Source organism: Osmerus mordax, chromosome 8, assembly GCF_038355195.1.
Source record: "Osmerus mordax isolate fOsmMor3 chromosome 8, fOsmMor3.pri, whole genome shotgun sequence".
Taxonomy (NCBI): domain Eukaryota; kingdom Metazoa; phylum Chordata; class Actinopteri; order Osmeriformes; family Osmeridae; genus Osmerus; species Osmerus mordax.
Window position 1 is genome coordinate 9,532,015 of NC_090057.1, and position 142,124 is coordinate 9,674,138.

The 142,124-nt window shown below is 46.8% G+C and overlaps 8 protein-coding genes across 11 annotated transcripts in view; 6 read left to right on the plus strand and 2 right to left on the minus strand.

Moving 5' to 3' along the window:
• Positions 1–20,446: 20,446 nt before the first annotated feature.
• ndufaf7 (NADH:ubiquinone oxidoreductase complex assembly factor 7) lies at positions 20,447–25,453 on the plus strand. Of its 2 annotated transcripts, none has more exons than XM_067241211.1 (10): positions 20,447–20,806; positions 20,949–21,112; positions 21,198–21,278; positions 21,393–21,503; positions 21,661–21,874; positions 21,995–22,053; positions 22,170–22,283; positions 23,102–23,245; positions 23,851–24,024; positions 24,108–25,453. In XM_067241211.1, exons 1-10 carry the CDS (start codon positions 20,737–20,739, stop codon positions 24,321–24,323), a joined length of 1,347 nt encoding a protein of 448 aa, XP_067097312.1. In that variant the 5' UTR covers positions 20,447–20,736; the 3' UTR covers positions 24,324–25,453. The 2 variants fall into 2 exon arrangements, with proteins under 2 accessions (XP_067097312.1, XP_067097313.1); XM_067241212.1 differs by having other exon boundaries at positions 20,447–20,763.
• On the minus strand, positions 25,449–50,876 carry LOC136947263 (serine/threonine-protein kinase D3-like). Its single transcript, XM_067241210.1, has 19 exons — positions 50,677–50,876; positions 49,297–50,128; positions 38,104–38,242; positions 35,749–35,880; positions 35,135–35,304; positions 33,545–33,734; positions 33,359–33,436; positions 33,036–33,219; positions 32,681–32,804; positions 32,292–32,369; positions 31,095–31,371; positions 30,086–30,138; positions 29,894–29,966; positions 29,504–29,610; positions 29,021–29,182; positions 28,800–28,898; positions 28,388–28,655; positions 27,666–27,751; positions 25,449–27,548 (listed from the first exon to the last, which is right to left on the minus strand). Exons 2-19 carry the CDS (start codon positions 49,813–49,815, stop codon positions 27,375–27,377), a joined length of 2,913 nt encoding a protein of 970 aa, XP_067097311.1. The 5' UTR covers positions 49,816–50,128; positions 50,677–50,876; the 3' UTR covers positions 25,449–27,374.
• A 260-nt stretch (positions 50,877–51,136) lies between these two features.
• si:ch73-111k22.3 (pleckstrin homology-like domain-containing protein) lies at positions 51,137–52,122 on the plus strand. Its single transcript, XM_067241213.1, has 2 exons — positions 51,137–51,304; positions 51,699–52,122. The coding sequence occupies exons 1-2, from the start codon at positions 51,140–51,142 to the stop codon at positions 51,909–51,911; spliced, it is 378 nt and encodes a 125-aa protein (XP_067097314.1). The 5' UTR covers positions 51,137–51,139; the 3' UTR covers positions 51,912–52,122.
• Positions 52,123–53,420: 1,298 nt separating this feature from the next.
• cnksr3 (cnksr family member 3) lies at positions 53,421–70,342 on the plus strand. Of its 2 annotated transcripts, XM_067242092.1 has the most exons (13): positions 53,421–53,661; positions 60,333–60,496; positions 63,184–63,386; positions 63,715–63,802; positions 64,709–64,750; positions 65,736–65,855; positions 66,076–66,135; positions 66,268–66,336; positions 66,584–66,733; positions 67,758–67,870; positions 67,989–68,179; positions 68,320–68,406; positions 68,902–70,342. In XM_067242092.1, the coding sequence occupies exons 1-13, from the start codon at positions 53,610–53,612 to the stop codon at positions 69,219–69,221; spliced, it is 1,659 nt and encodes a 552-aa protein (XP_067098193.1). In that variant the 5' UTR covers positions 53,421–53,609; the 3' UTR covers positions 69,222–70,342. The 2 variants fall into 2 exon arrangements, with proteins under 2 accessions (XP_067098193.1, XP_067098194.1); XM_067242093.1 differs by lacking the exons at positions 53,421–53,661; positions 60,333–60,496 and adding an exon at positions 61,779–61,836.
• Positions 70,343–71,181: 839 nt separating this feature from the next.
• On the plus strand, positions 71,182–74,651 carry ipcef1 (interaction protein for cytohesin exchange factors 1). The gene is made up of 9 exons (XM_067242095.1): positions 71,182–71,228; positions 71,402–71,571; positions 71,777–71,850; positions 72,357–72,428; positions 72,506–72,567; positions 72,726–72,817; positions 72,964–73,165; positions 73,476–73,657; positions 73,853–74,651. The coding sequence occupies exons 2-9, from the start codon at positions 71,413–71,415 to the stop codon at positions 74,069–74,071; spliced, it is 1,062 nt and encodes a 353-aa protein (XP_067098196.1). The 5' UTR covers positions 71,182–71,228; positions 71,402–71,412; the 3' UTR covers positions 74,072–74,651.
• Positions 74,652–91,234: 16,583 nt separating this feature from the next.
• LOC136947622 (rho guanine nucleotide exchange factor TIAM2) lies at positions 91,235–108,972 on the plus strand. Its single transcript, XM_067241750.1, is given in 26 exon segments — positions 91,235–91,244; positions 91,916–92,754; positions 92,756–93,091; positions 94,218–94,704; positions 94,854–95,026; positions 95,874–96,098; positions 97,058–97,243; positions 97,469–97,615; positions 99,658–99,717; positions 100,643–100,810; positions 101,125–101,229; positions 101,429–101,507; positions 101,695–101,784; positions 101,974–102,201; positions 102,956–103,062; positions 105,010–105,198; positions 105,427–105,495; positions 105,665–105,790; positions 105,894–106,002; positions 106,145–106,324; positions 106,461–106,579; positions 106,724–106,832; positions 106,952–107,010; positions 107,238–107,328; positions 107,469–107,556; positions 107,693–108,972. Coding segments are annotated over 26 exon segments (4,989 nt in total). The 3' UTR covers positions 108,303–108,972.
• Positions 108,973–115,635: 6,663 nt separating this feature from the next.
• On the plus strand, positions 115,636–116,553 carry LOC136948002 (claudin-20). 2 transcript variants are annotated; one of them, XM_067242253.1, is made up of 2 exons: positions 115,636–116,344; positions 116,405–116,553. In XM_067242253.1, exons 1-2 carry the CDS (start codon positions 115,636–115,638, stop codon positions 116,551–116,553), a joined length of 858 nt encoding a protein of 285 aa, XP_067098354.1. The 2 variants fall into 2 exon arrangements, with proteins under 2 accessions (XP_067098354.1, XP_067098353.1); XM_067242252.1 differs by having other exon boundaries at positions 115,636–116,553.
• Positions 116,554–120,199: 3,646 nt separating this feature from the next.
• The window catches only part of LOC136947623 (syntaxin-binding protein 5-like), a 45,942-nt gene continuing 24,017 nt past the window's right edge, over positions 120,200–142,124 (minus strand). Inside the window, exons 3-20 of the mRNA XM_067241751.1 lie at positions 141,991–142,114; positions 141,166–141,244; positions 140,779–140,933; positions 138,338–138,410; positions 137,967–138,114; positions 137,085–137,152; positions 135,942–135,982; positions 135,595–135,815; positions 133,841–134,025; positions 133,555–133,680; positions 132,973–133,124; positions 131,917–131,979; positions 127,332–127,571; positions 126,692–127,061; positions 125,539–125,704; positions 125,108–125,219; positions 124,719–124,939; positions 120,200–123,299 (exon numbers count right to left, since the gene is read on the minus strand). Of these exons, the coding sequence (XP_067097852.1) occupies positions 123,258–123,299; positions 124,719–124,939; positions 125,108–125,219; positions 125,539–125,704; positions 126,692–127,061; positions 127,332–127,571; positions 131,917–131,979; positions 132,973–133,124; positions 133,555–133,680; positions 133,841–134,025; positions 135,595–135,815; positions 135,942–135,982; positions 137,085–137,152; positions 137,967–138,114; positions 138,338–138,410; positions 140,779–140,933; positions 141,166–141,244; positions 141,991–142,114 (2,586 nt within the window). The 3' untranslated portion in view covers positions 120,200–123,257. The remainder of the gene's footprint in view (positions 123,300–124,718; positions 124,940–125,107; positions 125,220–125,538; positions 125,705–126,691; positions 127,062–127,331; positions 127,572–131,916; positions 131,980–132,972; positions 133,125–133,554; positions 133,681–133,840; positions 134,026–135,594; positions 135,816–135,941; positions 135,983–137,084; positions 137,153–137,966; positions 138,115–138,337; positions 138,411–140,778; positions 140,934–141,165; positions 141,245–141,990; positions 142,115–142,124) is intronic.

A 142,124-nucleotide genomic window follows, 5' to 3' on the forward strand; every position in this document is an offset into this window, starting at 1 on the left:
CAGCGGCTCATGTGGATTATCTCAGCGTGTGATTGTGCTTTAAAAACACTTCTGCAATCAGCAGTGGGGTCTGCACTCTGACGGGTCAAACAACAGCACCACCTCACACCTAAGAAAGCACCCCTACAATCCTAGCACAATGGAACGGTCCCAGTGCAGACGAAGAGTCCAGTCCAATGACTTGGGGCAGATCATTCATCAGGCTTTGGGGAGGTACTATGGAGTCTCAGATGTTGTGAGAGAACAGAGTTGCTCATACAAAGCAACATGTGCATGATTGACCTGGTGTTTACTCTGATGTGGTATGTTTGGACTTTACATTTACATTCAGTCATTTAGCAGACGCTCTTATCCAGAGCAACTTACAGTAAGTACAGGACATTCCTCCGAGGCAAGTAGGGTGAAGTGCCTTGCCCAAGGACACAACGTCAGTTGGCATGACCGGGAATCGAACTGGCAACCTTCGGATTACTAGCCCGATTCCCTCACCGCTCAGCCATCTGACATCTGACTTTAGAAATCATAGGGTTCACAACAGGTTCATTAAGTAACAGGTGCAAATACTGTGACTAACAAAAAGGTTGAGTATGAACTAGATGTGCGTCATTCACTTGAACATGAACAATTCTGATTAAATGGGTAGATTGACTAATGTCACAGTAGTAGGTAAATCAATGCTAACACGTGGCAGTACGAAAATGTTTCATTGTGTCCCGACTGGATGTGGATTACTGCTTCTGGGGGACTTTTTTGTTGCTTTTTTGTTAATCTCGCAAAGTGTGTTTGGTGGCATACACACACACAGTCACGACACACACACATAAACACACACTGTCCTATGCATCTGTATTAGCATTCTGAGAGTTGGCCAATGGGCTTATCTCCAGTCACAGCAGTTGGGGGACTTTATTATTAATTGAGGAGAAAAGAAAAGACATATTTCGATAGACTTCTGTAGGTCAACACTTTTTCAAAGGGGCTTGGAGTCAGAGCACACACTGCAAGGAATGGCTTATATCAGCTAAAGATTTCTCTCACTCAGAAATAAAACTGGAAATATTTTGAAACTCACCATATCTGCTAGAAATGTTACTTTCACCATTTCTTTATTTCTTTCCTTTCTATGTTTAGTTATCTCTCTCCTCCATTTCCCCTCTCTCTTTCTCTCCTCCATTCTTATTCCTCTCTCTCGAACTTTCTTTCTCTCCCCCTCCAATCCTATTCTCTATCTGTCAAGTCAGTCGAGCTGGTGTCATTCTGATACCCATTTGTGCTTTCTGAATGTATTTTTCTTTTGTCCAAAATCACTCGCTTCTCCTCCTTCCCTCCAACTGTGCCAATGTTCAGTAAAATCTACCTCCGTCCCTATTCCATTCCTTTCTCCCTCCATTTCTCTATCCCTCTCTCCCTTTCTCCCACAGTTTAGCTGACCACTGCCAACCAGGCCATGATGGCCTACTTCCACACAATACCCTTTCCAGTGACACACACACACACACACTCACACACACACTCTCTCTCTCTCTCTCTCTCTCTCTCTCTCTCTCTCTCTCTCTCTCTCTCTCTCTCTCTCTCTCTCTCTCTCTCTCTCACACACACACACACACCCACACTGAGTGGTCTCACTGCGACTGCAGGACAGTTGGGAACACTCTTGGGGGAGTAAATGTTCCCCAGTGTTTCTACACTGGAGAGGTAACCTATTTCAGATCAAAAGAGTCAGAGGAAGAGAGAGAAAGAGATTTTTAAAAAGAGTTAGAGGAAGACAAGGATAGAAAGAAATATGAACACCTTCATGCATGGGTCAGAGTGTACCTCAAATAACAATAATGTACGTAGTAGTATTCTTATGTATTGTGTTGGTGCCTGCTCAAGGTCAAGTTTCTACACCAACATTTTGCAGGAAGGAGCACCATTTTATTGACTTGTTGGTAATCTGCTTCCCTGGTTCGTTGAGGCGGTTGTGAATACTAACAAGTAACAAGTGATCAAGAGTTCTGAGGCTTGGTCGAGTTTTGCAGTTCACTCAAGCTCACGGTATGCACTCATTCATTGTTTAACCATTTTAAATAAACAGAAGTATAGTTACAGTGTCAATCCAGTCATTCTTCAACAGTCAGTCCACAGTCTCAGCAACATGTTCCCCAACAACACTGTGGTACTCTAATATCTCAACTGGCACATTCAGCTTGTTTCACACTGGTCTAGTTTGAAGCAATAAGATAATCCAACTGCATCCTCATCAACTCCCTCACTTCATAGCTTACCAAACTAGTGGGCATGCAGTTTCTGGGTTTCCAGATGGCTAATCTGGCATCCTTTCTCAGTAGCGAATCCCTCTGAAAAACAGTTCAAAGCTCCGAAATGACTCATCTGAATGGAGGGGAGAAAGTCTGAACTCTTTTGGTCAACCGACTGTGTCTCATTTGGAAGCGAGTCAAGCTGATTAAGACATGAGGATCACATTGTACATACATTTCCTCACATCCAATAGAATTATTTCTCGGGCTCACATGTTCCTTCCATGATATGTACACTGGGATGTCGATGTAAATTTAATGTACATAGAGCATGACTATGTAGCTGGAAACATTCAAAACAAGTGACTAGAACTCCTTGCGGGCTTATCTGTGCTCTTTTTCCATGTTAAAAACAGTAATATGTAAATGAAGAGAACACGTTCCAATAAGACGACAGACTTTTAACACCTTCTTTTCCGCTTTGAAGGCTGGAAAATCAGGAAAAGTCAAATCCGAAAGGGCATTTTCAGGAACTCTCAACAAGAATTGTTTTTGTGTGTTTGTGTCTATACACTATACAGTATGTGCATGTGTGTGTGTGTGTGCGCGTGCGTGCGTGCGTGTGTGTTCTCCCTTGTGACAAATCCGTCTTGGTGAAGGATGATGGAGAAATCAGAGACTTATTCAGCTTTCTTATCAGAAAAGAACATCGGTCCCTCGCTCTCTTCCACCGCCTTCCGTAGTTTTCAAGCCCTTTGCTGTTCAGCACAATGTACCCACCACTGCATCTAGTAACATCATTTACACTTCAATGTGCCAGAAACATGCACACACAAACACACACACGCGTGCACACACACAACATGGACGACTATTCCCAATGCTATTCCATTGCACATTCTAATAAATGAGTTGGTGAGGTGTTGATTCATTTTGTAGATGCCGATATAGAGATTCGAGTGTACCAGAACTAGTGTGTCTTATCGTGTGTGTGAGTGAGTGAGTGAGTGTAGCAATGCATGAGCGTCTTCGACAGTAGGCTGTCTTTGGTAGACCCTGTAGCATTGATGAGGCGTTATCTGCCGAGCTCAGAGGAGCAGATAGCTCCCGGCTCGTCTCTGAGAAGACTTCTGACACAGACCTGCCTCTCCTGGAGAGGAGGGAAGAGAGAGAGAGAGAGAGAGAGAGAGAGAGAGAGAGAGAGAGAGAGAGAGAGAGAGAGAGGAGAGATGGAGAAGTGAATAGGAACAGAAGTAGTGACACACACATCTGCAAGACAGAATCGACGGAGGGATAAGAGTAAGTGTGTGTGTGTGTGCGCGCGTGTGTGTCTGGGAGTGGGGATGTTTCTTGTAGGTTGCGTGTGTGTGTATCCGACATGTGTCTGTGTGTGTGTGTGTGTGTTTTTTTGCTTGTACGTCTTGCAGGGTGTGTGTGGTGCGCGTGTATCCTCAAGCGCATTTGTGTGTATCGTCGAGCGTGTGTGAATCCTCCAGGGTGTGTGTCGGGGTTAATGCACTAACCCCTGGGCAGATGAAGCATTTCTCTCTCTCTATTAAACTGTCCTTCATGTTGTAAGAGATGAAGCTCATTATATCAGAGCAGAACCTAATGACCAATAATCCTTTCCTGCAAAGGACCCCCACACTATCACACAGGGAGATAGAGACAGAGAGAGTGAGAAACAAAGAGTGAACGAGAAAGACAGACAGAGACAGAGGGATGGAGGGAGAAAAAGGAAGACGGGAATGTGGGCGAGACTGTGAGAAAGTGGATGAGGAAGGGAAAGAGGCAAGGGAGAAAGAGGGATGCAGAAGGGCAGAAATAGAGTGGAAACAAGGGAGCAAAGAAATAGAAAGAATTCAGGTAACATGAGTCATTCTCAGAGTTTCTACATTTGAGCTTTCGGGCTCTGCTTCTGTATATTCTCTCTCTTCAAATCTTCTATTCTCTTAGATAACTCTCTCTCTCTCTCTCTCTTTCCCCCTCTTCCTATTTTTCTCTCTTCTTCTCTCTCTCCATCATGCAGATCTGTGGGGATTTGTATGAGGGAAACGGAGTGTGAATACATTACCGTCATCATCATCAGGGGACCAGGGCTTCATCTGTCATCATAGTGCGACGAACAGGGCAGTTTCCCACAGAGTGGGCTATTACTCTCCATTACTAACTACCCTCTCAATGCAACCCCCCCCCCCCCCCACACACACACACACAATCCATACCTTTATACAATTACTTTATGCAACACCCCACATGTGCACACACTTCCTCAGGCTCCCTCACACACTCAATGCATGCCCTTCTCGTGTGGTTTCTCACACTCATTCTCTCACACACCATGACACCTGCCACAAGCCCACACATAACGTTCTTTCATTGCAGAATGGTTCAAAATGTATCAATCCATTTCCTCCCCAAATAGACGCCTATCGACCAGTAAGCCCTGAAGTTCGTCATTGACTGAGGAGGAATCCTTGCTTGTAAAAATTCTACCAGATCCCAGACAGCCTGTCCCTGCATACTGGGAGAAACATGTAGTTGAGCTAAAGGCATACACCTTCAGCAACAGAGAGATAATACATGAAATATGGGGATGACAGATAATGGGGAAAAAAATTGTATGTGTATGAAAAATAGGTATGTGGGAGGTTGTTAGTAAAGGAATATAAACAATGCGGCTCACATTTACATTTAGTCATTTAGCAGACGCTCTTATCCAGAGCGACTTACAGTAAGTACAGGGACATTCCCCCGAGGCAAGTAAGGTGAAGTGCCTTGCCCAAGGACACAACGTAATTTTGCACGGCCGGGAATCGAACTGGCAACCTTCAGATTACTAGCCCGATTCCCTAACCGCTCAGCCACCTGACTCCCGGCTTACATTATAGAATCACCGTATAGACCGTACATTATAGAATATGATGTGTGTAACAACCCCCCCCCCCTTGTCTCCTCTAGAATGACAGCTGTCTCTATTAGGCTGTCCTCCACAACCCCCCCCCCCCCCCACACACACACACATGTTTTCCTGGTGTGGAGTCCAGCTTAAGCCTTGCTCAATCATAAATCCAAATTGAGAGAGAGAGAGTGAGAGAGAGAGTTGTCAAATCACCGAAGGGCATGCAAAATATGAAGTAAATAAGTAATTGAAGGCAAAGACAACATGGTGGTTGGCCAATCAAATCAGAGCAAAATGTTACGGTCACATGTCGCCGAAGCCTGTTTCTGGGACAAACACATTTGAACCAAACACCATTCATACATTCACACAGAGGCTAATGAGCTTGTTGTATGATGAAAACAAACGGGAAAAATAGCCGGAGAGAATTGTGGGGCAGTAGATGTGTAGGTGCCCTCCATGTGACCCCAGCATGTTCTTCTGAGAGGCTGGTAATAAACAGACAGGCCCTCAGACGCATCGATCAAACTCTGTGTTGGTTTATTGTTGGCCTGGTAATTGCAAGTGGACCAGATTAGGTCCTAATGCAGGGTGACAGGAACGCAGCGGGACACGTCAACACAGACAAAGCTGACGGACGTCACATAGCTGTGAGACAGAGACAGAGAGAGAGAGAGAGAGAGAGAGAGAGAGAGAGAGAGAGAGAGAGAAGGAGAGAGAGAGAGAGAGAGAGAGAGAGAGAGAGGAATGGGGGAGAGAGAGAGGGAGAGAGATAGAGAGAGAGAGAGGAGAGAGATAGAGAGAGAGAGAGAGAGAGAGAGAGAGAGATAGAGAGGGATGAGAGGGAGGTGGGGAGTGGGGGGGGGGGGGGGGGTTTGCTTGTTCAACACCATGTCTTCCCATATTTGATTATGTGATTGACAGGGTATCTGTTACTAAAGGAAATCCCAGTATTGAAATGAGATTTTGTGAATTTGTTTGCAAGAAATATGAGAAAGAAAGAAGGCAGAGAGAGGAGTAGAAAGAGAGAGCACTTGATTTATTATTGATCTGTTGACACTGTGATTTACTCTAATTTAGTGGCAGTCTATTTAGATATTTATTTATTCATTTGATCCACTGATTTTTAAGAGCTAAAATGTGGTTTTAGGAGCAGACTCCTCTCTCTCCATCTCCCTCTTCCCGCTCTCCACATATTCAGTAGAATATATTCTATAAAGTACTGTAAATAGTATGTAGATTATAAGGACCTTATATAGGTTGTAAACTTGATATAGATATAGAGTATTATGTATCATGATGTATAATATATAATATGAGGATTTTATAGTAGACTTAAAGTAAGATGAATACATGTGGGCTATTTATAATGCATTATATGATGTACTTTATCCTATATGGAGTTAGGCATGAAAGGGTTAACTAAAGTTTGGGAAGAAGGTGGCACACCAAGACTCCTCCTCCAATCAACTAATATGCATCAGCCCCGAAAATCCCCCTATTGTGACGTCACAATAGGGAAGGTTACCTCCCCTTTCTCTGCTTTGCCCGCACAGAGAATTTGGCCCATCAATGAAAAAATGAGCTACAACCGTGCGAGCGTGACATTGGTTTTTCCTCGAGACATCATGGCTTGCAAATGACCGAAACATGGCAGTTAGCCCCGCCTCTTTCTTCCTCATGGCATTTAAAGCAACAAACACAGAAACAGCACGTCCTGAGGAAAGCTCATTGTGGGACTGCTCGTAGTGGCTGTAATTCTGCACCAAGGCTAAATTTCGGGAAAGAGACTTAAGATACAGCATTAGGTGACCACTAAGGCCTATATAAAAGCATCCAAAAACAGCATGTCATGGGACCTTTAATTAAATAAAGATTTACTGAATTCAATGTTGAGAATATTTTGAGAAAGACAAACCCAGTGTTTTCCTATTTGGGGGTGTACCCACACTAGGAGGAGCACAGATCTGCTAAGAGTTAGGCCGTGTCTGGTGTTCTCTCCCCTCAAGTTCAGGCATCGTCACAGAACTCAGAGGGTTGACAGTTGCCGTCATTAACAGTGTTTACTCAGGTTTGGTGTTGTCACTCAGGAGCCCCAGAACCTTCTTATCCATGACAACAGCAACACAACTGGCAGGGAAAGCACTGTGGTCTGAGACCTCTGGACGGATGGATGTGCACAAGGATGCGTAAAATTGCCTCTAAAATGGGATTTCTTATCCTGCTTCTCCACGGATGGAGACTGGAAATAAATACTTCGATAATTATAGAAAACAACTGCAACAGGAAACCGAAGAGGAGAATGAAGGTGGAGGGAGAGGGATGGGAAGGAGAACGCCCAGGTTCCTGTCAGAAAAGCGCTGACTCGTGGGGCAACCAGCCTTTCTCTCTCGCTCTCTCTCTCTCTCTGTCTCTCTCTCTCCTCTTCCACACCCCATTACCTCCATGGCTGCACCTGCCCCTCACAGGAAGTGTGGAAGAATCGGGAGATGGAGGGATTGGGTGAAGGTTGACACATACACAGTACACATAACACACACACACACATTCACATACACACACACCATCCTCTCAAGGCAAGCTGTTACTGCCGTGATGGAGCGTCAAGGTGGTGAGGTTCCGGTTCGAGAGACATGGTTTGCAGACAGAGTCACATGAGAGGAGGATGGAGAGGGAGAGGAGGAGAGAGGGAGGAATGGAGTGATAATGGGATCTGCAGGGAAGGCAAAAGTCACGATAAACATATCCATCCTCATCAGTGCGATAACACACCTGTCACAGAGCGGCACAGGCAAGACATGGCTCTCCAGCCCCCCGTCTGTCGTCCTCCTGCTTACACACATCTGCACACTTTACCAAATGTCACACCGGCATGCAAACGAACCCACGTTGAACATGTTCAGACACATCCCGTGGCTTCATGTTCCCTCACACAGGCAGTACGTACTGTACATGGCATGAGCTCTCCCCTCCTGTCTTGGGGTATTTTTCTAACAAGGGTTTCCTGTGCATTCATCCCGTACTCTGTGACCATCCCCTACCCATGAGAAATGCTGAGGGAAGCACAGGCAGGATTAGCATGTTAGCCGAGGGCTTAGAAAAAAGCACTTTACTGAGCAACTTTAGCGGCCATCGCTAACACCCCCCCCCCCTGAGCGCTGAACTCTGTGTAATTGTTTGAGTGTGTGTCTGCATTTTCGTCTCTGGGAAAGTGTACGTTTGTGTCCGTGTTTGTTCATTTGTGGGTGTGTGTTGGTGGTCATGTGTCGAAAGTTCCAGTATCAACTGGAACTGGACATGTTAGATCCAGCACCTAGACACACAGGACACAAGCCACAGATCCAGCTTACCTTACACAGGTGACTAACCTCTCACATCTGTTCTGGCATCCACCAGAGACACAAGCCCTAGTACTTATCCGAAAGTTTGAGTCATTTTGTGTTGGTAATGTTAGAGAACAGAAACACAATGTAGAGTAAAAAGAAACACTCAAAATCTAAACCACGACAAACCTTCCAGAGAGTTATGCTCAAGACATGAGTGTCTTTTTGGCCGCCGGTCTGTCTGCCGTGTGTGCGCTCAACCCTCTCACAGACGAAGAGAGGAGAAAGAGGGCAAGTAGGGGATGGAGGGAGAGTCAGGTGGAGCGATCGATGGCTCCTTCTGGCAAATCGCCATCACCTTTGCCGGTAAAAAGACAATGGATTTGAAACTGTGGTGTTGGTGCCAGGGTTCCAAAGGCCAGGCCTTGCCTCATCAACTCACACCTGAGAGAGGAGAGGAAGGGTGGCACAGACCATAGTGTGGCGAGAGGGAGGGGAAAAAGAGGTATAGAAATAGAAAGGGAGGGAGAGAAGGAAAAGCAAGGGTAGAGGAGGGAAACAGGGAGGAGGGGTTTGGTGGGTATCAGTGGGGTCGGACAAATAACATTTATTTCATATAACACTTCCATTGTACTGGACATACAGACACACATATTTTCTCTAAGGCAGGCCAAGATAAAAGACAAGGGAGAGGGAAAGAGAGGGAAAGAGAGAGACAGAGAGATGAAGAAAGACTTGTTGCCCCCTAAGGACAACACAAGCTCGTCCTTCCAGGTGCTGCACCTGACAGCTAGTATAGATTCAGTCTCTCCCACGTTTGGACTAGCTGCTTTAGTAATTGGACATCCATTGCTACCAGCATCCAACTTCCAAAGGTGTGTGTGTGTGTGTGTGGGGGGGGACCTCGGGGGATGGGGGGTGGTGGAGAACACACGCAGGGCCTGCAGGGTGGTTACCCTCTGGCATCGACCTGGACCAGGTGTCAGAGCTCACCTGCTGCTCTGTCTACAGGTGCAGAAAAGCTGCTGGCATGGACTTGGCCAGACACACACACACACACACAGACACACTCTCACACACACACACTGACAGAGAGGAGGACACCTGCTAGGAGCTGTGGGACTGTACACTCTCACAGATGCATTCGGTCATTAAACACACTCGCACACATAGATACACATGGAAATACACACAGCTATAGACACATATCCACCCACCCACTAGTAACTCTCATTCTCTCTTTCATTTTCTCTCTCCTTCTCTCTCTCATTCTCTCTCATACTCTCTCTCTCTCATACTCTCTCTTCCTGCCTGAAGCCAAAGCTGGGATCCATCTGTATGGCTGGGTTGTGGATGGCAGGCCTAGGGAGAGTTGCAGGTAGATAGGGTTGTCCATCACAGCTGTTGTGGACTGTGGAGGACCTACACACCCACAACAGTCCTATAGTTGTGTTAATGAGATTAGTACATCCAAACGAGGCTCAGTGCTCAGGTCCATGGATGAGCCCTTGTGCTTTTTTTCTCTGTGTTTACTCATGTCTTCTCGCTCCCCCCTTCTCCCCATTCATATCTCTTTTTTTCTCCGATTCAAATTCCTCCTCCAAACTCCAAATGAGCGCTCGGTCTACAAGAGCCCAGGGTATCCATGGCAATAGGCGCCTATACTGTGCATGTGCTACATGCTGATATGAGTGTGGGGTAGCCACGGCGATAAGCGACACCGCCTATGCTCTCGTTCATCTTGTTGAACGAGTGTCAGTGGGAACAGATGTACCTGGCTGCTTGGCTCACAGTGCGGAACCGATAGCGCAGCCCATAAAAGCCATAAAGAGAAGGAGAAAATATGGCGTGGGCCCAAATCCCCTTCAGAATCCCAGTGCTGTGTACGCTGTCTGTTCAGGCAAAGCACATGGTTTGGAGTGACATATTAGTCAAGCAGGCCAGAAATGGGATTCACACGGAATTGAACAGAGGATGTGCGAGGGTAGAGATGAGTTTGGGTGTCTGCGTGGAAGGATCTACCCGAGATGGACACGCGAAAAGGGTTAAAGGTGCAAGTGAGAGCGTGCGTATGAACGCATGCTCTTGCTAATATGCTCACATGCACACACACCCGCATGCACATGTACACACACGAACACACACATCCACCCACACACACACAACCACACACACAACCACACACACCCGCATGTACACGTACACACAGGCAAACACACACAGGGGTGCTAGAAGGCCTGATTGATGGGGTGAAAGGAGAGAATTGAAGACCAGGCAGATGATGGTTTCTCCAGCTGAGACAGAAACAACCGGAAAAGTCAGTCAGAATTTACAGAGCACCTATGGGAGTTGGGAACCGTGTGTAGCAGCACCATGGTACTGTACACACACAGAGCGACGCTCTATCACCTCACTGCACCATGGTACTGTACACACACAGAGCGACGCTCTATCACCTCACAGCACCATGGTACTGTACACACACAGAGCGACGCTCTATCACCTCACCGCACCATGGTACTGTACACACACAGAGCGACGCTCTATCACCTCACAGCACCATGGTACTGTACACACACAGAGCGACGCTCTATCACCTCACCGCACCATGGTACTGTACACACACAAAGCGACGCTCTATCACCTCACAGCACCATGCTACTGTACACACACAGAGCGACGCTCTATCACCTCACAGCACCATGGTACTGTACACACACAGAGCGACGCTCTATCACCTCACAGCACCATGGTACTGTACACACACAGAGCGACGCTCTATCACCTCACAGCACCATGGTACTGTACACACACAGAGCGACGCTCTATCACCTCACAGCACCATGGTACTGTACACACACAGAGCTAAGCTCTATCACCTCATCGCACCATGGTACTGTACACACACAGAGCGACGCTCTATCACCTCACAGCACCATGGTACTGTACACACACAGAGCGACGCTCTATCACCTCACAGCACCATGGTACTGTACACACACAGAGCGACGCTCTATCACCTCACAGCACCATGGTACTGTACACACACAGAGCTAAGCTCTATCACCTCACCGCACCATGGTACTGTACACACACAGAGCGACGCTCTATCACCACACAGCACCATGGTACCGTACACACACAGAGCGACGCTCTATCACCTCACAGCACCATGGTACTGTACACACACAGAGCGACGCTCTATCACCTCACTGCACCATGGTACTGTACACACACAGAGCTAAGCTCTATCACCTCACAGCACCATGGTACTGTACACACACAGAGCGACGCTCTATCACCACACAGCACCATGGTACTGTACACACACAGAGCGACGCTCTATCACCTCACCGCACCATAGTACTGTACACACACAGAGCTAAGCTCTATCACCTCACCGCACCATAGTACTGTACACACACAGAGCTAAGCTCTATCACCTCACCGCACCATGGTATTGTACACACTGCAACATGACTCATTACAACATTCGTCGTTGCCTCAGTATGCATGGCTGTCAGCCACCATGATCATGATAATTGATGTTAGTCTAGCTAGAGCTTTGTGTGCTCCAATGGCAGTGATGACCATTTGGTTTTGTTGGCGTCAGTCTTGACGTCAAACCCCATAGTAGTTGCTAGGTGCTCAGTTGTCTCAGATCTCGGTACTGCTGAACTTGATTTTATAGCTAAAAGGATGCTTTTTTTCAAGATACATTCAGTAGTTTTTCAAATGAACAAATCCTTTATTTAAAGCTTTGCTTTTATATTTGCTAAATTAGGCTAAATGGTCATTAAACTGTGCATTTATGAGGCCAGCAGGGACTTGAGTATTCTATAAAGTGATACATAATAATAATAGAATGATTTATGATATGTCAATGACAACTCCCAAGAATAACAATGGTAAGGAAGACGTTCATTAATTGTGGGCCTAGAGCGAGACTATTTTGTTTATGGTGAACATGTATTTATATTCACTGGCCAAACACCATCTGGGGCATGCTCTTCCTTACTCTGCCATGCTCTCTCTCTCTCTCTCTCTCTCTCTCACTCTCTCTTTCTCACATTCACACTCTCTCTCTCTCTTTCTCTCTCGCTCTCTCTCTCTCACCCTCTCACTCTCTCTCTCTCTCTCTCTCTCTCTCTCTCACACACACACACACACACACACATACACAAACACACACAACATGTAATCATGCACACACACACCTCTGGCTGGAAGCTCCAATTAGGACTTGGTGTCAGTCACTCTGTCCGTCCATCATTCCCTCCCTACATCCTTCCATCTCTCTCCTCCCTCCTGCTGTCAAACCCCTGCAGGCTGTAGGGGGAGCTGCTGGCTCCACAGCAGGGGAGAGAGCAGGTTGAATTGGGGACTGATTGCATTTCAAAAGCCTCTCCAAGTTGTAGCTGAACTGCACAGGCCACACAGGAGAAGGGGAAGTGGGTGGGGGAGTGGGGTGATGGGGGGCGGGGGGTGCCAGTTCCTAAGCTGGTCACGCTCTGGCCTTGTCCTTTTAATTATTCAACTGGCTGCCCCTAAATGATATATTTGTGTTTGTGTAACAGAAAGTTAGAGAGAGAGAGAGAGAGAGAGAGAGGGGGGGGGGGGCAAAGAGAGATAGAAATGGAGCAATGGCAAGAAAGAGAGTGTGCGAGTGTGTGTGTGTGTGCGCTTTAAGAACAGTGACTGTGACGTGGGGCTGTTTGTGTCTGTTCATGTGTGTGTGTGTGTGTGTGTGTGTGGTGTGTTGTGTAACTCTCCCATCACAGAAATTGGCTGAGACAGTCTCAGACAGCACACATCAAAATATCGAATATCACCCATGGTGTCCTCCCCTCCCATCCCCCTCCCTCTCTCCCTTCCTCCTCCCCTCCCTCCCTCCCTGTCTCCTTTCCTCCTCCCCTCCCTCCCTCTCTCCCTTCCTCCTCCCCTCCCTCTCTCCGATGCTCCTTCACGTCAGACACACAAACTCAATCTGCTCCTAATGATTGCTTTATTGACGAGGCGGGGCCCTATTCGCTCACGCAACCTGCCGACGACTTGGGGCCAAATAAACCACAGTCGGGATAGAATCACAGAGAACCAAGCGGGTGAAACAGAGGAGTGGAAGAAAAATGGCTCAAACTGATTTCAGTTTCTCCAAGATTTATGGTAAAACATTGTATCTGTCCTTCTAATAAAGTGATTCTGGGCTGTGGATGTCAGCCACACACAAACGCTCTGAAATCTGCTGCCCTCTCTGGTTCACTTGATGAATGTATATATAATATAAAATGATTCTAGCCAAAACAGATACATAACATTTGATTATTTCTTATACCGGCAACCAAAATGATTCAAAGCAATCTTCATTGGGGAAATTAACATGATAAATTAGTTAATTGTGCATTGAATTTGAACTGGAGTATTTGAAAGAAAAAATAAATCTGGAGAGTGAGTAGTTAATGTGCTTCCTGGAACACAGACAATGGCGTCCGACACAACAAGTAGCAGACACCCCAGAGAGTAGCAAGATGGAGGTAGCAGACTGGAACTAAAACACTCTTACTCATCTCTGCATGATGTATGAGTACTATTTCATACATCGTGGAAAATAAATGGCAAACAGCCCATGTGCCCTTTTAGATGAATCAACCATATCCGACAAGGTTTATATTAACATTCATTTTGTGTTGTTTGGAAGAGAAAAAAAAGGAGGTTCTTATTTGAAAGTGAATCAAAAACGCATTTTCTGTCTGTTGAGTATAGAGGAAGTTCAGCCTTCCAGGGTTCAGTTTGACAGCTGAAGTCTGCAAAGAGGAAACAAGACAGTCAGGCTGTGGTGAAACTCTGGAGTGACATTGCAGCAAGAGTGTGTGGCGACTCATCAAGGTCATGGCCAGGAAACTCAGCACACAGCAAGAGTCAGGAGGTTGGTGTGTTGAGTACCCAGGATTTTGGCCTCATTTTTACCTTCCAAGATGAGATGCTAGTCTTTGTTTATACAGCATGCTGTTGTTGTGCATGTGCTTTGTGTCTACGTGTTCGGCTTCTGTCTGTGTTGTTGTTCTATTACAGATAATGTGTCTCTTACCAAACTAAAGCAGAGTACGATTGCTGATTACGATTCGTTCATGCAAAGATAACTCTTCAATTTCTCATCTTCAGACCCACAGTCAGCTATGAGCATGTTCGCTCAGCCTCACTTTGTTATTATGGAAATGACGTCTCACTTCTGTAAGACAGGCTAACTCAACCTCAGGGGACAGTAACTATATACGATGTGTCTCGTCAATGTACCGGCAATTGGCTTTTTAGCACAACACCGTCGTGTATTTTCTGCTTTGAGATGCTGGGTTTAAGTTGAGGTCAGAGAGGCACGTCCAATGTTTGTAATCAGGCAGAAGGAGCCATGTCTGCTCGTGGATGGGTTAGCTGTGGCCTCGGGGCCACCTGACTGGTTGCTGGATATTGAGCAGGCCAGCAGGGCGGTATACCTCTGCCTGCCACCAAGTTCTGACACGAGCAATGGCTAATCATACCACATGGATCAATAACCCTTCACTGAGAGATGGAGGGAGGGACGGAGGAGAGAGTGAGACATGGTGGAGAGAGAGAGACAGGGGAGGAGAAAAACTGGTGGGGATGAGGGAAAGGGGGAGAGAGAGGGAGAGAGAAAAAAAGAAAGTACATTTTTTTATGCTCTGTTATTGCTATGCTTTCATGTCTGCTGAATGAAGTAACACAGGTACAGCAACAAACGTGAAACAGAACCATTCGACCAGGTCTTGTAAACTAACTCAAAGGGAAATTTTGCAGACAGAAGAAAAAGTTGCAGGAATGCAGCTGAATCTGCACAAATGCATTCATCCACATATACCTTCATTTAATCAGACACCGTTATTTATTTACTTATTTATTTATTTGTGAGTCAATGAATTACTGGTATTGCCAGCAAGAGTCCGTACAGCTTCATTAATTGCTGCAGCAATGCAGGTTGAAGTTAACCACACACACACACACACACACACACACACACACACACACACACACACACACACAGCCTCGGCTGTTTCTCTGTGGTTGTGTTTGTGTACCCTGACCTCAACCAAAGCAAATTACTTATAAGAACAAAACGCAAACAGGGGGAAAATCGGACTCCAAATTATGAATCCCATTCTTCTCTTTCTGGGAGGACACACCTTGTGAATGTGCTTATCCACGTTGAATATCTATTCATGATTGAATGTATTTGTGTGATCAAATGAATCAGTGTGAACATGGATTCCATCTGTTGAGGATCACAGTGGGATTCTGGCATCAATGATGGATTTCATTTCCTAAGAATTCCAGTGCCCAGTCTGACCCTGTGTTGTTCTTTGCATCTGACCATAAAAGACTTGAACTTGAATGGATACATGTGAAAGCAATCTGCTGTGCATTCACTGTTCACTAGATAGACTGAATTACTGTGCATTAACTAGATAAACAATCAGTGCTCTTAAATATTTTACTTGATGCCCAGGACAGATCAAACTGTTTAGGAAAAATTACATAAAGCACATATATGCAAACACACATACACTCCCACACATGAAAACAATGACTGACTTCAGCGTTGACACAAAGCAAATAACCACTGCCTATAGAATAATGACAGGTAATAAATCATCCAGATATTATTATTAATCCCTTCTGCATGTCACATGTGAAACCCTGCGTGAATCATGTTTGACACAGAACAAACCAACGCAGCCGACCTGCTACACCTCACACAGCCTGTGACACAATCTCCTCTCCGGGGGATATTGAGAAAGTCATGTAAATTGGAACTGTCATATAGAAAAGGTTTAGTGTAACATATATTGCTTATACTTGCTCACTTCCTGTACATTTGATGAAAACTAGCGGATGCATTCTCAGTGATTCCATCAAGGCACTGCTACGGTTAGCTAAAATGTATGGGTGGAGATAAAGAGGATGTCCTTATCTATTTACTGTGATTTTCTTAAAAACTGCCATGTTACAAGACTAGATATAAAATACAGAAAATAACTTGAGTACTGCATTAAGATGTACATTGTGGACCTGATAAAACCAAATCATTTGTATTAAAAACACGTATTTATGGAATGGAGACTCTCCATTTAATGAAGTCACAGATCAGAGCCTTACCAATGAGAACATTAATGTCATCTCCAAAAACATAAATCCTTTGAAGTGATTGCCATGAGCACTGAGCATGTTTAGGGGTGCTGCTGATGATGAGTGTGTATGTGTGTGCATGTGTGTGTGTGTGTGCTTTTTACTTCATAAAATGAAAGCCAAACCATTACAGTCCATTCTCTTTGTCCACGGGAGTGAGAGCCTTTCCAGACAGATTCATCAAGAATACGTAGGTTGGGAGAGTGGCCAGATGAAAGTAGAGGCAGAAAGTGGGCCGAAGATGAAAGGGGGCAATCACAGGACAAAGACAAGCTTAAGCCAAGATGAAGTCAAATTGGATCCAAAATGGCCTCCATCAGCAAGCTCTCCAAACCCGCGAAAAATACATTAGGTCTGACTCATGTGTCTAGTGGAAATGGCAGATCCACAATGGACACCATTCCTTTCATCTTCAGGGTGCATCTAGTCTCATGCATACCCCCAGTTCTAAGGTCACTAAGGTCAAATAATATTGTTTTGAGTCACTGGTAAAGTGTATGTTTTATACCAAGTGTGTCCTGTAGGGATTTTATTTTCTGTTCAAATTGGTGTTTGAGTCCTTTTCCAACACTTCTGAGTGTCAGTGGGCTCGCTAACCAGTTAGTGGGAGAAAAGGCTTTATAAGGACTGATTAAATCACGCAAATGATGACATGATTAAACTGTCACTTTGTCAGAGAAAGTAGGTTTAGTGAAAGAGAGAGAGAGGGGAGTGAGGGATGGAGAAAGGGAGAAAGGGAGGGAGCATGTTGAGCTAGATTCCATTTATTTTCACTGAGGCTCATTAATTCTGTTCTCCAGTGTTGTATACCTCACCAAACCAGATAAACACATTGACAACAAGAGAAGAGAGGGACAGAGAAGAGGGGGAGAGGAGGGGAGAATCAAAATGGCTGAAGACAGGAGGATGAGAGAGTGAGAAAAGGTGTGTTCAAATCACTGTCCTCAAAGGCAGCATCCTTGCCAGTTAATTGATTTAGTTCAGATTTGGCTCAAGTTTACACAGCTCCAATTCAGTCATTTCTTGTCGTATCAAGGTGAAACTTTCCGGTGTCATGTCATCTTCAAGCCGGGTAATGTCAATATTTCAAAATGGAATTTGACTAACGAAGACATGGTTATTGAGACCATGTGAAAATGTACATAAATGCTTACCATTCAGCCATTTTGTGTTTCATTCCATGTTCTTTATCACCCTATAGGGAGACGTGTATCCTACAAATGTTGGACCACAAGCTTATTGGAGCTAAGGATCATAAGAACAAGATTTTTGTAGATTTTCCGAAATGTTCACAGTACAGGAAAATCCATCAGTCTGACGTTATGGGTCCCAGACACTTCTTTGTTCCCCCTGAGAAATGTAGCATGTTTACCTCATGTCTCTCTCATTTACTTCATATCTCTACCATGTCAGTTTTAAAATAGTGTGCAATATTGAGGAGGAATCCTCCATTGCTGCTTGCACCTATATTTACAATAGGTTTCTTCCTACCAGAGGAATCCTAAAAATATCACTAACAATAACAATAGGTTTCCTCCTGACAGAAGATCCTAAACAAAAATATACTTAAACTTAATTTAAATACATTGTGATGGAAATGTTTAACTCATATGAAGGGGCTTTCTGGAGTGCTATATGTAGTTATCTTCTTAGAGTCAGGGCTTACTGGGAGAAGGGTGGACCTGTCCATTGTTCTGACTTTAATTGCCTCTGCTATAAATTTGATATCAGCCATTTATTCCCAATTAGCATACCAACAGGGGAGACCTGGCACAGCTACTAACGTGACACTTCTGTGTGTATATGTGTGTGTGTGTGTGTGTGTGTGTGTTTGTATGGCAGTTTTAAATTGTCTATTTGTATGCATATTAAACTAACTTTAAACACCTGGAACTTTTTTACACCTCACTGAACAGCACCTCACAGTACAGTGAGATAGATTCACCATCAGGATGCTGAACACTGTCAGGACTGATGCTAAGACAGGCTGATGGAGATGGGCCTTGTGAGGCAGAGAAAAGAGGGAGAGAGAGAGAGAGAGAGAGGGAGAGAGAGAGAGAGAGAGAGAGAGAGAGAGAGAGGGAGAGAGAGAGAGAGAGAGAGAGAGAGAGAGAGAGAGAGAGAGAGAGAGAGAGAGAGAGAGGGAGAGAAAGAGAGGGAGAGAAAGACAGAGAGAAAGAGAGAGAGAGTGAAATACAGAAAGAGAGAAAGACAGAGAGGGAGACCTGTGTGGTGATGGACTCACCCTCCACATAGACATGTTCAGCTGAGCTGGATTGTGTATAACAGACTGGCTGTCCTCTCCCAGCTCTACACCAGTAGAACCCTGTCTGATGGGCCAGAGAGAGAAGGCATCTTGTTGCAAAGGGACTCTGTCACTGACCTTCTTCCAGAAAGTATATTATGTGGTGAGAATGTACAGAGGAACAGAAAGAGGGCAGAGGACATAGTGAACAGCAACATCTCAGGAAACCAAACCAACATTCCTATTTTACAAAGTATAAACTAACTGGGTCTAAGACCAGGTTTCTTTCTTCTCACTCTGGGTTCATGGGTCCCATTCATTTGTTGTTATTTGTTTGCATCTCTCTAATATCTTCATAAATAAAAGAAGGAGGACTTCATGATGCCATTTGACCTGCAGTACCACATGATGGACAGTAGATGCTGCAACAGCGCTAATGTGGAACCACAGCTGAAGATTTTTACCAACTGTGGTTGGACTGCGTTTATTTATTTTTTGCAAAATCATCTGCTGAATGGCAAAACCACAGACATCTTGGCTTTGTGCATGTCCAGGCAACAAGCCTGTGAACAAGGTGTCTGTTCTGACAGCTGGAGGAGATGGCCTGTGGGGAGGCATCTCTGAGCTCAAGGTAGTTGAGGAATAAAGAGAGACTACTAAAATGCATCTTTGAACACAACATCGGCCAATCCAAGTAATATCAGTTGGTATAACTCGTTGGTTGTTTTATTTTTGTCTCATATTGCAAGTGTTCCTTGTGCTTTTATCGACCTCTTAGTAGACTTACAGCTCCATATTAAAAACCCATGCACAACACAGAGGCAAAATTAGCGTCCTAATCAACGTTGAATCCTCATCAACATTGATACTGAAATGCAACAACAGACACAGCAGTACTGTACATGGTAGACTGGTCCTAGTTGTCATCGTGATTGGGAATTGTTTAATAGTTGGTTGGTGTGTCTAAATCCTAGTTTTCACAGGCAATTATGGGGCATGTTCCTCTCCCAGTAGCCTTCACCTGCATACCTTTGTCCTATATTAAGATTAAAATAGCACAGTGGTACAGTGGCACCTGTGATCACATCAAAAATGTATTTTCTGATTCCGGCTTGGGGCGCTGTTTGGGGTTCAGGTGGGCAGTCTCACAGGTTTTTTTCTGTTTCGAGTTTGATTGTGCTCACAATGGTTTCCTCACATAGAACACCAATAAAAACATGTGAACAATTGCTCCCCTGCCCACATCCCTGACCAGGCATTAGGTGAGCACTTGAACTTGGACCCTGGTCACATTGATGAGACTGATCACTCCTCCTATAGCTGCCCACAGAGAATGGACAGAATGGGAAAATGGCAGAAAAAAAACATTTCTATTCACATTACACTCCCTATGAGTGTGTGGGGGTGTCTTAAACATTTATGAGACGAAGGCATAGCGTTAAGCGACTGCCTGACTCAAGGGCTTTTCTTTTGAAAAACCTCTACAAATTGTCACCCGGAAGTACTCTCTTTATGTGGTTAAAATGAAAAGGCAGAAGATAATCGAGTAGTGAAATAGCGTAGCTCCTGGGTCGTAATTATGTTTTGGGCAAGACTATACTGCTGTATCACACGTAAATTATGTTCTGCATCTACGTATACAGAACGCATACAGTTAATAAATTACTAGCGGTGACATGTGAGCTTATACACCTTTTAGAAAGATAGAAAGCCATATGCACGTAGCTAGCTCGTGTTTGCTAACTTATTAAAGTTGAATCATACATTTCAAGCGTATCCGCGCAGTTCAGTGCATATTTGTAGGCTGAATAAGGGAACCTATTGTATATAATGCGGATACTCAAAATATTGCAGAAAGTAAGCACAACACTTGCCTGTCCTTTTCAATCACTGTCATCAGGTATGAGATCAAGGTCAAACTTCAGTATATTGTATATTCTAGCCTATATCATTCTATATGTATATCCTGTATTGTTATTATACTACATGGCCATACATTTGACAGATTTGGTGTTTGTTCCTCCCCTATCTAAACGCCACAGTGAGATGGAGTGTTGCACAGAGCAGAGCCTGCTCCAGCAGTTCAACAACAGAGGAACGTGTCCCAAGAAATGCAGTGCTCCGACATCTAACCTCCAAAATCAAAGCCACGGGTCCCATTTCAGTTTCAGAGTATATGAGGGAGGTTCTTACCAACCCAGTCACGGTAAACACCCAACCCTTTTATCTGACACAACTCATTCACATTCGCATTGATATACTTTTCTAATATTAGCCTACTTTTTTTCCAGGGTTATTATGTCCGGAATGATATGATACGATCGGATGGGGATTTTATCACATCACCTGAAATTAGTCAGATCTTTGGAGAGGTATGTCAACACATAGATGCAGGCTTCTTAACCAAGAGGCATTACACTTGACCAACCGACCCACACTACTCATCCTATTACTTATACCACAGTTTGCCTCTACTCTTCCTGTAGCTGCTGGGGGTCTGGTGTTTGAGTGAGTGGATGGCAGCAGGCAAGCCCAGCCAGTTCCAGGTGGTTGAGTTTGGACCAGGGAGAGGCTCACTGGCCAGTGACATACTCAGGGTACTTACCTTCTAGGTGGTGCTGTCATGTCAGTTAATGACCAACGGAGGGCGCCATTTTCCTGCATTATCTTTTAGCAGTGAAACTGTACTTTTCATTCTCTACTCCAACTGGTGTGCCTCTTTGTGTGTGTGTGTGTGTGTGTGTGTGTATCTAGGTGTTCAGTCAGCTGAGGCCAGCCTTAGGCGGGGCAGCAGTTTCGGTCCACCTGGTGGAGGTGAGTCCTGGGCTCAGCCAGATCCAGGCCCAGTGTCTGACAGGCGGCGGGACCCAGGCAGCAGCCAGCGAGGACGAGGCCGTGTACCGGCACGGCACCACCACCACAGGCCTCCCTATCTCCTGGTACCGCCGGCTGGAGGACGTGCCCAGGGGTACACACCGCCTCTATACCTAGCACTAGCCTTACACGTCATCTAGTTTGTTACAGGATAAAAACACTATATGGTTGTTTGTTATTTTTCGGTCGGTTCAATTTTCTGTCCTTTAAACAGGGTTCAGTATCTACCTCGCTCACGAGTTCTTTGATGCATTACCCATCCATAAATTTCAGGTATATTTGCTTGGCCGCAGTTTTGATGAATAGCATGTTGGATTGAGTACTGAGTAAAGACAACTCGCAAAGTCATGATGAGCCATGTGCTGAAGCGTGTGCTGTGACTGGCTCAGAGAACAGAGAAAGGCTGGAGGGAGGTGATGGTGGATATCGTACCGGAGGAGCCGGACAAGCTGAGGTTCGTCCTCGTGCCAGGCCCCACTCTGGCCTCCTCTACCCTCATACAAGTGAGTGCTAGTTCACTTTTGGTCACGAAAGACGCTTTTTAAAGGGCCCAATTTATTCCCTAATTTAGAGTGTTTAAATCCAACTAAAACGTTCTCAGATACTGTTTCAAAGAATAACAGAAAAGTTCCTCTCGTCGGTTGAGTCCTCGTTAAACTATTAGTACTGTGTAGTGGCTTCCCAACAGACCCTTTGCTCTGTGCTATGCATCTGTGTAGCTTCTGGCTTTTATTACCCCTGTTTATGCACTAGATATACAGTACTAACCTATTTGATCTGGCTTTTCTGGAAGAGCAAGACACTTTGAACGCTATGCCAGCGGCTTACATCATGAGTAAGAACCGTGGTGAAGCCCCCTGCTTTTACAATCCTGGCTAATGGGGCTTCGGCGCGAGCTTGCACATCTCAGGTTCCAGGCAGGCCTCGGCTAACCTCAAACCCAGACTGGACCCAGAACGGCTGGTTAAAAAGCCGTCCATAATCTTATCTGCTGCGCCGTCAACTCTGTGGACTAATAGGGTTTCCATTAGAGGTAGATAGAGGCTTTAATGCCTCTAGAAAGCCCCCCCCCCACACACACACACACACTCCCCTGTCCCAAAGACTTCAAACGTGGCTGTGGCAGACTTTCCCACCCTGGCAAGCCCCTCCTCTCCTCTTAGCTTTGTTGCTTGGGGGGCTTGGAGCTGGTGCTAAGTGGAGTTGAATTGGAAGTCAAGTCATGTATGATTGATGATGTGTGTGTGTGCTCGGCCTTTGCAGGTTGGCCTATGTACAGACAAAGGTAAACACTCCCCCTCTGACACCCTTCACCCCCCAGGCAGATGAGAAGAGGCGGCACGTGGAGGTCTGCCCGGAGGCCGGCGTCGTCATCCAGCGCCTGGCCAATCGGATTGCGGAGGACGGGGGCGCCGCACTGATTGCCGACTATGGGCACGATGGCACCAAGATGGACACGTTCAGAGTAAGTGTCCGGAATCTAGTCTGACCCTAGGAGTGTGTGTGTGTGTGTGGTAAAGTGATTAGCAGAAGCTGCATAACTCAAGGAAATAGGAGGAGGAAGCAGGCATGCCTCGTTCCCTCTTTGCTGATGACACGCGGAAACCAGGGTCAACTGCCCTCCGGTCCTGTCCCTTGACTCCTCCCCCCACCCGCCCCCATCTGTCACTCATTAGGCGTGGTGGGCTCTGCATGGCTGTGTAGCTCCGGGACTCACTATGAAATGGCGTGTGTGTGTTTGTGTTCAAGGGGGGGGGGATCAAACCAACAACCCCCCACCTCCCCAGACACATTGCGGGGGAAGCACACAGACACATCTGTGAACAAGACGTGCCCCACATGAATCAGACACGCACAAAGCCTCATCGTGGAGCACTCGATTGATACACAGCGCACCGTTTACTACAGAGTTTTTCACCAAACGCCACTTTAGAACTGGAATGTTTTGCAAGTGTGTACGAGTTGGATAAAAAAAAAGTATTTAAAGTAGTACTTTAAATACATCTCGAACAAGCCCGCTAGTTGAAAGTCTGCTTCATCTTGTTTTTCTCTTCCCGTCTTTCCGCCCAGGGGTTCCGAAGCCACCAGCTCCATGACGTCCTCGCGTCCCCGGGCTCAGCCGACCTCACGGCCGACGTGGACTTCAGCTACCTGAGGAGGATGGCAGGAGACACGGTGGCCTGCGTGGGCCCCGTCTCCCAGAGGAACTTCCTGAAGAACATGGGCATCGACACTCGCCTGCAGGTGGGCACATGAACCCCGCAGATGAAACATGCCTTTGGAACTCGGCCGTTCGCGTTGCCCTTAACGGTTCCACTTCTCCTCAGGTTTTGCTGAGGAACTGCGCCGACCCGGCCGCCAGAGCCCAGCTGGTCCAGGGCTACGACATGCTGACCAACCCCAAGAAGATGGGGGACAGGTTCCAGTTCTTCAGCCTGCTCGACCGCAGGCGGCTCACCAGACCAGAGCAGCCTGACGTGGAGAAGAAGAAGCCTCCAGCACCTCTTCCTGTGGCTGGCTTCAGTGAGCTCCGCTTCTCCTGAGGGTGGCGGGGGTGGAGGGGTCAGGACCACAGGCTCCCCAGGCTGTTGACTGTCTTGATGGCACTGAGAAGCTGCATCCATGCTTTGAGGGATCACGTCTCTTGATTGTTGTCATGAAACCCTAATCTGGAGGAATGATCCCTGTGGAACATAAGCTGCATGAATGAGGGGAGGTCCTGATTGGGGATACTGTGCCATACTCTTTTCCTGTGTGTCCTAATCCATGCATTCAGCAATGCATGGCGGAGACGGCTTCTGGAGGCTGTAGGAGTTGATGTCATCCAAGGTCACAGAGTTCAGAGCTAAGCAGTGGACCTGTTTTATGCGCTCCCATAGGCTGAGATCAGTCATCTGTACACATGGTGAACTGTCTCCACATCTTGAAGTCATTTGATGCAGTGTGTGGAAGAAGGGGAACAGCCATCCTCTACTTTCCTCTGCCAGGCGCTCCTTCGTTGCTCCAGTCGCAATTAAAAGATACTATTACACAGGGCGATTACCAGAGCCCAAATAACTAGCAGTCGGACGAAGGGGTGCTAATGTAGAGCTATCATGTTTAAGACGGATCATTAAAGATCATTACAAAATGTCCATGCATGTGTCTTAAAACGCCCTTTGTCTCGGGTTAAATGAACATTCTAAGTATTTTTCTTTCTTTGGAACGTGTTAATTCGATCAAGAGCTAAATGTTTGGACAGTGTATTGTTTGTTGCCGTGTTCATTTTCCACTCCACGTGTCTACGAAAAGAGAATAGTTTTTTCCTGCTTAAACTTGTGGATAGTTTGGCTGTCTGTTTTTGGGACTTGGCCTTGAACATGTGGTGCTGTCATTACACAGCAGTAGTTAGCCATTTTCTTCCCCACAAACTGCTCTGTTGGGCTAGCATGTGGCACAATGACTTTTAACAGGCTCCACTGGCACTTGGTGAAATTTGGGTTTAATTGACCAAATTACATAGCTACGATTGAAGTCGGTTCTCCCCAAGTTGTCTTCCCCCTCAGTTTACTAATTAAATTAGGTAGACAGCCGGCAAAGCTCTGTGAACATAAGGAATTCATTGCATCTCATGTCTTCATACCGGTTATCAAAGACTGACATTGAACAAAACAAATAAAGTACTACGCATTAAGAGACAGGTTTATTAGATATGTCAATCCTAAAATACAGAAAACATAACTTCTGCCAATCCAGTGGCAGAAGCAGACTTAAAATGATTCTCAGGATTACCTCATCACCCACACAAACGTGCTTTGTATAGCCTACTAGACATATACACTTACACTATGGCAAAATTCATACCTAACTGATTCACAGTCCAAGTCAGTAACATTGAAAATCGAAAATATCTTCATACCAAAATAGAGAAGGCGAGAGGGAGGGCATACCACATCTTGACTGGATGACCAGTCCCCAAAAAATATTGATATTTTCTGAGTTTGAGGACCCACATAGCAACACACCACCACACTGTTTGAAAGGCATAACAGGCTGCATCCACCTCTCACAGCAAACTAACAACTCTCATTGTCTTCTTTGACACGGTGTAACATAGTACATCTCACATATCTGTATCACAAACACAGCATTCTATTGAATATAGAATGCTGTAGCCATGTGCTGCTATCCTTGGTTTGGAGTGTGCCATCTCTGCCTAGTCGCTCACGGCCATGGAGAACCTGGCCTTGAACTCAATTCAGTTCTCCACATGCAGCACCATCGTTTTTACACTGTAACAAAAGAGTCCATGTGATGCAATCAAACAAAGCGGGAGAGGGGGGGGGGGGGGGGATTAAGGCAGAGTTTAGAAGATTACATGAGTTGGGCTCCCTGTAAGCTCACTGGGTAGGGTGAAAACCATATGGGACATAGCCCTGACGGGGGCCCGGGTTCGAATACGGCTCAGGCCATTTCTGCACGTCTTCCCTTCTCTCTCCCCCACATATCCTGTCACTCAACTGTCTGTCTGACAAAGCCAAGAAAAAGGGCAAAAATATATCTTAAAAAAAAAAGATGCATGACAACAAATGGGATGCTTGGAAAAGTCGAAAAAACGAAAACAAAATATGAAAAAAAAAGTATTTTATGGCTTTTATGGAGAGCATAAAATCATTACCTTCATATAGGATTCCAGACAGTTTTCAAATGTTTTTGGAAACTTTAGTGCTAACCTAAGGCCATTTGGATGAAAATGTTCTTACTTCTAAAAAGGACAGAATGACAACAGTAAATATTCTTTCTCAGGTTTAAATCTCACCACAACACTTTTTTCTCAGGCATTTTCTAAAGTGAGATATTTAAGACTGTGTGTAGCAGCTGCTGATTCCCAACTTTTCTTCATTCATGGCCAAAAAAGCCAACGATTCAAGGAGTAAACCAATAGTGCAAAAACATCACCCAAAAAGAAAGAAATATATATTCACTATATTCAAAACATTAGCATATTTCGGATGTAGTAAGTGTTCCAGTTCAATAGCATTTCATGAAACTTTTGAAATGAATGTTTTAAAAAATAGCACTCTCGAGGTAAATGTAGTAATGAAAGTGAGAAGATTTAAAATACGCATGATACAAACGTTAGAAAAATAGGAGCTTGAAAGCTTCAACGTCTTTTGGAATGGTCCAAAAACATAGGCTAGCCCTTCCCTGGATTGAATGGCGGTGCAGAAGTTTATTTCTGTTGAAGGGTTATCCCAAAACACACGTATGTCAGACGTGTCGAATATGGCTTGTAGAGAAAGGCAGTCAGTGGAGACGGAGAAAAAGCCACGTGAGATCTCTGGAATGTTGAAGAAAACGGAACCGCCTGAATATTCGTCACTCGCCTTCTCAGGTCAATCACTGTGCTACCAGAGACACCTGGGCAGCGGCTCCTGTCTGCTCCATGTGGTACAGTGACACCTCATCGCACGCACAGTACATGCATGTCCGTGTGTCTCCCGTGTTAGTCTAAACAGTGGCAGGCTCCAGGGAACAGGGAGTTTAACAGATGTGGCATGTGGGTGCCCAGTGTGGGCTCCAGCTCAAACGCAAGCGGACACTCCTCCAGGCCACTAGGGGTCCTCCTCCATGTCATCCAGGTTGGGCGCCATGATGAAGTGCTTGGGGTAGTGCAGGCCTCTCTCGTCGGCGTGCTCCTCCCAGCGCGCGTCGTCGCTCTCGTGCGTGATGTAGCGCTCGCCCCTGCGAGTCTCAAACTCTCGAAGGTCCAGCCAGGTCTGATAGTCCTGTAGAGATGACGACACAGGGGATTCTGAGTCTCAAAGGCACGTTCCAAAACACGAAAGGCTTCATGCGACAAACACAATGTCAAACCCCCGTAAGAGCAGCTTGAGAGGGCTTACCTGGAGCCAGGGGTGACTGAGAGACTTGTCCACACTGTAACGCTTCCTCATCTTCACCTGCAGCAGGTTGTTGATCAGATCTGTGGCTGTAGAGGAGACAAACAAGACTGCATCAGCATGGGTATCGAAGAACACCCGACCAACTGCTTCTCAAAACCAGCTTCTCATCCTCCTCTCTAGACCGCTGACGTCGCAGACCCGTAAAGAACACACTGCTCACAGCCTGCATTGAAGCTCTGCCCCATGTCTAATTTGAGACGACAGGCTGGAACTCTTTCTGAGGTGAGGGACTTCTCAAAAGAGCCCTCTGAGAGGTCAAGACCACCCGTTAAAACCACAGTGACCCTGGGAAACAGACACGTTGGTGGTCTTTATGCTCGCCCACGGGGATTCAGTACAGTTCTGAGAGGTGCGTTTAGTCAGGGGCCTGGAGTAATCTGAAACTCCTACCACCACTGGAGATTGTCTGTGAATAGGCTGAATCAACAGTCTACTCTACAGCCATGTTGAAATGGACAATTAGATGGTGGTTGGGTAAGAGCATGGGTATTGTCTAAAAGGAGTTACGTGGCAGCCGAGATAATTATCCATTATCCACTGGCTGTAAACTTACTGGAAACTTACTTGATGTATGTATTGTACTGCACACTCTATCTTTGTATCTCTCTCTTTCTCTTACACACACACACACACACACACACACACACACACTTCATCCTGACCTTCCCCAGAGATATCCTTCCAGGGTGCTGGAGGGTACATGAAGGCAGCGTTCTGGATCTGGTCGTTGATGTCCTCGTCCTCGTTGAAGGGGAAGGTGCCGCTCAGGCTGACGTACACGATGACGCCCACCGACCACATGTCCAGCGAGCGGTTGTAGCCTTTGCTGCGCAGCACCTCGGGCGCCAGGTACGCCGGCGTGCCCACCACCGAGCGCCGGAAGGACTTTTCTCCGATGATACGGGCAAAGCCAAAGTCGCACAGCTTCACCTGTGGGCCGGGGAAACAAACAGCGGGGCGGTGTCAGAGCTTTTCTCGTCTCTCTGGTACAACAGTGACATCACGTTGAGTCCTTTGGAGTCATTCCAGCCCCCCCCCCCAGGTTTGAGTGTACTGGAAGTCTAAAGAGCTCACCTGAGGAAAGGGTTCTGCCGAAGCCAGGAGCACGTTCTCAGGCTTCAGGTCGCAGTGGACGATGTTCTTGAAATGGAGGTGCCTCAGAGCCACCAGGATCTGTACACACAAACACACACACACACACACAAAGAGGCTCACTCTCAGTTCCCAAGGAGGCTGTATGGGTTCTTTCTCAGTGGTAGAAGGTGCTGCTCCCGCTCTGAGGCAGCAGGGCTGACCTGGGTGACCAGGAACTTGGTCAGACGCTCGGGGAGGCGACTCTTCTCACTGGACAAGATCATCTCCAACATGTCACCGTGAAGCTTCTCCATGACGACAAACACCCTCTCGGGGGTCTCGAACATGCACTCCAGGTTCACGATCCCAGGATGGTGGAGGTTCTGACAGGAAGACCAAAACGCATGAAACTCTGGGAGTTCTGGCCTTCATTAAGTAAAATAGCACACTGTACAGTAGGCTCATGGGCTGTTCTATCCTGTCCTTAGATCTGAATTTGAAACGTATAAGTCAATGTCCTAGTCCATATTCTGGGGCCAAATAGTTTGCTGGACTCTGCCTTCAGTCTCAAAATTGGACTTTGTTGGAGCGAGTCCATTGGTTCGACTATGCCAAGACATATCTATCAAGCTCAGATCATTTAACTTATTTGAAAAAAGCATTTGCTGCAGGACTGCTGTGCTATTATGCTCTCCTCCTCCTACCTGGAGAATGGCCACCTCATTCCTCAGCTGGCTCTCTTGCTTGGTGGGGAACCGCATCTTGTCAATGATTTTGATTGCCACATCTCTCCCAGTCTTTCTGTGTTTACCTACAAACGAGACAGGACAAGATTCATAAGGAACCAGTGAAACGTTCATACAATTCATCGCAGACTGCGACAATTTAACTGCTGGTGTTTTTCCTCCACTGTCTGAAACTATAGAACAGACAGACAGCAAGGAATTCCGCCAATAAAAGTTTATTTGCATAGCATAGAAAGAAAAACAAGCCGTGCTCCCCTCCCTGTGGAAGCCACTAGAAAGAAAGGAAACTGTGGACATGCAGAGAACCAGCCGCCTGGCTGGAAGAGGAGGAGAAAAGGCTAGTCTTACCTCCATATACAATCCCAAACTGCCCTGAACCCAGGACCTCATCAGCAAAGATCTGGTAGACAGAACTGATATCCTACAAGAGGAGGATAACACACAGAAAACATAACTCTTCTTTAGACCTTCATTCATGAGCGATACTACTTTGCCCTCATACTGACTACACTGACTATTGGTTAGGCTTTGTAAACTTACCACATTCTCTTTAATCTGGGAGTTAGACACAGATATGCTGAGAGAGAGGTCCTCTGTAGACACAAGAGAAAAAATATGACAACGGAATCATCAAGGATCATATTTTAATTGAAGGCAAACCCTGAATATATAGTCCAGTTTACTATTCTACAAAAAAATCCCTCAAGCTTAAACAAAGTGGACGTAAAGCCCAGCCTTTTCAGTACATTTCCCTGCAGCAATTGATTGTGAACAAGGGTTAAGGACATTTGGGTCAGTGCCAGTGATCCATACCAAATGTCTGGTACTGGAACTGGGGCACCAGATACCATTTAACCGGGCCATTCACTAGAGAGAGTAGGCTTATGTAACATTATCAATACAACATAATACAGCCATGGACAATGTGTGCTCTGAGAAATACAACAAATAAATCTCACCAATGAGGTGCTAAAGTTCAGATGGACTCTTGGAGGCAGTGGGGCCTGTGTTGCTAGCCTCTACAGGTTGTTACCATGTCAGTATCGAAGTATTTCTGGAGTTTGGCCCCATCCAACTCTTCCCTCAGCCCATTAATTTACATCTAAATATACCTGGGTAAAGGGGGTTTTACCATCTTATTTATTTATTTGTACTTAGTATTGTGTCACTAGGGATTCACTGACTTGAGCTCACTTATGTCACTGTCTTTTAATCCAGTAATGTGGATTTTTTTACATCAGCGGCCACTTCTGTCTAAGAGAAATCAAAAGGAGCTGGACCAGAAAATCCCTGAAAATCCCTAAATCTACTTAAAATGTCCCCATTTCATTTACGGGCCGTTCCACACTATGCTAGCTGGAGAGCACAAAGCAATCTCTCTCTGAGTTCAAACAAATATGTTCCCCTTCTCAACAAACACATCGTTCACATAAGCACTCCTCAATATTACTGCACATTGTAGATGTCCATTTATCATAGATTTTACATTTTGATGTCTGCCTAAAGCCAATTCGATTTCAGTCATGCTAACAACGTTTTAGCTACTCACTGTGGTCCTTTCCCTGTCCTGGACCAGTACAGACACTGGGCTGGGGGGTGACGGGCATCAGGGCCTGCCGGATGGCCTTTTCCCAGCTCTGGGCCACCTCCAGGCCCACACCAGAGGCTGCCAGCACGGGGTTGTGGTAGTGGCCTCCATTATTCTCCCCTACATAGTACACCATTGTGGCTGTGATGACCTCAAAGTAATGGGGATTACTGCCTTGGGCCAGGCTCTTGAAGTCCCGTGCCTGCTCCACCTGGAGGATCTCTGACAGGGGGATCTCCTGTAGATGGAGGTTGGGTCAGAGGTCACCGTGGGTCACAGTGGATGTTGAGCCAATAAAACAGCATGTGAGATCTAGAGTAATCCAATCAGCTCTCAAAAGATCAGATTTCTTTAGATTCCCGATTTCTCCATAAATAAACAAACCTATGGAACCAGGTTGTGTCTAATGGTCCCGGCTAGTCTCTCAGCTGCACCTCTTTCTCGTCTCTCCTCTCATCTAAAAGGCCTCTTTCCACTCCCTCCACTCCCTGACAGTCTGAGAAATGAAGTGAGCGGGAGCTTTTCAAGTCCACTTCTAAAATTCCGCCTTCCTCCCCTCTGTCAGTGGAGCGGGCCAACACACCCACCAGGAGGAAAAGCATATGAAAGCGAGAGAACCCCGGCCAGCCAATGGGCTCCCGCTCCGTCCGGCCGCCGCACGCCTCTGTCGCCAGTATCAGATGAATCCTGTGGTTTTGCAGAGCGAACCACATGACAGGGGGGCTCGTCGGGGGGGAAGCCACCCCCCGATTTAAAAGGCAGGACGTGGCTATGCCCCCTCCCCCCCAATCCAGGCACGAGTACTGGCTGCCAGCCAGACAAACAAAACCAGCCAAACACACCGCAGGGAAGCCCCCACCCCCCCCCCCCCCCACACACACCCCCAAACCACAGGTCCGTACCTCACTGACTCAGACTGTCTCTCAGACTCTCCGCTCTCTCCTGCTTTGAGCTTCAAAGGATATGTGAAATTCGGCATGTATACTATGGGTCACAGGCAACATTAAGCGGGGCCTGGCTTGTGGTGAAAACACTGGGCCTTACACAAAGTGGAGAATCAACTTCTACACTTCCTGAAGTATTCTCCATCCTTATCTCACTAATTGCTTTCCTTGGATGAGGACGTGTAACGGGAGACCTCGGCAACCAACGTCTTACCTTGTAATACTTGGCCGCACTTTCGTTCTGAAACATGGTCAGACACTTGCTGTCTAACCTCCAGTAGTGCCTCTTCCTCTGAAAAATGAAACCAGTTTTATTACTCAAGACCTTAACATTTCAACAGCAACACATTCCTAGAAAAACAGTCACAAAAATAAAAAGAACTTTCCAGGCAGAAGCTGTTCAGGGGACAAAATGCACCATCGACATGGTTCTTTGGAAGCTCAATTCTGATTGGTATGCAAATGGGCTCTGTCTGATCCAAACAGGTTCTGACTGGAACCTTTTAAACAAAGTTTCCTTTTAGCTTCTCCAGTTCTTCTCCCAGACAGCAGGACCTCTAAGGAACCACTCAGAACATGGTCTAGACGTGGAGGATATCTCACCAGGTTGTCTCTGCTGGTGTAGTGGACCATCCAGCCCTCCTTGACCATGGTGGAGCTCTTCCTTTTGGTGTGTTTGATGGACTGGACCACACGCATCAGGGGAATGTTACTACTGGTGCAGGGGCTACACACACACACACACACCATATATTCAAATGTCTATCTATACACAACATATTCATTTGTTTTATTTACGAACATAAGTTATCCTTTGTTCATACACTGAGCTTGTTGTAGGCGGGGTAACTTTTCATACACATAACAGCAGAGAGTATTCAGGTCAGATTCTGAGACCCTCAGAATCTGACCCTACCAGCGTCCAAAGCAGATAAAATGAGCATTAGACCAGCGCTACCTAATAGCCTTGACCGTCTCCTCGTCCTTCTCGCCATCCAGACAGGACCCCTCAATGTAGAAGATCTTGTCGTCCGGGGTGGAGGGCTCCTCAGGGTCTTCCATGCTCTGGCTGCCCTCGCTGTTCACATCACTGTTGTCCACCTCCATGGTGGCCTCTGAGTCTGGGCCCGGGCTGGCTGGCTCTGGAGGGCGGGCAGGAGGAGGTGGAGGAAAAAGGAAGAGGATAGAGTCCACTGTGTACTGCATGAGGAGTCATTCCTCTGCTCAGCCACGTGTCATGGATACATCACACACACTGAGCCAACAGTGAAACGTCCTTACCTCCATTGAAGACAACCTCTCCAAGGCAATCTCTTGGTATTTTGGCAGCACATCTTTTATGGCAGTTGAATTTGCAATCTGACAAAACAAAACGTTTTTTCATTTAATGTTTTTTAAATGGATTACATACATGCGTTTTGTTCGATCCTCATGAACTTTTATCTCTCCCTGGGTGGAGTCCCTCACCCTTGCACTGCATGCCCTGACGGAACAGGCCCTTGAGCAGGCGTTTGCAGTACTGGCAGATGGTGGGCCGGGTGTAGGTGTGGACCGAGAACGTGTGGGGCACCTTGACTCTACCCAGCACCATCTTCTCCATCCAAATGGGCCTGCCACTCAACAAGGAGTTATGCTTCCCAGCCCCCAGGAGAGGGCGCTGTTGAGGAGAGCAGGTCAGCGAGAGAGCAGGAGGAAGAAAAAGAAAGAGAAGGAGGGAGGGGCGGAATGGAGTGGGGTACATGGAACGAACAACAGATGAAAGTGGAGGAAACAGATTAGAAAACCATCGCACGGAGAAAGGTCCATGACAGAAATCAAACTGGTAGCTCGCAGTGTGTGTGAAAAAATCTTCTGAAAGGTTCAACCTAGCTTTTCTCCGAGTACATTTTAATTCATTCTGTCAGGATATCAGTCACGACTTCTTAAGAAAGTATAGGTTGCACAACAGCATAAAAAGTAGCAAATGTGCAGCGCTACTCTGAAGGAGTGACCTTGGTGTACACAAACACAAAAGTAACGATTTGATTCGGTGATGGTGAGCGGAGTTTGTGAAAAGGCTTTGTTTCAGGCAGCTATGTCATCCAGCTCGCCTGACTGTGCAGCATCTTGAAAAACACACGAAACAGCACTGTTCACTGACTAGAACAAAAGCTCACATTCATATTTTTAGACCTGAAAAAACATGAACAGCAAGGACAGCTAATCAATGGGAGCATTGTTTAACCACTAGGGGCAGAAGAACAAAGCATTATTAAGTTGTCTTTACTGTTCAAATGTTATCCTTTGTATGTCTAGAGGGTTCAATACTGTGTGAGGTATAATGGAGAGGCACAGAGAAAAAAAGGGTTCACTTAAGAGCAGGGTTTCTGCAGTGAAAAGGACTTTAGGTTTGGGATGTATACAGAGTGTATACACACTTCTCAGGATCCCAATTATTAATTGGCCAGACTGGATGGAAAAACCATTGGTTTGCCTCAAGCCATTGCTCCTGAGTGAGTCTCGTTTGTGTGCCTGCCTGTACATGGAATGTGTGTGTGTGTGTGCATGCTTTTGTGCAAAAGCATTAGTGCATGCACACGTGTCTGTATGTGTGCGTCTGCATGTTTCTGGGTACATATAAATGTAATAGTGTGGGAGACATTTGAAATAGCTTTTTTTTTTTTTTTTTTTTTTTTGGGGGGGGGGGGGGGGGGGGTTACATGGTTACATAGATGCTCTGTACAAATATATGTTATTTTCTATACAACTTCAATCTCATAACACAGGAGGACAACCAACAGTAAGGGGTAGTCCAGCAGGGTTACAGTCCAACAGTACACACACACAGACAGAGAGAGAAAGAGAGAGAGCAAGAGAGAGAGAGCAAGAGAGAGAGAGAGAGAGAGAGAGAGAGAGAGAGAGAGAGAGAGAGAGAGCAAGAGAGAGAGAGAGAGAGAGAGAGAGAGAGAGAGAGAGAGAGAGAGAGAGAGAGAGAGAGAGAGAGAGAAAAGGCAAGACATAGAGAGAGAAAGCAAGAGATAGAGAGAGAAAGCAAGAGAGAGAGAGAGAGAGACCTACCCTCTCCCCTATCTCTTCCTGGGGTACAGGCACATGCTCAATGGGGGCTGGCCGGGGGACTGACAGCAGGACTCCAGGGAGGGACACGTTGGACAGCCGTCTCTTCCTCACACCACTGCAGTTGTTGGGGATCTTAAAGGCGCAGCGTTTGTGGTAGTTTAGCCCACATCCTGGGAAGGAACATCATAGAGGAACCAGAGTTAAGCCAGCGGTAGGTCCGTCTCTATTGGCTACTGTGTCTGCTCAATGAGAGTGGATGGAGACAGATTCAGGTCACAGACAGAGTAGCCCTGCATTGACTTGACTTGTAATTCCAGCAATTGTGGCGACAGAAACCAAAGCATTTCAACCCTTGTGATTGGCTGTAGTTAGCGTGCCCCACAAAGCCTTAACACCACATCTCACTACAGTAAGATCCACTCAGAGGCTGAGATCAGGACACCATGACACCAGACAGACCACCCAGAGATCTTGTGGCATTCACTTTCATTCAGGCCATGTAGAAGCCTGGACCTTGATTTGAGGGAAGCCTCACAAGTGTGAGTGTAAGAGTGGGCCATTGTCGGAGAGGCCCAGCCGAGGGCCCGGGGTGGGTGTAAAAGGTCCAGACTTACCGTCACATTTCAGACCCTGCCGGACCAGGCCCCACAGCATCTCCCCACAGTCGTCACAGAAGGCCGGAGCCTTGTAGGAGTGCACGTACAAGGCATGTGGACGGATCTGAAAGTCCTCGACGGTAGCGAGAGCTGGAACACACACACACACACACTTTACGAAAAAAGGAAAGAAAAACACTAATGGAAACATAATTGATCTACTGGCATGGGAGAAGTGCAGTTGAGAATCATTATATTTAAATAAACGCACATTCAAGGACACAAATTATCAGGTCTGACAGCAAAAGCCATCTCTGAGATGAGTCACGACCAAGTCATTAAAAGGCCTAAAACGTAAAGTGAAATGCTAAACGAAAAAGAATTCCCATCAAACCATGGAAATGCCAATGGCACTTCCTTAAATCGTGTGTTACCATGGACCATGTTTTTATATCAAGAGTTCTATTTGTGGCCCGGATCTCTAATTATACTAATAGCAATGTCGTTAGTCAGAGGGACTACTGTGTACTGTGTGGGCCGGTGTTTGATCTTGTTGCTAGATGTTCATTCTGAAATAAGGTTGTCACCGTGACGCTCCCTGTAGTTGACATGACGCAGATAGTAGTGGACAGCGGTGAGTCATGTGAATGTAGATATATTTGGAGCTGGTAACTGATGAGTGATACTTGACTGATGACCAGCCTTTCCTCTCCTTCCTGCACACAAAACTCACGCTCGCCAAGTCCATGTTTGATATGTCCCTGCTGGCGCCAAGTCCTTTTGTGTCATCTCTCAACTGTTTTACTCTGTGCCCATCCTTTCACTTCATGTCCGATTTTGGTGAATTTTTCTCCATCTCCGAGATTAATAAAGTTAGTTCCCATGAGGATCGTCTCTTTTATTTACAAAACACCAACATGAAGGACATCTCCTGAACCTAGCGATTGAAATGGAAAACAGCACCGTAGCAACCACATTCCCAAAGTGTACACAAGACAGAATTTGGGATGGGGGACCTTTCCTTTGGTAGAGAGGAGTGTGTCTTGCCTCAGTAAGAGAAACCCAGTGATGGAAAAATACACAACTGATCACTTATCTTCAGCGCTGAGATGTGATCCATTATTTGTTAATGCATGTAAATATAAACGGTGTACTCAGTGTATTTTAGTGTCTACTCATCAACAATGAAAACTGATGTAGTGCACAAGGTTTGTGCTGATTGACCCTTGTGACACCATACCTAACAATAAGCGCCATCTATGATATAAACTGGAGTTGTAGCATGCACTAGAAGACTCTAGAAGGGTGTGTTTAAGAACTTTGGTGGCTGAAGAAGGGGACCGTGTGAGGAAACATGTGCAACAGTCACATTCATTCACTGTCGCCAATATCAAACACAGGCTCCGAATCACCAACTGTAATAAATGACAAACACTGGTAAGTTTGAGATGAAAACCACGAGAGATCAGACTTGGCCACCTGCTGAGTGATGCGACCTCAACACACATCGAATACACTCCAGCGAACCTGGAGCAGAGATGTCAGCAGAAGGTGAGGGGGATCGGAGGAGTGTGGAAGAGGAACACAGCCTGTCTGTCTGCTTGTCTGTCTGTCTGTCTGTCTGTCTGTGCTGGCACGGATAAGAAACATGGCTTCCAACCCCAAGAGCAACAGGCGCCTGCTGGTGAGGATGAACTGACTTCCTACCTCTCCAGCTCTGTGGGGCCCTACACCAAACCCCCCCCCCCCCCCCCGGGAGGAAGTGGCCCTGGGGCTGAGTCTTGTGCGGTCAGGCTCTATGTTTAACGTCTGGCATGTGGAATCCTGTTCTAAAAGACTCTGGGTGCACAGATGTTCAGGGGGGTTGGTTGGGTTTCACACCTAAACCTTTCAGGCCTTGGGGCCAAAAGACACTGCAAGAGGAAATGAGAATCTCACCAAAAATACTATACATGGCCTGTTCAGGGTGTCACTGTGAATACAAAGTGGTGGTACAGGAAGGCCAGAAGGATTCAAAGAGCAGCCCTCAGGAGTGTAATGGGGGGTTACTGTGTCTCACACTACCCTTATATAAGCCACCATTATATTAGACCAGAAACTGCCCCTGAAGTCAGACTGTGCCAATGCTTCAGAACCTTAATAACATTGGGCTACACTGCTGCAAAAACAATGACTAGGGTGCCAACAATGTTTATTGACTTTTTCATGAATAGAGTATGATGTAAAAGTCTTAGGCATGATGACATCTAACATAACCTAACATCACTACATTAGATTTATTTTATTCCGAGGTCTTTCGTCCGCTTTCTTGTTGAGTTGCTGGCTTTGTGGAATGACGCAAAGTGTCTACCAATACGTCTGAACACCACTCACCAGAGAGGACCACCTCAATCAGGTCGCCCTCGTGGATGTCCTCCGCTGACATGAGGCGCTGGAGGATGTTGTCGGAGTTCAGGTCATGGCGGAAGAGCAGGATCTTGTCATACATGCCGAAGAAGCCACACTCTGGGAACTGAAAGGAGGGGTGGGGGAGGGTAGACAAGAGTTCAATGTAAAAACAAATTGGAAATAGGTTGCAGTACTATTTAACTCATACATATATATATATATAACCAGTAGGGGAAATAGTAAAAACCTATCTACGAGACCAACTGAAATTGAACTTCAGAATTATTAAGAGTGTGCATTGAGTCCGACATGTACATTCATTCATTTAGCAGCTAAAGCCTTATCGTGCATATAGCAAGATCAGTGGATCATCAAGGATGAGAATGAACAGGAAACTGGTTGGGGTGCAGTTTGCATGGAGCGTGCAGCTCCGGTGAGAGTGACAACAGCAGGAAATGGAACCCGCAGGCTGCAGAGCGGAAGCGGCACGTCTCTCATTAGGAGCGACTAATCTCCCCACAGGTCATGAATTATGCCTGAGGCCCTGTCACTGACACCCTGCGGCCATCAGCCTCAAGGTGCCACGCCACAGCCCCGACAATATGACACAGGGACGTCGAGACGCCGCACAGCAGAAACAACCTGCCGCCGCCTGACAGAGTCAAACCATGGCAACACCCCTCCTTCCATCCCAGACTGAACCACACAGTTCCAAATCGACCAAATGACAAACGACTTACACACAGACGGACCACAAAGCCTCAAACCAAGTACACAGAAGGGAGCATTGAGAGAACAGCATCTTTAACAACCTGACTGCTACTTGACTTGAAGCAGGGATTCACAAGTTCCTCCATTACAAGAACATGCAAATATTCTAGGCATTGTGTGTTTTTTTGTTGCAACGGTCTCAACGATAAACCGTTATCTCCTCTGTCAACGATGGAAGAATACCTTCTGTCGATGGCCATGCTAGGCTTAAAGACGATAACATTTTAATATTGTCTGGTGAGAGGTGTTATATTAATATCTAATCAAGATTGTATGAAGGATTATCACAGGAAACACTAGACCTATTACACAAACCTTGTGATTTACACTTTGTGCAAACTTCTTAGAAGAGGTCAGGATGGAACATCATTTGCAATCCCCTTACAAAAAGCAATTGTCAAAACAACCTCATAGCACTTCCCTGACACATAATCTCATATAGGCTTCCTGAAAATAACCTCCACACTCAACAACAACTGCCCAGGTGAGAGAAGAGCTGTACCAACAAGAAAAAAGGCATCTGCTAATGAAAAGCTTTTGCACGCTAACTAATGTGAGCGCTCATTCCATCATTGCGTTAAGCCACCATTAACCTGGCTTAACTCTTCCAGACACAATCCCTCCTCTGCCACACTCCCCCTCCCCCTCCCCCACTCATCAAACCCAGCGGTGGGATTCCAATGACTCACAGAGTCGGCTTGGCGCTTTCTTGGTCCGGTGGCCAAAGAAATTGTGGATCGAAAAACTCAAGGGCCACGGTGATCGTTTGCCTCCTGACCCGAAGATGCCTGCTCTCTACCCAGGAATGATGGGTAGCATAGCATAGTCCCAGTGGAGGATGCTTCTTACATAACTCTGCCATCTAAACAACTGGGCGCCTACCTCTAATCTGCAAAGCACTCATGCCATTATCTGAGCCCATAGACTTAGTCTCCATCGAGAGTAAATAATCTAGGTCTCTTGGGTGAATCTGACCTATAGCACTCTTCTCCTCCTCCACCAAAACGTGCTGGCTTGCCTTGTATAGTGCACTGTCTCGTAATAAGACCAGGATGCAGTGGGTTAATAACAGTTGATGCACAGGAGGAAAAGTGCTTTGAGAATGTGTGAAAAACACGACACCCAGTGATGCATGAGTGGCGCTAGCATCAATAATGCAACGTGTGCAAAGCTGCTAACCTGCGTACCATCTGAACCCACAACAGGTGTAAAGACAGTGGTAAAGAATGGAGAGCAGCCGTTTAAAAAATAAAGTCAGGCGGGCGCGCTTCTTTTGAAGCTGCATCTGTCAGTTTTGTTCAGTTAGCGAGGAGGCTAAGGAGAGGACAAATCAATGGGAAATGGTAATTTGCTTGTTGCCCCTCAGAGACTTGTCACCTCGCTCAGGCTTTTCCTAAGAGAACAACAGGAAGCAGGACTGAGCGCTCCAAGGTCCTCTGACGTCTGCGGGGCCTATCACCACAGCCCTCGGCCCTTTGTTGCTTTCTCCTACAATGGCAGAGCCTGAATGAAACTCTGCTCTTCCATCATGTCCTTGTTCATCTTCAAAAATGCACCTAAAACTAAATGTTTGTATTTGGGGAGGGAGTACAGTTTGTTCCACCACGAGTTTCTGCCAAGAATACGTCCAACAACAAGCAAACATGTCCCAAAAATTGTGTCATTTTAGTACAAATGTTAAGGCCTCTGCTATCTATCAACGCCGTTAAACAAAGCCTTCATCCATTCACTGTGCCAATGCAGTGTCATCAGTAATGGCAACTCTGCCTTGCCTTCTGGGTAATTACTTTAGATGCATTTACGTTAAATGATGGCTATCACATCCCATCTAGCCTACCCATAATGCACTTAATTATAAAACCACATGATATCAAACAAGCCCCTCTTCCACCCACACAAGTACAAACACACACACTATATTGATATATTACATTACATACTGTATTAATTCTCTGTAGTTATCACTTGAGCATTGTCAGAAGAGTACATTAGCGTTAGCATGTTCTGTCTGTCAGGTAATACTAGCTTGTGAGCCTTCCATTGGTTAACGTGCACTCTAACAAATAAGAAGGCTCCTGCCGATGTTGTATAACTGCCACTGTGACAACAAGAACATATTATGTCTTCAGCTACATGTGTTTACCAGGGCAACGCAGTACCGTAACCCTGAACCCGGCACCTTTGATAAGAGCTCTGGTTGTGATGCCACCATGTGATAAGATGCTGAGCCAAGTGCATGTGTGTGTGTATGTGTGTGTGCATCATATATCCTGTCTGAAAGCAGCCACTCGTGTTCAGGCATGTATATTATTACATGAATCTGAAGCCCATACTCTTATACAACATCCAGCTGTGCATTCAAATATCTTCAGGAATTATCTTAGCGCACTATAAACATCAAATTAATCAATATTTTTCTATATACACTCTAGAAGAACATTTTGTCTTCCTACCAAGTACTCATTCTCTTTCGGATCAAGTTGTCATCAAGAACTAAAGGAGGCATTGCTCTGAGGATTCACAGCCTCACAACTCGATTAACAACTAGAGAGATGCGAGTGTCTGCTTCATTCTCTCAAAGCAACTTGGTCGAGAAAACTCAGTTTCTGTGCCTCCCACAATGCTCTCACTACTGTAACGGAGAAAATCCATATAAGGGCAGCAAGTACAGAAAACTGGGTAGTTGAACCCGATATTTGTACCTGAAACACACAAAATACCCAATTCTGTGGGAATAACTCTGCTCTTGAGATTGTGTTTTTGGACAGTGTTCAATGTGTAAGTCTTCCACTGTTTTAAGTTGATGGCAGTTGATAGCAAACATACAACACACTGTTACTGTTCTCAGTGCTGAGCGAGACTGTCACTCATAGACTCATCATTTTAATTTGTGCTCTAGCAATAATCCATGACCTGTTTATTACCCGAACAGGCATTCCTTTCACATTACACAGCTCTTCCTGTGCCTCCCGTGCCCCTCCCAGTCAAGGGATTTGGTAAGTGTGTGTATGTCATTGCATAACATCAGCGCTGTCCTAAACTCCAATGCAGACCCACAGCCAGCCATAGTGTTTTACCAACTCAGGGTGTTGGCTTGGTTATCTTATGAACAGCCAATGTAAAAGCCACCGACTCTGCTCTTCTTTGTGTCTTTCCCCTGTGAGACCTCTCTCTCTCTCTCTCTCTTCTTTTGACAAAGAAACACGTGTGGGTTTCGATGAGTCAAAAACGAGTATGAACCTGGGATTTTTGAGCAATTTGTTACTATTCTATTGTTTTCATGGTTACAGAGAACATGGCTACAGGGTAATCCTGCAACCCAACCTGGTTCTCACCAGTGTGCCTCATTAGGACAGACCACCCCGGACAAAACACTCATGGTGTTTCTTGCACGGACAAGCAACACCAGCGGAAATGACTCCAATTCTTATGCAACGTAAATGGGAAATCATATAGCAAATAGTAGTGCTTCATCTTTTGCAATACTTCTCCCCACAACTGATGATACACTTCTGACGATATATGGGGGTAGATTGTACGTCTGTTGCATCACTGATGCAGACTTGGGTTGGGCGCTAGCGATGACTGCGCAAAGTGGCAACGAGATCATGTTACCATTAGTTAGACCGTTACTCACAGTCACTCATTAAGTTAATAGAATGAACTATCAGATCATTAACAGAGTAAGTTAGGAAGCTGGTGGAAGTTCAGCAGGTGAAGACCTTTAGCTTTGGCAAATTGTACCCATTACTGGTCTGGCTATAGGTATACCAATACCCTGCTAGCAGGCGCTCCTTTAGTCTTAGTCAAAATGCAAATCAGAAATCAAAGCTTAAAATATCAGATTTTGCATATTGAATGAAAAAGGGCAGTGTAAACATTGATAATAAAGTGGGTCAGTGCACTACTTCCTGTTTCCTTCTCCATCACAATTCCAAGACCTTCTCTTCCTACTCTTTATCCAATCGCAGGCAAGTGAGGGAACGGAGGGTTAGGAGGTGACAAAATAATCACTGTCGTTTGCAAAATCATAACTACTCTACAGTATTACCATATAGTGAAATGGCAGGCACTGGTATTAATCATTTCCTGGCCAGTGGATGAAACCCAGCCGTTCTTAATGGAGATTGTGTAACCATGCCCTTCGTATCATGAGATAATCCCTCAGCAGAATCCAGTGTTTCCGGAGCTGACGGACAGCTTTTTTACCCAGGTCTCTGGACTGAAGGGCTGCAACACGTAAACTGACCCACTTGGAACTCATCCTCGGACCTCCAGGGAAACAAGAAACCAGTGTGTATGTAGCATGAACACAAATACTATAATGATTGTGAAAAACAACGAAACGTGAACAATAACTAACTCCATGACATCCAGGTCCCTACTGGAAGTGACTTGATTTTCCATGGTTTTGTTTATGAGAAGCTGGCCTGAAGGGTCACCTCTGTTCACTCTGAGCCAGCCGCTTGGCTCAGTGTGTTGGCGCACCACAGTGGATCTCAGGGTGGTGCTAATGCCTGCTGGTGGGCAGGTTAAGTGGAGCCAAGTGGAGAGCACAGTCCCCTGTTAGGTGCAGCTGTGGATGCCTCTGCCTTGATACCCCTTCTGGTCCACCTGATCCGTGCATGTGGTTGCCATGACAACGGCCAGCACGGTAGTGATACCAGACAAGTGGGTTTGGGAGAGTGGGAGAATGATGGGGCCGGGTCGCTTTAGGGGTCACGTATCTGTTTTTTTGTCTCTCTCATTGTTTTAACATGTCCTTGGAAGGCAAACTAGGTTGCTTAGAATGGAGAGAAGCACAAGAACTATAACTTTATACTGCTCGTCTTCCCAGAAAAATCCTCTCCACAACGTAATTTATTAACATTTAAAACAGAGCCTTGAAATCATAAAACTCACATGGTTCAATTGATTTGATTAAGGCCACAGCTGTGTAACCATCATTCATCAGTTACTGTGGTTTACCCGCCACGGCCATCAACCAAGAGACCACACACTCAAACAGCTGCCATACGAGATCAACAAACCCTGCACTACCAGATGCATGCCGTTCTCTCAAGACAAGCATATACATCCCAGGGAGTTGAGGTGAGGTAAACTATTCATTAAACTGAATTTTGAAGGCAATCTGTGCAGCTTTTTCCATTCCCTAAGCCAAAACCCCATGATATATATACTTTTAAAGCAAATGAAAAGGTTGTGTAGATTGGAGGCATTGGAAAATTGGACTTAAATAGGAGCATACATGTTAAAGAAAGTCTCAATTAGATTATGGTCTGAAAGACTGCTGTTCTATAGCGTACATGGGTTTAAAAAACAAAGAGTGATGTGATCACTTCCTTTTAGCTGAGCCTCAAGGTTGCAGTACACTGCCGGTGGCAGCTGGTTCCTCTGTCATGCTCAAAGGTGTTTTTGTCTCTCACTTTCAGGGTATTTTTTATTTATTTACAAGACTGTCTTAAGTTCGATGCAATGCACCTCTCATGTCTCTGCTCTTAAGGGGCTGTACATACAGATCTGACTGCTCTGTTGAACAGATAACAAACCGAGCCTAAGGTGAGTAAACTGGGACCATATGCGCCTGTATAACAGCGTGATAAGGAAGGTTTGCTCTCCCTCTCTCATGATCTCCCTCCATTTGTCTTGGCAAGATAAGGACAGTGCAGTCTAGCGCACCCTCTGCATGAAGCAAATTATTTAAGATAATATTATTTTCTGGGGGTGCGACACAACAGACTCGTTGTTGGACTACGAGTCTGAAATAAAAGCGCGTTGGACATTCTGACATACATTTCGACACGCACAAAGAATGCTCAGTGTGTACTGGATCCCAGCACTCTGCTGCGAGGCTGGGTCATCGAGCAGCCAGGGTCATCCAGCAGCCATGGCCTGGGACACACTCTACCCTATTGAGTTTGAACAGGCAACCCAAACCAAACAGCATCATAAGGTTGCCGGAGATCTGAGGGCCCCTGTTTTCAAGTTTAAGCGTCTGAATAATAATAATAAAGAGCTGCATCCTGGTTTCCGCTCATTGCTGACAGGGTCTGTATCGATGCCAGTCAAATCGTGTTTTAATCTTCCTTTTGTGGAAAGGTAACAGGGAGAGAGGAAGACCACAGGTTATGGCCGAGGTGTTGGTTTGACCTTAATACTTTCCATGGGAATGTTGAGCGTCGACAGGGATATTCCATCCTGATATAGCGTACACTTTCATAATAAATAATGACAGGCTTTCACAGCTTTTCTGTTAGGCTCTTGTTCCAGCGTGTGGTTAGGACTGTTTTCTACCAACTTTATGAAGAGTGTGAGAAATACATGTCTCTACCGGGTTGCATCCGCCATTTTACCGTACCACATTACAGATGAACAGATATTCACCAGGACATTGTACTGACGATCAGCAGGAATCAGATGATCTTGATAGTCTTTCGGATCTTCATTCTTCCTCATTGTTTCACTTTGGGGGAAACAAATGTGTCTCATGCAAACGAGCGCGTGATGATGCTGCCTTAGGCACTCAGGATACAACACACAGTGTTGTCTATCATGGGGAGATATCAAGCGTTTCTGTGAACACTCAGAAACTAGCTTCTACATAGCATCTAAGGTCCTTCGTTATTTGGGGTTTTTCTTTGTGCACGAGACTATTTCTGTCCATTTCAGCGGGCAGGGCATAAAGAGGATGCTGTCTGTCACAGCGAGTGTCTAAAAGAGGATGGTGTGTGTGTGTGTTTGTGTGGTGGAGAGGAGAGGAGCTGTACTTCGGGGGCCACTGCTTGTTCAACAGGGATGAGACCTCGCCGCCTTCACAGGGTTACTAACGTTGCCGTCCGTCAGACAGCTCGGTGCGCATCGAGGAGAGAAAGAGCAGAACAGGCTGGACAGGCAGGGGAGATGGACGAGAGAACGGATGGTAATATTTCACCAGATGGGAATGCAGCCGGCAGATTCAGTCCAATTACCCCCCCCCCCCCCGAGTCCAGACACGTTGCTAGGGTGCTACACACACCAAACACAGAGCCTGGCCCAGCCACACAGCGTCAATGTCGTACCTTCTTGTGGGAGACCCCAGAACGAAGACATGCCTTGTCACTGGGCCACTTGTCAGGCAGGAAGAACCAGCGTGAGAGAGAAAATGTGTTTTGGAGAGTTTGTTAAAGGTTTCCTGGCAGAATTCATCAAACACAACAAGAGCAGCTATGGGACTGAAACTCAACTGTGCCTATTGACTAATAACTTATGAATTAAAGTTAGACTGTTTAATCCGATCTGGTGTGCACCTGTATTTAATATAAAAAGGCTATTGAAAACCACACTGTCTACTGAAAAGAACTCATTCATGTCATGGCCTTTATTGTAAATACCTCAGATAATGCATGGCCAATGTCAAAATGCCATTACCCATCACCATCACAATTAACTTAAGATTCCGAGATCTCTCTGCTGTCTGGACACAGACAGACCAACATAACACATGGTTACCATTACATTTTCATTGGGATGTTTTATCCATTCAACAGGTCACAGAGATGTTACGCAAGCCTAAGGCTCCCAGAGAAGGATCGAAAATACTTAAAGCTAAACACATTCTCCAGGAATGTGATAATGACTCTTTCCTGTCGAATAAAGAGTAAGCATGCCAGTAGTGTTCAGAGGATCCCATAGAGCCTGCTGATCCATTCTGGTGATCCTATAGGAAGAACACCAAAACATTTATCCCTTTCGAATGACTCCACTTAATACGCATAAGGACATTTAAGAGGATTTTAGATCATAAAATGAAAGTGCCCTCCTCGGAATTAAAATAAGACAGGTTATAAATAATCCTTTGGAAAAGTGTCTTAAAAGCCCACCACATTCCCAGTAAGTGATGTAGTTAAACATAGTTAATGTATAAATGTGAGTTTAACTAGTCTAACAGTTGACATGCCATAGAATGCTGAAGAGCTTCTGAAGACAAGAGTTTCACTATTTAATGTGCTCTGTGTGGCATGAGAATTTCTCTCAGATCCTCTCCCTTCAACACAGCAATACTGGAGAGTGTGGTGAGGAGAATTCATTCACAATCAACACAACAAAACAAGAGAGGCTGGGCATACACCACAGCAACACACTACCAGTCACTTTGTCATGACATCAGTCAGACAACACAATGCATGTGAATTTAATTGCACCTCACAGCAACAAGGTCCTGGGTTTGGTGCTCCTGTGGGCCCTTTCTCGTGCAGTGGAGTTTGAATGATCTCCCTGTGCTCACACGGGTTTCCTCTGCAAACGACCCCAATAGAAAAACAACAGATCGCTCTCCTGCCCAGGTCGATGGCAAGGACCTGGGTGAGCACTTGGACCTGGCCCCTGGGCACTGCTGCTGCCCACTGCTCCTGGCTGCTCTTGGAGGAAGAACAGCAGGATGGGAAAAAGTCAGATACTCATTTCTCTGGTAAACACCCTGCCTTGCATGCGTGTTTGTGTGTGTTCCGCCACTCCCTGCATGCAAGTGTGTGTGCCACATTTGTGAGATTCAAAAAAGGATCCTTCTTCCAAAACTATGGACGAGAAAAAGTGTAAAATATGCAGGCAGACGTCCCTTTAGGTACTGTAGATGGCAACATTGGGCAATATGCATTTGTAAGAACCTGTTAGCAGTTTGCCAGTCAGCATATTTGCAACAGCTGTTAAACATTGATGAAAACTAACATTAGTCAACTGATATTCCAGTTAATATTGTCTCATTCAGGTGACAATAGCCCATACAAACTGAAAACGTGTTCTCTAAATCTCAAACCAGGCAGTCAGATCTAGGCTAAAAGGTTGAGGTCGGATACAAGTCTATTGAATGGGTGCTTTTTCAAACTGAATCCTTTTCCATTGTCTCTTTGGTACATCAAAAGTGAATGTTTTTTTTTTTAAAGATCAACACGTCCCATTTTATGGAAGGACGTGCTTCCACAGATTTTCAGAGTCTCTTGTCTCAGCTCTTGTGTCGGAAGCCGGCATGGCATTGAGCCTGCTGCACCTCTGCAGCACCTTTTGGTCTGCAGACTGGAGACCACAGGCCTGGTGTGGGTGAGTTGGGTGGGTGGTGGTAGCATGTGTGTGGGATGTGGGAGTGGGGTGGTATGGAGCCAGGAGCCTGGGAAGGTGTAGAGGCATTCATGGGAGGGGAACTTCCCTAGCGGCTTCCTGGACACCCCAGGGACTGCCCCCCCCACCCCCATCCTCCTACAGGACCACAAACATGATCTAATAGCCGTAAATATGGGCCTGGAGACTCCGTACTGCACCCACACTGGGACACTGGGGTTGGTGGGAGAATTTCCTGAAGTAGCAACATCTTGTAAACCACAATGAGAAATGTGTCATTGCACCCACATTTAAAATGTGTAATTATGTTAGCAACTGACATTGCTTCAAGTGTACTCTATGAGGTCAATACAACAGCCTACATTTAGACAGGCAACATATAGCTAGCATGCATCCCAACCATGTCCTTAAACATGGCAAAATACTAGTTGAAATTGAGGAAGAAGAAAATGCTGATATTGCCTATGTTTCTCACACAGTGAGCTGGGTCTTACAATGTTACAGCCATTTCCTTTGGCACTCCTGAAATCAGACAGCACCAGGACAAACATATCTGACCTAACCTGGCCATGCATCTCAGCTGTGAAACAACTGTGAAAGCTGTGAAACAATTTCTAGGTGAAATTGTAAAATGCCGAAATGCATTCATGCCTGAAATAATTAATTTCCACTAAATTATCATAAGAGCAACTGTGACAGTACAGGGTCAAGTTAATACAGTTAGTGCACACTTCAACTGTGCCCTTTCTATAAGTAGTTGACTGCATTGACCCCATTTTCAAACCTTAATCCAGAGCTCAAGATTTGAAAACTAGTAATGATCTAAAGCTGCACCAATACACACTGTTCTTTGTGTATTGTGGATATATGGATTACAAGAGTTTCACATGTAGGAAATAAATAATAAGTAGGCTAGACAGTAGAAATGGTAAAGAGACTGCAGACTTCGCACCTCTGCCAACACGTGCCAAGAAGTTTTTGTTTACTGACAATGGATGATTTGTAACTGTTGTGCAAAACACAGGTGCCACATTTACTGCAAAAACCCTAACAGGAGATGACACCAACATCCAAAAACCACAACTATACACACTGTTTTCATGTTTGTTTTTTTCATTCTTACCCTGTCTTCTTTTTTTTCACATTTAAATGGACAATACAAGTGTCAATACATTGCATACAAAAATTGCCTATTTAGCATACGAAATTCTGCCAGGTCAAATGACTGTCAATATCAATGACATTATCCTTCAAAAGAATTACATGTCAAATGAGCAGGAATGTAGGTCAGACTGAAAATAATGCAATTTGACTTACCTTTTGATCTACAATGGAACATACGAGCTCTTTCACTGCAGAGAGGGACACGTCGCTGCCGTCAAGATTCACTGTTTCTCTGGTCAGTCCAATTTGAAGGAGAAAAGAGACCCCATGGAAAGAACCCCGAGAGTTGGTAGGGCTCGGGGCGCTTAGACTTCCGTTGGACAGCCGGCTGTACAGTGTGGCCGGCGGACTTGGGGACGGTGAGGGTGTCGGAGGGGCTGGAGGTTGCGACACGGGGTATAATCGAGGTAAGGGTGGAGGGGATGAGCTGGTGCAGGCAGACATGGGCTGGCAGGCAGACATTGTCTGGCTCACGACTTCTTGACGGGGGATAGGCGCAAAGTTGACCGACATTGAATGTAGCAAGTCTACTGAAAATGGTAGCTCAAAAGTGCTCTCAAAACATCGGGTACTTGGAAGTGTATATTGCCTCGCATTATAGCCTATCCATAATAAATAAGTGACAGTTCTACTGCATCTGACATGCAAACTGGAGTCGCAGTATACTTTCATGTAATGACATATTCTTTAGATAGGTGGAATGATAGGCTACTTATGCGTACAGCATTCTAGGTTCTACTATGCTTCACGCCATCTACAAGTTCGAATCCTGCTCCGAACCTGTTGATTCTTGCTTCACTATAACTACCAGAAACGTTCCATCGTCACCATGTCTGGGTGCCTTTACTAAAGAGAAGTAAAAAATCAAGCCTCTGAACATCGGCACATTTTCTGCCCGGGGCTGCAATTATTTATACGGAGTAGCCTCTAAATTCCACGTCTGCAGCTTTGAAGTCGCTTCTTGAAGTTCACAACCTTCCGATATCTGCCAAGGGGAAAAAAATACATGTAAACGTTTTTCCATCCTGTTGGGGTAGAGGTGGTTCAAAATCGGAACAACACTCGTTTGATGAGCAGCTGGCTGAAAACCGAAAATATCCCCTCTGGATTTCAGAGTAGCCTCTTCTTAGTGGCACTAATCTTGGTTGCCACGCGAAAGGCCGGTGGTTCAACACATTTGTAGTCATGAAAAACTGCATTTGAAGAATCGCTATGATCTACACAATCTGAATTTATTCAGCCTACATTAATTGCAAAATGGCAATACCAACTAATAGCCTAATATTCGTGATATGGGTTATTGCGTAATCTATGCGTAATTTCCACTGTTTATGACATCTATAACAATAATGAACATCTGGATTTGCGTCTTATTCGGACAGCTACACCCGAGATGAAAAAAATGAAGCATGGGCTAATTAACCTATAATTGCGTCGCGCTATTGTTTATTCCATCCCAGATACTAGTTTGCAGATAGGCCTTCAATCAATCTCGATATACGTAACCTATGAGAAAATATTTAAGTACGTTACCTCTTTCAAAAGGGCGGTTTTCCCCATACAGAGATGCAAAATTGAGTGATAGTTCCCGTTCTAAGAAATTCACATGTGAATAGGCTACTGTCTGCAGAGGAAAGTTTGTGGGTTTGTTTCCGAACTCTGTTTTCTTCCGAGTAAGAGCTCTGGATAGTTACTGGTCACAATTACCAACTTTACTTTACTTTGAAAACTTTCTCCCCGTAGTCAGTTACATCCAGGCAACCAGTTCATGCGTATCCTATTATCGCTGCAGCGTAATAATCCTCCAGTACACTCACATTCGATAACAGGGACCAGATGGGCTCTGGGACTAGAAGTTCGAATGCATCCCCTTCCATGCGCCATCTACTGATGGTAAAATAGTAAAACACAGCATTACCCAACATGCACTAGAAGCGTGACGTCCTAAAATTATAACATGTTTTCAATCCCCGTTATTTAGCGATCTAAAAACAGTATGATGGCTGTGGAATCTGCGACCTCTAACGGTGCAGATGAAAACTCTAAACTAAAAGAGGACAAGAAAGGATGGTTGTCCAAACGTACTCATTTTACGCACCGATGGAAAACGACGTGGTTTCAGTTGAAAGACACTCAGTTGTTGTATGGTCAAAATGAAGGGGTAAGGTCGGAGGAAAGAGCTACACTTTTTTATAGACAGCACATTAACTAATCTTTTCTGAACTGTGACAAAATATTACATTTGTATTTTGATAACTACGACGATAAGCTATGCGGAGTTACCTCTAAGTTACATCAGTATAACGAGTGCTCGTGCTCCTATGCTAACAACGTTGTTGTCCTGTTACCATAGCAGCCTCATCTTGCGTTACTACCCATAATGTAACAGGCAGTTTTTTGCAGCCACAACAAACATGATGCCACACGATGGCAAAGGTTTGGCATAGGCAAACAAATGGGAAAACATTGTACTCTCAGTGCATGATTTAGCAAACACAATCAATCTTCATAACTAATCTTAACATTGAAAAACTCAATGTCATCCGTTCATCCAGAAGCCTGTCAAGAGCATCGACATAGTTGGAGCTGTGGTGGAGACTGACGAAGGAGGTGGCTCATATGGATGGACAATTACACCTAAGGACAGAAGCCGGACCTTCTACCTGCGGGCTGAGTCTGTAGTGGACCAGCAAGGATGGATGCTGGCTGTCTGTGAAGCCCAGCTGACCTCCACGGAACACGCCTCCAACGCATGTGTACTGCAGTAGCCTTGAGCCTAAAGTTTGGCACAGATCTAGTTTTATACTTTTTTACTTATTGTAGAGCCTGCTGGGCAGTCATAGACCTGGCAAATAGAGATATGAGATTGTTTTGTATTTTGCCTCTAGTTAATCAGTCATGGTACAAACTTTAGATTAAAAAAAATTGCATAATTGAGTTACTCAAACGACTTAATGATAAAGTTTGATTGTGTCAATGAACTCCTTGGTAAAAGCTTTGTGTATAAAGCCACATCCTGTTCTATAGTATGTGCATAATACATATTGTTCCCTGCCTCCCAACCCCTTATCTTCATCTATTGCACGGAAGTGCTGCTCGACCCGGCCAGAGTTGACAGTTGCTATGGAATAATTACCACTCACAGGAATCCTGCTGCTAAAAGATTGGCCTAATAATCTATAGATCTGTGTGCCTTTTCTTTGTAGAGATATGGAAAATACTGTAGATGTCATGTGTACTATGGAAATCAAACTAAAATGAAGGAAAGAGATTTAGCCTATTCAAAAATGGAAGTGTCAACTCACTGAAGAAACAAGAGTAGGCTGGGCTGTGTGATAACAGTAAGAATCAGTTTCAATTCCAGTAAGGTTTTACTCAAACCAGTTACTCCTAAATTATACTATCTCTGCTTTATATCAAACAGTGTACAGTATATAGTAAAGTAACAAAGGCAACCAAATAATAATGTCCTGCTGATCAACCTTAGTTGTAACACTATTATGTATGCCTGTTTCTAACCTATATGTTACTATAATGTAGGATTAGTCCAAATCACAACCCTTTCTCTTGGCATTCATGCAAAATAAAATGAGTGAACTCCTCATTGTCTGCCAGGCGAGGGAGCTCTTTTCCTAAATTCAAACCTAAATTCAGACACCTAAAATCAACAAACAACTTAGTCTCGGGAAGTAGGTGAGTGTTGACTAGTTGATATGATAATTTTGTTAGGATGATAATGTTAATTGGGCTAATTAGTCGTTATCAGATACAAATATAGGCAGTTGATTAGTCCTATGTAATTTATTATTTATTTAATTATTATTTATAAGTAACAAATGTGTTAAAATGGCTCCAACAAATGTCACTTTCGAAATACACAACATGCAAGAGAAAATAATGTTTCGGAAGAGATTGGAAATCAAATTATAGGCTTGGTATCGGTTAGACCTGATTTAAAAAGTTGTGTGAATTTTGCCCCAATGGAATTTTTATGGCTGTCAGAAATGAATGAGGTCACATTACTATAATTATGCGTAGTAAAATATAGGCCTATGACAGTTGATAAAACAATGTGTCAGGTTGTTGCCTTAAAATTGAGCATTCTGTCTGTTTTGTATCCCATGGTTATCTTCATGGTGACTATTACATCTCTAGCGGAATAGGGGGGAACGGCCTGAAGTGAAACCCGATCCTCCCGCCCCTAACTTAGCTCGTGTTTGCTCTGTTGCTCTAAAGGAGTGTTGTTTTCACGCGCATGGGACCAGTAGAACCATAGGCCGTAGCGCGAGGGGTGTGCGAGGACTGTCTGCTTGTAATACCGTGCACTTTAGGTCCTAGTTATATGTGTGTAATAGAAATCGTTCTTTTATCACTATGTTGAATTATTCGTTTGTGGTTTGTTAGTTTGAATTTGAGGGGTGTCTTTAGGAAACATAATTCGCTGAAAAGCCGCCTTAATTAGAGAAATGGATCCAATTACCAAGTGGACATCTAAACAAGTTGTCGACTGGATGAGAGGTGAGTTATAGGCCCTTACCCTATTGCCCATTACCCTATTTATTATTGTCATGTGTTCCATTTGCTTTGTTGTGATTGTTCACACAAAACAACAACTTTGTATGATGCAATAAAAGTTATGTTAAGGACCCTTGGTTGACCATAAATTACTGGAATATGCAGTTTACATTGAAAACTTTAATCAAATTATGGCATTGTCTTGAAGTGTTTTGGGTCACTTAAGGTATGTTAAGTAATTGTCTTTCGTAATTGTTATTCAATACACTGCATATAAGCTTTTGTGTTTTTGTGAGGAGATTGTCTCAAGCAATGTGTGTAAGGAATTGTGTTTACATTGAGATCGCTTCAAAACACTTGTTTTGGTTGCTATGAGCTTGTAGGCCTTGGTGCTACAAGAACCCAATCTGTTTATTAGTGTAATTTATCTACTAAATATGTAAATAAATATAAACTGAAATCAAGTTTTATGCAGTTCAGTGCCCTGAAGAATCATCCTCTTTCTTCATCAGGTACTTACTGATGTTCATTATGTTCTACTTATGTTCATTGTTAACTGCACTGTCCAAACTATGACCTACCTATTTGTTGAACCCATTAGGCCTATAAAGGATGTTTACTTACAGATGGACTCTAGGCTGCTGCTGGGCCTAACAAGCCTAGCTCCATAATTTAAACACTACCCATGGTAGATCTATCGTGCAGGACACATTAGCCGCTGGAAGCCTTTACGCCTTTTCTACGTATTCATCCTCATCGGCATGTGTTGTTAAGCGGGGAATAATAACAGCCAGGCACGCTTGACCTGCTAACAGATCATCCCATGAGGAACCAAGGGTCACCAGAGCTCCATGCATTTGCATTCAGCCACCTGAAGACAACAGTGCTCCAGGAGAGATGCTTTCATGAATGGGCCATCTAGTCACCTCACTTGATCTCTTATAGGTTGACTAAAGCCATATGCCGCTTGTTTGGGTGCTGTTTCAGTCATATCCATTTCTAGCTTGCATATGATTTGGCAAACCTGCAACTGAATTACTGGAGACAAATAAAAGAAATCCAGAGTTCCAAACGGAAGAGTTATTTTCCCATTCTACATACGGAGCTTCACAATGAATTCACATGCATCTAGTTTGAAGCTTTTGTCCGTATGCAACTGACCATCTGACACAGCCGCCCCATGGACAACACCCTGACCGTCCACATCTCTTTAACACCGGCCACAATGGGCTAGGCAAGCCGCAAAGCCAGACAATAAAGGACTAACTGAACAAGAGCTCTGTCCATAGGTCAGCATCATGCTGTGCGCAGGGGACAAAAGGTCACACCAGGAACTCGCCACCATGAAGGGGATGAAGGCCCTCCAAAACAGGAGTCCTCCAAGCACAGATCCCACCGTGGGCCTTCAGGCTGGGTCAGTGCCAGCAGAGGATGTGCACGTGTCCCTGTGTTTGTACATCCTGCTCACTCTGTTTACACCAGGGTTCTGTGATTCCAAAGAGGATTGTTCTCTCCAGCTATGGCTTGGGCTCTATATGTTTACACCAGAAGTCTGACTCAGGCAACAGGTCCTTTTATGAGAGGTTTAGCTAGTGCCATTAAAATGCTTCTGTTTGACTTGGCATGCTTCCCAGGGCTCAAACCAGGGACTCCCAGCGGTTCAAAGTTTCTGTAACGCAATCTCTCCAGCTTCTTCAGTGGACCAGGCATGAATCAAGTTCCAAAGAATTGGAGAATCCTAATCCACAAGCAAACTAGCCATCCCCATTTGAGTGAGAAATACAACTGATGGAGTTCAGTAAAACTCTACTATTCACAGACAGAGAGCATGTTCAGACCAGTCCACAACATATTTGAATGGCAGTACAATTATAGAGGAGTGTTGTGATTGATTGGAGATCAAGATGGAGCAGACCACTTAAGATTGTGAGGCAGTTATCTTTATGTGTATGTGTATGAGTTAGGATTCATGATTGAGGTATGGAACAAGGTTCCAAATGCCTGTCAAAGTGCCAAACTGTCAACAAAGTGCTTGCTTTAGTTGTTAATTCCCATCAGATTCTCATCTACAGGGTTCAGTTATTTACAAGACAGGGTTGGTGTACACATTGGAGCATCTAGTTTGTTTGCGTGCTTAGAGGGAGGAGGAGGATTCTTGAGTCTTAGAGACACATAGTCACAAGACCGACCTCTCTCACCCCGCCCCCATTTTCTCCTGATTGGATGTGCTTATCAGGAGGGAAACCAAGCTCACTGGCTATGCACACTATATAACAGGAAATTTCAGGCATTCTGTCGTCCAAGCCTCTTTTCCTGTTACTGTTCAAATTGTTCTTTATAATTACAGGCAACCTTTGATCGCAATTACAGAGCGATTTACCACTCACCTTTCGTAAAACGAAATAACTGAGGTTTACATGTGTTTATTTTGCAAACACTTTAATCCAAAGTAACACACAAATAGTGCCTCTGGTGAGTGCACGAGATAATCAAGGACTAGAAGTGCACATTGGGAACACATATTAGGTTAGTGCCAAGCAAAAGTTTGTGTTATACAAGACTCAGTTTGTGAACTGTACAGACATCTCAAACATAGTTGGCCTTAAAAGTGTAGGTTAAAGAAAGCTTTCTTAAATAGGTTCTCAATGAGTTTTTAATGTGATGCCTCTGAAGTCTGTGAGTATGGATTGATAAGCTGCGTAATGGCATACTAATGACTTGGCTGCACTTAATTTTAGCAAAAGTACATGTTGTTCATGTTATCTGTTCCATTCCTCTGACGTAGAACACTAACATTACAGGTTATCTGTGCTGCCTATTACTCAGAATAATTGGAATGACTCAGTATTAAGTAGTAAAAGTTACCATGAATACGAAGCTTCTAGCGGAAATCATGCTTCCTCTACCTTGTCATCCAGACTACGTCAGTTGCTCAAAATAGTTTCCATGGGAACATAATGCCATAGATTAACTTTGAAACCTCCTCATTGGTTGCATAAAGTCAGAGAATTCTGAAGAATCAAAGCACCTTTACAGGTTGTACTGAACACACAACAAGCAAGAAACAACAAACCACAACAAACTCACCACTGGACAAAGCCCAGACAATAAACGCAACAACCAAAAACAATTGTATTTTCTTGAAGTTCAGCAATGAGATGATTGTTCAGAACGGTCAAGGAAGTCCTTTTTCCCATGAATCTGTATTGTTTGAGAAAGGCTCTGTTTCCTTTCCCTGTCCTGCTTCGATGAATGACCTTTGTGTACACTGGACAGTTGGAATTGAGTGACGGATACAAAGTGACCCTATGAATAGTCGGAATACTTTTTAGCCACTCTTCCTTTCAAATCTCCACCCTTGTCCTGTTGTGAGAGGTGGGGTAAACATTCCCTTTGTTGACCCCAGCTTTGGAATGCAGGTCCAAACTCTAGTCATTCATAGGCTGTCGACCCCAGACAGCACAACACGTGCCTTTGTATGATGAACGGACTCATGCCAGAGTTCAGGCCTGTTAAATTGTGTATTGAGCCACACCAAGCACTAGTTGAAAGGGGAAGCTTCTAGGCTGTTAGCTGCAGCAGATACAATGTACAGTAGACACCCTTGAACTATTTTAAACACTGTATTTTTTTATTTTTTTCTTATCTTAGTTCTGATCTGGTTGACATGTTATTAACTGGATTTGTGGGAGTGGAATTTATTTTAAACCCTTTTAGTTTACTGATAACTTACAGTGACATCATAAACAGTAGTCTGTTTTCTTATGTTTATACTCATTTGTAGCCCTGATCTGCATAGACTGCATAGATGACATGTTTCATGTTTCTTGAAATTTGAGAAATTATCAAAAGCAATTTTATAGAGAGATAGAAATTCCTCTTCTAAAGAGTTGAATTCAAGGCAAAGAATTTGAGTATAAAATCATTGATAAGAGATTGATTGAATTACAGTTTCATTAGACATAAAAGTAGAACAATTGATGAAATCATAAAAAATAAGTTTTGAACATGATAAACCATCCATCTCAGAAGCTTGTATACAGGTCCCAGAGGGCAGTGCTGCTGACTTTGTATTACTTTCCCACTGTCAGTTCATTGGCAGGAAGGGCAGAGGGCCAAAGCTGTGAATACAAGACTTCATGGGGAGGAAAAGCAAGAAGACTAGAGAAAGAGAGAGAGGGGGGGGGAATGAAAGCTAGATTCTTACGAAAATGCCGACATTAAAGAGGGCTAACGCACAATTCTCTTGTTTGTAACAAAACCCTGAAAAATGAGGGCCCCCGTAATACTTAGCCTCATGCTTGCTGGACCGTGGATTTGGGACTGATCTATGTCAAGATTAGTAGTTAGGCTTTTCCTGAGCTTTATTCTGGGTAATTTTCTTGTGTGAAATGTAGTGTGAAGGGACTTTTAGAACGGATGTATTGATGACCCCAGAACTATTGCACATTTAGAGAGTGATCAGATCATGCTGCACATTCCATGAAATAGTCTAACAGTTAGGGCTATTATTATTTTGTTTATTTTTTTATCAAAATATATCTTCAGCCTATTACATCACAACCACAATAATTGAATAGAAGGTGTCCATTTTATGCAGTTGAGTTTGTAGTGTGGTAATTTAAAACAGTGCAGTTGCATCTACCCTGTCCACCATTTTGTCCATTGTTGATTGCCTTCAAAGGTAACTGATATCAACAAACACTCCCAGGTCCTCATGTTCTGGATGTAAATATTTAATGTGTGTGAGATGCTTTAGAACCTGCCCAGGGTACAGCTGCCAGTAACTAAGCTGAGATGGAATTGTTAACACGAGGCCCATTTGTTCAATTGGATTTCTAAAGCCAATAAGATTTGGATGTTTCTAGAGATATTTTAGTGTGGTAATCCTTCTGTAAAATTAGGATTTGAAGCTGACTCCAAGATGGGTCGGGGCCAAACTGAAAGGCGTTGACGTGGGAATTCTCTTGAAGGAATGAGAAAAATGTTTTGATTGTAAATGTTCGAGGGAGATTTGTGGATGGAGGTCTGGATGGACAGAAGAGTTGGATTCAGACTTTACGGGTTGTAAGCGATTGGTTGCGTGACATCAGCTATCCTATGCTGTTTGAGAATACAACGACTGCTCCTCAGGTGACAGTAATTGGATCTGGCAATAAATTAAACCATCTGAGATGATGATCAAAAAACATCTGCCAACTCATTGGAAACCAAACCAAACAGTTTTGTGACCTCTGTAAAACATATCTGGGAAAGACTATTCATAATAAAAAAATAAATGTAAAAATAAAAAATAGTCTACTTTTGCGATGCTAAGTCTTAGCTGTCATCAGCTAGCGCTCATATCTATTTATCTTGTCCCGGGAGAGACTGCAGCTGTTCACTCATTCAGGAGATCTGTCAGGTTAACTCCTGTCTCTTCTTCAGCCTCTCTGAGATCCTGCCACACGTTCCTCCTTTGGCTTGTTGTCCAACTTTTCTCACTCAACTGTCACTACAAAGTACTCAACAAGATCTATTACACCAGTCACGCCCACGTTTACAGCCCCACGGCAAACATGTGGACGTTTGTCTGTAAAAGGTTAAGTCAGAAATACATCTAACTCTTAAGGTTAAGGTGGCCTTTACAAAAAGTTGACTTCATAACTGTTGCCTGAAATATACTGAGTCTTAAAACAGCTATTATTGATTCAATAAGGTCTTAGGAGCATGCTTCCAAATGTAAATGTTAATATCCTCAGATCTCTAAAATGATCTCAAGTCAGTGAAGGCTGTGGTTCAGATCAGCTGTCCCTGAAAGGTTTCAGTATAAAAAGAGGGTTTAAGCTGACTGCTTAAGGGTCAGCATGTTTTGTGAACGTGTTGTTTATGTGTGTGAACACAAAGGAGGCTAGAGACACTTTTTGGACACATTCTTAGCTAGTCAGAAGGCGTCGCTACTCCTCTGTCCTGCTAACCCAGAGAGAACCATCTGTCGTGTGCTGGCATTCCAAGCCAACGGGAGCCAGGATTGCCTTGTGTGATTTTAATGACCCCATGTGGTGGCAGTTGCTTTCGTCTTCTTTATTGTTTACACAAACACGTGCATTTGGGGGCCAGTTGCTAATCCAGTTTGATTCTGAATACCTCAACAGATGAGGGCGCTGATTTGTGTTGGCTTAGCTCTTGGACCATAGCGACTGTTGTGTGTGGGATATGGAGTCGCATTCTGATGGCTTGATGTGGGGTCAGATGATGATGAGATTTACTCTGGTTCTCGCTGGACAGTGCTATCCAGATAGATGCCTTTTTGAGTGATGGATTCATGGAAGAGCATGGAAGAGTAAATAGCCAGTATTGACTCACTACCACTGTTTGCTTCTACACTTGTGTGGTATTAGAACCGGCCTCCTTCTCTCTGCTCCTCCAGTCTGAAAGGAGCTCTTTGTCTCACAGCAGTCTCTCTCTCTCTGTCTCTCTGTCTCTCTCTTTCTTTCTTTCTCTCCCTCACTCCCTCCTGGCTCTCTTACTCCGTCGCTCTATCCACCTCTCTCCTGTCTCTCATGTCTCTCTCTCCTCATTTCTTTCTTTCTTTCTTTCTCAAACTCACTCTCTCCTTTCACCTCTCTCATGTGTTCCCTGTGTCTGTCTCCTTCTCTCTCTTCCATCTATCTCTCCCCCCCCCCCTACAACAGGTCTGGATGACAGCCTCCAGCAGTATGTTCCCTCCTTTGAGAGGGAGAAGATTGACGGGGAGCAGCTGTTGAAGATCTCCCACCAGGAGCTGCTTGTGCTGGGGGTGTCCCGGATCGGACACCAGGAGCTGGTACTGGAGGCCGTGGACCTGCTCTGTGCTCTGGTTTGTACTCTACTCATCCTACCTTATAGATTATGAAAAGCCATTGAGCTACAGTCCCGAGCCATGGATATCTCAAGGAATATATTTGGTTCCCAAATCCAGTTAGTAAACATGATTGTACTTGTACCATTGACCAGTCTCTTTTAGATGTGTATCTATATCCAGAAAGAATGAGAGCACTGGTCAACCAAATACATGAGCACCTTGAGCAGGGTCTCCGTGTTGACGATTGCCTTGTCTGAGCGTGTCCGCGCTGCCCGTTATATGGGAGAGGCTGGCACTGGTCAGGAAGCTGGGATTAGAGAGGAATGTCCGGTCAGCTGTCTGTCTCTGGCCGTGCTCTCCTCCTGCAGCACAGCATCATCCAGGGGCCTCGCATGAGAGTCCAGGAGGACAGGGCCTCACACCCGCACACACACACACACACAGACACACACACACACACAGGCACATATGCACACATCGACATGCCTATACACACAAACGTACATGCGCACACACCCGCCTGCATGTGTACATACACACACGCACACACACACACACACACAAACACCACAGGAAGGCTCTGCAGCCCATTACACCCATAGCCCCAGCCATAGCTTGACATAAGTTATGGACAACTAGCCCCCTGTCTGTGAACACTGAGCAAGAACATGTTCTTCATAAAATGGCCTGATCGAACTGCTCCTTATGGTTGGTTCACATGTTAGAGAATGTCCGAGATGTGAGAATAACATGCTGTCTTACAGTGATCAGCTCTAAAGACGGGAAAAAAACAACTATGCGTGACAGGGCCCCAGACACACAGAAGTCCAGTCGTGGCAGTGTGCAGTGTGTTGCACAGTGGCTCTCTGTAGGGGTGTTTGCATGGGGAAATATAACCAGTGTTCCAATCTATTGGGAAGCTGTGGTAAATAGGGACAGTACCCTGATACCCCCAGTGTGTTTTGTAAGATGAAGACACGGTGAATGACTCAGAACGGAACTATAGACGACGCTGACCACCTATTATGCAAATGCAGAATGCCCACAAACATGGGTTGTCTGTAACAAGAAGCACATTAACTTCACTGTGAGTGGGCCAGCACAGTACGTCTATTTAGATGGTTCCACTTTGAATTTGTCGCTCAACCTCTCCTGAAGTTCTTTTTAAACTGCTTTGTGACCACAGGGTCCTTTTATGATCCACAGATGGGAAAGCTCTATGGGCGAGGACAGGAACCTGGGAACTTGATCATGTCCAAAGTTAAATGGATTCATCATCTTTCCTGTGCACCGTTATGACACAGACAGCAGGCTTGACTGTGGATTGCTGGAACTCAGAGTTTTATGTTCTCAGGGTAATCTCCTTGTGGGGCAGGAAACAGATGTGACCCTCCCACCTGTCAAAGAGCCCCCCGCCCATCCTACACACTCAAACACACACACACACACACACACACCAGAAAGACTCTGCAGCCCATACACAGGCCAAGACACACACACAAGCACACATACTGCGCCCTCAGGAAAAGCCATTACACCATTGTTCCAGAGGTTTCCGTCCGGTAGTGTCAGATGATTCGTTGCCCCCCTGCCTCTTCACTCCCACTGTATCCCATTCATCAGAACGGTGTACACCTCCACAGAACTACTTTCCCTTCTTCCTTCTTTTCTTCCCTTTCTATGTTTCTCTCATTCTCTCATTTTTTTTGTCTCTCACTTTCTTTTTCTCTTTCTCTTTCAACTGTCTTTACCTCTACACTTTTCTCCCTGTGATTCTCTCTACCGCTCTTTATGTCCACTCTTCTGTCTCTTTTTTGTCTCTGTCTCCTTTCTCTTTCACTCACCATCTTAATCTGTCTGTCTCTTTCTCTCTCTCCCTCTCCTTTTCCATCACCCTAAACAGGCATTCCATATGCGGCAGATGTTTCCACAGTGTCTCTGCTCTGGGACAGAAAACAGAAAGATGCTGAACATCTGTCTAGCCAGCGGCATATAGTGTGCATGATTTCATCAGCTGGTTCATGATTAAAGAGAGAGGAGCTTTTGATCTCAATCTGATCTCAATCCCCCCCCCCCCCTCTCTCCCCACCTTTCAGAGCCACATCCCTGGTTGGTCTGGGTTAAGGTCTAAAAGAGTCAACCACAACAGACCCCCTCAGCTTTCTGAATGGGGCCAACAATTCTCCGGAGTTGCCCCAGTTGTTAAACCCCTGTAGTTGGGCACACACACATTGCCTTCACTCAATAACTAAGCAGGTTACCCAAAACGCTGATGAATGGATTAATTGCTATCGATTGCCACCCCCCTTTCACACACTACAACACCCCGCCCCCAACGCCCCGCGGGCCCTGGATGGGAGGTAATTAAGGTTGATGTTGAGCGGAATATTTTGCAGTCAGATGACGTCTGTGAGCAGGCTGCCATGGCGACCGGTTGTCAGGAATGTTGAGCGACTTTGAAATTGTCTGGGGGTCATGAGAATAACCTCGGTGTCCTTAATCCCCTGTCAATCCACGTCATAATAGAAGGGTCATAATGCAGCAATCATGTTTCCTAGCCTCTTAAGTGCCTTTGATAACGGCAGACTGGTAGACGGCATTAGAGGTGCGATAACAGAAGAATGCATGTGACTGGCTGACTGGATATCTCACCGTAATGGAGTTTTATTGTAACACATTCAGTTGGACGATTCCTTCATCAGAATTATGGCGTCGAAACCGACAACCTGAAGACTCTGGTGGGCTGTATGAGGGCTGCGACCAACAACCTCCACAACTCGGCGTCTGAGCGCAGAAAAAACCCCTGCTATGATGGCAAGAACTCGCACAAGCCCCCAAACGACTTCCTCACTGCTGTTGTTGAGCTGATCGCGGCTGCAAAGAGTCTGCTCGGCTGGCTGGACAGGTACGTCAAACACACACACACCCACACACTCACGTGTACATTTGACAGCTGTTAGAGGAATGCACATCATTAAACCATAAGTGACACCCGTGTTAACATCGCTGATATCTCGCAAGGGTCCAAACTTCAGTACTGTCATCAAGTCAAAACACCCAGTGCCTTTCCAAGTGTGGAAACACCCTGTTTTTTTCTCCTGTGCTTGTCTCAGCTTGAAACACATTCTAGAACAGCCAGCCATCAGTGTTGAGACCTCACAACAAGTACTACCTCAACAATAATATTTGCTATTGACGTGAACGCCATACAATAATATTTGCTTGACTGACAGGACGCCCCTGACTGGGATCAGTGATTTCACAGCCACCAAGAACAGGATCATTCAGCTGTGTCTGGAGCTCACCTCTACTGTTCAGAAGGTAAGAAAGCCTCAGTGCTCACACTTAAGAAGGTTCCTGCAAAGACCTTGATGACGCATTGGCTTATGTATTGGGAACGTTGGGTGGGTTAAACCCAGAGACAAGAAACACACATAAAGGCCCCTAAGACCGTTGAAAGACACAGGGGATTGTGACTGAAGGAAAAGATGACTACCTTGTTCCAGAGGATTATAGAACCCACATCACATTCAAGTTGGGACTGGAACGTCAAACGAGACGCTAGGATTCAGTTGATGTTACATGTTCTAAAGGGACGTTCAATGGAACGTTTCAATTGATGTTACTGAAAATGTTCTAGTGACGACCAGAATGTCAAGACAGTGCACCAGGAGAAAGTTTAACCAATTTGTTGTTTTTATTTTAAGTTTGGTCTAGTACACTTCAAGTCAGATTCAAATGGAGATGTTTTAGCTGAAGGTGTGTCCACATTTGCAGTAACCATAGTAACTCCTGGGCTGATAAGGGTAACAGCAGGAGTTCTGGCTAAGCGCATGTTTTCACTGATGAGACCATCCCCAACATGGACAGGAACATGCTCAATGAGCAGGTTCTGCCGGCTCCCCGCTAAACGTACTCAAGACCAAGATGGAGGCGCTGCCTTCTATGCCTCGTTGCTCCCTGTAGTTAAATAGCATCCCACAGAACTGTCATGCAATTACACTGTCACCGTGTTTACAAGGAGCTGTTATTTAGATGACCACAGGAGGCATGGTCTTGTGTATTTGGGGGACTTTTGCATTCCCCATTGGTTTCACCCCAGAGATTTTCATTTCTCAAATATTTGCTTACCGCTGGTGTTTTGCCGATGTGTTTACTGTCCCTGCTGAGCCTCAGAGCAACTTGGTTGGACTGGTCTCATATGTTGTATGTTTCCCATAATTGCAGGACTGCACGGTCTTTGAGATGGAGGAGAAGATATTGGAAGTTGTAAGTAGCAGTTCAGCTTTTCCTAGACCATAGGTTAATCCCTGGACGTTCATAATAAAAATAGAATCTGTAGGAACACACACACACGTATACATAGACATTCACTCATACTTACACACACATGGATGCACATACAAGCAAACATTCATTTTGCAGACAGGCACACACGCACACGCAAACCCCTACTTCCCTTTCCTGTGTCGAGAATCCCATGGCTCCTGTGCTGTGATGTGGGTGTAGTGCAGGGGGCCGTGTGTTTACACAGGTCAGTGATGTGATGAACCACAGAGGCCCTGCTTCCACATCCTGTAGAAGATAATGCTGCTAAGCGCTGGGGTCTGTCACACACTTAGCTGAACATTTCATTAAAGTGATAATATTGGTGTGGATTAGCCATTTCCTTTCAAGCCTGACCCTCTGTTTCACCTTCGCCAGCCAGTGTTCAGGCATGTTTAATGTCTGGTTATATAACACCGCTTATGCAAGGCTGGATCCGGCTCTCACGGACAGGATTTGGGTTCCCGGAGAGGTTATACACCTCTGTTTGTTTTGAAGCTCCCTAATCACAGCTTCCAGGAATGATGACAAAGCATTGGCATCATGTCTTGTCAGAAGAGGACCCAGCCCATAGCTGAGAATGAGTGGTGTTTTGTTTATCAATTGTACTCCCTATGATTCATATAAAATCTAAATAATAAAATGCATGACAGCAAAACACAGAGCTGTCCCACCTAGAATCCTTCAAAAAATAACCAGAAGCTGTTGACCACAGAGCTGTAATCACTAGACACCCAGGTCCCAACCAGTGACACCCAGGTTAAAATGCTGCTTGACAAACATTACCAAGTAATTAAGTCAATAAACAGACTTAAATAATATAAATAGACTTGCTGAGATACATTAAGAGTGCTAAATGTACAAGTAAACACATTTATTTTCTAAATATGTAGAAAATGTAAAAGATAAGCCTGTGTTTGTCTTTCAGTCGCGATCTCTGAACGGGATCTGTGACCAGACGGTGAGGATGACCTCTGACCCCCTGAAGAGTCACATGGCCTGTCTGGAGGAAGTCCATATCACCAACATCAGATCCGGAGAAGGACTGGTAAGAAGAACCTCAGGATGCACAGTCCTGCTGGATCGTCTATCCCACACTGCTCATAGACCAACATCCTACATATGTATTAATTTTTGAAAAATAAGCTCACCTGACAGTCTGGTTAGACACACAAATGGTAGCATGAAGCACAAAGGACTTTTGACCTTTTCGTTTCTCAGAAACAACATTATTTTGCTTATCCCTACTGTTTTTCTTTGTCTTTCAGGGGATGTATATCAAATCTACCTACGATGGGCTCCACGTTATCACCGGAACCACCGAAAACGTGAGTTTCCAGCTGTTGGAAGTGCTGGATAAAGCACTTACTGTCAGTTATAGTCACGAGAATCACCTCCCAAGGAGGTTCTCTCAGTGCTTTGATCTTGTCTTTGCTCACTGGGCTCCTCCTTTTCTCTAGTCTCCAGCAGACCGAACACACAGGATCCACGCAGGGGACGAGGTCATCCAGGTCAACAGGCAGACGGTGGTAGGTACCTCTGACCTGTCCGACCAAACAGAGAGCTCAGAGGCGTTTCCCTGGCGATGAACTGGCACAAAACATCCTGTGGATGACCCAGTATGAATTCATGCCGAACGGGACACAGGAAACAGATGATCATGTAACAATCGGCGACTACCGTGGGCACAGTCGAAAACGGGGGGTGTGGATGCAGGTGCAATAGGTGGCTGGAGATGGGTGTGGTCCTGATAGCTCCTGTTTGTGATTGGTCCAGATGGGCTGGCAGCTGAAGAACCTGGTTGGCAAGCTGAAGGCTGATCCCGAGGGTGTGGTGTTGCTGGTGAAGAAGAGGCCCTCAGGAGCCTCCTGCAACTTAACCCCCGCCCCCCTGAAGAACATGCGCTGGAGACCCCCCCTAGCTCAGGTACCCCCCACCCACCAGCATATGTCTAGTCTCAGAGTCCTTTTTGGATTCCTTCTCATTCTGCCATGCATGTGCGAGATGTGTGTGTGTGTGTTGTCCTGGAGCTGTTTTGGTTTGGGAAGGGAGATCTGAGGAAAGGAGACTAGCTCTTCTACCAGCCACCCAGGCTGCTGTTGTGGGTGGGTCACTGGCTGAACAATGATTCCCTTCTTCTAACTTCTCCTTCAGGAAGATAAAAAAATGGCAAAATGTCTGTGCATTCACTGGGGTTGATGTTCAAAATGTTTGGAAGGTGACTCATGTTCAAAGACAAAGAGTGTGATGGGACAGGGTGGGCTTTGGTTTTGCGTTTGGAAATTAGGCCAGGATGTGTGTTTTGGAAAGATTGCATGGAGTCCCTAAATGTCACTAGGCGGACTGTGAGATGGTGTGCCCTCTAATCTTTGAAACCTGCGAGGTCTCTTGTCAAAGTCTAGCCCATCCCTGACTGAATAGGTCGTCTCACCAATCAGGTTTCGGTTGAAGGCTAATCTCCACCCAACCCAACCCAAGGTCAACCTGAGAAAAGACCGAACAGAAAGTTGTCCACATAACGTATTTGAATAATTTCGATTTGTTAATGCAATAGTATTAATCCTGAAATGACTTTATTTCGGAAGAAATTAGGAATTGAGGAAAAGCTGTCCCAGCCTCGGAAATGGTCAGGACACAATTAAAAACAAAAGAATGTATTGTTTCATAAGTGGTCTGTGACTATATCCTCGCCAGATCTTACTTTGGAACATTCTGGAGTAACCTCTCAGAGCCAGACTCTAATAACCTGGGCAGCATTACCTAACCACATTTCAAATTAGAAAAATATCAATTGTAACACACTGATATATTTGGTGTTGAGAAACCATTCTGGTGATTTAGTGTTTCTCAGAACGGAGCATTCAGAGAAGACCAAATGAGGAACCCGTCAGAAGAACAGTCGTCACAGTGAAACCACTTCTAACACATCTCCTCTTGTTTTGTGTCACAGGGCGTCCCCAACGTGTCTAAAAGTATCTCTGATGTTCCCCTTCGAAAGAAGGAGAAACCAGGCATTCATGACCTGTACATCCCTCCTCCCCCAGCTGTGGCTTATGCCCCTCAGTAAGAGCCTGTCTGCCAAACCAGCCTCTTTTCATGTCTTCATTTAAATACTCGACCTACTTCTAATACTAGACCACAGTAAACCAACGGTCTCTCCATTCCCTATCACCCTCCTAAGCGATGGGAAGACAAACGTCAGTGCGAGTGTCAGAATGAGACCCAAGTCTCCAAACTCCTTCCTGGATGTCGAGAGCAGAAGGCGCTTCACCATTGCAGACTACGAGAACAAGATCACCGTTTGTCCCGCTGAACCCCACGTCCAGCCAGTTCCGGCCCCAGCCCGTCTGAGGCAGCGCTGCTCCACCCGCGGTACTGCCTCCTCACACACACACATGCACACACACACACACCCACCCACCCACACACAGCCTACAATCTGTCAGGTACTTTAATAGATTCCACGAAAAGAGGCACGTTTTATAATGATGGACTATTTGAACCCCTTTCAGGTAAACCCCGACCACTCTCCATGCCTGTGGATACATGCTTGGGCATGTCGGATTTGTCCTCCAGGCCATGGCCTCATGGGAGGAAGGGTAAGCCTGATCCACCTGCCTGAATGTAAAACACCAAAACAAAGCAGCCTGCTAATCTACACTGTTATCTGATTGGGCATTTTACTGCCTCACTACAGCTGCATGAACAAACCTGGGCAGGATTTGACCTGCGTGCTCTGAATTCTTATTGGGTTGTTTATTAACTTTGGGGTAAGCCCCAGCAGAACCACAGGACTATTCAGTCATTATTCCCTCATTACACTCCATTGCATTTGAGCACTTTTAGATTCAAAAGGTGTTCTGTACTGTTTAAAATTTAGCAAAAGAGATATGGTGTGTGAACGTCCAGTAATAAAATATATATACTTTTTGTCTCTGCTAGTGTTAGATACGTGCAATTCTTTACTAATTCATCAATGATAATTGTTAGGGTATGATACACATTTTCAATGCAATATGTGCGCATAGTGCAGGTACCTGTCAGTAATCTGTAGCTAGACGAGATTCTCAAACGCTTGCCCCTGCCCCCTTTAGGAGAGGACATCCTGCACAGATACCTGAGTAACGAGCGCATAGCCTCCATCTCAGAGGAGCCGCCCTGCTTCCCTCTGCCCTACCGGCCCCTGGGGGAGCGCCAGCTGGTTCGCGGCGTGGACCACATCAGGGGAAGCCAGTGTTTCATCAACGCCGACCTGCACAACAGCGCCACCATCCCCTACCAGGAAGCAGCCTCTAAAAAGAGCCCTGCTCCCCCTGCTGCTGCCCCTGCCGCTGCTACTTCCAAACACCCCTCCCAAGGACACCCTTCATTCCTGGGGGGCTGGCTGGCTCGTCTCAAGCTGCTGACTCACTGACGCCCCCACCCACCCACCCCCACCCCTCCTGGTCCTTCCCCCTGGTGGAGCATGTCCCCAGTTCCCTCACGCAGCCTTTCCACGATGGTGGGACATTATCTCTCAGTATTAGAGCACTCTGTTGAAATGTTATGCTGGACCTTCAGGCAGCCTCCACTACAGGCTACGCTTGGGAACTCAGATGGATCACTATACTGCATTTCAAACCTGCGTTGTGTTAGAGCATACTTCTGTATGCATTTCAACTCCTTAGAATGGTATATTGTTCGATTCAGTTCAGATACCTATGTTTGCCATCCTTCCTGGTGGAGGTGGAGAAATCATAACAAGTGAAGTATTGTTGTTTTTAATTAGCATGGCCTGTTTCTGCCCGTACTCCTCCTCATTCCACAGGGAGGGATTCAGCTTTAGGAAACATTTGCCTTGCCTTTATTGGTGACTATTCTATGAGTATGTTAAATTATTCCTTGTGCGTCCAAATATTTCTTGTAAATTGCTAATTCTATAAGAAATTAGATTTCCTTTGTATTTTGTACTTTGTTCTGTGTATTTTATCAGGTTGAATGGTATGCCAGTAATTTCATCTAAGACAATGTGTTTTCTTTTATGTCATTTCCTGTTACAAAGGTTTGGAGCAAAAAAACAATTCAGAGGTGCCCTTTGAAGGTCCAGTGCTTATATGTTGCTTTTGCAGAGTATGGTAATGTTTAAGTAGAGACATTTGCATATAATGATTGTTTTTTGATCAGGTAAAACATTTAGACGTGTGTCTAACTTTATCTCACTAACAGGTCTTCACTAATTCAGGTGTCATAGTTTGGCACTAAAGCAATGTCTTGACCAATTCACTGACATCTTTGTATTTTTGCCTTAGAAACAGAAAACACACTTAATAAATATTCTGAAGTGTTTCTCATGATAAATGTAGCCTACTCGATAGGATAGACAGTTTCATCAATAGTTTTCTGATATTAAACAACTTATCTGTGCTAATTAAAGATGGACCATATCCAGTCACTGAATTCAGGAATATTGACTATTTAAGATTATTTAAGTGCTTGTACTGTTGATACCTTTCTCTTCAACATGGTGAGAACTGCTAATAAAAGTGCAATTCACTTTGGTGCCCTTATTTCTCAAAAATAAAAAGCATTCTTTGTACTTAAAGGACGGTTGAAGCAAAATCTATAAGAAACATGAATACAATAATGCTTTAATGTAATGTGGGGAAAGTATGGATATACTTCGCAAAACCTCTAAATTGATGACCATAGCCCTCACTATAGTCCTAAAACGTTGTAAAGGGAGTGTTGATCTTAATTTGCCATCTTTAGCTTCAAAATGACTGTATGTTGGCTCAAATATTGTGTGCTTGTGCTGCCAACTGAAATTATTTAATATTCTATGACACAACGGTGACATCTACAGGTATCTGAGAGACGTACACACATTTACATTTACATTTAGTCATTTAGCAGACGCTCTTATCCAGAGCGACTTACAGTAAGTACAGGGACATTTGACATTTGACAATTATTAATTGATTTGTTTTGTTGTCACGAGAGAGAGGGAACACATATTTCATAACCACCAGCTAGATACCGTATTAAATGTATACTGAGTCCCCAACAAACTTCCTAGGGACAGTGCTGGCCTCACTGTCATTTCTGTAGTCTTTTAACAAGTACAACTAAACTACCAGAACGGGTGAGAAAGATGAGACCCACAGAAAATGAAACAGGATGTCACCGCACAACCTGTGGCTTGGCAGATCGTGTATGTCTGTGTATTTGAATGTGTGGGGGTGGGTGAGATGCGGGCGGGGGGGGGGGGGGGGGGGGGGGGGGGGTTGGTTCGCCTCCTCCTTCAGTTAGTCATCTATCACTCTGAGAGCCGTGGCTGCAGAATGCTGCTGAGAAGCTACAAGGTGTTTTCTCACCCCCTGTTCATCTCTTATCTTTCTGCCTGGAGCTCTCCTGGCCACACACAATCAGAACTGGGTTGGAGGTAAGAGTCCATCACTTCTAGGTAGTACATTCGCAGAAGTTACTAGACATGTATGACTAGGTCGCCTTTGTTTGTTTCCATTCCAGACTGCATCCTCCATTAGGCTGTTGCAGTTTTTCATTTGCACGTAGGGGGACTTAGTATGCATGTATTGACGTGTGTGTGTGTGGCAGGTCATGCGGCCATGAGTAGGCGAAAGGTCTCTGTGAAGGAACTGGGCCAGGTGGACTGTCATGGATGGCTTCACAAGAAGAGGGAGGGAAAGGGCTTCCTTGGCATCAAATGGAAGAAGTACTGGTTTGTTCTGAAGAAGACCTCTCTTTACTGGTACACCTGTGAGACGGTAAGTTCACTCATCATAAGGATGAGGGAAGCAAAAGCTAACTTTGTGACTCTTATCAGACGCTCATATTCATCTTAAAAATAGTCGAAAGATATGTTGTTTCAAAGTCAAAACCAAATTGTGTATCCTTGAGTTCAACCAGTGTTCCTCAAACCCACATTTCCCTTTTTCTACATCAGCATGTTGTCTTTAATTCTGTTTATAGGCAGAGAAAGCAGAAGGATATATAAACCTAGCCGATTTCACTGTTGACCAAGCCAGAGAATGCAAAAAGAAACAGTAAGAGCTGCTTGTGCATCTATAAAAATAGGGACCTAACCTGGGACATCATCCCAGCCAGGCTCAGGCTCTACACCTCTTAAATGTAGTATTTTAGTATAAGCACAACACTTCCCCCTAGGATGTAATTTTAACTTCCACTTCTTTGGATAAATATAATGCTGCCTGTTTATTCCTGCTTCACTGTCTCAGTATGATATGACCTGATGGGTTGTAGTAATATGATTTCTCAAAGCTGGCTGTTAGCTAGCTGTCTTATGCATACTGTCACAGGAACTTGTTTAGAAGTGTTTATCACACATATACTTCCCTATCAGAAAGGGGGGAGCTGTACCACATTATGTGTAGTCATGTTCCCCTATCTAAATTAGATGTAAGTTTACTGTAACATTTTCAGAATAGAAAAAGAAAAATACTTAGTATGTCCCACTGCCTGTCAATGCTGCCATGATGATAAACACCAGAAAGTAGTTCTTACTGCCATTTTGTTTACCTTGAGCTTTCAGTGCTATGAAGGCCAGCCACCCGCACATTGTGACTTTCTTCTTGGCAGCTGAAAGTCTGCGAGACATGAATAAGTAAGTGTGAAAGAACAGGAAATGGGTTACCAATGTATAAAATAGGTAGAATAACCCACTGAATATCTCTGTTACAGGTGGCTGGCTAAACTGTCTATAGCTTCCACAATGACAGAGCCTTCAGAGGAAATCAGTGGAGGTAAGTACCACTGAGGGTTCAGGGTATCATTGTAACTGGTTCCTGCTTTGTGTTGTTTTGGGTGTGTTTCTGTATGTGAGAACAAGAGATAGAGAGAATGGGTGTCCGAGAGACTCATTGTATCTGTGTTCAAGTTTCCTCTCTGTGTGTTTGTTCAGAGTGCTACAGCGAGGCTAGTGACCAAGAGGAGGAGTCTATGGAGACGCCCTCTCCTCTCTACTCTGAGCAGCTGACCACAGACTCTGTCAATGTGAGTGGTCAGTGACGTCCTCCTCTGGACCTCTCTCTTCTGGACTGTCCTAACCTCTGCCATGAATCAGGCCTTGAGAGGCTTGTGAGGCTTCATTGTGAATGGTGTGATCCAAACCGTGTCTGAACCTATGATGCTGTCACCAGGGAGACGTGCCCCAGAATTGCTGCATGTCCTCCCCCTGCCCTCCCCCCCTAGCTGCCTCCCCTCCCGCCGCCATGGTGACCCGGGAGAGCAGCAAAGTGCTTCCCACAAAGCAGACTGAGTCCTGGCTGAAGGCCCCTCCTCCAGGGGGTCCCCCCAGTGGTCCGGCCCCACGCCTGCTGGTGACGCAGGAGGATGGAGCTGGTGAGGCAGGCGTCTTTTATCTACATCAAGGCTGGCCAACCCTGTTCCGGGAGAGCTTTATAGGTTTTCATTCCAAACCAATCCAGCATATTCAATTCTGATAGTTAGCTGGCCGACAAACTAAATCATGTTTGATACAACTGGCGCTGGAGTGAAAACATACAGGAAGGTACATCTCCAGTGGCAGAGTTTACAAACATATATTTTTGTGTCGTTTGCTATGGGGGGAAGCAGACTGAGTCCGTTGACACAACTTCCTGTGAAAAGTAACCAAATGTCTTGGAATTTTTCTTTGTTGGATTACATTTAGAGAACACGTCTGATGAGATGAGTAGGTTGTTCATTCACCTGAGAGAGATGAGAATATCTCCTACCGGCCAGTTCAGACCCTGCTCCCAGCGAGACTTCAGAGTGTCTTTCATCAGGCGCTGCAAAAACGACAAGATCAATGACAAGCTGCATCTGGTCCGGACCCTCAACAGCACTTTAAAGGTCAGTGCTGGGTCTAACACAAAGGTCAAACTGACCGCAGGATCATTATTTCCATGACATATTTTATACGTACCAACATTTTTGGAGAAAGAACAAACTGTTAGAAATGAAGACATTTTCTACCACTGGTTTAAAGAACAATTTATCCATGTGTTTCTGTGGTAATTCATTTTGAATGGTCTTTTTGTCTTCAAGGCAAAAGAAGTGGACCTGTTGAGCATCCAACAGGTGCTGGACGACCCTACTCTCACAGCTCTCTCATATCGCTCCTGGAAGGTCTGCAACACACTCTTGATGCAGGAGATCATTAAGTGCCAGAGTCCTCCAGAGGGCAGTAGAGAGCTTCCTGTCAGGGCTCACAGTGAGGTCTGTGTGGACCAGACCGCTGTGACAACAGACAAGAAAGGTGTCTGAAGGCTTTAGGAGGAAACAACAGAGACTGTTATAATTCAATATTGTACTCGAGGACAACATTATATTGCTCATTTGAGTGGAGTAGTTCCTAAAATGTGTGTGTCTTTTGTCAAATTGTTTACAGTTACATGCAGATGTGTTAGCTTCTATAACAATGATTTAATAGCAATTTCGTTTACTCATGTTTTTGTTTGTTTGTGCAATATTTGTATGGGTGACGTGGAGTAAAAGATGCCTTACTGAAAAGCATTTCATCTCATGGTACATTCATTATATTTCCCTGGTTTTGCACAGGGAATAGTTTTTTGTTTTGTTTTTTAATCACACTTTTGTTTGTTGTTTGCCAAAAGGGTTAGGTTAGAGTGAGCATGCTGTCATAACTGTAATTACATTCATGTCACATGACTGGGTCTTGAATGCAATACACTGGCATTATGCTGTCATGAGATGATTAACGATAATGTCTTAATGGTTTTAATGGTAATGTTTTTTTTTACTGTTAATTATAACTCATAGTTTTTCAATAATTAGTCATTAATATAACTTTTCATATCGAAATACTGCCAATAAATGCTTGAGCTATATATAACATAGTCTTTGTGATCTGAATCAAACTGCTGTTGCTAAAGTTCCATAACGGGTCTGTGTGGAAGCCATTAGAGCTGTTGATCATTCTTCTATGAGGCCGTATTCACACTCTAAAGTGAGAATTAAAGCACACCATCTGCGGTCACCACAGAATATTTAGTATTGTAAAGGAACTGCATATTAATGCCCAAAAGTCCTTAAAAAGTCCAGTGAATGAAGTTGACAAAAAGTAGCTTGGAAGACGCAGATGATAACTGGCCATCTGTTGCTTGCTTTTGTGTCAAGGAACAAAGGCAACTTTGCTGTGCTGGCTGCTATTCCTTCAACCCCAACCCCTACATCGGCTCATTTGAATGAGAATTGAGGAATGGAGATTTGTTTCACTCTTTCACCACTGGGGGTCCCTAGGCAGCCTGGTGCAGGGTTGGGGATAAGATTGAATGTTGTTAAACCTTAACATAAGCCCTCAAGGGAACTAAGCTTGCAATGTTTCTAAGGTAAACTGAATATAACCATGTTTGTCTGGAAAATAAGTACATTTTCTTGGAAGGGGATTCTATATAATACCCCTAAGGGCTAACCCACTATGTCCTGCTGAGGTCAGACAGAAGGCAAGGAGAGAGTATGCTGCAGAAGATTCCATTGTAAAAGGATGATTTAATCATAAGCATTCCTTTTGCGTTTCTGTCATCAAACCATTTTTCTGCATGAGCAGATTCTTCAATACCCTGTTGGGGTGCTGCTATAATGAGGATTCTCAGGACCGTGCATATCTATCAGTCCCAGGCCTGCTCCATTCAAGTGTACACATCTTAATGAAAACAGCAAGTCCAATGCTGTCCAAAGATTCAGATCAAAGCCATGTGATGACCACGATCTATTCCATTAGTACGGTTCTAATCCACTTATACATTATTCTATATCATGCTCATCACATCACATCTGCATTTAAATGAATATTCCAGCACAGCTAGCCTCTACAGAGCAGGAGGAAACTCCTAGTTGATAGAATGTTCATGAACATTACTTTCATCTCCTTGTCTGTGTTGAACGTCGACTTTCTGAGGACTCTTTAGTCAGTCAGTCCTGGAAGATGGGCATATGTAGAACTTGATGTTGCTTGGAAGACAATGCCACACATTCCTTACAGCGCCTGTGGTTTAATATTCTGCTATGCTACCAGTGTGGGGTCAGACAAACTAGGCTGCTAGCTTCAAACCACAGCAAGTAAGCAAAACAAATTCTCCTCATCCTTACATTATGACTCATTTTACTACTCGGAACAAACATCCAACAACAAAAACAACATTCTTGCACTCTCCCTGCCCTATCCAAAAATAACAAGGGATTTTTTTCTTTTCTAAAAGGATGATATATTGAGGCAGTTGGAATTGCAGGTTTTATGTTTCTGAACACAAAGCATGGTGAATCACCCTATGGCATTGAGACAGTGCAAAGAGGAGCAGCTGTTTTTAACAGCAAAGCCTCAAAACACTGTGAATATTCATGTCAATATTCACAAGATTCGCAACTAGGTATCCCTAGGTAGGCATTTCTCCCTGGACACACTCTGTCCCTGGAGAGACGTCTTCGGTCTGGGCTCAGGCATTCATGTCAATCTCTCTGGTGATGATGTTTCCGCCTCACTGGACACAGATGAATATTAATGCTGATTGTCCCTGTGTGCTGTTTGCCCACGGCCAGCCTAGATCCCCCACCAGCTACACTACGCTTCCCCTCTAACTGTCTCCATATCTGAAATTCTCACCTCTCATCTTGATTTAGGGCCTTGTGTCTGATGCCCTGTGGCAGTAATTAAGTGGTGTGTGTGTGTGTGTTGAGCGTTTCCATCAAAACAAAGTTATCGTATCAGACGATGTGGGGAATTCTCAATGGGCTTACAGGCAGAAACAGAGAGCCTCAGTGATATCTCAAACAGGCCCTGTGGCATTTTGGCAGCGTGTACTGAAACGTACATGCTTCTGTATTAATGGGACAGCTTGTCAGGGCCAATGGGGCTTCACCTAATCCGTTTGGGGGGATAACCACAAGTGCAATCCATCCCACTGTCCCCAGTCATGTCTTACTGACTCATCTCTTAGGGTAGATTATTGAGTACGAGGTGTAAACAGAGAGTACATGAACCCTACATATACCAGCAGGAACTTCAGTCTCTTGGTCTATGTGGTTGTTTAGCCCTGCAGAATATGGCCATGGAGGACAAGGGATTCCCTCATGAGTGAACCCAGCTCTGCTCTGCTTCGGGCTTCCTCTCCCACACCCCCTCGGCAGTCCCCTTTCCCTGGGGAACCCTACTGAAAATGAGAAACGTGAGCCCAGGTGGACTCCCACACGCTTTCCTTTCACAGGCCAGGAGAAGTGTGTGCGAGGTGTAGATGAGTGAAGGGTGAAGAGGAGGATGCCAGGGAATGCAAAGAGGGCATTTGGTTGTGACTGGTGTGAAGGTGGTCACTAGGTTTCTCAATTCACTTACAGTGAAATGATGAACAGTGGTGAAAGCTGTTCTAAATAGTGAGGAAAGAGGCTCTGGTTTGTCTTAATTTTATGATGCCAATTAGCTGGATGCATGTAGGCTACCCTGTGAGCATTGTTGAAAGCAGCCTGTTGTGAGGAAGAACACGATTAAATTGGAATCAGTCTCTCTCTTGTTAGTCAATTATGAGAGCATACTTGGCTCGATTTGTGTTTATGGTGTCGACTTTCCCCAACTTTCCCTTTTTTTCTTAGCACAGACCAAATGAAAGTATTCTTATGCGATGCCTTTCTTATTATCACGTCGATCCGTTGCATAATACTGTATGTTACAGTATTTACTATATTAAACATATTTTAATCGAGGCCGGTACACTTCCACACACTCTATAATACAAGTGGTTTAGAAGGTATATACTCATATGATATTAATATGTCAAATAATAACTAAAGGCATTTGTGTAAATGTAAGTAGAAACTTCATACCCCGAGTTCTTCATACACCATTATTTAGGATATTACGGCGGGGGTGTGGTTTCCACTTAAACATCGATGTACTGATGCGCGTACTGTACAATTGGGAGTAGACACTGTTGCGGAGGGTACTTTTAGTCATTGAGAAAGGACACCAAATAGTTTGAACGTACAGACGTAAAAATAAATTGTGGAGTAATTTGCAGTTCAACACGTTTGGTAAGTAGCATGAGTTTATTTTTTACATTATTCCGAAACCATACTGTGCACTCTAAAGGGTACGTTTGGGGAAACATTGCAGCACTGCAACTTTGTTTATCATAACCTTTACATACTGTTCACTCCTTTGTCGACTCATAGGCAACCCGATTTCCACTCTAGCAGATTTTTCTCAAACATTAAATTGAAGTACGTAACCCCCATTTGATGTTATATGATCATACTAAAACGGAGAAAGTTTAAAAACAACCTTCGCGCTAGATTGACTGATGCACCGTTTCGTTTTGTTGTAGCGTAAGTCTCTTGGCAGTTTTTCAATAATTCAGTTTCTCGCAAAATGGGAATCATAGTCCTTCATACTGCCATCATAGACATTGTTTGTATAATATACACAACAATATTATTTTTATTTAATCATATTAAGTGCTCTCTTGAAAGTAATACAACTGCCTATTTCTCCCCCTTGATTGCACTAGATTCGATTTGAAAAAGATATGGTCATGTATCATATGAAATTACTCTGACCTGTAGAACTCCATTCCCCAGTTACCAATCTATTTTTTTTTTGCTGTCTGAAACACCTGCTGTTCTTTGTCTTCCACCCACTCAATCATTCACAGAAGGTAAAGTTACTGTTATATCCTAAAGGTTACCCGTTCCCCATCCCCAAGTGTATTTTACTATCATATGACGCCCAAGACCATCCTTGTTGCCAACTCAACACTAATTTACTGCAAGAAATCCAACAAGAAATTCACCTCATGTTGGCCGTGTAACTGTCTCTATTCAGCCTCCATTAAAATGCTTGAATCCCCCATAACCACCTGAGGTGTCTTTGTTGTGGTGGATGTGGTGCAGCTGAGCTGGGGAAGACCTAAAAGCGTACAAAAGGCCAACTGGAGTCCTGGAGTGTGGCGGCAGGCAGCTCAAAGACAGCCCAGCACCACAGGGTGGCTGTGGCATGCTGATGGGCACAAAGAGAGCTCTGTCAGAGAAACCCAATCCTGTAGTCACCACTCCATTGCTTCTACCCATGTAGAGACTGCATCTACACACACACACACACACACGCACACACACACACACACACACCTCTTTTATTGGTGATGCTGGTGGCCACACCATACTGTGTGCTTAGAGGATTAGAGGTTCAGTGTGTCAAGTCAAAGAGGACCTTTTGAAAGAATCATCTTTCAGCTGTGTGAAGATTTCTTGCAGTACATTTGGCACATAAACGGTAAAGAATAATGTGTATGTGTCAGTTGTTTTCATGATATGCTATTTTCTGATGTCAGTGCTACTTTGCAGGAGCACATTTCTAGTGGGTTGGTTGATGTTATCTGCTGAGTGCCCCCAGTGTTTCACTTCAGTTGAGCATGGGCCCCGACCATTACCATATGGTTATCAGAAGGCATGCCTGGCAGGCTCCGCATGGCCTAGTCTAATGACTTTGGTCCACCTGATTATTGTTGTTAGATTGAAAGCATGCAGTGGTCTACCATAACTGTGGAGTGTGGAACGCCCCTCGTAGTCCAATAACAGTTCTGACCTGTGGACTGACAGGTTTTCTAACCAAGCTAGTTACCTTTGTGCACGAGCAAGTAACACTCATGTCAACTGCTGTTATTGTTGTAGGGAAATTAGACCCCTTTCTGTTATGTCTGTATTTTACTTAAGACCAAATAAATATTATGATGATCCCTGACCCCAAGGACTGTACTGTGTTGTTATGGCAATCATAGGCATCATCCAACTTCCAGTTAGGTATTTTGGAGGAGAGGTTTGTTCCAAATAAAAGGAGTTTGGACAGTGGACAATACGGTAACAGAAATATAGACGTCATGGAAATGGCATTAACCCTAATCCAGTGTGCCCTTACCTGGTCCCACAGTGGGACTTTCCATTATTTTGCCGTCTAATTTGATGGTCATTTGCACCCCACTGTCAAACGGGTCTCGACCTCAGTGACCATATGGTCAATGGTCCTAGCAGCTTCAGCCCTTTTAGGTCCTCAGATAATTGTATAATGAGCTCCATCGAGCTGCTTTGAAGATTTGCATTTCAAAGGCCAGTTGACATTTCAGTGTTGACGGTTGATGGAAAGCTATATCTTGCGGTTGCACCTTCAAATTGACAGCCCGGTGACAGTAGTGGTTTTGGCGTTCAAATGAACGACCAACTTGTTCAAATGGTTCTTTGTGTTAACCAGGTAAAAATAACTTACCCTAGATCAATAGTCATGAATCATTACCCTTTTTAGTCTAATGGATAATGATGGCTTCTCAGATGTGACCAGGCAGATGATCCTTTAAAGTGATCACTTGTTTTGCCATATGTCCCCTAATGGTTTAACATTCTGTTCCAGCAAGGTAATGAATAGAATGTTGAATGGTCTGTGACTAACCCTTCATTATGCCTCTGTCTTGTTAATGAGAGACAATACAAGACTGGTAATCGGTACAACTTTCAATCTACTGCCATTTGCAGTCCTTGTAGTGTACAAGTGAATCTATTTAAAAGTATTAGAAATCTGTTACCTTTTGGACTGAAGGCGATGTTATGTTTACTTCTGTTGGGGGGTATTTTCTTCCTTGAGAAGATGGAAAATGTTTTTGAGTAAGTTATGTGCTGCTGGCCTCTTATCAGCAATGTTCTCTAACTGAGTTACCGGCCTAAATTGAACAGTTTGAATGGTAACAGTGATGAATGCAGCAGCAGTAGCCCATTGTGCAGCCTTTAACAGGCTCTCTACAAAAGCCAAACATATGCTCCCATAGACTTGGAAGTCGACATGTTAATCCCAGGTTTGTTCTTGTCTTTCATACAAAGATGATGAAGTTGCATCAAGAGGTGGGCTCCATTTTCCAGACCTATAGTCCATCTCAGGCAGGGAGCCCAGCTGCATTTCTGGTCCAGTGTTGGAGTGCCTACATGTCTCTGTGGGATGAAGAAGGTCCCTCTCTATTCAGCTGTGTGAACGGCTGCAGGCTGGAATGTGTTGTGGATTTTCTACCTAATTAACCCCTATTTTCTCATGCAAGCAGGCCGTTTTTATTGGATGAAGGAATGTATTAGGCTTAGCTGTACCAAGGGTTTGTTATTTTGCGCAAAGCCACCTCGCTCACAACATCAGACTGGGTGTACCAGGCATGAAGAAAGCGTGTCATCTGTTGGTGGAGAGCCCCTATACTATATTGCATTGTAAGGCACGCGAGCAGCCCTGATACCATCTGTATTTCAACCACCTAAAACTCAATTATGGGGAGGTAATTCCCCTGGCCAATAACATAATTGGTTCATATTTTCATCATAATGAAGACTTAAATGTTGACCTCGAAGGGTTAGACATTGAAATGAATTCCAAGGAAATGTACTTAGTGATTAGATTATATTTTATTGTTGTTGAAATACTGCTGGAGGCCATGATATTTGGTCACTGTTTTTATGGACATTTAGATATCAGAATAGAGGCTGCTCATGATCGGATGTGAAATTCATGGACAACTTGTTCTGCTGGATGTTCGTCCAGCGAGCTGTGTTAAGTATGCTGAAGCCACGTGAATGCAGGGAGCTGCGGACACACTTTTGGGAAACCAAAGCCCCATTGAGTGTCATAGAGTACATGATGCTGAAAGTCAACATGGAGAGGAAGAGAAGGGTGCTGTCCCCGAGCATACCTTAACCCAAATTAAACAAGGCATACACTGTTCTAGCCAAACAGACACACACACATGCATCCACACACACACACGCACACACACACACACACACACACACACTTAAGCACATCCTCTCTCCTATTGGGAGGAAAAGTAAATTGTGGATTCAGCTGAGTTATGTGTTGCTGGTCTGCTCTCAGTCACTTCAGAGCACCAGCCCGGTGGGGGACTCTCTAAAAGGGACAAAGGACCAGACTTTAAAGGGCCTGAATATGAATTAGTCATACATAATTGCTCCCTCACTTCTACATATTGCCCTTTAATGAGTGTCAGCCGAGTGGGCGATTTTGTCCCACCGGCTACTTACTGTAAGTTGAAGTGCCTTAAGCTGTGCTGTCTTGCAGTAACTGTCGTTAGTTTACAGTGTACATATTCTCTGTAAACATGGAGACCAGAAGTCTGCTCTGTAGACATGGATCTCCAGAACCCCCCCGAAAACACCACCACCACCTCCACCACGAATATACATTATTTACAGGGATGAGGAAAACTTAAGCATGTAGCCTATGATAAAGAAGGATGACTTGGTGCCCACATCTGTAATTTGGGTAGTCCTCTGTCTACACCACTGGTCCTGGTGGCTTTGCTGGAGAGCTGAGGGGGTTTGAGGGGGTTTGGGTGAGGGGGACCCTTTCTCCTGACACGGGTGGAAAAACTGGCTGCCATGCCGCAGTCCAGCCACAATGGAAACCTGTGGCTGTCATTAGCCTCTTATTGATGCTATTTTACAGTAAATTGGATCTTATCATTCAAACCAATGCCGGGGCCAATCGTCTGCCTCTTTTAGTGCTCGCCGCATGGTCATTGAGATACAGTCCAATCTCCTCTTTCAGTTCCAGGCTTTGGTCACACTAGGCAGACCATGTACTGTCAGCCTTGGCTAGACCAGATGGGCAAAATATTTCTGTTTCCATCTGAAATCCGTGTCAAATTGACGCCATGCTAATTCTTTCCCTCTGGAGAACCAGCGACAGAACTAGAGACAGACAAGCGCTCGTTAATGTCAATTTTCTCTCCCTGTCCCTGGAGAACGACGGCCAAGCGGTTTCATAATTGCAGCGTTTGCTTCCATTCGTACACAGAAAGACAGACCGGGAGGTGGTGGAGCAAGTTTCTTCGAGTGAGTTTGAGTATCCTTCCTCGTTGTTGTTATGACATCATCGCTGAGCTTTTCCCAGGCCTCCCTCCTTTCTAATGAGAGGCCCATAACAAGGCCTTGTGTTTCACCAGTCTTTATGGCCCTCGCAGTGCCACAGCTGCATTTCATTACCAATCTAATAGTCCTCCTCTCCCGCTCCTTCACTCCCTGTTCCCACAACAGATAAGCCCACTCTTGCACACACACACACACACACATACACACACACACACCATCAGCTGAAGCTGAGTATTTTTTTTCCTCAACTTGTTTACAAACATAGACATGCACTCAAGAGCACCCTCGATCTGCCACTTATGAATCCATCCTGCATCTCATTTCCTCATAATGGGGTCCCTGCATGTCACAATAACGTTCATATCCGGCTGCCTCCAATCGCCCGGGGACTCATCCATCCACGCCAGCTCAGCTGGAGCTCTTACAGGAGCTGGGGAGGTCCACTGGGGATGGGAGCTGGACGTGAGTCGGGGCCCTGTGAAGTTCCAGGGTTTTCAGACAACCCCCCAGTCTCATTAGATTTGAGTTTATCCCCAAGGGGTGAGTGGTGGACGTAATACCCCCAGATTAAGGATGTAACGTGCACTAACCGAACCTCCCCCCCTTCCTCCCCCGTCGACTTCCAACAGTAGATTTATGAGAAAGTCAGCCAAGCCATCGTTTATCACCGTGCGTCGCACTAGAACACAAGGGGGGTGATAAGGGTTAAACGTTTCAGGCCAATGCAGGCAATGGCATCAATTCAAGAGTGGATTGTGTAAAAGGCGAGTGTGTCGGGGAGTGCACAAGTGATTTCAGAGGGACACATCTTTTACCGGTGCGTCAGTTTTTTCACTCCTCGCTCGCCACCCCTCCCTCCCTTCACTGTTTTCTTCTCCCCGTCTCTTCTCCGACAGCGCACACGCTGCAGAACAAATGCTCTCTCTCTCTCTCTCCTCTCTCTCTCTCCCTCTCTCCTCTCTCTCTCTCTCTCTCTCTCTCTCTCTCTCTCTCTCTCCCTCTCTCTCTCTCTCTCTCTCTCTCTCTCCTCTCTCTCTCTCTCCCTCTCTCTCTCTCTCTCTCTCTCTCTCTCTCTCTCTCTCTCTCTCTCTCTCTCCTCTCCTCTCTCTCTCTCTCTCTCTCTCTCTCTCTCTCTCTCTCTCTCTCTCTCTCTCTCTCTCTCTCTCTCTCTCTCTCTCTCGTTTTCTTTGGCACGGCCCCGACGCTCCTTTCTGGCTCCAGCCGTCATTGTTTTCCACTGAGCGCGCCGGCCTCCACGGCCTCTCCCCGGCCTCTCCCTGGCCTCTCCCTGGCCTCTCCCCGTGTTGTGTAAGAGGAGGGCTGGAGTGAGGAAGCCTCTCCTAAATCTCTGCGGTTCCTGGTGAGCTCAGCTCCGTGCCTCTACTCCCGACGTCGCCCCCCTGACTCGGGCGGGGCGGCCTGTTATGTAAGACGAGTCGAGGGGCTGGTTTTGGGGGGGGTTTGTTTATGTGTTCCCCTTTTTCAAAGAGGAGAGAAGTTAGCTCGGAGCTGTCATGCTTCAGCGCTCCTTTCAGAAGTGAGGGACGTGTTTTGAACTTCAGCTAGAGTGCAGAATTAAATGTTGTTGTGAGTTCCAAAATTAGACGATTAGAAGATATTATGTTACAAGAGAGATTTAGCAGGGCTCTTCAGTTGGTCCATCAGGGGGTTTGTTATCATGTTTTACCCCGACCGTATGATGACAGCAGGACAGGAACAGCAGCGGACGGGATGTTTGACCCTGGGAGACCTGTGACTCACATTCTGGATAAGAAAGGAGCACTCCAATTGGTTGGAGACCAGCTGAGGGGAAGACGCCTGCCGAACCCTACCCGACTGAGGAAGTGACTACATCCTGTGTGTTGTATTTGCTTTACTATGTGTGTGTGTGTGAGCGCTCACTCTTGTGCACCCACGCGTGTAGCGAGGTGCATGCAGGGTCGTACGCACGTGAGAAAAAGAACGAAAAAAAAAAAGCTTCACGTCAGATCACTCAGATCAACCTCACCTTCTCATTAAACGGACGGGTCAGCATAATTCCTAAGCCGTGTGTGCACAGCCCGCGTGGACTCTGACCGCCAGCAGGCCTTTTGTCTTCAGAGTCTCTGCCAGAGGTGTTTTTGCACAGCCCGTCAGACGAGGAGATCTGAGCTGCTCTCCCTGATCAAGATCATTTCCATGCTGTGGGCCGGCAGTATAGGCCTGCCAACAGTGCTCAGTCAGGCTACAATACCCTTCATGAAAATAAAACAGGGGAACACAATTGGTGGATGTGGTCCAGAGGTTTTCAGTTGCTGTACTTTGCCAAGTCTGCTGTAAAAGCTTTCACATTCCTCCCGGGCTGAACAGCCGTTTACCAGTGACCTTAAGGAGAAATAGGCGCGGTATTCAACTTTAAGCCATTAAAATCCGGGGATTGTTGTACTTAGTTTTCTAAATGGCCCCATTCTACCATTATTGTTTAAGTGTACTTTGTGCACTCAGTTGTGCACTCAAATGAGGTTTCTGTGGCGCGCACAACGGATCGATAATGCTAAGTAGATCTTAAAAGGAGTCCACTGACCAAAGACAATGCATCGCCATAGCCCAGCTTAGCCAAAGGAGGTGTGTGTTTGTGTATGTTTGTGTACATGTGGGTTTAAGCTGGCGCGAGTATGTCGGTGTACATTTGGGTTTAAGCTGGTGTGTGTGGAGGTTAGTGTATACGTGGGTTCGAGCCGGCGTGTGTGGACGTTAGTGTGTATGTGAGCTGGTGTGTGTGTGTTTGTGTTTAGAGGGGCATCGGGTTGGTCTGTGGTATCCCTGTGTTGACATGGGCTTAGCCCTAACCGCTACATCCTGCTCATTAGCGAGGGTGGCCGTCCACAGCTCCAGCCCAGGTGTGCGGAGCCTCTCAAGCAAACACAGCACGGCTCCTACCGCCGGACCGCAGCCAAGTAGGGACTCGGAGCCAAGAAGCTGAGGCTATTACCGACACCAGATACAGTCTATGAGCTCATTCAGTCTGGACCATCCACAGCTCTCCATCTTCTCCCCTTGCTCCATTAAAGCCCATTTGTTTACATTACATGGCTTCCTTTTGAAGATCTGGCTCGACCGGAGGAGGGTTGCCAACATATGGCTTCTCTCAGACAAAGAGCATGTGCGACCGTCGCCATTCATCCACCACCAACAGTGTGGCACACTGTTTCCTCATTTAGCTTGGCATTGTACCCAGCATGTGACGGTCGGCCTTTCCGTCGCCGGCTCTCGTCGGAGTTCCTCCAGCTTCTTTAGATATTGAATGCGGCCCATTGATGGATGGAGCGAGGGCCAAAGGGGGCTCGGCGGCGGCATCTGGGGGCTGAATAGAAGGGCCTGCGCCGGGCACCCCGTCTCCGCTTTGTAGCCTCGCACCCCCGACCCCCATCCCTCCCCCACCCCGGCCCCCATACCTCCCCCCCCACCGGCCCCCCATCCTATTCCCCCCTTCGGGACAAAGAAGCGCAAAGAAAAGAGGAGTGTGAGCTCTGTGGAGGACAAGCCCTTCCCCTCTAGCGGGGCTCGTCCTTCACTCCCCACCATGTATGGTATGGGAGGAACGTGGATGTTGCCTGGCTGTCCATCCAGGGGATGGATTCCAGGGTTCTCCAGCTCTGTGTATCAGGGTAAATCTCCTGGTCGCAAAGCTGGGCTTTAGATACCACAAAGGGTCGCGATAAAGTTTGACGCGACCCTCACCCCCTGAACACCATCGTGTTTACTAACCGCCCGGACAGCTGCACTGCTGGATTGATTTCCTGAACTCTAATTGACAGATAATTTGATTAAAGCCCTTTTGTTGGTGTTGGGAAGTTGACAGACACAGTCAAAGGGTGGACGTGGCTGGATGTGGCTAAAGGGAGGTCAATTAGATCAGGAAAAATAGGTCAAATGGATTTGGGTAATGGGGACAAGCTAATTTAGCATTTGCAAGTAAAGTGCTGTGTTTGTCAATATTAAAAAACACATGCTTGAGAGAATGTAGAAAATCCCAATCTGCCTTTACCCGTAAAAGTCTGAATTCATACTTCTAGACCAATCAAGATGGGTCAAACCCCATGAGACCAGAACTGCCTTATATGGAGAGTTCCAGGTGCCCTCCCTTGGAGGGCACAGCACATATGAGCCAGTGTTCTTCAGTCTGTTTGATGGTCCAGAGGAGGAAACAGCTGCAGGACCACACCAAACCTAACATTTGGCCCCGCCTGGGTCCAGCAGGGGCCCTCGCCTGTCTGCCCACAGAGAGAACACAAGGGCCCCTCTCACAGTGCTGGGGAGGAAACAGACCCTCTCCCCCTGCCTCAGCCCCAGCCTCAGCCCCAGCCCCGGGTCCAGCCCCGGCCCTGGCCCCGGCCTAGCCTCCAGCCCCAGCTTGAGTAGACTTCCTCTGACGGAGCAGCCCGGCGCCTGCACTGGTCCTTATCGAGGCCCTTTGTGCTTTCCCATGGGAAGCGGAGCTCTCACCACTCCCCTGGCCACCCCCTATACAACCAACCACTCAACCCACCCGCCTCTACACTCCCAGACCCAAGCCTGCCATCAGACCAGGGAGGAGGTGAGCTCCTCTTGGCTGGCTACCAGAGGGAGGGGGTGAGGTTGTGAGTGTGTGTGTGTGTTGGGGGTGGGGGTGGGTTGAGAGAATTGTTGTCTGCTTCAAATGGCTGGTTTCCTGTGACTGTAATGTGATATGACGGAGGTGAGAGTTGTGTCTGCCTAGTCCGCCAATTACAATCCGTGGAATTCTTAGCAGCGACCAAACTGTTTGTTTGTGGAGACTGTTGTTAGGGGTTTTGTGTTTTTATTCATGTTATTACTGGCCTTGTATACAGGTCATAGTTGCATTTGAATAGTGCAATTAATATACTAAGCAGCATGTGTTCATGTCATACAATTGTTTTAAATGAATACGTGCACTGGCAATGCCCAGTGGGAAAAATCCTTTCCTGGATAGCCTGGTGTTATTTGATCATCGGACTCATCAGACCTTGAAATGTTAACCAACGTTTTATTTAGTCATGGATGCCGAACACCTGTGGCCAAAAAGAATCCCTCGTCCTCTCCTCTGTGTGTTCTCTCTAGCTCCACCCTCGGGTGTGGGCGCTTGTCCATGTGTCCATCCATCCATGTGTGTGTGTGTGTGTGTGTTCGTGTGTGGCTAGCCTGTGTCCTAAGTTGCGGTGTAGCAGTTGAGGTATTCCAGGTCAAACAAGAGACCCAGTCATGGTTGACTCCCAGGTGGCCAGCTGCCATACCCACAGCCTCGGCCTCCATAATCACCCCTGAACCTTCACCCCCCCCTAACGCTCTCACCCCCTACTCACACCCACCTCAACCCCCTCACACCACTAACCACACCCTAAACCATACCCACAGCCTCGGCCTCCATAACATAATCACCCCAGCACCCCAGAGACCCCCACTCCCCCATAACCCCCTCACACCACTAACAGCACTCACACCCCTGGCTGCAGCAGAACAGCACCCTCAGGCCAAAGCCATGTATTGTCAGGTCCCGAATTAGACCGAATGTAGACATTGTGTCCCGTTTTTAGTTGTTGCTTCTAAACAGAATGTGCCGTGACCGTAGTGAGTAACGGTGTGGCGTGGTTGGTGTGTGTTGAGGTTGGTGTGTGTTGAGGTTTGTCTGTGTGTTGAGGTTTGTCTGTGTGTTGAGGTTTGTCTGTGTGTTGAGGTTGGTGTGCGTTGATGTTGGTGTGTGTTGAGGTTTGTCTGTGTGTTGAGGTTGGTGTGCGTTGATGTTGGTGTGTGTTGAGGTTTGTCTGTGTGTTGAGGTTGGTGTGTGTTGAGGTTTGTCTGTGTGTTGAGGTTTGTCTGTGTGTTGAGGTTTGTCTGTGTGTTGAGGTTGGTGTGTGTTGAGGTTTGTCTGTGTGTTGAGGTTTGTCTGTGTGTTGAGGTTGGTGTGTGTTGAGGTTTGTCTGTGTGTTGAGGTTTGTCTGTGTGTTGAGGTTGGTGGGTGTTGAGGTTTGTCTGTGTGTTGAGGTTTGTCTGTGTGTTGAGGTTGGTGTGTGTTGAGGTTTGTCTGTGTGTTGAGGTTTGTCTGTGTGTTAAGGTTGGTGGGTGTTGAGGTTTGTCTGTGTGTTGAGGTTTGTCTGTGTGTTGAGGTTGGTGTGTGTTGAGGTTTGTCTGTGTGTTGAGGTTTGTCTGTGTGTTGAGGTTGGTGTGTGTTGAGGTTTGTCTGTGTGTTGAGGTTTGTCTGTGTGTTGAGGTTTGTCTGTGTGTTGAGGTTGGTGTGTGTTGAGGTTTGTCTGTGTGTTGAGGTTTGTCTGTGTGTTGAGGTTTGTCTGTGTGTTGAGGTTGGGTGTGTGTTGATGTTGCTGACGTCCACACATGAGGCTGTTGGCAGGTCTGACGTCCCCAGAGAGCTGGGAGGTGTTTCTGTTTCCTTTTGTTTATGGTGTTTCTGTCCTTCCTGTTTCCGGCCCCAGGAGGAACGCAGCATGTGGGGGGGGGGGGGGGGGGGGGGGGGGGGGTTGGGGGGGGGGGGCATCACTACAGATCCTGACACTGTAGGGGGCTGGAAACACACCCACCATAGCCTTGTGTGTCTAGATATAGCTGCATGGGAAATGTATATTTTTTATAATTAGTGTGTGTGCTTTATTGTGTTTGTGCTTCGAGCCCTTTTCACATGCAATCACAATAAGGCTTTACAGATGTCGACACCAGAGCCCCAATATGAACTCTTAGAAAGACCAGTTCAAGCCGTAAGAGAGGAAGCCTCATTCAGTCAAGGATCTTCTCCTCCAAATGCAGTCACACGGACATTAACGGTTGTCATCCATGAGTCAGATACTGCGACTGTAGCGGTCATGAAAGCATTGTACTAATTAGATCGCAAAACTCGATGTTCCTTTGTGTGTTCCTGGCTTCGTGCCAGCGTCGCGGTGACATGTCATGTGACAGGTGTGGAGTGGATGAGGGCTGGACCCCAGCCTGCTCTTGGTTTGGTGTTTTGGAGGCTTGGCTGTTTGGAGTGTTGTCAGGATCAGCCATGCCCTGTCGACTCCTTATCCAGCTAAGGTCATGTGCAGCAGGGTTGTTTATAGTCCCCTCCAACACGGAGCAACAGGCGGGAGGAGACGGAGAGGCAGGGAGAGGGGGAGGCCTCCTCTGGCAGCCTGAGCAGGCTCTCCCTCTCAGTCTGACAGGAGACAACAGGGAACCCCTTCACCATGGGTCGAGTTAGGAGTGTTTGCTCTGATCCACTTTGATCTCGGGACGCATTTGAAATTTGAATGGACGCGACGCCCGTGTCAAGGGCAGGTGGCATTCCGATGGACGAATGCAAACATGCTCGCGGGCACACACACTCACAGAGATGAATGGTTTCTGAATGCTAGTATTTTGTGTGAGCGAGAGCAAGTCCTCATTGCAGCTGGGATGCATTCCGCCGCAATATGTTGGGGCTGGACTGCGTACAGGGGAGACTCATTGTGCCTGAAGAAAGCCGGGGTCGGGGGGTGACAGCCTCCAGCCTCGGAGGCGGCAGATGGCCTATAGCGCCGTCACACAACAGTGCAGCCTCCTCCACCATTCACACTTGCGCGAGCCGACCCCGCGGCACAAAGCGCCGGCTCCGCCCCCCCCCCCCCCCCCCACAGCACAGGCCCCTCGGTGTCGAGCCTCGCGGACATCGGCCGCCTCTCAGAGAAAGCGGTCGCTGGCTCGGGCCACCCGAGTGCAGCCTGCCCTGGTGATGGCGCTTTGACAGCTGTGATAATGACTATTCTGTCCTGGAGAATACCTCCCCCCCCCCCCCCCCCACCTGCTGCCTCCTCCTCCCCAGGAAAGTCATTTCTCTGCCGTCTAATTGGACGTTAAAGCTCTGAAGGATTCTCCCTGTGCTTCCTGCTCTGTTTAAATGAGGAGGTCAAAGGTTGTGTTTGGGGAAAGGGGTGGGATGTATTGTACTGGACTCTGCCCTCCTTTCTCCTCCACTCTCTTGGTGGAGGGGCGCAGGGACAGGATAGGCGTAGCGCAGCGTTAGTTACCGCAGGAACTCTGTGAACCACCGTCCACTCTGACCCCTGACCCCTCCACTCTCTCTAAGGAAATGAGTCCTTTGCGAGACGTAAAAGTCCCAGAGTCTTTATCTTTGTCAGGAAATATTGCGGTTGTCATTATTCATTTGTGTCGTGTTTTTGAGAACATATTTCAATCTGTTGACAGCTGTAGTGGTGGTCCCTTAAGACTTTGTTGTCCCAGTGACCGATTGGATCTGTCAGTCTATCATTTTCACTTTGTGTGTGTTGTAGCGTTCCTAAAACCTATTTTATAAAATTGGGGGCGTTGGGAGTGGCGCCACCTAAAATAGTACTGTCCGATGACTTCAACCTTTAACGTTGTTAAAGTGAAGAAGAAGAAAAAAGAAATAAGTGGAGAGAAAATTGCTTGGAATTCCAGAGAACCAAAAATAAATAAGAGACAGAATGAAGTCTGCTTTTGAAAAAGGTCCTTGGGCAGCGGTACGTCATGGAAGAGGGTCTGAAGAGGGGGGATGGAGAGTGGAGAGGAGGAAGGGTGGGGGGATGGAGAGTGGAGAGGAGGAAGGGTGGGGGGGGGGGGGTGGGGGGGGTAGAAGTAGTGGGGAGGCGTGTGGTGGGGGTGTTTAGTTTTTGGGTGGGGGGTTGGAAAGAGGGGGTCCTGACCACAGTGGGCTTCACACAAGGCCAGTCTGTGTGGAGCTAACCCAAGCCCCTCCCTCCTCTGTTTCCCCTACAGATGAGCCTGCGAGAGAGAGAGAGAGAGAGAGAGAGAGAGAGAGTGAGCGAGCGAGAGAGAGAGAGGGCAGATGCGTGAGTGTGTGTGAGTGAGCGAGGCGCTCAGTTTGGAGGAGCTCACACAACAGCACAAAGCTGGCGCGCGGGACAAGGGGGAACACAAGGGGATTATGCCGAAAAGTGCCTGAGTTTGTCCCACGGACCTACAACGGGTAAGACAAGATTTGTTTATACGTCGCTTCCCTCGCAATATCCTGCGTACCAGATGTGTGCTTTTTATCCTCTTCACTGTTTCCATCTTTGCTTTCATCGACATCATGTCTCACTGGGGGTTCTATTTATAACAGATCAGAATGGGAAACACTGACAGCCAGTACAGCAGCTTTATGGCTCCGGGGAAACCGAAATCCTGCACTCTAAAGTTCCACTCCAGGAAAGAGGAGGTGCAGTCCCCCCCACTGCTGGTGGAGAGGGAGTGAGGCGGGCTCGGGGTACAAGTCTAGAGGGGCGGGGAGGGGCTACCTGCCCCAGCACAAGAACGGGCAGCCCTACGGCCCTCGCCACTACGAGCACCTCGCCAAGGGAGTGGGGAAGGGGGTCCCCTGCGGTAAGCCGCGACCCAGTTCCCCGCTGACGTACGGCCAGGGCGACGCGTCGCGAGCCGACGGCCATCGCTACGGTTACCTGGAGAGCAGCGGCGAGAGCGTCGGGGCGAGCGCCGGCGGGCGCCGGAGCCCGGCGGGGCGCGGGGCGTCCCTGCGCGAGCCCCCGGAGAGCCGCGGCAGCCCCAAGGTGCTGCTCAGCAAGGACGGCAGCATGCGCGTGGAGTTCACCAACGCCAGGAGGGTCCCCGCGGAGAGCCAGCCCCTGTCGGGCCACCCCTCGGCCACGCAGGAGCCCTCCCTCCGGACCAGCAAGGGCAGCTCGCTCAGCTCCGAGGGCTCGTGGTACGACTCGCCGTGGGGAAACGCGGCCGAACTCGCGGACAACGTGTTCGCCTGCGCTCCGCCCGCAGACCCCGGCGGCGGCTACGCCACCTACTCCTCCATCCGGACGGAGGAGACGGGCTGCGGCTACACCAGCAGCAGCGGTTACAACACCTTCTCCTCGGCACGCACCGATGACATCTCCCCGGGCTTCAACACCAGCCTGCTGTTCCAGACCGAGGATGGCACCAGCCAGTACGCAAACACCGGCTACAACAGCAACGGCTACAACACCTGCTCCTCCGGCCGCACTGAGGACAGTGGCATAGGGGACTCGGTGATCCTCCACCCAGGACCAGAGGGACTTCAGCCTGGGCTCGCCTCCCGTGTCCCTGGCTGACCTGTACGGCACGCCCAGCATGGCTGCCCCCTTCCCCACAGCCCGCTTCCAGGACGTCCCCCAGCACCGGGCCTCGCTGGCCTCGGTGCTGGACGCCGTCATCCAGGAGGAGGGCCCGGACGAGCAGCGCTACTCCTCACACACGTTGCCTTGCCGCAAGGCCGGGCCCGTCGCCGCCACCGCCGCCGCCGCCGCCGGCAGCAGGAAGGACTCCCTCAAGAGTCGAATCAGACGGCTGAGTGACTGGACAGGAAGTCTGAGCAGGAAGAAGAGAAGACTACAGGTGAGAGGGGAGGAGAGGAGAGAGGAGGAGAGAGGAGAGGAGAGAGGAGAGGAGAGAGGAGAGGAGGGAAAGGGGAGAGGAGAGGATAGGGGGTGATGGAGAGACCTCGGTAGAGAGAGACTGAAGGGTAAGGACTGGGCATGTTCAGATTTGATCAGATTACTGGCCCCTTCTTCTACCTCCTTAGAGACCCTAGCCTGAGTTTGTCTGATGGTAATCTCATTGTTGGAGTTGTTTTGGTCACTGTGGTGGCTGCAGGCTCTTCTAGATGTCTAGTCTTGCGGAACACAACATGTCATTGTTCAGACATGACTGTCCTGTAAAAGTCACAACAATACCTAGTTGATCACATGACTCACATCAGTCAACTAGGATCATCTGAGATAGCGGTAAAGATCATTGCTTTAAACAAAATGTCAAATATCTCTGGAACTTAAAAGGACGTCATTTACAAGAAAAAGGGGTAAACCGTGTTCATGGATAGTGTTTTCAGTCTTTTCCAAAAGGAAAGAATAGCTTCAGATCCGAATACCGTCTGACAACACATTCTTCACCACAGTGTGGCCTGGATGCATTAAGGGGCTTCATTTATTGTGACGGAGGCCAAGAGAAGGAGTAATGAAATAACAAGACTCATCATCTTCCAGTCTTCCAGTGCCTTGGCTCTAGAATGTGCTGGCTGTAAATCAAGCCTGCAGGCCATGTAAGACGAGACCTCATACCTTATTCTTTTGAAAGGAAATGCTTATTGATAGCGATTAAGGAACTTTAACAGGGACATGGAGTGATACATGGTCCTCCTCCTCACGCCATTGAAAATATGTGTAAGATATTAAGATACACAACCTCTGTTTTGGTCCAGATGATATCAACGTCTTTTATTTTCAAAACAAGTTGTTCGAGCTATTGATATCTGGGGTATTGCCGAGTTTGATGAATGTACTTGCAGACTAGGATCATGTTATGTTATTCAACAAAGCGTCACAGTTTCGCATTGTAGCCGATGAATGTCGTATAACTGTGATCTTGGGCGTTGCTTTGGACCTCCGGTTAATAATAGAGCTATTACATTTTTTGAATTTAGATCATTTTTCACACAATGGACTCATATTTCATATTCCTTCAGGAGCCGTGTGGTGGGGATATCAGTGGGGTCTTCTGTGGTCCCTCGGACCCTGGCTCAGCTGAGCCAAGCGCCCAGGTGACCTGTCCCTCATGGAACCCCCTACACACCCAGAACCAGGCCTTCTCCACCTGCTCTGGATCCATCCGCTTTCCTCCTGGCCAGCAGAACCCCAACGACGCCCTGAGGCAGAACATCTATGAGAACTTCATGCAGGAACTGGAGACGGGCGGCGGCGGCAGTGGGCCGGAGCGCCCCGAGCCCTCCGAGGAGGAGGGAGACGGGGAGGAGGGAGGCGGGGAGGCCGGGAGCAGCAGTGGAGGCTCCCTGGGTTCTCTGGAGCAGCTGGACCTGCTGTTTGAGAAGGAGCAGGGCGTGGTGCGCAGGGCGGGCTGGCTCTCCTTCAAGCCCCTCCTCACCATGCACAAGGACCGCAAGCTGGAGATGGTGGCCAGACGCAAGTGGAGGCAATACTGGGTCACACTCAAAGGTACCTTTTGCTCTCCCTGCACACACACTGGAGATAAGCCTCCTGTAGAACATGAACAGGTGTTGGATGGGTGGATGGATGGATGAATGGACAGAAGGAATGAAAGAGAGAAACGACTGTGTCTAAACTGCCGTCCACCTCTGGTCCAGGCTGCACCCTCCTGTTCTATGAGACCTATGGGAAGAGTGGTCCCGAGCAGGAGCTGTCACCGCGCTATGCCCTGCTGGCCGAGGACAGCGTCGTCCAGGCCATCCCCGAGCATCCCAAGAAGGAGAACGTCTTCTGCCTTAGCAACGCCTACGGAGACGTCTACCTGTTCCAGGCGAGTTCCCTCCCGCTCTCCTCCTGACTCTCCTTCTCCTCCGTCGGAGCGGTGTCACGCTTCCAATCTGCAGAGCCTTGTCTTCGCGTCTGTCTTTGAAATGTGGAAATCTGCAGTGTGAGTGAATGTGTAGGGAGTGTTCTGCGTATAACTGTAAGAAAGGGTTAGAGAAGCGTGATGTTGGCACGTGATAGCTCTTCCAGTCCGGGCTCCATGATATGTCCATGGGTGAACCACAAGCCTGGACTGGCCTCTGGTTCATTTTAGGATTTTTATGTGTGGCTGTTGGGGTCAGTAATGACTGTGCTGGTGTAACTCATATCCTGCCCATACTGCCAACCTCTCAGTTCTATTGTCCTCCATCATGGAGTTTAAGTGATGGGGTTGGAAGAAGAAAGTTCTCTCCTGTTGGCATAGAGCTGTTGACCGCCTTTTTTCCAGACTCCACACAAGGAAAAGTCTTGTCTCCTTAATGTCCTTCGCACCAGTTTTACGAGCGTGAAAGCACCTTTTTTTTTTGGTCTTCCATTTGATTCGGTTACGGAGTGTTTACCAGATACACAAATCACACCGTCGGTCTGTCTACCATGCATCACCATGGCAATGGGGGGGGGGGGGGGGGGGAGAGTGTCTTGGCCCGGCTCAGCGAGAGAAGTGGGGGGAGAGGCGGGTGGGGCGGAGAGATGGAAGGAGGGAGGGAGGTGATGAATGTGCAGTGGGGCTTTTGTCTGGCACTTAAGGATCTTCGTCTGCCCGGGAGAAGGGCCCGGTAATGAGAGCCATGTTTGTCCCCTCGCTCCTGGGCCCTGACTCACCTGGCTTGCTTCCCTCCATCCCCTCCCCTCAGGCCGCCAGTCAGACCGACCTGGAGAACTGGGTGACGGCCATCCACTCAGCCAGCGCCTCCCTCCTGGCCAAGCGGCAGGGCAAGGAGGACACGGTGCGTCTGCTGCGCAGCCAGACCCGCGCCCTGCTCCAGAAGATCGACATGGACGGGAAGATGAAGAAAATGGCCGAGCTGCAGCTGTCGGTCATCAGCGACCAGAGGAACAGGAAGGCCATTGAGAGCCAGGTGAGTGGGGGGGGGGGGGGAGGGTCCTGGGGCGGATATCCCTGTGTGGAGAGATCAAAAGGCTGGGGCGAATCTGAGCCGTTCAGATAAAGCGGTGAGGTAAATTGGTCAATTTGGTCATTAGTTTCTGGGGTTGAAATAGGAACCAGGGTGTTTTGCAGCCGGTGAAGATGAGATATCCACCTGTATGACATCCTCCTGGTTCTAGGCCTCTGACCTCTGCATCATTACTCTAAGGCGTCCTTATGGAACGTCTTAGAGTCTGTCTTGGGGAAACACTGTAGAAAATACTATGTTGCCTCTGACAGGAAAACCAGACGTGGCCTTTTAAAAAAAACGTAAAACACCAAATGCTGATGTGTTGACAGTGAGTCAGCCTGTGGCCCATTGCTTACCATTAGACTACCCCCTGCCTACGAGAAAACAGGAGAGGGTTTACTGGAACCGAATTAAGGCTACTTAAAGATCCTTTGTTCTTAATGATACAGGGTTGCGGGGGGCAGGGGGGGGGGGGTGCAGGTCAAGGCCAGTTTGCGGGGAGGAGGTGTGTTGGGGGTGGGGGGGGGGTGGGGGGGTAGGGGATCAAACCCCTGCTTGGATCATCTCCAGGCCCCTCGCTCTCTTTGATGTTCTCTCTCTGAAAGTGATACCAGCGCTCTGCCATTTGAAGTGAAGCTCTTAGGGTCTCATCTCTAGATTAAACTCTTATCTCACCCCCGTTCAGTCAATTACAGAGCTCTCCTGAGTGAAGTAGACGAGAGAGAGTCCATGCAGAGAGATTCCTGTCGTTCCTCCACACGGGGTGCAGTGACAGATTAGATGGGGCGGTGTGAGACCCTTGTATTGAGACCCTTTGCTGAGGGCGCCATCCTCCTGTGTCTTGACCTTGTATGTGTGAATGCGTGTACGTGTGTGTGTGTGTGTCTGCGTTGTGTGTGCGTGTGTCTGTCACCCCCCAGATCCTGCAGTGGGAGCAGAACCTGGAGAAGTTCAACATGGACCTGTTCCGTGTACGCTGTTACCTGGCCAGCCTGCAGGGCAGTGAGCTGCCTAACCCCAAGAGTCTCCTGGCCGTGGCCGGCCGGCCCTCCAAGATGACCCTGGGCCGGCTGGGCATCTTCTCAGTGTCCTCCTTCCACGCCCTGGTGAGAACCTGCAACACACTCCCCCCCCCCACCCCCAACACACTGCCCTTCTATGAGGTTTCTCCGAAAACCCAACGGAGTTTGATGAAAGTCCAACTGCTTTCAGTACGACTGAACTTCAGTCGCGGAAATCCACCGGGCTCTCGGCTTCTTATGAACATAATCTTCGGATTTGGGTCGTGAAGTACAAGACTCCAGTAACGACCCGTTCTCTTCTGCGCTCAGATCTGCACGCGTGACGACGCGACCCTGCGGAGGCGTTGTCGGTCTCTCTCCCGGGGGATGCGCAACAAGAGGGGGCTCTTCTCCTCCCTGAAGGGCCTGGACAGCCTGACCAAACACAGCCGGGAGAAGAGGCAGTCTGCGTCCCAGGTACTGTTCCATTTGACCGCCCCTGGCCCGCCCCCCTGTTATGTGAACAACACGGTGGAGCAGTGACGTGAAGCTGAGTGCTAGCTAGCCTCGGTGGATTAGCCTGGCGAAGATTTTATTAGACTGGTTTAACCTATCAGCTGGGAAGGATTTGTGGGGGGCTACACCCTTTTGGCTGTGCCGGGCGCCCCATTTGCCATTTGCCTCTCTCCTTTTTATCACCTGTATAAACAACGGTTTACAAGGGACCCCTTGGCTCCTGACTGGACGGCACTTTTTGTTTTTTTCTTCCCCTTTCCGTGGGCCCTTCTGTTTGTAACAGAGGGGCTGTTTGATAAACCCGTCGGGGCGGCAGGTTCCTGGAATGTGGTTTAAGCGTTCCTTGTGGGCCGTGACCCATAAATCACCCTCCTAACCCCCACCACCCCCCCCCCCCCCCCCCACCCCCCACGTGCCCCATGCTCGTCTCTCGTACTCTGACTCGCAAGCTTTCCAGGGAGGGGAGGGGAAGCACGTCGTAAAGCCGTCTTCTGAGGAGGTTTGGAAGCGGTCCCGGGTAAAAGCGTCCAGAGAGGGAGGACGTTGTTTCCCCCGTCGGGGATGTGGCGAGCTGCTGATATCTCCCCATCGTTCATTCCTGTGTACACAAGCCAGCTGCAAAACAAGCCAGGCTCCATAGGCCTCCGTTAGACCCTTCAGGGTGGTCTATATTTAGACTGGGGGACAAGCTGTCATCAATGTTACCCCTGGTGGAGGACATATCTCTCTGCTCCCCCCCCCCATCAATGATTTGGTTCTTCCAGAGTGATAACATACAGACATGTTCTCCTTCCAAACACGTGCTTTCTGTTGACATTCCCTCAATGTCCTTCATGTACACACACATACACCCGCTCTCAGCCTAGTCCTTCATGTACACACATACACCCGCTCTCAGCCTAGTCCTTCATGAGAGAGAGAGAGAGAGAGAGAGAGAGAGAGAGAGAGAGAGAGAGAGAGAGAAAGAGAGAGAGAGAGAGAGAGAGAGAGAGAAAGAGAGAGAGAGAGAGAGAGAGACCTCCCCAGCAGTCAAAGTCATGAGTCAGAGAAAGTAGCCCTCTCAGACAGGCCAGTCAGTGGAACACAGAGAGGAGCCATTACTACACGCCATATGTGGTTAATTGCAGCAAGCTGCAGCAGCGTGCCAGTGGGAACAAACAGATGGTTGGGGTAAACCACACTGTCCACTAAACGTCCAGCAGCATTATACCAAGGGGGGCGGGGGTGTGTGGGGGGCAACTCTACCCTCCCCGCTCTCTGCCAGCAGCCCACTTTTATGTGAGGGGGGCGGAAGAGGGAGTTATGTAGTCAGTCACAGAGTATATTGTAATTGCTTCCAGAGAGCTGTGATCGTGAGGTGACATGAATCCCCCACTCCCCACCTCCCCCTCCCCCCTTCCCCACCTCCCCCCCCCCCCCCCCCCTTCCCCACCTCCCCCCCCCCCCCCCCCCCCCCCCCAGACACAAAGGACCGGACAAAAAATGCCGGATCAAAGACAAACTTGTGTTTAGGCGGGGGCACTAATGAGGGCACTTTCATTCTGGGATGCCGTGATACAGAATCACGGTTGGCGCAGGCATGCCACCTGACCTACGTGGAGGTCCTGTCCACGGTCTTCGGTGCCGGAGGGCGGGGGGGTGGGGGGGGGGGGGCGTGCGCGGGTGTGTGTGTGTGGGGGGGGGGGGGGGGCGGAGGGGTGTCAGACTGGCGCGTGTGGCTAGAGGAGACAGTCTCCATCCTCTGGCAGGCCTGATTACGGCTGTTCCATCTGCCTGACTCCTAGACCTGTAATTTCAGCTGGGCCAGACCGCTCATTTCTTCCCATGACTCCTCTGGGTTCATTTTGGTTTCTATCTGGATCAGAATTAGTATCAAAGTCTTTGGTTTTAGACAGATAGCTTTTAATTACATGTAAATATAGACCCCTGTTCTGTTATTTATAGAGTGCATTTTTCTCCCGAGTCACTCTTGTGAATGTGTGCGTCCTCTTCCTGTGTCGCAGATCTTCGAAGGCCAGAGTTTCGGGCTGCGAGGCCCCGCCCCCAGCATGTGCAGCTCGGAGGTACGGTCGACCTTGCTAGATTAAACACACCTTTTGTTGTCTGCTAAACGAATACAGATTCATCATCCAACGCTTCACTTCTTGTTTGCGCTCCCAAACTCCTCTTACATCCGGTGGTACGTGTTCAAAGCCAGACGTCGCTCATCACCTTCACCCCCCCTCTCCATCCTCTTGTTGAGTCTGCCCCCATGTGTCCCCTGCTCCAGGTGCTGGGGGGATTTGTGGCCCGTCCATTCCTCAGACTCCGTAATCCCGGGATGGGGAAAGAGTGTGTGTGTGTGTGTGTGTGGGGGGGGGGGGGGGTGGAGGGGCAGGGGTGGGGGGTGTCTCCATTCACACGGACCCGGGCCTAGTACAGCTGCCACAACAGCCTGCTGCTCTGTTGACTCTGCCTCAGTGCAAACAGGCAGGCGTGAGGCGGGCTGTAGGATCCTTTGGGGGGGAGGGGGGGGGGGGGTGCTTCTGGATGGAGTTCCTTTATTCCACTAGAACACCATTGTCACTCAGTGTTAATCCCTCTGTGCTGTCAGAGAATGCCTCTCCACTTGCCAGCGTGCACACACACACACACACACACACACATGCTGACCTGTTGCTGAGTGTATTCAGTGGCTTTTGGCTTTGGTTCAACAGACTCATAAAACAGCTGTGAGGGACATGTCAACATCGGTATCTTATGGGTTCTAAACTGTTTTTAATGATAGATTTTTACGTTGTCGGTTTGTCGGTGAAGTAAATATTTCATGTTTAAGTGCGTTCTCAGGCAGAGGTCCGCTAAGACAAGATTTTAACAAAGTATTTCAGAAATGTGCTCATTTATTTATTGAGCTACAAAGTATGTCCACACGCTCAGAAGATTAATAAACACTTTCTCTCTTTTTTCCCCTTTTTTCTCTTACTCTTTGTCTCCTTTTCCTGCTCTAAGAGGTTGGACATGCCTTCCAAAACACAGCCAGCAGCACCCTCTGAAGGCCTTCCGTGGTACTGCGCCTTAGAACCTCCAGTCTGTGTGAACATGCCCGACAACCAAGCTGTTACGCTGTCCCTAACGCCAGACCTGCTCGTATCAGACGTGCTGTCTTTGGCATGTAAGGTAAGTGCAAACTCTCCCTTCTCATCACTAAACCATGTTCCACACAAACCGGGTGGATCTGAAACCTCAGTGTCAGCAGATTCCCAGGAATCCTCTGGTGTCTGACTGGTACGGGGAAGAGATGATGGGGGAAGGATAGCTGTAGGGTGGCTCAGCCGGTTTAATTGCTCTTGATACTTTCATCATTCATACCTTCCCTCCGTAAAAAGAGCTGGTTCACCACATCCTGCTGGCTGAAGGGGATTCCAATGCCTCTTTATTTATTCAGTGGAACAAGCTTGTGTCTCACTTGATCTTTCTCTCTCCGCTTCCAGGAGAGGCAGCTGGACCCCAGCCAGCACTGCCTGCGTGTGAGGAGGCGACCAGGCCAGGACTGGGACATCAGCACCCCAGCCCCTAGTGACCCGCTCAGAAACCTGGTGAGCCACAACATTCAAAACGTCCGTGCCCAAAACCCCACCAGTCACTATCTGTCACACAGCACTGCTGAGTGGGCTGCCCTGTCATTGTCACTACTCCTTATTCCTGCATCGCAAGTGTTCCCTCTGAGGACATTACACATCGATAAGATGTGATCGATGATGATGATGATGATGATGATGATGTTGCTCTGGACAGGTGTATGAGGAGCTGGAGGTGTTCCCTCTCAACGTGTTCTCCATACGGCTGTCTCGCCCTCACAGCGCTGTGGACTTTGGTGAGTTAGACATTAACATTGGATTTGACGGGGCGAGAGAGAGAGAGAGAGAGAGAGAGAGAGAGAGAGAGAGAGAGAGAGAGAGAGAGAGAGAGAGAGAGAGAGAGAGAGAGAGAGAGAGAGAGAGAGTACAGAGGCATGAACATGGAGTCCCAGTGCTCTGAGCTGTTCTCCCTCCGTCACGCAGGGTTCGCTGTCACCGGCCACGTGGACGGACTGAGGAAGAGCCACGTGTACGTGAGCGAGGTGAGCCCAGCCGGGCTGGCCGTCACTGAAGGTAGGTCCTGGTACTGTCCCCAACACAGGCCACTGAAAGACAACAGCTCCATTTTCCAATCGAGATCACAGACATATGTAGATATCGATATATCGACATATATCTTCCATACGCAATGCATGCTATAGTTTGAGTTCACTCTGCGTGTACATGTCTCAGTGCTGACCGGTGTGATCGATCCCTCTGCAGGGCTGCGGGCCGGGGATGAGATCCTGGTTCTGAACGGGGCCAGCGTGTCCACGCTGGACCTGGGCCTGATGCAGGTGTTCTTCAGCCACCTGAGCCTCCAGCTGCTCCTCAGACGTGAGGAGACCAGCTCCCAGGACCTCAGCTCCGCCTGGCCGGACTGTGACGCCGGCGAGCCCTGTGCACCTGCACCCCCGCCCCCCCTCAGCCACCCTATTCCCTGGCCCGCAGGTAAACATCGATGACATCACCAGAGCCACATGCTTTTCCTTAAAAAGAAAAAAAAACCTCTTCTGTTTGATTCTAGATTGTTCTCCCTGCCACTAGAGAGCATCAGAGAGCAGTGTCCTTCAGCCCAGTTACCTGAGGCAGTGTGTATGTTTGTGTGAGAGGGAAACGCCTCACCACCCAGTGTTGCGGTGTGTTCAGGCCTGGCTGGGGACACAACACCACGCTGCTCTAATTAGTGGGCCCTGATGACAGATGGCAGGTTTCACTGGGCAGCGCGACACAGTCGTCGGCTAAATGTCCTCATCGTGACCACAGTAGCTATTTATAAAAATTCCGGGAAGACAATCAAGGATATTTACGTTTGAAATGAGTTTTCAGATTGTGCCGTGGGTATTCAAGGTTTGGCGTCCTCGACCATGGAATTGTGCCTGTGGTAAAGCAGTGAGATGACAACGATGTGCTGTTTTTTTGTGGGCCTCTGGTGTGCCGTGTTTAGAAGCCCTTGGGACAGGAGCGCGAGGCCAAATGAATTGCCTCTCCCTACTGCATGTGTACTGAGGTTAGATCGTTGACACCAGTCAGGTCCACTTAACTACCCGGCAGCGATGCCCCTTCCCTGGGGAAGACAGCTCCACAACTGCCTGGAGCGCTTCAAACCCAGGAATTCTCCCTCAGATAATGTCAGCCATTTCTGTCTTCTCCTCCATCTTCTCCAGCTGATTATTTGGTCCCGTCCGTCTTTCCTGTTCCTCAGAAATGTCGCTGGTCGCCCAGGAGGTTCCAGAAAGTTCCATCGCGTCTGCCGTTGACGACACGTCACCGCCCCCACGGCTCATTGATGACACCGAGCAGCTTGCACAGGTGAGCTGGAGTGTGTGTGTGTAAGCTAAAGTAGTTGTGTTGTGTTTCACAGCGTGCCTACTGTGAGTAATTAGGATTTACTGGTGATAACAACTTGTGCGTAGTAGGAATCCAAGACACATTTGGACTCTGTCCAAAACTACAGGTGACCCCAAACCTGACCTACTGACATATCACATCCTATCTAAACAGTTTCGTGTGACGAGAAAGACTGCTCATTTGAGGGTGAACAATACAGACGTGAAAAAACAGAATACTTCCCCCAGAAGCATTGAAATACCTAAATACTCCCTCACACCATTGACTTCTTTCCTACCCTGAATTTAAACTCAACTCAGCCTCAGAACTGCAAATCAAACACTATTTCCTCTCGAGTCTTATAATTCACTCTCTCTGCTTTCACTGGAATCCCTCCTTGGCTAGCTGTCCTTGCTTCCTCTGAGCCTGCTCAAGCCGAGCCAAGAGCAGCCCTGTCAGCACATGACCCCTGAGCAGACCGCTAATCCAGGCTTTACTCCATAAGTGTGTATGACTGAGGGGGAGAGAGAAAATAGAGCTAACCCAAGGATTATGGCTATCAGGGGGGGTTACTACGCCTGGTGCTGGCATGTAGAATACCGACTGTGTTCAGCTACAAGTGTAGCCAGTGGCAAGACCCCGGCGCTCCGCTCCCGTCCGTAGGGGCCATGTGCGGGGTGCTATCCCAGAAGGAGGAGGGAGAGGCTGGACACCTCTTCTCCAAGTTCAGCCTGACGTTCCCCAGACAGTCCTTCAAGGACAAGCTGACTGGGGCGCTGTACAACGCTGCCTCTTGCATGGTCTGCGGCCGGCCTGTCGACGGGATCGTTCTGCTGGTAACAACTTTCCCGGGACTTCCGTATGAGTGTTTTACCTGGGCTGTGGGTTTGCATTGGCACTGTGCAGTGTGTGTTCACTATTAACTGTGCTTATGTGTGTTTGTTTGGCCTGGGCAACAACACCAATCTGCTATGCGTGCGCTAGAGCTATAATGCAATTTTTTAATATTACTGTAGGAGGAGAGTTGAGTTAGGACTTATGCCCTCACACTCCACTGAGACGTGCAGAGGAGACTGCGATAGGAAATAATAAACTCATAAATGTTAATGCTTATGAAGGGAATCTTTTTCACCTTTTACCTGCTTCTCATTTCCCGGGGTATTAAAAGCTCGGATTGCGGCGCAGCACAACAGTCCAAACCCAGGGAATTTATCAGTTTGTCAGCACTTTATTATAGCCTGGCAGGACAAATTATGATGACAAATGGCCAACGCTCCGGCTGGGAAGCTTCCGTGTTCCGAGACCTTCCGGAAACGAAACTCTGGGAGCTGAGGAGGAGCGCTGCGTCCTCAAAGACCCTCTCAGGGTGAAATGATGCTCACGCTTCAAGTGAGGAAGTACAGTGTGAGAAGTGAACTCCTTTCGTTTGATCCCTCGAATCTCGAGCCTCGGCTCTCCTTTGTTCTGCTGACAGTGTTTGTTGCTTTCCGGTGCCAGGCATTATCCTGTCGAAGTCGAAACCCGAACGTAGAAATGAGGAAGCAGTCATTGAGGTACCTCGATTTCACGGGCTGCATAATTACTGTGGGAGAGCGAGTCTGCCTTTGGCTCTGTCCCAAGAGGCTTCTCTTCAGACGTGTTTACCTCCACTAGTGTCTAAATCCAAATCTCTCTTGATCCCTCTCTCCTATGGCAACGATACCCACGTCTGGCTGGCTTACAAACCTGGCCCTCTGCCTCTCGTTCAGCTCTCAGACGCTCACACGCTTTCACAGAGGGTGCACGACTTCCACTGACGTGACGAGACCGTTTGTGACGGCACGTTTGAACCGAAGTGCATTCCTTGACACCTCCAGGTCAGGTCGGCGAGGAGACGAATGCGCTGTTAATCGGCTAACACTCCACGTTGCGCTGTTCTGTTTCACCCAGAACGTGGAGACGGTGTGCTCGCTCTACCACACCTTCCCAGAGGGCTGTGGGGTGGTGGTGGACGGCCAGAGGAACCCTTACTCAGTCGAGAACGGCCTGCAGCGGCCCTGCCCACGCCACATGTCCGTCTCCGAGAGGCTGTGCAAGGTCATCCAGGAGCTGGTGGACACTGAGAAGTCCTACGTGAAGGTAAATATCTCCTCACGTCTCTCCGCACTGCCTGGGATGGAAGGTCATGCCATGTCCTGTAAAAGAAGCTATGATGAACGTTCATGGTGCCTGTAGAAAAAAGACGTCAAAAAGCTATGAGAGGTGGCTTCTCAGTCAGGTGGAGGTGATGATGTCACATTCTGCTTGTGACATGTGCATCGTCTGTGATGACGTGTCAGTCTAATGGCTTCTCTGTGTGTCTCTCAGGATCTGGGCTGTCTGTTCAACATCTACCTGACCCCGTTGCAGAATGAGACCTTCCTCAGCCAGGACGAGGTACAGTAGAGAGGAGGAGAATGTAGAAAACGCTCTCAACACCTGAGTCGTTACCCACAGTCTATGCTGGAAGTCTATCAATCTTGCAACCCGACAGTCTGTGTTGGAAGTGTGAAGGTTTTACTTTGTGTTGTCGAGCCTGACCAGTCCCATCACCTTCCTCCCTCAGATGGAGTCGCTGTTTGGCAGCCTCCCTGAGATGCTGGACTTCCAGAAGGTGTTCCTCCACACCCTGGAGGAGCGGGTCGCCTCCTCGCCCAACTTCAGCTCCCTGGAAACCCCTGAGCAGTTTAAGGTACGGCCCCCTTCTGCACGGACACCCATGTGTTTCAATAATAGCTGAATGAGACTCGGAGTAGGTAGTATGACTTAAATTTATTTTCACTTTCTGCTTCCAGAAGCTGCTCTTCTCGCTGGGCGGGTCTTTCCTCTACTACGCTGACCACTTTAAGCTTTACAGTGGCTTCTGTGCCAATCACATCAAGGTCCAGAAAGTTCTAGAACGAGGTAAAACATCAAGCGCCGTAGACGAATATATCAGTCCTACACAGAACTCTATACCTCACATCGAGTGAATAACATCATCGTGGATCACGACTCTCTTTCAGTGCAGACACCTAAGCCCTAATCTATTTCCATCCCTTTCCAGCAAAAACGGACAGAGCTTTCAAGGAGTTCTTGGAAGCGAGGAACCCCACCAAGCAGCACTCGTCCACCCTGGAGTCCTACCTCATTAAGCCGGTCCAGAGGGTACTGAAGTACCCCCTGCTGCTACGGGAGCTGGTGTCCCTCACCGCCTCGGAGAGCGAGGAGCACAGCCACCTCACGGGTACGAACGGGCTTCAGGACCCTTTATGAGCACACACTCTCATGCCTGTACCTGGAGGTGCTGTACAGTACCATGCTGCACAGCGTCATGAGGCAGACTTGCTCAGGAACTGTCTCTCTCTCTCTCGTTACCTCAGAGGCCCTGAAGGCCATGGAGAAGGTGGCCAGCCACATCAACGAGATGCAGAAGATCTACGAGGACTACGGCACCGTGTTTGACCAGCTGGTGGCGCAGCAGAGTGGTCCAGAGAAAGAGGTAACTCCTACGACAACATCAACTGACGGAGATCTACATATAGCATGTTTTTATTTGGATTTTATTTACGTATGCAGTTAGTTTGCTCATGAAACCAGCTTGGTCGACCACACTTCTAGGCTAAGTGTCCTGTTCTCTCTCCAGGTAACGGAGATCTCCATGGGGGAGTTCCTCATCCACTCCTCCCTGGTGTGGCTCAACCCTCTCCCATCCCTGGGCCGCATGAGGAAGGACCCCGAGCTCACACTCTTTGGTGGGTGGAGCTGTCTACCACCACAGCCGGGACCTACAGTGGAGCATGACTAGAGGGACACATGTCAAGTTAGCCTCAGATCACTAATAAGACTACCCTCTCCTTCCTCCTTCCCTTAGTGTTCAAGAGAGCAGTGATCTTGGTCTACCGGGACAACAGCAAGATGAAGAAGAGGATGGTGAGTGCAACTACCCTCGAACACATTTCAAGCTGAGCATTGCTCCATAAAGTCAGATAGGATGGTGTATTACTTCTGTAATTCTGTTTGAACTTTGGACCTTTTTTTTACCTATGATTATCTGCTGCACTATTTGTACGCCGCCTTGGATAAAAGCATGAATTAAGGAATACATGTGAGTGTATGACAGATGGTAATGTGTCTCTGTTTGGGTTGTTTATTTGCAGACTACCTCACGTTCAGGCGACCTGGACCCCTTCAAGTTCCGCTGGCTCATCCCTGTGTCGGCTGTACAGGTCCGCCTGGGGAACGCAGCGGGTGAGTGACCTCAGCCCGCCCGACCTCTAACCTCCGACCTCCAGCCTAGGCTAGCAGCATGTTCAGCCACATCATCATCATTATCATCTTCAGTCTTTCTCTGGCTGTCAGACTGACCACCATGTGTTCTGCCTTCACAGGCACAGAGAACCCTTGTGTCTGGGAGCTGGTACATACCAAGTCTCAGGTGGAGGGGAGGCCTGAGACCGTGTTTCAGCTCTGCAGCAGGTGAGAGAAGTGATTGTTAACAGAATAGTTTACCGTTTATTCATAATTGTTATCATTCCAAATATTTCTTAAAAAAAATTGTAAACACGTAAATAGTTACACATCCCAACTCATTGTGTTATTTGGTATTTCCCAGTGGCTTGGAGAGCAAGGCTAGTGTGTTGAAAGCCCTGCGCTCCCTGGTCAGAGACGGGTCCACCAGGAGAGGGGTCCTGCCAGAGAGGACCCCCAGAGAACACCTGGGCTCCCTGCGGAGGAACCAGCCTCCAGCGGCCCGAGCCGGTTCCCTGAGGAGGAGACCGCAGCGTTATACGGACGCCCAGAAAGCCAGCCACACCCACTCCGACGAGGGCAGTGTGTCCAGCGGCTCCCACCCCGGAGACACCCGCTCTGAGCCCCAGCTGCCCAGCCGCCCCACAGACCTCCCCAGCCTGGAGAGCAACACGCTGGGCAAGAGAGCCAGGCTCTGCTCCTTGACCAGCGCCCTAGAGGCCCAGCTCCAGAGACTCAACTTCACAGAGGAGGCCGTGCAGGGCACAGGGTCCCAGCAGGGGGATACGCTTCGGCAAGAGTGCCCCCAGCCCCACCGTGCCCAGAGGAGGGCCCCAGACGAGCCTCAGTGTGTGGACTTCAACAGCATTATGGGGAGGGACTTTAGTGTGCAGAGCCTGGCTTCGGTGGTCAACGAGGATTGCTTCTACGACACCATCATGGGGATCCAGAAGGCTGCCATCCCCACACTATAGGAACACTGAACACTATAGGAACACTGAACACTATAGGGACACTGAACACTATAGGCGTTAACCGTGTTTATACCTGGCAACCTTATCAGACTGATTAGGTTATAGACGGATCACAGTGCTTTGTATTAAATCCAGTTCCACATCGTCGAACATGGATGCTCCCTGGCCAATCTTGGCCAAGCTAGACTCTAAGCTCTGAACACAGTTGCCTATGATCAACAACATTCCTTTTGTCAATTCCTGATTCACACGAGGATGACAGTGTAAATATGACGCTCTGTACACTCTGCCAGTTTCTAAAGCTTTTTTATGGTCTGTTGCTTTTTTGACAAAAGCAGTTGTTAGTTCAATACTGGAATTGCTTGATTGAAAATAAAAACGGTATTTCTAGTGGTGAATTCTATTTATGTGATGTTTCTTTTATGTTGTGTTCATTTCCCTGTATCGACCAACTACACAGACATGTAGCATGTAACCTATTTAATAGAACACATTAACTTAAAAAAGACCCTTGAAAGCTATTTCGCATTTGAAGCAATTTGATGTATCACTTAAAATATTATTGTTAAAATAATATCTGGCTGAACTGTAATTTATTTTCTAATAATGTGTATATCCTTTTCATAAATGTCATGCTGTACAGATACGGTAATATGCTGTAATATTTAATTAAACCCTTTTACATATTGTCTTGATCAAATCGATTTCTCGTTCTCTACTCAAAATAAATAGCGATTTGCATTCATTATTATTGAATGGGGATTTCGACGTATAACCTGGCAATCTCCAACCTGTTGCTCATCCAGTAAAAGTAGGTCTGTTATCGAAAACTAGATCCACTATCAGAGCCACAGACACCATCACAGCTGTACTGTAGTGTGTAGTAGTGTGCATGTGTGTGTGTGTGTGTTTGCGTGTGTGTGTGTTTCACTGGGAAGGCTGTAAACCGGAGACTGTGGTATATTCTTCAGCCACAGCAGAAGAAGAAGGGCTATAAGGCAGCAGCACTACAATGACTCATAATTGCTAGTCTTCCACTCCTGGTCTTTCTGTTCTGAGAGGCTTGTGGGCGATGTTAATCATGTGTGGGAGTGAGGCTCTTTTACAGCACGGCTCTTTGTTGCTCTGTCGTCGTCTGTCATCCAAATGGAACAGAGATACAAGCGAGCAAGCGAGCAACCAAATGGACGTTGTGTTTTTCTTTTCTGACGGTTGAATTAGGAGAATGTCCTTGATCGTTGAACGCAGCAGTCCAGACGTACAAGTGTGATCCAATACATGCACAAAATGGAATTACACACACACACACACACACACATATGATAAGGACACACTCAAACAGATACAGGCCTCCCTGTGAGAAGGAGGTTTAAGGTCCTTGCAGCAGCATGATGTGGAACAGACTTTTTTATTTATCCGGAAAACAAGAAGCCTGTGCAGTTGCTGTTGCCACAGTAACACCTATGTGAAGGACCATAAAGCCCCCCCCCCCCCCCCCCCCACCACCACTCACACACACACACATATCTATTCACAGAGGCTCCATCTCCCTACATACTGCCACTCAACAGCAGTCTGACAGCCTGAAGTGGAGAGATAGCACTCCCCAACATGTCTGCTCTTCCTGGAGAAAGGCTGGGGAATGGGCTCTTGTGTTGCTTGCAGCAGACGAAGGATCAAGGGAGACGAGGATGGTGGAGGAATGGCTGGATCTCTCTGTCGGTGAAGATTGAAGACTGGGCTCAACAGCCCACTGGCAGCTAAACTAACACACACACACACGCATACACACACAATTTTCAAGGAATCACAGGAGTGCCTGGGCACTCCTCCTCCTTCTCCCTCCCCCCCTCCCTCATCCCTCATTCTCCTCTCAAAACTCATACCGCCTACCACTACTCTCTCCTGCTTGGCTAATGCCAGGTTCCACCCTGAACAATAGCTGGTTTCTCTCCACAAAGACCACAGCTACACAGAAGGACAGATAGCATACTTGGACAAAGCAGGATCCCAGCATCAGAACATCAGTCTCAAATTCATCCAGGACTGTCCTTGTGAGGCCTCTGGGATTTACATGAAAAACACCCAGAGAAAGAAGACTCAAGACACGAAAGCTTGGGATCAAGGAGAAACATTGCTCTAATCTGGTAGCTTTGACGAGCATTTTTAGCCCCCACCATACTTTGGGCAGCGAGCTGGCTGTTGCTGGCCGGGGTTGTGTGGGAGTGTAACCCGCTGACGGTGACGAGCTGATGGAATGTGCTGTGCTGGACTCAGGACGCATTCAACTGACATTCACGCCTGGGGTCCCCACTCTACCTGGGGTGGAAATGCTTTGTGAGAACCTAAACTACTACTCGCTGAGCTGACACATACACAGTCTCTCTCACACACACACGCAAACACACGCGCACTCGAACGTAAACACAGGCACATAGTTCTTTACACACGGGACTAAATCTATTCCAGTTTGTGCCAATTATAATGCTGGATGGAGCATTCCAATAAGTGGTAAGTGCTTCTAGTGTTCTTTCATGTGCAGTTCATTAAACATGTTTTATCTAGAATGGACTTTTTCTCGTTTTCAAATAGACCTTCCGTCTATTCTGTAATCTAACATTAGACTGAGATGTGTCCGAGGATGGCAGTGTGTTTATGCTACAACATCTGTTAGCAACTTGAGCATGTTATGTAACCTAGGATAGTCTGTCTTAAGAACTTTGTTGAGAGTGTGTTTATTTTCGGTTCCCATCTTTACCAGGGTTAATGCTTATCTAAATCAACCAACAGGATCCAAGCTTTCCCCTCATCATTCCAGTGCCACTCTAAATGTAAAGTCAGTGAGAACTGGAACAAAAATAGATTATTTTTTAAAAAGCTGATTTTTATCTAACTATCAGTAATTGGCTGTTTTCTATTTAAAAACAGCCTGTTATTTATAAACCCCCACATTTACAGTTTGATGGTTTGTTCATGAAAACCCAAACCTTCAAATCATCCTCTGACAGATAACAATGAGCTTTTCCTCAGAGCAAATAGGCCATCTATATTCCTGTCTCTTTGATGATTTAGGAAGTGTGGATGCCCCGAGGCTGAGTTGGAGGTATTACAACTGAAAGGACCAATCTCTTCTCAGAAATTCAATTTCATCCCATGTTTTGCCTTTTCGAGAGGTCTGATGCCCTTAGCTTTAATGCTTTGCTATTATTTCAGTTTCAGGGAGTTCTTTTTGTCTTTTAACTCTGCATCTCCTACTTTTTTCGTTTTAAAAATAGATTGGCTAAATGAGTCCAACACGTTTTTTATGGGCTTGTATGAACAACCTTTAAAAGAAAAGCAACCAGCAAAGCACAAACCTGTAATCAGTTCCAGACTTTCAGACATGCGTCTAAACAGTTTGGTTTTACTGTTTGAGTGTTCTTCATTATGTTCCAATAAAAATGCATTGGCCAGCTGACCAATTTAATAATTTCTTCTTCAAAACAGACTTCAAATAAACCTGGGGGGAAAAAACACATCTTGCCAGTTGACATTAACAAGGTATCTGGTGAAGAGAACATGAATATGCTTTCCTTCAAACCACTAATCCAAGTGGTTTGGAAAACCGCACAAAAACATTTATTTTCTAGATCTTCTTGAAACATGATCAACACTGGGTGCTGAGTACAATGATCAATACTAGACAGAGAACTGCAACAGAGACTGACGTCAAAGTTTCACCTCAACCCCTGCGGCTCTAGCGAGGGGGTTAAGGAGAACCACAGAAACAGTATTCAGTCCCCAGGAGATCTCCAGAGCACCAGAAACTGCACTGCTCTTCAGAGAGTTGTCTTGGTTCCCACCTCCCTGTTCTTCCCACGCTCTCGTTGCACTGCTCAGGGCAAACAGTGCACCAGATACATAACATGCCTTCATGTACTGGAGCCCCCATGACTCAAAGACACAAGCATGTCCTATATACAGTGCTGTGGGTCTACTTGCAACTACGCAGTAAAAGACGTACTCCTTTTAAATCATTCTCGTTCTATATGTAGAAATGGCAGTTATTATGTACAGTGTTTATCTTTAAAGTGATTGTTCTCTCTGATGAGATGTTTAAGTCCTCTTGGGTACATTAAGTTCATGACCCACGATGGACTCAGCAACTCCGGTCAACTTAACGATGATGAATTCTTTCAGCCAAGAATAGAAACAAACAGCAAAATCACTCTGGGAGATTGTACAAGGACATCTTCCCAGCAACACTGAGTCATTTCCAGAGCTGTAATTGTCAAATACATGAAAGTATACTTGTTACATACGCCCATAATTTCTAAAAATCTAAAAATTGTATTTCCATAATGCTGGAGCTCCAAAACAACCACATCCTGTAAATCAGCGTGTCGTACAATTTGAATGTGCTGCGGTTCCAGAGCCAGTTTTGAGGAGCAGACATGCTTTGCGCTCCAGCCCAACTTTGGTGCCCTGAAGGCAAAAGGACAAATAGTGGAGCCTGCTTTTAATGGTCTGCCATGTCCTGTCACATCACAGCTCAGCACTCGTTACCCTGGAACTGCAATATTCCCCTTCTCCCACAGCACCCTCCTCACACTGTACTACACAATCCAATCTAGCCACGCACACACGCTAACGCAGAGATGATGTGCATGTCCTCTGCAGCTGTAGCGCACTGATGCCTCCAGTATACAGTCTGAATGCCTCGAGTACTGTATACGGCCTGTCTGAAGGCTGAGGCCCAGAGAGGGCCCTATGCTGGAGAGAGAGTGCAGTGCTGGGGAGCCAGACCTTCAGCAGAGGGCCCTATGCTGGAGAGAGAGTGCAGTGCTGGGGAACCAGACCTTCAGCAGAGGGCCTTATGCTGGAGAGAGAGTGCAGTGCTGGGGAGCCAGACCTTCAGCAGAGGGCCCTATGCTGGAGAGAGAGTGCAGTGCTGGGGAGCCAGACCTTCAGCAGAGGGCCCTATGCTGGAGAGAGAGTGCAGTGCTGGGGAGCCAGACCTTCAGCAGAGGGCCCTATGCTGGAGAGAGAGTGCAGTGCCAGGGAGCCAGACCTTCAGCAGAGGGCCCTATGCTGGAGAGAGAGTGCAGTGCTGGGGAGCCAGACCTTCAGCAGAGGGCCTTATGCTGGAGAGAGAGTGCAGTGCTGGGGAGCCAGACCTTCAGCAGAGGGCCCTATGCTGGAGAGAGAGTGCAGTGCCAGGGAGCCAGACCTTCAGCAGAGGGCCTTATGCTGGAGAGAGAGTGCAGTGCCAGGGAGCCAGACCTTCAGCAGAGGGCCTTATGCTGGAGAGAGAGTGCAGTGCCAGGGAGCCAGACCTTCAGCAGAGGGCCCTATGCTGGAGAGAGAGTGCAGTGCTGGGGAGCCAGACCTTCAGCAGAGGGCCCTATGCTGGAGAGAGAGTGCTGTGCCGGAGAGCCAGACCTTCAGCAGAGGGCCTTATGCTGGAGAGAGAGTGCAGTGCTGGGGAGCCAGACCTTCAGCAGAGGGCCTTATGCTGGAGAGAGAGTGCAGTGCCAGGGAGCCAGACCTTCAGCAGAGGGCCCTATGCTGGAGAGAGAGTGCTGTGCCGGAGAGCCAGACCTTCAGCAGAGGGCCGTGATTAGAGCTAGGACGAGCCTTCTGATGAGGACGACTGCTGTGGTAATGATCACGGTGGCATTTCCCCTCAATGGCCTCTTAGGGGGAGGCTAGGTGGGCCCTGGGAGGGGGCCTGCCATCGAGGGCCTGTTAGGGGGGACATCTACCGGGAGTTAAGGTCAAATTATGTTTCGTTCAAGTACTATTTTTCCTCCCTATCAAGTGTTTCTCCGCAAGGGGGTGGCTGTGGGTTTGTGGATACTGGGGGTGGGGGGGGGGGGGGGGTTCATGTGTGTTTGTGTGTGTGTGTGTGTGTGTGTGTGTGTGTGGAAGGGGGAGGGTAGGCTGGTAAAGTCTGATAGGAACCTGAGGGAAGGGCAGAGTAAAATTGATGTTTTCATGTTGAGCCCTCTGGTAATTGTTCCTGTTTAGGCAGGTCGGGCTCTGTCACAATAGGGTGCTTTGTGCTGTCACACTGTGGATATATAGACGGGGGATTACACTAAGGATAGGCTGGGACTGCCAGCGTACTGCTGGGTTTGGTCCCCACAAAGGGACGGGGGAGGTTACCAACCTTATCAGTGTGCTGCAGTGTGCCATAGTTCATGTGGTCGTATGTGGACGACACCTTTTCATTGACTGAGAACCAAATAAAGAAAAGCTCCCTGTCATCCTTGGATTGCTGTCTGACTGTGTGACGGTAGAACAAATCATAGCGAATGCAAAACAATATCCGTAGATGTATAAAATGAGCCTCCTTGAGAATCTTTCATCACATTTTCCGGCTGCTCCAACACCTCATTGCGGCTATTTGACCGAATCAATGACCTTCAGGTTACTTGTCCAGTTCTTTGACCGGCACACCAGCACTAGGCTCAGTTTTGCACCATTCCTCTCAGTTCACCGCTCTGTGCTCCTTAACGCCTGCTCACAAGCAAACAAGACTAATCCTTTATGGGACATTGAAAAGGATGGAATTGTATGTGCTGTTGCTAAGGCGACGTTAGGAAGAGTGGTTGTTACATGCTGGGAAAGCAATTCACCCCATTTTTGTGTTTTTGTGTTTGGCTCCCTCTCCTCTGTGCTAGACATCATTGGAATTGGCTGACGCACAATGGCACACTGCTCAAGACATAAAGGTAAGGATTTTTGCATTTATTGTTATTACGAACATCATTTCATCATTCATGTCATCATTTATAATATTTTTTCACCGGAGAGAAAGCCATAGACACCCCCATAGAAAAAGACACTTATGATTACATGAAAATTATGGAATGACACATTTTCTTAGCCATGCATGTTTCAAATCAGAGCATCACTTTGTGTTCCGACACAGCATTTGCCTGACAGCTAAAGTAAAAGAAACCTCTAAAAAGAGTAACCCACTTTTGGAGGACGCGCACTGCAGCTTTAAATTCACATAATTGAGTCCTTCAATGAACACCACAAACCGGTATGCAGAGTCCGAAATGTTACCGGCGCACATGATTCCCCCGCTAAAAAAGAGAGGCGAAAAGAGGAACGCACAGTCCTCCCCCCCCCCCGTCACCAGACCCTGCGCCTCATCTGCCCGAACGTCACGCTTGCTCACCCAGTTCAATTCTCATTTCGCTTTTTATCGCAGACCACTGGAGCTTGCACTGAGGAATTATCTGCTGTCAGGACCTGCGCTGGGGAGATAGGCAGAGCCAGAGCGAGCTCGGGCCACCGCAAGGTGAGGGTGCCCGAGAACAAGGAGGACCGGAACACAACGATGGCATCCTCCACCCTCCAGATCCTCGCCTTCGCCCTGGCGCTGCTGGGTGCCCTCGGCGCCACGGTGGCCACGCTGCTGCCCAACTGGAAGGTGAGCGCCGACGTGGGCACCAACATCATGACGGCCATCTCCCAGATGCAGGGGCTGTGGATGGACTGCACCTGGTTCAGCACGGGCGTGTTCAGCTGCACGCTCAAGTACTCGGTGCTGTCGCTGCCCGCCTACCTGCAGACGGCCAGGACCACCATGGTGCTGTCCTGCATGATGGCTTCCCTGGGCCTCTGCCTCGCTGCCCTGGGGCTCAAATGCACCCGCTGGGGGGGCAGCCACCGTGCCAAAGGACACACGGCGATCACCGCAGGGGGGTGCTTCATCCTGGCTGGCATCCTCTGCCTGGTGCCCGCCTCCTGGTTCACCAACGTGGTCATCACCAGCTTCCTGGACTCCAACGTGCCGGAGAGCAGCAAATATGAGCCTGGAGGGGCGGTGTACGTGACCTTCGTCTCCGCCGGGTTCCTCCTTGCCGGGGGGGTGATCTTTTGTTTGTCGTGTCCCGGGAAAAGAGAGGGGCAGCTGGACTACACTTCGTCCACGGACCCCAATAAACTGCTCCAGCAGCAGCTGCGGCAGGAGCAGCTCCAGCGTGACCAGCTCCAGCGTGACCAGCTCCAGCGCGAGCGACTGCAACGCGAGCAGCAGCAGTGCCGTGAGCAGCAGACGCTCCAGGAGCCGGCGAGCCGAGATCAGCTACACCGGGACAAAGCAGCTCACGAGAAGCTCCAACCAGACGATCTGGACGAGGGAAAGCCTCCGAAGGACCCCCTCCACCACGACCAGGAGCCGCAGTACTACTCCCCTTCAAGAGTTCCTCCCAAAGACGCCAGGGCTGGCTACAGCTTGCAGGACTACGTTTAAGGAACCCTCCCCGACGTTTTCCCTTGTTTTGCGGGGTGAGACTGCGGTGGACTTCAGTTCTGGACGCCTTTTGTGATGGGAGAGAGAAAGAGAGAGTGGGGGAGGAAATATAGAGGGGGGGAAGGCAGAGGAGGGTAATGGCTGTGAGAGCCTTATCTCCCACGTTCATCTGGTCTATCTCATACTGCAGGAGGAGGCTGTAGGGGTATTCTGAAAGCCTTGGAAAAGACTGCTTGCATATCCAGGCGCTTCAGGCAAATGCCTCGTTCGCTGCTGCGGGTGATGAGTAGTAAAGACGAGGGTAGGAGGTGTCACAAACATTGCACAGGCACAGCACGCGTGCTGGAAATCCAGACAAAAGTTCCTTTTAAAAGTAAAAGCTTTTCCATACCAAAGGTTTCAATAGAAAGAAAGTGTTGATCGTCTGCTGCCGATAAAAATAAAAAAATAAACTGAAGTTTGCTTCAAAAGCTTTGGAACTGTCTGTAAGGGAAAATTTAAAAGCCATTCTTCACAAGCGTGTGTCTTTTAGAACCCATTTGCCTGGTGAGATTAAATAGGTCTTACCATCCTCAATCATCTTTCTAAAGCTAACAGACTGATTGATATTCAGTCTACGCATGCTATGTACTGTAGCTTGTTTAATAATGCATTGGAATGCTGCGTAGTTGCTGAAACATAGCTACTAATGCTTGTGCCTAAAATGTGTTTTAATAGGATCTTGCTCAAAGTATTTATAGAGTGAAAATGAATATTGTCAAAATGAACATAGACTGAAACATCCAGTCCATGTTTGGCTGAGAGTCATGAGGGAGTGTTAAGGTCCAGGCTCAGGCTGTCGGAGATAATGACGCTCTTTGCTTTCCCATTATCCTCTCTTCACGGCTGGATGCACACCTCTCATTTACTGCACACGCACACACACTCGTCCTCTCCCTTTCCATCGCTCCTCTCTCTGCAAGGTTGCAAGGGGAAAAGGACTTTGCACCCAATCATCTTTAAGACGTGTGTCCGAATGTCATTGCTAGGGGGTGGGGGGGGGGGGGGGGGGCACGGTGGTGGGGACTATTCTAAGGCCAGTGGTGGGCTGTTCCATCTTGTCCACGGTAAGTCATAGAAGCCTTCAGTGGAACCTGCCTCCAGCCCCTCCCCTGAGGCCTCGGCCCCCCCAACTCCCCCTAAAGTGTTACCTAAACCAGCCTTCACCCTGCCTCATTCTTTATTTCGTCAGAAGAACCGTTCGGACTGGATTGAAAAGGATGTCATGTGAGGTGTTAAAAGTAGGACATTGATCTCAGGCATGAGTAGCTATAGTCTGCTTTGCTGCTCATTTGGTAAAAAGGGACATGGGCACAATACCTCCAGAGACTACAGCTCCTTTACAGCTCGTTTTTTTGGTGTCCCTCATGCTTGCCTCACGTGTCAGCACATATGCTCTCTTTCTCTTATCTGATATTAAAGCAACAAGGGCTCCTTTGAAAAACAACACTGTTCTCTTATCAAGGATGTCTGCAACATACACAAAAGAAATCCTGAAAATTGCTCATGCTTTGCTTTTGCTTGTGCTTTTTTGCTATTCGATGTGCACTTTAGAGGCTTATATTTAGGCTTGTTTTGATCCATTTGACTGGTTTGTTTCATTGCCGTTCAGGTCAGGATTTTAGGTTTTTCTAATCATGTAAAGGCATGAACGTTAATCCACAAGCCATTTAAACCGAAAATAATGTTTTATTTAAGAATGTTTTTGATTGTTTGTCTATGATACACAGCTTCATGGAACAGTTCAGTTGTTCTATAAAGAGTGTGAGGACAGAACAGCATACTACAATGGGGATAGTATATGGGCCACACAGAACTGTAAAAAATCATGTTGACTGCAATACTCTGGTCTCTATGTCTCTCATCATCACAATGTATGTGTGAGTGTGCACAAATGCTACTGTTATCCTACATGTGGCAGCAATGCAAAAACCTGTATGCATCATTAAAGCAAATGTGTGTACTGATCCAAAAAGTGTTGATTCAGTGTCAAAATCAGATATTTGCAGCAGAACCGAAGTGGAACATAAAAACACTTATGCCAAGACTTTCCCAAACAAGTCCAAACACATCGTCTGTTCCTGAACTACATGCACACATTTCTTGTTTTCATGTTGCATGCTTTGTTGTATCCGTGGTTGGACTTGTAACGCTGTTGTTAGACATGACGAACGCCAGAGGGTAGACTTTGCCAGTAGTCAGTGGTGTCCAAATGGAAAATCTGTATCCTCTTACACTGGGTGAAACCAGGCGTCAAATCAGCTCAATGCACACACAGCTGAGCACCCCAACAAAGCACACCCAAACAACATGTCTAGAGTAGATTAACTTCCCCTGCTGCACAGCCTCTAATCAAACAAATGATGTTGGTCTTTGGGTTATTACCATTACTTTCTGTAGTATTTTGGTTAATTCATGCACCAATTAAAATAAGAACCTAATGCCAAGGTGGTTCCATTGTTTGGTTGGGCCTTGTCGATATAGTATTTACTCGCACACCCAAACTAAGTAATATGGTGTCCCCGTCAGAATATGCTTTCACTGTCAGGGAATAAACACTGATTGAGGACTGATCTGAGGACTGATCTGAATTTTGAAAAATAAGAACAAATGCATGAAAAGGTGTTTTAAAAACACTTCCATTTTTACAATGAAGTAATGGCATTTTTACTCATTTTTCTGTATAACAAGATGGTTATCAATAGGCCCTATGAACACAGTATTTAGGGCTGTATGTGTTTTGTCTAAAGGACATAATGAATGTGACTATGACAACATGGCTGGAGTGGGTCACAAAACCTTACAATGAAATGACCTGTGTTGAGTAGACTAGCTGCAATATGCTATAGAACCTAAATCCAATGCTGTATGCGACATTCTCCTCTTTTGCGTTCCCTAGGCTAATTGTGTGTCCAATAGAAGCTGGACTCGCAAGTAACATACTTCTTTAGAATAAGCTGCATTTCATAGTCTGTCTATCTCTCCTGTCGAAGTTCTACCTTTACTTCAGAATCAAGGCAATCTCATAACTAGTCAGGGTTGTCGTGCACAAAGCGTCTCCAAAACAGAGAAACACCCTTGTATATCTCCCGCCAGAAACTCTTCTAGGACATTAGTTTATGATCAAAATATATTTCAAACAACTAGCATCACGGTATATGACGCCCTCTACTGGATGCGTTAAATTATAACAGAACACCAAAACCGTTATTCTTTTGTGAAACCCCCATGGTTAACAGTTGCACTACTGCATGTATGACTTACAGTGTTGTGCTACTTCTTCAAATCAAGGATTTACATGCAGTATAAATTGTGACTGTAAATCAAAATCTAGAAATGCTACAGATGCTGCTCTTCACCAGTCTGGTTGACCTCATTTCTGATGGGGAGCCCACAGCCTGGGGTGCTCCTAGGGTTTCTGGGCCCACTGTCTAATTTGTACTCTGGGCCCCAAAATCTAAATCATACAGGGCCCAGTGGGGTTCCACTGGGCCCTTTGTCTGACCAGGGCCCTTAGAACAGCTCTAATCTTGCCCCCGCTACGGCACCCCTGCTTAGAACACCTGAAGGGCCATCAAGAATCAAACAGTACAAAAGGGTGATTTTATTCACTTTTATTTTCCATTGCACAGTAATTTCTATCTACAGAATGTCTAAATTGTTTGTGGCAGCAGATAAAGTCATAAACATCCATGTGAAATTTGCATAAAACTGTACAAGAAAATTGGCTACAATGAGAAAATACTGCAACCCACTGATAACTGTTAAATTCAGGAGAGAAGATGGCATGTGGCGGACAGACTCCCTCTTGTAGAATGAACATGAATCGTTACCGGGTAAGAACACTGTATACTGCATACTTAGGTGTGTGGACAAGAAACGACTCACTCAACAGACAAGGTTAAATAATATAGAAAATGAAACGAAAAATAACGAGAACTAGAAAGAGAGTACCTCAATCATATACAAGTAGTTTTCCTGAAGTTGTTTTTTTTTTTTTTTTGCTCCGAAGAGGATTAAGCAGGGCTACCTATCCACATCCACACAACAATGCATACCTAACATAGAGAAGGTAACCAGAACCTTTTGTAGGAGTAGTATCACCAATACGGACCACCTGGAACACCCACCAGAGAGGGAGAAAAGGCAGAGAGTTAGATGAAGCGTGTGTGCAAACACTGAACATGCGCCGACTATGACACCACATTCCAGAGGAGGTCAGCTGATGCCTGACGTCTCGTTGCCATGGTTACGAAGCTTTTCTGAACATTTACAGATTGGTTGTTAAAAAAATTACGTATTTGAGACAAGAAGGATATACAGCAAATAATTCAAATTGAACAGCAAAGAAGATTTACAAAAATATATAATAAAAAGATGACACGTGAAGAGAAGATCACACAGTTGAACATTTTCATAACGAACCACTTCCATCAGTATTATCGTGTAAATAGGATGGCTAAGTTCCATTCCAAAACCTTGAACCGATAACTTGCACTCTTGACAGTAGACCTATGTTCTGAAATGTGTCACTGTTGTTTTTCTTCAAACTCGTAAGTCTGTCAGATCAAGGAAGTTAAGTCATCAAGGGCCTAAGAAAAGGATGCAAGTATTCAGAATGGAGTCAAGGCCAGTGATGGATTATTGAGTCGGAATGCACGGTACCCAAAGCCTAGGGATGCACCCTGAGGGACTATAGCACTAAATGGAGTCAGACCGTCATCTATACTGTATTTGAATTAGCACTGCCTTGGAATGCCAAGTTGACTAATGACACGATGGAACAAAAGCTAAAGTAAGTCTTTGGCGTCAGAAAAATATGGCCTCTGTCCTTTTGTGCCACTTGAATTCTCCAAAACTCCCTTTTCTTACTTTCCAGTTGGTCTTAGATTGTCAAACTATGAACCTATGTACAGCTGAACGGTTACAGCCTGGCAGAAGGGGAGAGAGAGAGACAGAGACACACACACACACATATGAACAAATGATATGGGCAACAGAATCAGATAACGGAAGGACAGACAGCTCTGACAAACCAAATGTTTAGCAGCATCTCATGCGCTCCAATAAATAACAGCTTGCTCTCACACACACAGAAATACACAGACACCCACAGAGATCAAATTCATTTTGTTTACGAACAAGTATTGTCAATTAAAAACAATAAAAGTGGTTTTCTCCCAAACGTATGACTTGCGCATGGATGACTGTACATCTGTATATATTTTTTTTTGTCCTGCATATATCAACACACAAATAGGGTTTTATACCCATATGTGTGTATTGTACGTGACTCCAAGGTGATGTGCGCTCCAAGTTCAAAGGTCCTTTTAGGAACTCTTAAAAAACCTAGTAGGTCCATGTCCAAAAACCCTTCAGTAGTACACTGGGTTAGATAGCATTCATACAGACACACTAGCAGACCAAGCCAAACAGTTAGGTGCTGACAATGTTTCAGAATGGAGGGAGAAGGTAGCATTTACATGGAACTGGACCCTCGGGTACTCTAGGAGTCAAGGGTCACACTTCTTAAGATCTTATGATCAAACCTGTGGATCCAGATGTGATGTTTTTTTTTATATTGGCGTTATTTCTGAATGATACAACTATGTCTTTTATATCCATGCCCTCTATTTGTTTCCAGCCCTTTTCTTGAAGGAGAAATGAATGGGATTTAGGACCCAAAGCCACAAAAAATGACATACGTTGGGACGTGACAAAAATTAATTGACACCATTCACTTTTACAACAATAGAAAAATAAAAACTGTTTCCCCCCCAACACACAGAGCAAAATAAACATAAACAAGAGGACTAATAAATAAAAACTGGTATACTGTTTCTAGGTATATGAACTTCCTCTATTGGATGAGTAGGAGAGTCTATAGAGCAAGGAGAAGGAGATCCAGTGTACATCGGAAAGACATTTTCTGTTTTTCACCCAGCAACTCTCTGCATAAAGGAGGCTGTCACTATGACATCACATCCTGTGACTCTGGAAACATAACGTCCCTTCCCTACTCCGAACACACGTGGCCTGTGCGTTGTCCACCTTGTTTTGCACTTTACAGTCGGAAGTGAATACAGCGTTGATCATTTATATAGATTTATGTATATATAATTATGTATATATATATTATTTTTTCCTCTTTTTACATTTTGTTTTTTTTCTCCATAGTTGTTTGTTTATTCAATGTTTTTTTTTTTGTCTTTTTTTTTTTGTCTGTCTGTCTGTAGGCATTCTGGCCCCGGGTTGGTTGGAGCAGAGATGACGGAACAGAACATTTTGGCAAATAAGGATGGCAAAACCCCGGCAATCCAGCCGATTGGCTGCCGCCGAGGGGATAAACAAACAGACCAGACAAACAAAGAGACGAGAACGTAAATAAGGAGCACGCTTTGTTTTCCCCATTTGAGCTTGTTCCTCTTGCCAGGCCACTCCTCAGTATAACCACCTGACTGAGGTAAGTACAGTATACAACATTGTGCTAAGGAGGAGAATCCCACGTGTCCACCAAAGGGAGGGATGGAGGAAGGGAGGGAGGGAGGGAGTGAGGGAAGGAGGGAGGGAGGTAGGGACAGAGGAAGGGGACCCGTCGAGTCTGGATGAAGCAGTGGAATGTGACGGTGGTGTCCTTCCGGGTCGGCTTCCCCCCTCGTCTGCGATCAGAACTGGTACCACTTCTTGTCTTTGCACTTCAGCATCATCTGGGAGGGAAAAGGCAGAGAGACGATGTCACGGAGTTCATCCGCGTGCTCGCTGAAAGCTAGAGCACGAGCTTCTCCGTAGCACCTCAAGTGTTTCTGAACCAGAAACCAGTTTCTGAAACCTTGTACTGTAACAACTCTTATAGAGGGAACAGGTAACAATGGGGGGAAATAATTCTGGAAGACTGTCAGTTAGTGTCTTCTAACCTTTAGAGGTAACACTCAGAGTCCTCAGTCCTCTGGGTCTCTTCTGAGTCTCACTGGTTGTACTAGAGGTTGGCAACCAAGGGGCATTTTTGTTGTGTCTTGTGCCTGTTTGTTCTACCGGTTGCTAGGGACTAAATTGCTGTTCAGGGATGGAGGACTGATGACACACTGTAATAATTAGACCGTCTACAGTTTCAAAGGATCCCATGTCGCACTGGGGGGTTTGTGCAAGTGTTCATGTAAATAAACCCAAGAGTGAAGGTATTATTATGTTTTTAAAAGAAAAACTAAGTGACAGAAAACATACGCCATTCATTGTATTATGGTTGTGTCATGTGTGCCTTCTAATGGTAACAGCTGGTTGAAAGTAAATACTCCACTGAACATGTCATATTTATAGCTGAATGTCATTTAGTTTTTTGGGCGTTTTTGATTCTCTGTCTACTTTCCCTGTAACTCCAGATAGCCTTAACCCTAAACACTGTTTATTCATCAGCATAATGTAGGTTATTTGTAATAGATTACATGGAGTCTTGTTTGAATATCTCCAAAAAGTATATTTTGTCGTCCATTTCTGTTAGAGAATTAGTTAATACTTTCAACAATGTCCATATCGTGCATTACAACCCTTGTTCTTGGTATGAGTTTACTAGTACATATTTTCTGTTTTGGTTAATTTTGCAGAACTCAGTTTTGTGGTCCTGACAGCGCAGGCAGGTTACACACAAATTTTGTTCAACAAAATTATCTTTGGCCTTGTGTTTGGCCTATGTTTTGATGATGAAATTAATCAAATAAATAGGCCTGCTGATAACCACATTAGATAAACTGTTACTCCTGTAGTTTTAGTCTAGAGGTTATGTTATCCATATGTTAGGGTTTATAGGTATAAGTTTAGAGAAAACTTGAGGATTAATTCAAGACATTTCCAAACACATTGAATGTGGACTAAAGATAAAACAGTTGCAGTCTTGGCATTGTATGTTAGGGTTATTGGTCATATTTACAGTACAAATGACAAAAAGTTAATAATAAATCAATACAACTATAAAAGAACTGTATGCAATATGAAGATAAATAGATAATTCATCAGTTAAGTGCCATGGCAATTAGCTGTGCGCACTGCCAAACACACTCTACTACAGCATCAGCGCCCTCTAGTGTCTTCGTGTGATACCTCCAGCTGTACCACAGAGAGAGTGGTGTTCTTACGTCGTGAGCGTGTTTGGAGAAGGAGTCTGCGCTGGTCATCATGGCGGCTGTCCTCTCGTCCAGCTCGCCCAGCTTCTGCCCTCTCTCGTCTAGTGCTATCCTGGCACGCGCCAGGTCGCCCACGATACCGGACGCTGCTCCCTTCATGCCCTCGATGCCTCCCGGCCCGGGGATGTGCTGTGCCAGGCTACGAGACGCCTTGCCCGCCACCGATTCTCCAACTGGCGGCATCGACAGAGAGACAAAGGGGAGGAGAGAGAAGAAGGGAAAGGTGTGGAGAGGTATTAGGAAAGGGAACGAATAGCAGTAGAATGAGAGAAAACGGGGCATGTGACCTGTGTTGACGAGAGCATCAGGTGTGGTAGCCCATGAGAGTGTGTGTTACTCACACAGCTCCTCTCTGTCCAGTGACTGCGCCCCTCCTCCGAACAAGCCCTTGAAGAAGCCTCTGTTGGGAGCTTCAGGTGTTTCTACTGGTGTGAACAACTCCCCCAGCATCTCCTGAAACACACACACGGGTCACTTCCACTGTTTGAGTGTCACACACACATCAGCCCCTGGGAAACACACACCTGCAGGACACAAATGCCGGCTGGCATAGTCTAAACTTGTGTCTCACACACACACGCACGCACCGACAGACACATTCATTCAGTACATGAAAAACACTCATTCTATAACTCTGTACACGAACACACAAACGCACATATACACTTGCACGCACATTCACACACATGCAAAACCTCAACGATGACATGCCATGTTGAGTGTGTTTTTGCGATCATGTAATTGTTGATGTTTTGTGCGTGTGTGTGCTGACCTGCAGGTTCTCGCAGGTGTCCTGGCTGTAGGTGATCCTCTGGATCTCTGTGGGGGAGGTCAGGTACATGGCCTGGCCCAGGTTGGTGTAGCAGAACGTCCTTGCTATCCGCATGTCTGTCAGGGGCAGGTAGTTCACATCCAGCAACGGTCTGAGGCCTGGTATACTGGAGAGGGACAACGGACAGTATGACACACAACATCCTGCAAACACACATCAAAACACTCAGTACAGAGCTCAACAGGCTTTTGGGTTAATCCATGCACACACGCATACTTACAGGCACACACACCCCCTTTAAGACAGACATACACACACTCACACACACTAGAAGACAGACATGTACACTCACAGGCAGAGACACAGACACACACACACACTCACCCTTGAAGACAGACATACACACCCTCACACACAGTAGAAGACAGACATGCACACTTACAGACAGAGACACACACACACACACACACTCACAGACAGATAGACACCCCGGGGTCCTCCCCCCAGGCGGAGGCCCAGATGGAGGCTGTTCTGGGACCTCCTCTGAGGGAAATGAATGAGGTCCACAGGCAGGCAGACAGAACCCCTTCCCTCAGCCTAGCCCAGCTCCAATCATATCGGGTGTGTGTGTGTGTGTGTGCACCTGTCAGCTATGTGCGTGTGTGAGTACTTCTGGCTTTGACTTTGCCAGGAGAGTAACAAAGGCATGCCTGTAATGAGAGAGGTTGAGGACCTTGTCGTGACAGCTGAGAGGACAAGGTAGACATGTTGTGTCTGCCTATGACTGATATCAAAGTCATCTCATCTGCTAACTCACTAGTAGTGTAACAAATGGCAACAGGAATTTTTGTTGTTTTTCAATGAGAAAATCAAACATATTTAGATGTAAATCTACTATGACCAATATTGTTTTTGATGTAGCAGCTGCTTTTATCCAAAGCGACATATGAGAGTGGTGGTGGGGGGGGGGTATTTGAAGCTTCTGGTGAAATAGACCTGAACACAGCTCCGATGTCACCTGCATGTATACGACCAAATAACATAACACCAAATTGCGTCGCGTATGCTGACTGTCCTGTTTTGCATTTCAATACCCTTTGTGCCCTGGGGGGGTGGGGGGGTGGGGGGTGGGATGGGGAGGGGGGGGCCTCACCTGAGGGTCATGATGTGCCCGTTGGCACAGAAGCACGCCAAGCAGATGCCGCTGCCCATCTGCACCACGTCGGCTCGCAGCACGAATGACGTCTCGGTGATGCTGTGCTTGAAGATGCAGTTCTGCGAGGGCAGGACCATGACCTTGGCCTGCTTCTCGGAGCACACCACCGCGTACTGGCTCTCGCTGAGCTCCTGGGACGCCGAGGGCGACACGGACACCGGGCGACGCTTGCGGGCCTTGTCGCGCTCCTCCCCGTCCGCCGGGGCGTTGGGCTCGTACCACGGCTCGAAGGCCGGGGGCAGCATGGACCCTGTGGCGTCCAGGAAGGCCATGCGCTGGATGCTGCCCTTCAGACGCACCAGCGTGCCTGCAGAGACAGGAGAGGGGTTAGTCTGGCACCCACCTTCACATCCATCCATCCATACGTGGAGACATTCATCCATACCTCCACACATCCATCCATCCATTCACTCATCCATATATCCATTCACTTATCCATCCATGTATACATCCATACATACATGCATACATACATTCACTCATCCATACATCCATTCACTCATCCATCCATCTATACATCCATCCATACACTCATCCATCTTTTCATTCAACCATCCCCACCCCGTCCTCCACCCACCGCTTGGTGAGACGATGACGGGCTGTAGTAGCCTCTGCTCTCCAGCGGGGGGCAGATTGAGCGCCACGGCCAGCACGCTGCCCAGGGAGGTGCCCACGTAGAGGCAGGGGGTGACGCCGCTGTCTCCCTTGCGGGCGAAGGTCTCACAGAAGTGGAAGGAGGTGATGGCCTCGCGGGCCTCCTTGTCGATGGAGGTGACGCTGGAGGAGCGCGAGCGGCTGAAGGAGTTGTCCCGGTGGTCTAGAGGGTTGGAACCCCGCGGAGCACATACAGACAGGAGGACAGTGACGAGAAACACAGAGAGAGGTAAAACACCCGCACCAGGGGGATAGAGCGAGAGAGAGACAGAGAGAGACAGACAGAGAGGGAGAGAGACAGAGAGAGACAGAGAGAGAGAGAGAGAGAGAGAGAGAGAGAGAGAGAGAGAGAGAGAGAGAGAGAGAGAGAGAGAGACAGAGAGAGAGAGAGACAGACAGAGAGACAGAGAGAGAGCGAGACAGAGAATCAGAGATACAGAGAGAGAGAGAGAGAGAGAGAGAGAGAGAGAGAGAGAGAGAGAGAGAGAGACAGAGATAGAGACAGAGAGATACAGAGAGAGAGAGAGAGAGAGAGAGAGAGAGAGAGAGAGAGAGAGAGAGAGAGAGAGAGAGAGAGAGAGAGAGAGAGAGAGAGAGAGAGAGAGAGAGAGAGAGAGAGAAAGAGATAGATATGAACACGTACTACACACACAGAAACACCGATCTAGACATTAAGGTGGAGTAGTTGGAACACCAATGTGGTGGTGTGTCACTAGCTTACAGGCAGAACCAGAATGTCAGCAGATCCACCACCCTCTACAGGTTTAACACACCACCGAAACTGTTACACTTTAATGACACCAGCTGTGAAACGGCTGCTTTTTTTAGGGCCACTCGTTTGTTTTTGAGTCAGCAAAAAGGGGTAAGGGAAAACCAATTGAGAGTTTGAGGTTGAAGTACAAGGTTATGGGATGAATACATAAAGAGTTCATAATGCTCATCCCCTGGCACAGTGGGGGCTTTGTTAAACAAAGAACAGACTAGGTTATTGATTTTTCTAAGATCACAATACTCCAATATCAGTACAAACAACACATATGTCTATATACTACAGCAACATCAAATATCAACTGTTAGAATGCCCATCTGTTATAATGGTCCATCTACTGATACAGTATGACGTTAATGTTTGGCACATCCAGATATATCCTGAACCCGAACATTCTCAACTATACTCCATGATGTCTGCTGCAATAGATCCTAGGAAGAAAGACAGACAGGTTGTGTGCTTTTCAGTTGTTGTGTGTGTGTGTGTGTGTGTGTGTGTGTGTGGGGGGGGGGGGGGGGTGGGCTGGGATAACTGGGATGGAAGACCAAAAAACATAAATGAAGACAAAACATTTTGTCTTTATGTGGCACCTAAAAAACAACAAAACAACTTTCAAATTTCACGGAAAGAAACGACAAAAAGACACACAAATAGAAACAGAAAAGAAAAAGTGATAGTAGCCCAGCACATAGAAAGCTTCGTTGTGTGATGAAGGGCAGTAGTTGTTAGCTTAGCTTACAGCACCATTGAATACGTATACCCAAGCACGACAAACAGAGGAGTCCTTTCAGATGGCCTACTTGGGCCACCTACCACCAGGACTATAATACCAAAGAATATTATGTATTTAGTATCTCATAATCTCCCTTTATATAATCCCTATACTCAAAAGGATTCTAGGATTGACTAAAATGCCCTACTATGAATACTCTTCTACTACTTGTGTTACTGAAGGCCTATGTCATTGCTTCTTTTAAGACTAGCAGTAAGGCCCTAAATCCTGCTTCCTTTTGCATGTAGGGTGTTTTACACTCCCCTCAGACTTTCTTAATGAAACCTCTTGATTTGATGGAGTCCTTGATGGTTATTAGGTGTGTAGGAAAAAAATACATATACAAATAAAAAAATAAAAAAATGAAAAGGTAATATTATTCGTAAACACGCAGTCAAGGCTTACCCAAGTCTGGCTTTAGCTCAGTAGGCAAGCTTAATTTCCGTGACATCTTTGCTGGAAAAAAGAGAACATCCCTCTTTACAAACACACATCTACGCTAACACAAGATGCCATGCAAAGCTATCACTTGGGCTAGGGTTGTGCTCAGAAGTATGATATACTGAACATGGACAATTAAGACACAAGCTTTTCATTATTTGTTGGGGATGGCTTCATTGGCTATAAGGGAGGCAAAATGCTTGGCAAAGAAGAAAGCACTGCATTAGGGTTTCAGAAAGACCAGTGTGAATCACAGATGCATGCTGGGACAGACCAAACAAGGAAATAAGGTGTTGTCGCACAATGCCCTGGAAGAGAGAATCGTTGAGACACAAAACAGGACAGTCATTCAGAGACCTCCGTGCCAGAGGAGCATGCACAAAGGACAAAGAGGAAACAGGAAGTAGGAAACAGGAAGTGAGCAGGATGGATATAGACAGAGGAAAGACAATACAAGGCAACATTGCCAGCTCCTGTGCTTTTTTGTCCTTATTTTGTATTGACAACGTCCTTGTGGGATATGTATAAAATGTGATAGGATCTAAGAAGAAAAAAAAAGATTTCGTTCAAAACAGCAACTGATAATTAGGGTAGGTGTTTTCTTTAAATCGATGAGGTAGAGTATGTTTGTGTTTTGAGAGAAGACTATTCTCTTAGCGGTGCTTCGGATTCTGCTCTGTAATAACAACCAGAGCTCCCAAACCTCTCTCAGTGTTTGACACACACACAGAAGAGAAGGCACAGTCGTACAAGTGTGGGGTGGGGTGTACAGGTAGACCGCTGTGATGTCTTAAATACAGACGGACAGCCAATTGAGTGACTCCGACAATGGGACACACGTGCTACGCATATGTAGCATGCAATGAAGGCCCACGGTGTTCCCTCCATATGGGTCTGAGGGAGTATGCATCTTACACAGTTTTGTTCTAGACCACACAGTGAACCAGAGACACTGTGGTGACTATGACAAGGACGACAGAGACAATATTGCTAGAACAAAACCAACGATGACACCTTATCTAGTACGGTGCTAGCCTGCCCAGACTACTCCAGCTTGAAGTCTTTGGCCACTCTTACCTCCTCTACCACCTCCATTGTAGAATTGCTGATGGTTTGACGTCAACACTTTTGGGGGGGAAAGTAAAATAAACGTGGGGTTAGAAAACATCCTGGCACTTTGGTTTGTTACCATAAATGGAGACTGCACACTTTGTGTTATAACCTGATTGTGGTTTCTCTGCATGTTGCACATATTATAATCCCATCAAAAACAGATCCTCAAAGACAATACTGTAAATTGGTGTTGGCTTGGCTCGAAACTTTTGATATTTTCCATGTAGTCTAGTGTGTAGAATCAGTTTCTTGCCCAAATAAAACCATTCTTTCTTGTGTAGCTGAAATGAATAATGTAGGCCCTCCTGATGCCCTGGACCTCACTCTAGCGACACCAGACGTGAGTCTGTGTGTCTGTCGCGCCTGGAAACAGACTAGAGACTCGTTTTCTGTCTGACCTTTAAAGCAAGTCCTTATGTTAGCCTGGCTGTTGAGACAACATGAAGGTGCTAGGTAATGAGAGGGGACGAGGCTGTCCTCATGAGAATGAAGACTTGACAATGAAGAGTCTTCTAGAAGAAAGAGAGGAGCCAGGCTGTCAGGGCTACGGGCTGAAATGGACTAAACGTGTGTTTTATTCTTCTGTGGATGAGGATATATGCGTGTGTGTGTTTGGTATTCAGCACGGACAAATCATGAAATGAAATCTAAAACAGCTGGCTCAGTCAGTGTACAGTCCGATGAAAAACTGACAAAGTCCTAAACATTATGCCTATCTTGGCAAAGTCCAGAATCATGGAGGGGCCTTTCAAATGTATTGAATTATTAGAGGTGTCTGAAACTTCTCAAGGCTGTAATAATCCCTCTTGTAAACTAATATCTAATTTGGTGAGAATTAATATATAGTCTCTGTCTTGCACACAGGTCAATGGGCTTATTGACTTATTCAGTACATTTTATGACCCTATGCTGTATCTTCGTTTAGAATTACAGTCTCTTCCCTTCCACAGTTAACAGCTAATATTTCAACCTGGGAAGACACTAAAACGACCTAGAACAACTGCCAAATTCAGGTCCTTTGAAGCAAGGGAGCAAGGGAGAAATAGGCCTTTTCTCATTTGAAAACTAAACCTGTCAAAAGTATCATACAGTATAAGACAGACCCAGAATCAAGGTGTAATAACACAACAACAAAAAACAGTATTGCAAGACACTTCCTGTTATAAAAAAAATAAAACTTCAATTTGAGTGACATTCCGCATATTAATAAGACACAGCAGCTCCACAAACATCACATGTACCTCATGCATTGTCACAAAAACAAATCACTCCAATCAATGCAACACTAATATATTAGTAGTTATTATGGACGCAAAACAAAATGAGTCTTGGAGCCCCAAATCCAAACCAATGGAACTGAACCCATGTGTTGGTGAGCAGTGTGAAGAGCAGGTTGTCTGTGGGACAGGTTACCTGAGGTGGGGGACTTGCAGCGATCTTCTGAAGTGGCGGAGCCCTCGTTGATGTCACACAGACCTGCAGACAAAGTACAGAAAAGTTACTGCCAGGCACGTTCGAACCAGGGCAAACTCGAAGTAACTCTCTGAAGATATAACCCTAGACGTGTTTGCCTTTTCAGCTTTGTGAGGTTGGATACTTCCAAATAAGTGCTCTATAGCACTGGAAACAGCTAAAACAATAGTTATCTTAGTATCTGAGTAGTTAATTCAGTAGAATTTTATTTGGGAACACTTTTTACAGGTTCCACTCTGGTTCTCGATGGTTCCTGAACTGTCTCAATGCCTGGGTTCTGCAGAGAAGAAGAACTGCAGCTCCAGCTAGAGGGGCAATTACTGCTCACACAACCCACTCTGTGACAGGTGCCAGCCCCCTGCCAAACAATCAATGACACCAGATGCTACACACACACATGCACACACATCTCATTTATCCATCAAGCTGTTGCGTAGCCACAGTAGTTATACTGTCACTGCAGAGTGGTATTGGAGCCGCCGGAGGTGCAGTGACATCACCAAACAGCAGGTGGCAGTATGATATTACCAGAAGTCCAGCCGCTCGACTGAACGTTGATATGATCCCACCGTGCTGCAGTGGAACAGTGTGTGGGAGGGAGGGATGGGCATCTGTGTGTGTGTGTAGCGTGTCAAGGTGTGTCTGTGTGTGGAGGGAAAATATGAATAAATAAAGGGAAACGCCGCAATCCTAAATGACATCAGCAGTCTGGGAGAGTGGACGGGCAGCAGAGTCGCTAGGTCTCATCACGTCTTTGGAAGCCAACGTCGTCCAAATGGCCTCATCCAGACAGCGCCTACAGCTACCACCACAGCCTGACCAACTAATGTGCCGTCCAAATACCCAGACGCTCTAACCCCATGTGACACAACTAACCACACGACAAGCACCAATCTCTTCGGTAGAGAGAGAGAGAGAGAGACAGAGAGAGATACAGATACGGAGGGAGACAGAAAAGAGAGAGAGCGGGAGGCGGAGTGTGCGTTGAGGTGGTACCTCCGGAGGGCTGGCGTGTCTTGCGGGGCGAGCGGGGCTGTCTCTGGTAGGGGTCGTTGGATCCGTACAGCTCCACCGTGCCCAGGTTCAACAGGACACTCCTCTGGAGGTAGTCCACCACCGCTAGGCCACTACTGTTACCAAACACCACACTGGGGGAGAGAGACGGCACGAGGAAGAGAGAGGCCGAGGCAGAGAGAGTGGGAGATAGAAAGGAAAACAAAAAGGAAAGAAAGAAAACAACAGAAAGAGAGAGAGAGAGAGAGAGTGAGCGAGCGAGAAAGAAATAAGAGTGAATTGAGAAATCGATGGCGAAAATGAGAAAACATGATATTAGGTTTGGGCTTGCAGATGAATAGTTAAAACCAAAAAGCAGCAGTGGTCTACAGAATTTGCCTTTAGACATAGATTGTGTCGATATGGCTCGATTCCAACCCAGCTCTGTGCTGTGAGGGAAATCACATCAAACAACACGTGAAGTTCACAAGGAAGCTCATCTCAGAAATACAAATCGTACCTGTAACCCATCCTTGGACGTCTTAAACAAGGCCACACGGTGTGCATGAGTGCATGTGTACTTACAGGCCGTACGAGGAGTTGACAGCCAGGCTGGTGATAGGCTGGGGGGGCTCTCCCCCGGCCCCCACCAGCTGGATCACCAGCTCCACCTGGTACCCAGGAGACTGCTTCAGGGGGGTGCTGCGCACTCTGGGGGAGGCAGGGAGGCAGGAGTGGAGACAGAGATGGATTTATTTCGACATGAACACAGTTGATGACCAGTGTTGGCAGATACAATGTCACTGTTTCTATGTGTGTGTGTGTGTGTGTGTTCTATTGTGGCATCATGTGTGTGTTTATCAGCTCTTACTTGAGGCAGGGCACGTTGTCCCGCCCGCCGTCAGAGTTGTTGCTGCTGGTGGAGGGGTGTGTGGGCGGGCCGGATGTCTGGGGGCTGGGCGACGCCCCTGGGGTGGGCAGGGCCGGAGCCTGGTCCCCCCCTCCCTCGGGGGACTCCATGTCATTGAGCTCATACTGCAGACGCACCTCCATCAGCTGGAGACCACACACACACACACACACACACACACACACACACGCATAATGACATGCCAAACATAAAGACATTTACACACATAAATCGCAAACACAGGCACACAAATATAAATAAATAAACAAAATATATAAACAAAACACACCAACACACGGCAGATAATAAAGGATTCAGTCAAAGTGAAATCAACTTGGTGATGAAGCTCCGTATTGACACTGTTCTCATTTGATCAAAAGTGAGCTTTTCTCCAACCCTCAACTCAACTAAACCCTCCAAGAGAATTCTCTAGACATTCATTGTGTGTGTGTCTGTGTGTGTGTGTGTAGATGTGGGGGAGTTTTGAGGGTCAAGCAGGTCCTCCAAAGCTGAGATATCCCAGAGTTCTTTCCAAGTCCCCCTTTAGGCTACTTGACTGCAACCTCCTCCCACCCACACAAACACACACACACACGCACACACACACACACGCACACACACACACACACACACACACACACACACACACTAAACCAATGAGCGGCGTGCTTGCAGGGCTTATAACAGTGCATGCTGGGAGTCTCATTAGAGCTATGGGGCTTGTTGAAGGACTGTGTATGTGTGTGTACAGTGTATGTGTGTAGTAATTGTTGCACTCTACATCAGGTTAAAGGTGACTATTATTATGCAGAGTGGGCTTCTCTCCAAACTGTTCCTCTACTGTAGGTACATACACACAACCCGGCTCTCCACCCTGGTCTGACACCTCTCTGCCCCTCCTCTTTCTCTCTCTCTCTCTCACACACACACACACACACACACACACAGACAGAAACATTCACATTGTCACAAAGGCATTAGCTACCCATCATTATGTGCATTTCACAAACTCGCATCACTTTCCTCCTCCTCATCCTCCTCCCCCTCCTCCTCCTCCTCCTACTTCTCTTTCTCCAGTAATGTTCAGCACGGGCTGGATGGACTGTTTATCTCTCCTGTCTGTTGCCATGGAACCCATAATGTGTGTCTTTTTTATTTCCTGTGCAGATTCATGTAACGAGGCTTGGCTTCTGTGTTTGTGTCTCGAGTGTGCGTGTAGTTGAGTGCCTGAGATGTTTGTGTGTGTGTGTGATTCTGTCTGTTAAGTCATGTGTGCGTGAGTCGGTTTGTGTGTCTGTGCGCGTGTAAGTTTGTGAGCGTGTAAGTTTGTGTGTGTGTGTGTGTGAGTGTGGTGAGCAGGGTCAGTGCTGTCAGGCTGTCTACAGTGAGAAAACAGTGAACAGCAGAGCTCCCCTAATGAGACAACAGAACACCCATAGTGTTTGTCTATGAAGGGCTAAATATAGCTCTGCAGCCTAGCTGCATCCATGCTATACAGCCTTATGGAACACAGTCGCTGGTATTGTTTTGCAGAAAAGTTTGAAGAAAAGTATGGCTTCTGCCAGCTGTGTGGTGCGTATAGGAGGACAGACATCATAGAGGACAGGATGCACATGCCTTAACTTCTTTCTTTTTCTGTCACACACACGTCCCATGAATAAACCACATCACAATCCCCCCGTGTCACACACACACACACACACTCACATACTGACCTGTACCACCTCGGTGGTGATCTCTAGTTTGCTAAAGCGGTAGATGATGACATTAGAGGACACTCCGGCTACACACAGCATCCTGCTCTCCGGGCACCAGGACATGATCTGGATGGCGAACGGGTCCTCGTTCTCGATGTCCGCCACCGGCTTGTCCTCCTTGGTCCGGCTCTTCTCAAACACCTTGGCTGTCTTTAGCTTGTAGAGCACCTGGAGCATGACTGGGCAGACGGCACAGGGCTCAGTCGCACACCGAAGGTAACAGGGCTAGGCCGGGGGGATTGGGAAACGGATCGGCAATTTAGGCTCGGACAGAGCGCTTCGTTCGGAAGGGACGTGACACTTACTTGCAGAAGCGTCCCAAAACTTCACGGTTCCATCAGCATGGCTGAGAGAGAGGGAGAGGAGGAAGGGAGGGAGGAAAAACAAAGTGAGACAGAACACCATGTATTAGCAACCGATTGTATTGTACAGCCTATTCAATAGCCAGAGGGCTGACCACTTGATTGGACTATCTGACATGACAGGGAATAGAGACAGGCCTCATAGTCTGTGCATTAATTATACCAGACGCAAAGCCTTCTGGGATTTCCCCAGTGTGAGACCAGCTTGGCACCCTTCAACCTGTCTTTTTCAGCTTGAAAGTACAGGAAGAGAGATACTTTACAGGGTGTGTGTCAGGGGAGGAGAGAGAGCAGAGAGAGACATAGAGAGACCGAGGGAGAGAGATAGAGAGAAGGAGACTGAGAGAGGGAGAGAGAGACTGAGAGAGAGACTGAGAGAGAGACTGAGAGAGAGAGAGAGAGAGAGAGAGATAGAGAGAGAGAGAGAGAGAGAGACAGAAAGAAAAAGGGAGACAGAGAGAGATGGACGTGAGCAGCATGCTAATTCATGGGTGTCTAGAGTGAGTGCGTACAGGCCCTCCTGGTGCCAAACTCATGCCTCAATGTCACTTTGGAAATGCAAAGTATTTAAAAGAAACTCTTCTTTCTCAAAGTCTTTACACTTAAAGGCACAAAGAAGGAAAGAAATGGCCAGAAACAAAATGGCAGACGCTCCCTGTAGACAGGGATTCTGTCCAATCAGTGGAGTATCTAGTTTTTTTAATGTCTTTGACATTTTCAAATGTCGTTAGCAAACACTGACAACGAGATGTGATGGGAAAAGGCTATTGAACCTCAATGAACACGTACACGAGGGAATTGCACAGGCGTCACAAACTGACACGGTATCCTGAACTGAAAACTGAGTGGATGGACAAGAGTGGCTGGAAAAAGGCCATGTGACGCATCTTTGACGATTACATTCCTTGTGGAGCCTCATGTCATGAACTTCATGAAGATCATGAAGACTTTTCATGTTTCTCAAGTTCTACGCGCAACTCTTCATGGTCCATGTATGCTATGTATATCTGGGTTATCTCGTTTTTAGTTTTTCTAGATTCCTTGCTGAAAAAGGTGGACCGGAGTCTGCAGGAAGCTATCTCTTACCCAGTAATGATGATCTCTGGGTAGCTCTGCGTTCCCAGACCCCAGTTTCCTCCACTGATTGGCCACTCCTGAGGAGGGGGGGAGAAGGTGAGAGAGAGAGGAAGAGATCGAGAGATAGAGCGAGAAAGAGAGAGAGAGAGAGAGAGAGAGAGAGAGAGAGAGAGAGAGAGAGAGGGAGAGAGCGGGGGAGGAAGAAAGAGAGTGTTAGAAAGAGGGAGAGAGAGAAAGATAGGGAAAGGGAGAGAAAGAGAAGAGAAAAAAACACAGGAAAAGACTGCAGGTGAGCTATACGTTGGGTCAACAGGTTTGCATCAGGTGCGTCATGTGTCTGAGAGATGGAGGGGAGGAACCTGGAGGGAGTTGACACACACACTCAAAGAAAACTATGACTAATCCTGACGTGACGTGTGTGTGTGTGTACATCCATCCGTCCATCTGCCTTCCCGCCCGGCAGTGCGTCCAAGTGTGTGTGTGTGGTCTGGTAGCTTTGAGTGCAGTAACACATCCTAAAGGTCACCAGCATGACTCAACCACGATCTTTCGGTGAGAAGACATTCCCTCAGCCTGCTAATGTTGCAAGTTACCTAACCAGCCGGAGCAGCAAGCTGGCTCCGAGCCGGCTGACATGTTCAGCAGCACCCTTGTAGGCAGGCACAGGGGAGAGAGGACAACGTGAGGGGAACTAGACGAGAGGAGGACAGGGAACTTGGAAGATAATGAATTCAAATCGAACCTCAATAGAATGTGGGTTCGGTGTCGACCAGGGGGGAGGACCAATACGTTTCAGGATAAGTTGTATTTATGTATATGCGTGTGTGTTTGTGTATATATTATGACAGAATATAGAACATAGAATTCTAGGGTGGAAGTGGGGCTGTGTACCTTTTTGCTGTAGCCCTGTCGTTTCTGTCGGGAGCCCACTGAGTAAAGTGCAGGTATGAGGTCCACGGGGCAGTCGGCGATGTACTCACAGCAGGTCACAGGGGACTCGTGGATGGTCAGGGGGTAGGGGTTCTCGAAGATAGGGTAACTAGCGGGGCAGGAGACACAGAGAGGCAGATTGGTTCACTACGCTGCAGTGTTTTGTTCAGTGGCTGACAGTGCAGGGCCAGTCAGAGAGGGTTGAGAATAGGCATCGACTTTCAAGTGGACAGAGCTAGACCGTGCGTCGCTTTGGATGATGGCGTCTGCTTGACGAGTGCATTGTTATTCGTGTGTTTACGGAGCTGCATCGTGGCGTTGTGGAGACCTACCCATTTTGTGCAAGGTCGATCACCACTAAATCCTTTTCTAGAAGGACCACCACGGCGTAAGGTTCCTGAAAATCTGAAGAAAGAAATAGGCAAATGAAGTGATGAATAAAAACAGTCAGAAAATTTTTATTTCAGGCCAGGAGGGAGTGTCCAGCACACCGATGACCTTGAGCCAGTCTTCAGTCTGTCTCCCTCCTGTCTGTCTTCAGTCTGTCCCCCTCCTGTCTCCCTCCTGTCTGTCTTCAGTCTGTCCCCCTCCTGTCTGTCTTCAGTCTGTCTCCCTCCTGTCTGTCTTCAGTCTGTCTCCCTCCTGTCTGTCTTCAGTCTGTCTCCCTCCTGTCTGTCTTCAGTCTGTCTCCCTCCTGTCTGTCTTCAGTCTGTCTCCCTCCTGTCTGTCTTCAGTCTGTCTCCCTCCTGTCTGTCTTCAGTCTGTCTCCCTCCTGTCTGTCTTCAGTCTGTCTCCCTCCTGTCTGTCTTCAGTCTGTCCCCCTCCTGTCTGTCTTCAGTCTGTCTCCCTCCTGTCTGTCTTCAGTCTGTCTCCCTCCTGTCTGTCTTCAGTCTGTCTCCCTCCTGTCTGTCTTCAGTCTGTCTCCCTCCTGTCTGTCTTCAGTCTGTCCCCCTCCTGTCTGTCTTCAGTCTGTCCCCCTCCTGTCTGTCTTCAGTCTGTCTCCCTCCTGGTCTCTTTAGCTCCCATTTTCTGTCTCTCTTTGTCTGACCTTCCATCTATTTCTGTCTCCTTCTATCTCCTTCCTTCTTTATCTTTCATTCTTTTCTCTCTGCCTGCCTGCCTGCCTGCCTGCCTGCCTGCCTGCCTGCTTGCCTCTCTGTCAGTCTGCCTGCTTGTCTGCATGCATGTCTGTTTTTCTGTCTCTGTCTCTATGAGGATGCTTTCAAGTCAGGTTTCGTTTGAATCAATACCTCACAACCACTCAGACCGTAACCTTGTGATAAACCTGTGATACAGACTGTATGAATGACATCACCCTTAGTGACATCAATGACATCACTCCCCCAGTGGCAGCCCATTAACACTAAGGATTTGGTGGCCGCGCTAGTCTAATCCATGGATTAGCAATCCAGTCCGTCGCCATGGTGAGTTGAAATGAAAGACTCTCCACATCAGGTCTAGTGACCAGGCTGTCGTTAGGTAATCGGTCTCTAATCCGTTCCCTCGACACCACGCACAGACGCCAACATCTCACCAAGCACACACATGCACAGACACGCACAAAGACATAGACATTTACATTACATTTAGTCATTTAGCGGACGCTCTTATCCAGAGCGACTTACAGTAAGTACAGGGACATTCTCCCAAGGCAAGTAGGGTGAAGTGCCTTGCCCAAGGACACAACGTCAGTTTGCATGACCGGGATTCGAACTGGCAACCTTCGGATTACTAGCCCGATTCCCTAACCGCTCAGCCACCTGACACACACAAACATTCTAAAATACTCGAAACAATTGATATTTCCAGGAATGCTTCCCATTAAAATATAGCAATTTTGCACTGTGTACACAGACACACACACACACTGCCCAGTTTGACTGTTTGTTCTCGAGTGGATAAATGGGATTGAGTTATGACAGCACAGTCATAATTCAACACTAATTCTGTTGGGATGGTGTGATATCATCCAGGGATTAGAAGTGATTCACGTCATTCATCACGGTAACAGACTGCAAACTAAAGAGTCTCTTTCTCTCTCTGACACCAGGTCTCAGACCCAGAAGTGGGACGCATACAGGACCTTCAGTATCATATCTCCATGGGACTGTGTTGACTGGGCTGAAATGGAGGGAGATGTGTTTATCCCACCACAACAAATATTGTATTTTTATGAAAATGATTAGGAAGTGTTGTACCGAATAGTCATAGGTACAAGGAGTTGCTGTCAAGACTATAGCCGGTAACACAGTATGTCCCAGAGGAAAGCAATGTGCAATTTAAGTGATTTCTTGGTTTTACCATTTCATATACAGTTTGAACAGATGGAAAATGTCTTAGTGCGACAAAACAAAAACGTCATTGTGAGATCAAAACGAAACCTGCTGACAAATGAATAGCCTCTCCCCGGTGAGGCAGAGAGGAAGGGCCAGACGATGATGTCATGAGACGCTCTAATCAGACGGCCATTGTGAACCTGCGGAGACGAGACGGTCACACTCATTGTGTTCTAGAAAGGATCTCGAAGCACAGACCGCCTTTGAGGGAGTTCTGATTCACCACGCACGCGCACATTCAACCCCCTCCACACACACACACACACTCTTTCCTCTGCGAGTCGATGCACATGTCCAGTGCATCGACTCGCTCATGGCTTGTACCCCGCAAACGATAAACGTCTCTCTCTCTATCGCCCCCTCTCTCTGTCTCTACCTCTATCTATTTCGATTCCGATCTCTCCGTTGCTCGCCCTCTCCCTCCCTCCCTCCCTCACCGTTGGCGTATGGCGTCTCACAGAGTGTGAGGAAGTCCACGATGGGGTAGTCCATCTCCAGCACTGCGGTGCTCTTCCCATGCATCACCGTCAGACATGGCCGCCGCCCCACTGTGTCGTACGACAGTCCACCGGACAAGATCATGAAGGGCTCTCTGTAACATACACGCACGCACGCGCGCACGCATACATGCAGCCACATACATACATACACACGCACACAATACAGAGTAGGCATGAATGAATAAGCTTTGCAAAAAACAACAACCTTTTGGTTACATGGTATAGGGGGTGTGTGTGTGTCTATATTTACATTTACATTTAGTCATTTTGTGGTTGTGTGTGTGTGTACATATATGGTGTGTGTGTGTGTGTGTGTTATCCTACCCAGCTCTGGTAGTCTTGTACTCCACTTTGAGGATAGGTTTGCAGGGTTCTGGCTTCTTGCCATCCTTGGGCTGCTTTCCTGAAATAGAACACACACACAACTAACAGCTTGCCATTTCATTTGTCTTCTCCCTGACTCCACTCTCCTTCTCTTTCCCCTCCTCTCCCATCCCCCTATCCTATCCTCTCCCCTCATCTCTTTATCCCTGATGCGGCAGTTGCTACCCAATGCAGATCTGTCTTTGTGCCAGATAGTGACTCAGGACTATCTAGGAGAAAGAGAGAAAGAAAGAGAGAGACTGAGTTGTGGCTGAAACTCTGAGACTAAAGCACTGGGGAACGAGAAACTTTGAATACAACTCATTACAGATTGTCACACATAATTTCCAAATTGCTCACTTGATACAGAACTAATTAAACAATCAGCATTGGGATACGGAATTAATTAAATGTAGATGAATAACTTTCATGCTAAAGTGGAATTGTTTTCCCAGAGTGTGTGCATGTCTGTACAGTATACATTTTGGAGCATGTGCAACTGTGCGCCGTGTTTATGTGCCCCCAGTCTGTGTGTGTGTGTGTATGTGTGTGTACACAATGTGTGTTCATGTGAAAGCAATAGTGTGCCATGCATGTTTGCGTGAGCGCATGCCTTTGTGTGTGCATGTGCATGAGTGTGATAGTGTATAAGTTACTGTTTGTATGTATCAGTATGTGTGTGTGCGTGAGTGTGTGTGCGTGCGTGTGTGTGTTTGTGTGTGTGTGTGAGTGTGTGTGCGTGAGTGTGTGTGCGTGTATATGTGAGTGTAAGCAACCCTGCCTTACCATGAGGGGTGATTGTCTGAATGGGCTTGCCCTGGCCTTTGATGTTCCATATGGTGAGAGTTCCGTCAGAGTGACTGCAGATGAACTGCTTGCCCTCGTGGTGCCAGGCAACTGAGTGGATCGCCTAGGAGACC

Bases quoted from the DNA above. Each gene is read 5' to 3' on its own strand.
- ndufaf7 (XM_067241211.1), top strand. From the start codon at position 20,737: ATGCGGATACTCAAAATATTGCAGAAAGTAAGCACAACACTTGCCTGT. The intron at 23,246-23,850 runs GTAAGTGTCCGG...CTTTCCGCCCAG, and splicing joins CCAAGATGGACACGTTCAGA to GGGTTCCGAAGCCACCAGCT. The intron at 24,025-24,107 runs GTGGGCACATGA...ACTTCTCCTCAG, and splicing joins GCATCGACACTCGCCTGCAG to GTTTTGCTGAGGAACTGCGC.
- LOC136947263 (XM_067241210.1), bottom strand. From the start codon at position 49,815: ATGAAAGTATACTGCGACTCCAGTTTGCATGTCAGATGCAGTAGAACT. The intron at 35,881-38,103 runs GTGAGTGGTGTT...TGTGTGTTCCAG, and splicing joins GATTGAGGTGGTCCTCTCTG to CTCTCGCTACCGTCGAGGAC. The intron at 31,372-32,291 runs GTAAGACGTTGG...CTCCATCTACAG, and splicing joins GTGCGGCCAAGTATTACAAG to GAGATCCCCCTGTCAGAGAT.
- si:ch73-111k22.3 (XM_067241213.1), top strand. From the start codon at position 51,140: ATGATGGCTGTGGAATCTGCGACCTCTAACGGTGCAGATGAAAACTCT. The intron at 51,305-51,698 runs GTAAGGTCGGAG...CCGTTCATCCAG, and splicing joins TGTATGGTCAAAATGAAGGG to AAGCCTGTCAAGAGCATCGA.
- cnksr3 (XM_067242092.1), top strand. From the start codon at position 53,610: ATGGATCCAATTACCAAGTGGACATCTAAACAAGTTGTCGACTGGATG. The intron at 53,662-60,332 runs GTGAGTTATAGG...CCCCTACAACAG, and splicing joins AGTTGTCGACTGGATGAGAG to GTCTGGATGACAGCCTCCAG. The intron at 68,407-68,901 runs GTAAGCCTGATC...TGCCCCCTTTAG, and splicing joins ATGGCCTCATGGGAGGAAGG to GAGAGGACATCCTGCACAGA.
- ipcef1 (XM_067242095.1), top strand. From the start codon at position 71,413: ATGAGTAGGCGAAAGGTCTCTGTGAAGGAACTGGGCCAGGTGGACTGT. The intron at 71,572-71,776 runs GTAAGTTCACTC...TTCTGTTTATAG, and splicing joins ACTGGTACACCTGTGAGACG to GCAGAGAAAGCAGAAGGATA. The intron at 73,658-73,852 runs GTCAGTGCTGGG...TTTGTCTTCAAG, and splicing joins CCCTCAACAGCACTTTAAAG to GCAAAAGAAGTGGACCTGTT.
- LOC136948002 (XM_067242252.1), top strand. From the start codon at position 115,636: ATGGCATCCTCCACCCTCCAGATCCTCGCCTTCGCCCTGGCGCTGCTG.